Below are 144,179 nucleotides of genomic sequence, written 5' to 3'. Positions count from 1 at the left end.
TGGATGATGAGGGGGATCATATTAGGGGCATATCATAGAATGGGAGGACCTTTTAGATTGCAACTCAAACTCGAGAGCCTATGAACATCCAGGAGGGAGGGGAAAGAGTTTCTGAGGACAATAAATTACCTGACTCCTGAGACTAAGGTGTGCCTTAGGCCTAGGAGTGAGGTACCTATATTTAGTAAGGTGTATCTATCTTGCGAGTTTTGTGAGTAAAATGTGCACTTTTCTCTCACTCTAGCAGGTTTTCCTTTTCATTCAGTTATAACAATTTGGGGGCTCATCCCAGATCTTCAGAACACCTCAAGGAAGCCCCAGAAGAGACCAGGGGAAGGAGGCCTCTTAGCTTGATTTCAAGCCAGATCCTCGTTTCTTTTCTGGGGTTCCCTTGGGTGCATGTCTGAATGGACCTGAAACCCTGCCATTGACAGGGAGAGTGATGGAAAATTGTGGAAATGAACCAGAAAGGTAGGGAAACTTCGGTTTTTATCTTTCAAGGCTGATTCTAGACAATTCCAGGAAAGCAAGTCCTAGATGGGAAGCCAGGGGTTGAAAAGGTGCTTCAGGGAGGGGAGGAAGAGGACCCCCCCCCCACATCCAATACCCAAGGAGAAGCCTTTGCGTAGGAAATGAGCTAGCTGGGACAGCGAGGATGCTGTCCAGGGTAAAGAGAAAAGTAAGTTCATCAGATACTGCTATTCTGAATAGCCACAAATCCCCATCCAAAAACAATCTGTCTGGTGGCCAAGGTTTGTGTCTGATGAACAGTGAACCATAAGGTACCTTTAAATAAAGAGGAGGTGGAATATGCAGCATGCTGGATAATTGAGGAATGCTAAATTATGTCTAAGCAAGTTAGAAAAAAGATTTAAAAAAACATAGGTGCTCCTAGAGAGGAGGAGGCTAACAGAGGGGCCCAAGAGGAAAGGGAAAGTCTGGAGAGAGGAGAAAAAGAAATGTTTTCTAAATTAAGGAAGCCGATTGGATCCAATGCTGTGTGAGTGAGTTTGAATGTTCCCACGGGAATGTGTGTTTTTGTTCTATGTCTTGTCTTGTGTACGTGTCTCTTAGTAAAGTTATTAATTAAGCAGAACTTTCCTGATAATAATCTTTGATATAATTTGTTTAATGGAATGCTTTTATGTTTCTGTGCCGCATATGTAATGTTTTTCGATATGCTCCCTTGACAACCTGTAGTGAGGGTAGTTATGTTTGTCCACCTGTCTGTTGACTCCTTCAATAACCAGTTTTCCTTTCAGCCCTTGTTGGTAGACAAGGTTTCTAAGGTTTCTATTACTTTTTATTTTTTCCCAATAAACTAAGGCTGTTAGAGTTCACATACTGGTCACCTATACTAACTATTCTCTCACCATCTTTATCATATATTCCTATGTATGATAAGAGGGCAAAACTGTTAAGTTTCCCTGGAATTCTATCTGACCCATCTTGTATCTGTTATCCCTGTATGTATTCTGACATCTCCCTGGAACTCCCAGTGCTGTATTTTCCAAAGATTTCATAATGTTGAAACCTTTTGTATGTCTCAGGGAGAGGCAGTCTTGTTAAATTTGGACAGAGTTCACAATCTGTTTTATTCAAGGAATTTCTCTGAAATCCTTCCTTTATAGTCATTCCACTATTAGGATGAGTAAGTTTTGCAATCAATAATAGACTTATAAATATGGGTATACATGGAATCCCTACATATATTGAAGAAGGAAATGTTGTTCCATCAGGCGGTGTGACTGCCTTGAGTCTTCTTGCCACAACTGTGTCAAACAGCTTAGAGACCCTGGCTCCCCACAGGGAAGGATTGAGAAGTTCTAGAAGGGGAGATTTTTTTTTATCCCTATGGGTGCTTGGGAAAGATCCCATGCTTTCTCCCTGGATTTGGGAACTTTGTGTAAAGTGGCTTACAAATCATTCTAAGAGGAGAAGGAAGTGGTTGTGCAGAGACCCCCACATGGAAATCAGCCCCTCCCTCACCCGGTGGTACTGTGGTACTTTGCTAGGTGTGCAGAGTTACAGAAAGGGGAGGGGAATACTTAAAGAGAAAAGCAAGCTGTGCTTTGGGGAAGAGTTTAGAAAGAACCTTTAAGGGAAAGAGTGAGAAGTTAGAGGAGGGAAGATATTGATAGGGAAAGTCAGTCTTTTCAAGTATGAGAATTATGAATTAATTTGAGGAAGATACTGCTGGTGAAGCATGAAGACCAAGTTGTTATTTAAAAAAGGGGGAGGAGTTGTGAGAAATGTAGGCAGTTGGTCTTCACAGGGTGTGGAGGGAAGCCTTAGGGAATCCATTACAAAGGTGCAGTTGCCCAGCCAATCACAAGACTGGAAGAGTCTTCTAATCCCATTCCAGGGATACCAAACCCCAAACTGGTCGAGAGTGACCTAGAGATCTTGACCTAATGCTACTGAGTTTGCACAATTAGGTAATTGAATATTAACACACACACACCCCGCTGTGACCATTGGGGTTCTTTAGCATATCATGCCTTGCATGGTGTGGGGGATCATATTAGGGATATATCATGGAATGGGCAGACCTTTTAGGAACATCCAAGAGGGAGGGGAAAGAGTTTCTGAGGACAATAATTTACCTGACTCCTGAGACTAAGATGTGCATCACTCCTAGGAGTGAGGTATCTGTATCTTGTAAGGTGTATCTTGCAAGGTTTGTGAATAAAATGTACAACTTTCTCTCATTATAGCAGGTTTTTCTTTTCATTCAGTTATAACATAGATGTAGTCATGAAGCTGTACAAGTCAGTTTATCATCATGTTTAAAGCCATAAAAAAATCTGCATGGCAATCCATGTTTAAGAAGAGCTTACTAGACAAATATCTTCAATGATTTTAGCCACCGTTTGGCAAAATATGTACACTGTATTTAACAAAATTACCAGGGATTTCATTTGTTTTCCAAGGTAAAATGACTGAAAAGTTAGAGATTATATTTTCAAATATATGTTTATAGTTTTATTAACCAACACCCACATTCTCTTGTCATCAATGTAGGCAAATCTAATCATTCACTGTAATTAGATAAAGGTTGGCTTGCTCTGGCTAATAAAAAATATAAATTTTCAAAATCCCTCTCAACTCTTGGGTTAGTAAGGACAGAATAACTGAACCTTGATGAAATGGTTCAGTGAATGGTGGAGAATTAAAAATGATTTTTATGAGTTTTTTTTAGTAAGCATTTAATTTTTTTTTTAGGTGTTTGCAAGGCAAATGGGGTTAAGTGGCTTGCCCAAGGCCACACAGCTAGGTAATTAAGTGTATGAGACCAGATCTGAACCCAGGTACCCCTGACTCCAGGGCCAGTGCTTTATCCACTATGCCACCTAGCCTCCCCAGCATTTAATTTTTTAAAAGCGTCTTAAAGAAAATTTTATTTAGAGTTTTACAATTTTCCCTCATTCTTGCTTCCCTCCTCCCACCCTTCCCACAGAAGGCATTCTGTTAGTGTTTACATTAGTTCCATGTTATACATTGATCTCAGTTGAATTCGATGAGAGAGAAATAATTTTTTTGTTTTTAAAGATTTTATTTGGGGGCGGAGCCAAGATGGCGACATGAAGGGATCGAGTCTTAGGAGCTCTCTGATAAAAACTCATAAACTAAGGACTCTAACTAAACTTTCAAGAGACAGAACCCACAAAGGGACCCAGTGAGGCAGTTCTCCTACTCAAGGTAACCTGGAAAAGAGCAGAAAGGCTCTGCTCCCCAGGGCCGGAGGGGTGGCCCGCCAAAGCCAAAGAACTTCAGCCTCCCGGAGGCAGCCCCAGGGTGCTGGGAGCCTCAGCTCACAGCAGCGGGGGAGTCTCCTAAGCTGCACCCCGGGGAGCATGGGGCACAAAGTGGGGGAACAGTGGGGGACCTCTGACAGAGCAAGCACTGGAGCCCAGCCCTCAGGACACACAACCAGCAGCCTGGTCTTTGGGCAGCCTAGACCTGGAAACAGAAGCAGGTGGAGCTAGTAAGCAGGAGCCCCCAGGGCATGAGCCCATTGAGCTAAGGGAGGGGAGTGAAGAGGGAGAGAGACTGCAGAGCTCTGTCCTCTGCCCCTGGAACAGGACTCTGGAGCTCTGACCACATTTAGATCCTGATTGCAGTCTAGGCCCCCCCCATAGAACAGCAGGGCCCCCCCACCTCAGCCCCATGGCAGAGGGGGGCGCTTATGGTCATTCACAGACCGGGAGGGAGGACAGAACCTCACACACTGAGACCCTTGTGGGAGTGTCCCAAAAGCTCAGGAAGCACCCCCAAAAAACAGGCTTAGGCTGGGAAAATGAACAAAGAAACAAGAGGAAGACCATTGAGAAATATTTTGCAAATGAGCCCAAGAAGGATCAAAATACTCAGTCTGAAGATGAGGAAGCACAAGTTCCTGCATCTAAAGACTCCAAGAAAAACAGAAATTGGGCTCAGGCTATGATAGAGCTCAAAAAAGACTTTGAAAATCAAATGAGGGAGTTAGAAGAAAAACTGGGAAAAGAAAGGAGAGAGATGCAGGAAAAACATGAAAATGAAGTCAGCAGCTTCATCAAGGAAATCCAAAAAAATGCTGAAGAAAATAGCATGCTAAAAACCAGCTTAGGTCAAATGGATAAAACAGTTCAAAAAGTTATTGAGGAGAAGAATGCTTTAAAAAGCAAAGTTGGTCAGATGGAAAAAGAGATAAGAAAACTCTCTGAGGAGAATAAATCCTTCAGACAAAGAATAGAATTCAGGGAGATTGATGAATTTACCAGAAATCAGGAATCAATACTTCAAAACCAAAAAAATGAAAAATTAGAAGAAAATGTGAAATATCTCATTGAAAAAAGAACTGATATGGAAAACAGACTTAGGAAAGATAATTTGAAAATTATTGGAATACTGGAAAGTCATGATCAGAAAAAGAGCCTTGACATCATTTTCAAAGAATTACTACAGGAAAATTGCCCTGATATTCTAGAAGTAGAGGGCAAAATAGAAATGGAGAGAATCCACCGATCCCCCCGAGAAAGAGATCCCAAAAAACCAACCCCCAGGAATATTATAGCCAAGTTCCAGAACTCCCAAGTCAAAGAGAAAATATTACAAGCAGCCAGAAGGACACAGTTCAAATATTGTGGAGCTGCAGTCAGGATCACACAGGACTTAGCAGCAGCTACACTGGAAGCTCGTAGGGCTTGGAATACAATATACCAGAAGGCAAAAGAGCTTAGAATGCCGCCAAGAATGAACTACCCAGCAAGACTGAATGTCCTCTTCCAGGGAAAAAGATGGACTTTCAATGAACCAGGGGAATTTCAAAGGTTCCTTTTGGAATGGCCAGAGCTGAACAGAAGGTTTGATCTTCAGATACAGGACTCAGGTGAAGCATGGAGATTGGAGGAGAGGGGGGAAATATGAGGGACTTAATGAGGATGAACTGCATGTATAGAAAAATGATACTGATAATATTCATATGAATCATCTCAGTTAATAGAGCAGGTAGAGGGAGCTTTTATAGTTGAAGCACAGGAGAAAGCTGAATTCAAAGATAAAATATGGTGTAAAAATGGAGTCAATAGAAAAAAAGGGAAATGGAATGGGAGAAAGAAAAAGGAGAGGGGGGATAGTCCAAGATATTTCACATAAGATTTTTTTTTATTACAATGAGCTATTGCAATGATATGGAAGGGGGGAGGCAAGGGGGAATGAGGGAACCTTTGCTCTCATCAGAAATGGCTAGGAAAGGAAACAGCGAATATACTCAATGGGGTATAGACAACTGAAGTAAGAAGGAGGGGGGAGCAGGGGGAAGGGGTGAGGATGTGAATAAAGGAGGAGAGGATGGACCATGGGGGGAGAGTGATCAGATATAACACATTTTCTTTTTTTTACTTCTTGCAAGGGGCTGGGATTGGATAGCCTGCCCAGGACCATAGGGCCAGGTGTATTCTGGGCCTAAGGGGTGGTATGGGGGCTCAGGGCCTCTTGGCCCCAAGACCTGGGATCTGTCTGCTGTGCCACTCAGCAACCCTACAGCAGAGTCAGAGTGAAAGGAGAGAGAAAATATAGTACATGGTAGTGGAGAAATAAGAAAGGAGGGAGTTGCGATCAGCAATGGCAACGTTGGAAAAATATGGAAGTAACTTTTGTGATGGACTTATCATAAAGAATGTGATCCACTCACGACAGAGTTAATGGTGTTGGAACAAGGACTGAAACACATTTTTTGTTATTATTACTTGGGGGAGGATGCAGGGCAAGTGGGGCTCGGTGGCCTGCCTGGGGCCACATAGCAGGGTGATCATTGGGTGTCTGGGGCTAGATTCGGACCCAGGTGCTCCTGGCTCAAGGGCCAATGCTCTGTCTGCCACCCAGCCACCCCTATTATGATTACTATTTTATTTTTGGGGGGGGTCTTTTTTTCCTTCTTTTTGGTTTTTGCAGGGCAGTGGGGATCAGGTGGCTTGCATGTCACGTTACTGGGTAATTATTGGGTTTACGAGGCTGGATATGGACTCGGGTGCTTGTGGCTCCAGGGCTGGTTCTTCGTCCATTTCACCACCTGGCCATACCTACAATTATTACTATTATTTTTTTTAATTTTAATTTTTTTTCTCCCCCCTTTACTTTTTTGCCCAAGCAAGCCTATCTATATTCATGGGGGGAGGGTTATTTTGTTTACTTGTAAACAAGTATATTTTATTAATGTAAAGAAAAACATTTGTACAAAATGAGAATAAAAAATAAATTAAAAAAAAGATTTTATTTGAGTTTTGAGTTTTACAATTTCTCCCAATCTTACTTCCCTCTCCCCTCCACAGAAAGCAATCTGTCAGTCTTTATTTTGTTTCCATGCTGTACATTGATCCAAATTGAATGTGATGAGAGAGAAATCACATCCTTAAGGAAGAAACAAAAAGTATAAGACACAACAAGATCAGGCAATAAGATATCTGTTTTTTTTTCTAAATTAAAGGGAACAGTCCTTGAAATTTGTTCAAACTCCACAGCTCTTTATCTGGATACAGATGGTATTCTCCATTGCAGACAGCCCAAAATTGTCCCTGGTTGTTGCACTAATGGAAAGAGCAAGTCTATCAAGGTTGAACATCAATCCCATGTTGCTGATAAGGGTGTACAGTGTTTTTCTGGTTCTGCTCACCTCACTCAGCATCAGTTCATGCAAATCCCTCCAGGCTTCCCTGAATTCCCTTCCCTCCTGGTTTCTAATAGAACAATAGTGTTCCATGACATACATATACCACAGTTTGCTAAGCCATTCCCCAATTGAAGGACATTTACTTGAAGAGAAATCATATTCTTAAGGAAGAAAAATAAAGTATGAGATAGTAAAATTACTTAATAATATAATGCTTTTTTTCTAATTTGACAGTAAATAGTCTTTGGTCTTTGTTCAAAGTTCATAATTCTTTCTTTGGATACAGATGGTATTTTCTAAAAGCGTCTTTTTGATAATGACTAATAAAAATCCCAGTTATTACAAATAATGACTATCCTAAAAATTGTCATATATATATGTGTGTGTATATATATATATATATATATATATATATATATATATATATATATATATATTTAAGTTTATACTTTCAAAGTTATAATGATATAAACTATCAATTAGTGGAGTAGCTAGGTGTCTCAGTGGACAAAGTGTTGGCCCAGGAGTCAGAAAAAGTAATCTTCTTGAGTTCAAATCTGGTCTCAGACAAGTACCAGTGACCCGGGCAAGTCACTTAACCTTGTTGGCTTTTGTTTTCTCTTCTGTAGAATGAGGAAATAGCAAACCACTCCAAAGTCTTTGCCAGGAAATCCTCAAATGAGGTCACCAAGACTGGAACAAGATTGAACATCAGCTACAAATAGCAATTGATTCTAGCCCAATGGAAATGTATAATGCAACTTCAAATAATTCCTTATTCATATGTTCAAATCATAAAAACCTTCCCAGAATCAAAGGAAGATCATTACATAAAATAAGAATACCATTCTGCATATAATTAAAACATAATTCAAAACATTCATGTTATTCAATAATGTTGCTGCCTAATATCATTTATGGCTCAGATCATAAGTCCACTCATGTTTGTTTGTTTTTTAGCTTCCTTTGCCTAACAGTTAATAAATGCTAATTGATTGGCTTAATAGACTGTGGTACAATCTGTAGAAGTCTAAGCCTGAAAACAGAAAAAGTTGGGTTCAGATTCTGCTCTGACACATGAGAGATTAAGAGTACATGAACCTCAAAGTTGCCCTTCTTTTGAACATCCTTTCTCATAAAGATAAATCTTTATTGATGATCATTCTGTTAGCAGATTCAGGAACCATCCAGGGTCATTGCCAGTAATTGTGACTTTTCTCTTACCACTGATCTCCAACAACTCTGAAGAAGGAGTAAGGCTGGTGACTTTACAACTCTGTCTTACTTAGAATAGAGTTCACACCTGTGTTTGTGTTGCATCTTAAGATATTATGCTCGTTTTATAACATTTAGATTTGAAAGTCATGTCCCAGTTCTTAAGGAATACCTGTGCCACTTTTCTAATGCATCTCTGATTTTAGGTAGGTAAGTGATTCCCAGTTTAATATGCTATGGGATGAATCTTCCATTCAATAGAGTCAAGGATGGTTAACTTTTTTCCAAAAAAACTTGTGACTGTGTCTTGCCCATGCCATGCCATGCCATACTCACCTAAACATGCGCAGTAGTTTGACTTCCTAACTCAGGGAAATGTAGTTTTATGAGTATTTGAATAGCTAAGTGCAGGTCTGTTTTTGCTTATGTTTTCAGGTTGTTCTTAGAAAATATATATACATATAAGTATAGCATGTATACATATAAATTTTATATTTAGACCCCCAGAAAAGCTTCCCCATACTTTCACTCTGTGGGAGTAAATATACATAGGTATCCACTCAACCACAGTTCATGAGCATCCCACCAATGTTTGAGTGCTTTAACTATTTTGTTCAGTCATTTTTTCAGTTGTGTTCAACTCTTCAGGAGCCTGTTTGGGGTTTTCTTGGTAAAGATACTGGAGTGGTTTGCCATTTCCTTCTCTAGCTCATTTTACAGATGAGCAACTGAAGTAAATAGGATTAAGTAACTTGCCCAGGTTCACACAACTAATAAGTGACTGAGGCTAGATTCAAACTCACAAAAATGAGTCTTCCTGATGAGCACTGGGTCCATTTGTACTACCTAGGTATCCCTCTTTAACCATTTAGTATAAAATTAACATAAGACTTCTTAAATTAAGGTTCTGATATTTTAGTTATGAATTTTTCTTTCCTTTGACAGATATTTTAACCTCTTCATGAGGTTATAATAGGTGATTTCATGAACTGCTATCTTGTCCCTCCCCCCACCATAGAGTCCTATATACAGCTTTCTAGTGATGAGTCAAGTTGCTGAATTTAGCTATCTTGGTCTTCATGTGACAGATATACGGTCTGTTGCTAGTTCTGTAGTTGAAATCATTTCATTGCGGCAGAATCTAGTAGAATTAAGCTGTACTGGCATATGCTTTGTGAACCCAGGATCATTTCCATGCTATAATTAAGTACCAGAGGAGGACTTAAGTGGATAAAAATTTCTTAAATGTTTTAAATAGTATATTCACCTTAAGATATAGTCTTCAGGATAAATTTTTTTTCTTCTTCCCTCTTTTCAAAAGAATATCATTCAGAGATTTAATAGAGAAAAAAAGACCATTTAAAATAGATTCACTTAAAATGAGTCATTTTCCATTCTCCATTCCATTCTCACACTCTATATCTAATCTCTTTCTTAGGTTCTCTCTTCTTTTTCAACCCTCTCTGTCATTTCACTAGTTCTTTAGGTTCAATTATCAGCTCTACTCTTGGTTCTCCATTTGACAATGATTAAATATTTCCCCACCCCACCATATCCTCTCCATGTCCTAATATCCCACTCTAATGGAATGTTCCAACACTCCTTCCACTGTTCTCTAGAATGTTGCCTCCACAATCTGGAATTATGCCCAAAGGGCAACAAAAATGTGCATACCCTTTGATCCAGCAATACCACTACTGGGTCTATACCCTGAAGAGATTGTGAAAAAAGGTAAAAATATCACTTGTACAAAAAAAATTCATAGCAGCCCTGTTTGTGGTAGCAAAGAATTGGAAATTAAGTAAATGTCTTTCAATTGGGGAATGGCTCAACAAAGTATAGTGTATGTATGACATGGAGCACTATTTTTCTATTAGAAACCAGGAGGGATGGGAATTCAGGAAAGCCTGGAAGGATTTGCATGAACTTATGCTGAGCCAGATGAGCACAGAAAAATAATGTACACCCTAACAGCAACATAGGGGTGATGATCAACCTTGATGGATATCATTGCAACAACCAGGGACAATTTTGGGCTATCTGCAATGAGAATACCATCTGTATCCAGAGAAAGAATTGTGGAGATTGAACAAAGGCCAAAGACTTATTAACTTCAATTTAGGAAAAAAAAACCAACCCGTTATCTTATGTAATTTTGCGATCTCATACTTTATTTTTCTTCCTTAAGGATATTATTTCTCATCACATTCAACTAAGATCAATATATACCATGGAAACAATGTAGAGACTAACAGACTGCCTTCTGTGGGGGGGGGGGGGAGGAAAGCAAGAATGGGGGGAAAAGTTGAAAAACTCAAAATTAATAATCTTTTTAAAGAAAAAAAAAGGATGTTAGCTCTAGGGCCAGCTAGGTATCACAGTGGACAGAGTACCAGCCCTGGAGTCAGGAGTACCTGAGTTTAAATCCAGCCTCAGACACTTAATAATTAAACTAGCTGTGTGACCTTGGGCAAGTCACTTAACCCCACTGCCTTGCCAAAAAAAGAAAAAGAATGTTGGCTCCACAAACTAGCTTTTATCTTAAATTTTTATTTTCTTGTTTTTTCCCATCTTCTTTTATTCACTGCAAACTGTCCCTCAGATGACATGTTTTTCCAGTTACTCCTTCCAGCAATGATTACACTTTCACCCATATCTTCCAACTCATTGGTCATTTGGTAAGGAACTTCAATTACTCTTTGCTCTCTGCTGAAACTTCTAGGATTTTCCTGTCACTCAGTAGTCTTCCCTGAGGTCCACTCAATCCAAATTTACCACCCATTCAAGATTCCAGTAGCTATTATCTTCCAGTTATTAAGACAATCTCCTTTCTTTAACTATTTGAGGGTCTGAATTAGAATCTTTTTCTCTACTCCAATTTATACTTTCATTATAAAACTTCAACATACATAGTTGTTCCCTCTAACACTCTAATCTTACAGTTTTTCAATTTATTCACTTTAAATAACCTACTCCAGCTCAACAATATACAGAAATGGTCATAAACTTGACCTTGCCTTCAACTACTATAGCACTTCACTGTTCATGAACTTTAAAATTATCTTATCTGATCATAGTCTATTTTTCTTGGCCTTTTCTCAGGCTTCATCTTTCTTGACTACTTTGCTGTTTTCTCTAAGTTTCATCCCTGGTGTCATTCTTTGTCTCAGATCCAAAATCACACAGCTAGGTAATTAAGTGTCTGAGGCCAGTTTTGAACTCAGGTGCTCCTGACGCCAGGGCCGGTGCTCTGTCCACTACACCACATAGCTGCCCCACAGATCCAATCTTGTGCCAAGTTCTCTTGATTCAACCTTTGTAATATCTCATATTCCTCCTTTCTTCTGACACTGTCTCCACCCTGGTCCAGGCCCTCAGAGCTAAGCTGTTGAAACAGTTTGCTGGTTTGTCTCCATGCCTAAAGTCTCTCTTTTCATTCCTCTTTGGGAAGATGGTAGAGTAAGGCAGAAATTTCTAGGCTCTCCAGACGAAATGCCACAAAAAATAAGAGTAGAGTAACTGACCTCCTTAGAAAACTTGAGCACCTCAGAAAAGACAGGGCCTCCCAAGTCTGAGATATGTCCTCAGTAATTATAGATACCATCAGACTTACTCCACTGAGTGAGCAAATAGTAGACCTTGAGGGCATCTCCTTTTGGAATCAGAAAAATTTTACTTTAACTTTCACCACACTCATGGTCTCAAGATATTTCACATCACTTGGACTTTTATCTCACAAACTTTCATCTAAGGAACAGCAGGAAACTGAGTGGGAGATTGGAAGACCCCTCTCTGTTGCTGGAAGCCAGGCTGATGAAACATGATCCTGGGCTGTAACTGTGGAGGGAGAGAGCCTATCTCTGCTAAGGGAGCAGGAACATTTTGTGGACAGTATGACTGGGGCCCTAACTGAGGTTTAGGGGAGAAAAGGAGTCCCTGGGTTTGAGACCTGAGGCCTAGGGCAACATGATCCATAACTTGGTATTAAATCTGATTATGATAATAAACTGCTTAAAATTAAATAGATGGATAAACAAAGGGAAAAAATGTCCAATAGTAATAACTACTCTGGGATAAAAACTGAGTTCATATTCGGAAGATAGTGAAGATAAAAAAATTAGCCATTCCCACCCTAAAGAGTAATATCAAATGATCACAAGCTTCAAAGACTTCTTGAAAGAACTTTAAAAGGAATTTAAAAAATCAAATGAAATAGAGGAAAAATTGGAAGAAAAAAAGCAATCCAAGAAAATTCTGAAAAGAAAATTAAGCAAATGGAAAAACCAAAATCTTGAGGAAAATAACTCCTTGAAAATTAGATTTTGGGCAAGAAGAATGGAATGACATAAGACTTCAAGAATTAATAAAACTTAGAGAAACTAGAAGATAATCTGAAACATCTCTTTAGAAAAACAACTGATCTGGAGAAGAGATAGAGAAGAAACAATATAAGAATTGTCAGACTATATGATAAGAAAACTGTTTGACTTTAATGAGTGCCTTATAATTAATCTTCAATATTTTCCTTATATTCTAGATTTTTTTTATATAGGATTTTCCACTGAGTTCTGGTCTTGTAGATATAAATACATGAAAATCTTTCAATTTGTAAAATGTCTAAGGTAGTTCAAAAGAAAGGTTGGAACTGTTGTATATGATGGGATGATTCTAAAAAAAATTCAGTAGAAAAAATCAAAGGAGCAATTATATTGCAAAAATGAAAGGAAGAACTAATACAGTGAAAACAGGTCGGAGTAGAGATATGGTAATGTTGGAACTCTACTCTTACCTGGGTTGAAGAGGAAACAATGGGTATAGCTGGAAGGGTCTTGAAGTCTTATGAACATGTTAGAAGGTGAGAACATTGGGAGATGGGAGAGGGACTTTTAGAGATGTGTGTGGATAGGGATCCAGAAGAATGTGGGGAGAAGATGGAAGGGACTTTTGCAGGGGTACATGGATAGAAATTGGGGGGCAGGGGAGGAAATAAGGGATGAAGTGTGGATGGGAGGGAGAAAATAAAGTAACAGGGTTAAGGCAAAAAGATTGGTGAGTAAAAACAGCAGAGAGAAATTCAGAAAAATTCATATAACTCTGAATGTGAATGATATTTATAGCAGCTCTCCTTGCAGGGATCCCCATCATTTAGAGAATGCTTAAAGAAGTTGTGGTGTATAATTGTATTTTTTCATTATATAAATATTTCATTTGTTTTCCAATTATATACAGTAGTAGTTTCTACCTATCATTTTTTTTTCTTTGCAAGGCAATGGGGTTAAGTGGCTTGCCCAAGGCCACACAGCTACGTAATTATTAAGTATCTGAGCCTGGATTTGAACTGAGGTACTCCTGACTCCAGGGCCGGTGCTCTATCTGCTGCGTCATCTAGCTGCCCCCCCTATCATTTTTTTGATAAAGTTTTGAAATTTACACTTTTCTCCTACCTTCCCTTCCCTACCCCTTCCTCCCCAGAAAGCAGGCTGATAATTTTTACCTTGTTTCCATGCTATATACTGATCAAAATTGAATGTTGTGAGAGGAAAAATCATCCCTGAGGAAAAAAATAAAATAATAGAGATAGCAAAATTATGTAGTACATAAGACAACTTTTTTTGAAATGCATGTAATTTATTTTTTACATGAAAATTTTATTATATATTTAAAGACAGATCTGTAATTTTCTGTGTAATCATCTTTTTTAAAAGATTTTTTATTAATTTTGAATTTTACAATTTTTCCCCTAATCTTTCTTTCCTCCCCCCCCCCTCCCCACAGAATGCAGTATGTTAGACTTTACCTTGTTTCCATGGTATGCATTGATCTCAGTTGAATGTGATGAGGGAGAAATCATATCCTTAAGGAAGAAAAATAAAGTATAAGAGGTCAGAAAATTACATTTAATCTTTATTTAAACTCCACAATTGTTTCTCTGGATACAGATGGTATTATTCTCCATTGCAGATACACTAAAATTGTCTCTCATTATTGCATTGATGGAATGAGCAAGTCCATTAAGGTTGACCATCATCCCATGTTGTTGTTAGGGTGTACAATATTCTTCTGGTTCCGCTCATTTGGCTCAGCATCAGTTCATGCAAGTCTTTCCAGGCTTCTCTGAAATCTCATCCTTCTTGGTTTCTAATACAACAATAGTATTCCATAACATACATATACCAAAGTTTGTTCAGCCATTTCCCTAGTTGTTGGACAACCTCTTTGCTACTACAAATAGCTGCTATGAATATCTTTGTACAAGTGTTGTTTTTACCCTTTTTTCATGATCTCTTCAGGGTATAAACCCAGTAGTGGTATTGCTGGATCAAAGGGTATGCATATTTTTGTTGCCCTTTGAGAGTAATTCCAAATTGCTCTCCAGAAAAGTTGAATTAATTCACAGCTTGTGTTGTATAATTGTGATGAACTGTACTGTGATAAAATGATAAACTCAATGACCTTAGAAGGCATGGAAAGATTTGCATGAAATGATGAAGAGCCAAATGAGCAGACCCAAGAGAACACTGTGTACAATAACTGCAATGATGTTTTAAGATTGTCTTTGAACAGGGGCAGCAAGGTGACATAGTGAATAAAGCACCGGCCCTGGAGTCAGGAGTGCCTAGGTTCAAATCCGGTCTCAGACACTTAATAATTACCTAGCTGTGTGGCCTTGGGCAAGCCACTTAACCCCGTTTGTCTTGCAAAAAAACCTAAAAAAAAAAAGAATGTCTTTGAACAACTAAGTCATTTTAACTACTATGAATATGCAAATTAAAAATAAAAGACATATGAAGAAAGATGCTATCTGCATCCAGAGGAAAAATTGACAAATAGAAGTATGGATAGAATAATTTTACATATACATACCTATTTGTATCTTACAGCCATCTCTAGTGCAGGAGGAGATGGAAGAAAAAAAAGAAAAAAGAAATTTACAATATAACTTGTATATTTGGAAAGACTAGCAAACTGTATATGGTAGATTTGAAATTTCATGTGAAATCATCTTTTTATTATTTTTTATTATACTACATTGAATTTAAAATGAAGAATAATATAAAATAGTCATGACATCAGTAATTTAACAAAAAAAAAAGGAAAAATGATTAGGGTATGGGGAGAATGAATGCTAGTCTAATACAACTTTTCTACTATGTGTAGTGAGTAGGACAGGTGTATCTGACAAGACAGGGTATAAAAAAATAGTTCCCCAAAAAAGTCATTTCGCCCCCTCAAAAACCCTTGGCATAAGTAATACAGATGCAAACTAGGACAGGTTAAGGGATTTACTCATGATTATAAATGGTTAATGTCAGAGATAGTTTTGAACCTTTGTCTCCTGGAGTAGTTGTTTTTCCATTACCCCATGTTTCTTCTATTTATAATGAGGCAAATTACTTTTTATTAATATCTTGCTGCTGCTTCTTTTTTTCATGCTATTTCCTACTACCTCTTGATTCACTGAATGTATGAATCACTTGTCATACTACCAACATAGCCTCTCAAAACTCCTAGCAATAAACTTTAACACAGTCCTCTTATTGTTATTCTTCAGTCTGACTGATTCCTCTCTCCTGTATCATAGTGATTTTGGAATTTTTAAGTACTTGATGGACTTTCCAGGCTTAGCATCCTCACTTCAAATTAGTAGTCATTTGATTTTACATGTTATGTTTTGAAATGCAAAAAATGAAAAACTTGATCAGTGCCCTGGAGTTTTAGTATTATTAATGGTTCTCAAATTATTTTTTTTAACATTTGAATGATATTTTATCTATTTCCAATTACATGTAAAAACAATTTTAACATTAATTTAAAAAAATTCTCTTGCTCCCTCCTTTATCTTCTTTCCTGAGACAGTTAAACAACTTAATATCAGTTATACATGTGCAACCATGCTAAACTTATTTTTATATTAGTCATGTAGGTACCATGAAAAAAATAAAGTGAAAAATAGTAGGTTTTGATCTGTCATCAGATTCTTCAGATGTGGACATTTTTCATCATGAATCCTTTAGAATTGTCTTGAATCGTTGTATTGTTGGGGATTGCAAAATCATTCACAATTTATCATCAAACAATATTATTACTGTGCACACTGTTCTTTGATTTTGCTCATTTCATTTTACATCAGTTTAGGTAAGTCTTTCCAGGTTTTTCTGAAGTCATTGTGCTCATTATTTCTTACAACATTCCATTATAATCACATACCACAATTTGTCCAGCTATTCCCCATTTGGTGAATATCCCCTCACTTTCTAATTGTTTGTGATCACTAAAAGAATTGCTATAAGTGTTTTTATAGAAATGGTTTTTCTCCTTTTAAAAAATCTCTTTGGGGGGCAACTAGATGGCACAGTGGATAGAACAGGAGTCAGGAAGACATGAGTTCAAATTACCTAGCTGTATGACCTTGGATAAGTCACTTAACCTCATTGCCTTGCAAAAACCAACCCCCCCAAGAAAATATTGCTGGATATGGTATGCACAGATTTATGGACCTTTGCCTCCCAAATTATTTTTTAATATAAGTATTTTTTGTTTTTCAATTACATGCAATAGTAGTTTCTACCAATCATTTTTCCCAAGGTTTTGAATTTTACAATTCCCCCCCTCCCCTCCCTCCCCCTCCCCCCCAACAAAAGGCACTCTGATGGTCTTTACATTTGTTTCCATGATATGTATGTATCAAAATTGAATGCACTGAAAGAAAAAAAAAAACATGTCCTTAAGCAAGAAAGAAAATATTAGGGTTCACAAAATAATGTAATATATGATGACTTTTCAAAATAAAATTGAAGATAATAATCTTTGGTTTTTGTTCAAAATCCGTAGTTCTTTATCTGAATACAGATGGTATTCTCCAACACAGATCCCATAAAATTGTCCTTGATTATTGCACTGATGGAATGAGCAAGTCCATCAAGTTTGTTCATCACCCCATGTTGTTGTTAGGGTTCACTGTTCTTCTAGTTCTGTTCATCTCTCTCAGCATCAACTCCAGGCTTCTCTGAAGTCTCCATCCCTCCTGGTTTCCAATAGAATAATAGTATTCCATCACATGCATATACCACAACTTTTTCAGTAATTCCCCAATTGATGGACATCCCCTCAATTTCCAATTCTTTGCCATTACAGAGCTGCTATAAATATTTTTGTACATATGGGGGTTTTACCCTTTTTCATGATCTCTTTAGGATATAGACACAGTAGTGGTATTGCTGGATCAAAGGGTATACACATTCTTATTTTCCTTTGGGCATAATTCCAAACTGCTCTCCAGAAAGTTTGGATCAATTCACTTCACCAACAATGTATCAGTGTTCCAGATTTCCTGCATTCCCTCCAATATTGATCATTATCCTTTCTAATCATATTGGCCAATCTGAGACATGTAAGGTGGTTTCTCAGAGATGTTTTAATTTGCATTTCACTAATCAGCAATGATTTAGAGAAATTTTTCATATGACTATGGATAGCTTTGATTTCCTCATCTGAATTTGCCTTTGCATATCCTTTGACTATTTGTCAATTGAGGAATGGCTTATTTTTTTTTTAATTTGAGTCAGCTCTCCATACATTTTAGAAATGAGCAATTGTCAGAAATACTATTATAAAAATTGTTTCCCAGTTCACTACATTTTTTTGATCTTGGTTAGAGTGGTTTTGTTTGGCAAAAGCTTTTTAATTTTCATGTATTCAAAATTATCCAATTTGTTTTCTATAATGTTCTCTATCTCTTCTTTGGTCATAAACTGCTCCCCTTTCCATAGATCTGACAGGTAAACTATTCCTTGTTCTCCTAATTTGCTTATAATATTGTCTTTTATGTCTAAATCTTGCATCATTTTGACCTTATCTTGATATAGAGTGCGAGACAAGTTTCTTCCATACTATCTTCCTGTTTTTATTGAAGGGCAAGTTCTGATCCCAGAAGCTGGACTCTTTGGGGTTATCAAATAGCAGATTACTAGAATCATTTCTTGCTGTCTCTTTTGCACCTAATTCATTTCACTGATCCACTATTCTGTTTCTTAGCCAGTATGAGACAGTTTCGATGACTGACGCTTTTATAAGATAATTTTAGATCTAGAAAGGCTATGCCACCTTCTTTTGCATTTTCATTGAATCCCTTGATATTCTTGTCTTTTTGTTTCTCCATATAAATTTAGTTACAACTTTTTCGAGCTCACTAAATTAATTTTTTTGGAAATTTGATTGGTATGGCACTATATAAGTAGTTAAATTTAGGTAGAATTGTCATTTTTATTATATTAGCTTGGCTTATCCATGAGCACTTGATATTTGCCCAATTATTTAGGTCTGATTTTTTGTGTGAAAATTGTTTTATAGTTATTTTCATAGAGTTTCTGAGTCTGCCTTGGCAGGTAGATTTTCAAATATTTTATGTTGTCTGATGTTGTTTTATTTTATTTTATGCTTTTGGTTTTTGCAAGGCAATGAGGTTAAGTGACTTGCCCAAGGTCACACAACTAGGCAATATCATTAAATCTCAGGTCAGATTTGAATTCAGGGCTGGTGCTCTATCCACTGTGTCACCTAGCTGCCCCATCTGATATTATTTTAAATGGGATTTCTCTATCCAAGTCTTGCTGCTGTGTTGGTAATATATAGAAATGCTGAGGATTTATGTGGCCTTTTTTTATGTCCTGTGACTTTGTTAATCATTGTTTCCAATAGTTTTTAAGATGGTTTTTTTTAGGGTTCTCTAGGTATATCATTATATCATTTGCAAAGAGTGAGAGTTTTGTTTCTTCCTTTCCAATTCTAATTTCTTTTTCTTCTCTTATTGCTGAAGCTATCATTTCTTTTTGTTTGTTGTTTTTTCAAGGTAATGGGGTTAAGTGACTTGCCCAAGGTCACACAGCTAGGTAATTATTATTAAGTGTCTGAGACTGGATTTGAACTAAGGTACTCCTGACTCCAAGGCCAATGCTCTATCCATTGTACCACCTAGCCACCCCTGAAGCTATCATTATTGAATAGTAGTGGTGATAACAGACATCATTGTTTCACCACTGATCTTATTGGGAATGCCTCTAGCTTATCCCCATTGCATATAATGCTTGCTGATGGTTTCATATAGATATTGTTTATCATTTTAAGAAAACATTCTCTCTAGTGTTTTAAGTAGGAATGGGTGCTGTATTTTGGGTACATCTTTTATGATCATCATATGATTTCTGTTAGGTTTATTATTGACTGGCAGTTTTCTTACTATTGAACCAACCTTGCATTCCTGGAATAAATTCTGCTTGGTCATGGCATAATATACTAGTGATAACTTGCTGCAATTACCTTGCTAATATTTTATTTAAAACTATTACATCCACATTCATTATGGAAATTGATCTATAATTTTCTTTCTCTGTTTTGACTCTTCCTGCTTTAGATATCAGCACCGTATTGGTGTCAAAGAAAGAATTAGGCAGAGTTCCATCTTCACCTATTTTTCCAAATAGTTTATGTAGAATTGGACCCAATTGTTTCTTGAATATTTTATAGAATTCACTAGTGAATTCATCTGACCTTGGAGATTTTTCTTTTAGGTTTTTGCAAGGCAAATGGGTTTAAGTGGCTTGCCCAAGGCCACACAGCTAGGTAATTATTAAGTGTCTGAGACTGGATTTGAATCCAGGTACTCCTGACTCCAGGGCCGGTGCTTTATCCACTGCCACCTAGCCACCCCTGGAGATTTTTTTCTTAGGTAGTTCATTGATAGCTTGTTAAATTTCTTTTTCTGAGATAGGGTTATTTAGGCATTTAATTTCCTCTTCATTTATCCTGGGTAATTTATATTTTTGTAAATATTAATCCATTTCACCTAGATTTTCAAATTTATTGGCATACAGTTGGACACAATAGTTCTGAATTATTACTTTATTTTCTTATTGGTAGTGAGTTCACCTTTTTCATATTTGATACTAGTAATTTGGATTTCTTCTTTTTTAAAAACAAATTAATGAAAGGTATATCTATTTTATTGTTTTTCATAACATTAATTCAAAAGTTTTGCTTTTGATTTTATTAATTCCTCCTTTTAATTCTTAAAATTTTCTAATTTGTTATTCAATTGGAGGTTTTAAATTTGTTCATTCTCTAACTTTTTTAGTTTGATGCTCAGTTCATTGATTGCCTTTTTGTCTATTTTATTCATGTAAACATTTAGAGATATAATATATCCCCTAATGATTGCTTTGGCTGTATCCCATAAGTTTTAGTATGTTGTCTTGTTATTGTTATTGTCTTGTTTGAAATCATGGATTCTTGCTATAATTTGTTGCTTGATCACTCATTCTTAAAATGAGGTTAATTAGTTTTCAATTAGTTATAGGTTTATTTCTCCAAGGTCCATTGTTGCAAGTGATTTTTTAGTAATTTTTTTATAGGTTTTTGCAAGGCAAATGGGGTTAAGTGGCTTGCCCAAGGCCACACACAGCTAGGTAATTATTAATTGTCTGAGACCGGATTTGAACTCAGGTACTCCTGACTCCAGGGCTGGTGCTTTATCCACTGCACCACCTAGCCACCCTTGCAAGTGATTTTTATTGTATCATGGTCAGAAAAGAATGCATTTAATATTTCTTCCTTTCTGCGTTGGATTATGAGGTTTTTATGTCCTAGGACATGGTCAGTTTTTGTGTTAAGTGCCATGTACTGCAGGAAAAAAAGGTATATTCCTTCCTATACCCATTCAATTTTCTTCACAGGTCCATCATGTCTAAGCTTTCTAACATTCTATTTACCTCCTTAACTTCCTTCTTACTTATTTTATGGTTAGATTTATCTAATTCTGAGAGAGAGAGAGAGAGATTGCAGTCTCCCACTAGTAGAGTTTTGCTGCCTATGTCTTCTCTAACTCATTCAACTTCTCTAAGAATCTAGATGCTATACAGCTTGGTTCACATATATTTAGTATTGAAATTGTTTTATTGTCTATGGAACCTTTTAGGAGGATATGGTTTCCTTCCTTATGTCTTTTAATGAGATCAATTTTTTCAGCTACTTTGTTTGCTACCCCTGCCTTTTTTTCTTCCATTGAAACATAATATATACTGTTCCAGGTTTTTACCTTTCCTCTGTATGTATCTCTCTACTTCAAATGTGTTTCTTGTAAGTAGTATATTGTAGCATTTTTGGTTTTTAATCCAATCTTCTATTCATTTCTGTTTATGGGAGAGAGTTCATCCCATTCACATTCAAAACTATAATTATTAACTTTTTATTGACTTCTATGCTATCTTCCTTCTGTTTATATTTTTCCCTTTTCACTATTACCCAGTATTTTGCTTTTGAATACCATCTCCTTCTCTGTGTTTGCTTCCTTCTATCCAACCCCCTCTCTTTTCTTTCCCCTTTCCCTTTTCCCCTTCTTCCTTCCTTCCCTTCCTTCTGTCAGTCCCTCCTTCCCACCCCCCCAATACTTAAAAGGTAAGATAAGTTTCTAAATTTATCTGAGTGTGTGTGTATTAATCCCTCTTTGAGCCAAATCTGATGTAAGATTCAGGTGGTTCTCACCCCCTCCCTTCTTCCCTTCTATTGCAATAGGTCCTTTAAACCTCTTTATGTGATATAATTTACCCCATTCAGTCTTCTTCCTCCCCTCTCTTTACTGACCCTCCTTTTTTTTTTAGGTTTTTGCAAGGCAAACGGGGTTAAGTGGCTTGCCCAAGGCCACACAGCTAGGTAATTATTAAGTGTCTGAGACCAGATTTGAACCCAGGTACTCCTGGTACACCTAGATGCCCCTGTCCCTCCTTTTTAAGGAGATATTATTTTTAACTCATTCTCTCAGAGTCACAGACAAGTCATGTCTGTTACTTCTGGCTATGTATGTTCCTTCTAATAGAGTTATAATTCTCAAGAGTTTTGAGAATCTTTCTCCAAGGTGACAATATGGCCAATTTCATCTGATTAAATAACAGTTTTTTTCTTTTCCCCCTCTTTACGTTTTCATGTATCTCTTGAGTCTCCTATTTGAAGACCAAATTTTCTGTTTGGCTCTGGTATTTTCATCACAAAAAGTTGGAAGTCTCCTATTTCATTAAACGTCCATCTTTTTCTCTAGAAGAGAAGGCTCAGTTTTGCTGAATAGTGAATTCTTGGCTGCATTCCAAGCTCCCTTGCTCTCTGGAATATCATATTTCAGGTCCTTCAGCCCCTTAATGTTGATGCAGCCAGGTCCTGTGTAATCCTGACTGTGGCTCCTTGGTATTTAAATTGTTTCTTTCTGGCCACTTGTAGGATTTTCTCTTGGATCCGATAGTTCTGGAGTTTGGCCACAATATTCCTTGCTGTTTTCATTTTGGGATCCCTTTTAGGAGGGGATCAATGTATTTTTTTATTTATTTTTTTTAGGATTTTGCAAGGCAAATGGGGTAAAGTGGCTTGCCCAAGGCCACACAGCTAGGTAATTATTAAGTGTCTGAGACCGGATTTAAACCCAGGTACTCCTGACTCCAAGGCCGGTGCTTTATCCACTGCGCCACCTAGCCACCCCCAATGTATTCTTTCAATGATTATTTTGCCCCCTGGTTCCAGGATATCAGGGGTGTTCTACTTCACTATATCCTGTAGTACAGGGCCTAGGCTTTTTTTTTCTCTTCAAGGTGTCTAGGTCCTATGATTCTTTTTAGTTCTTGCTGTTTTTTGCAACACTATGGGGTTAAGTGACTTGCCCAAGGTCACAGAGCTAGGTAATTATTAAGTGTCTGAGGTCACATTTGAACTCAGGTCCTCCTGACTCCAGGGCCAGTGCTCCATCACTGTGCCACCTAGTGGCCCTGATCCTATGATTCTTAATGATCTCTCCTGGATTTATTTCCCAGGTTTATTGCTTTGCTGATAAGGTATTTTACATTTTCTTGTATTTTTTCTTTTTTGTTTTTGGTTTTGTTTAACAGCTTCTTGGTGTCTCATTAAGTCATTAGTTTCCACAGATTCTAATTTTTTTTTTTTTTTAGAGAAGAGTTTTCTTCATTTACTTTTTTCATCTTCTTTTCCAACTGGTCAATTCTATTTTTGAAGTTTTCCATTTGCCTAATTGTGTTTTTGAGAGAATTATTTTCTTTTTGCACTTGTCCAATTATATTTACAAAGGATTCATTCTCTTGTTGTAAAATGCTAATTTTCTCTTGCATTTCTTTTTCCCAATTTTTCCATTTGATTTTTAAACTCCTTTCTAAGCTCTTCTATGAAATCTTTCTGGGCTGGAGATCAATTCATATTCTCCTCTGAATCTCTATGGCTCTCTGAGTTAGGATACTTGACTTCAAGGTGTCATTCAATGGACCCCCCACCACCACCTTTTCCATTGGGCTTTCTTTATTTTCTGTCCTCTCCCTCAGGATTTGTGCTGGGGAAGTGGTTCTCAAATCTTGGTGTTGAGATTCCCTAGAGGCTTTGCCCATTTAGGGAGTTGGCCTGTATGTTTTTACTCTGTGGGTTGACCTGTGGGGGAAGATGACCCTGAGAACACATGACTGGTCACTAGTGACTAGGGTCTTGGTAAAACTGATTGGCAACTTAAGAGTCAGGAAGGGGGATGTACTCTTCATTAATAGGAGAGAGATCCTCCATTCCATGAGTAAAATGTACATCCTTCAGCAAGATGCCAAGATCATGAGAGGTGCTCTAGGTCAAAAAATCAGAAGGATTTCTCTGATGTACCTTGATCTCTGATCATCTCTTATGCATCAATATCTTATATGACAGTCCTCCTGTATATTTGAGAAAAAAAAGTGAGCCAACACCAACAGAGCAGGGTGAGGTATGAGAAGTTTTATTTTTTAATTATGTTTATTTACTTTTTAACATTCATTTCTTTTGAATTCCAAATTTTCTTCCTCCTTCTAGCCACTCTCCAACCCATTGAAAAAGCAAGCAATATGAAGTCATGCAAAACATAATTTCATATTAGCCATGCTGGGAAAAAGTAAGAAAAATAAAAAATATATGAAAAACATGCTTCCATCTGCACTAAGAATTCATCAGTACTCTCTTTAGAGATGGATAGTATTTTTCATCAAAGAGTCCTTTGGGAAAAAAAATCCTAAAAAAAAAAAAGAGTCCTTTGGAATTGCGGAACATTGTAGTGATCAGAGTAGCTAAGTCTTTCAAAATTTATCATTACAATATTGTTTTTACTGCATACACTGTTCTACTGGTTCTGTTCATTTGATTTAGTTCATATAAATCTTCCTAGGTTTTTTGAAACTATCACCTTCATAATTTATGATAGCACAATATTATTCTATCACAATCATATGCCTCAACTTGTTCAGCTATTCTCCAATTGATTGTTATCCCCTTAATTTCCAATTCTTTGCCACCACTAAAAGAGCTTTCATTTTTCTTTTGTGCACAAATAGGTCCTTTTTCCTTTTCCTTTTATTTCTTTGAGATACAGAACTAGTAGTGGCATTACTGGATCAAAGGGTACAAACAATTCTATAGTCCTTTGAGTATAGTTCCAATTGTCCAGAGTGGTTGGACCAGTTTACAATTCCATCAACAGTGCCCTAGTATACCTATTTTTCCATATCCCTTCCAGTATTTGTCATTTTATTTTTCTGTCATACTAGATGAATATTATTTTCCCTTCTTATCTTTAAAACCCTTTGGTTGTTTCAGTTGTGCCTGACTTTTTCTGACACCATTTGGGGTTTTCTTGGCAAAGAAAGTAGAGGGTTTGCCATTTTCTTCTCCAGCTTATTTTACAGCTGAGAAAACTTGAGTTTGACTTGCCCAGAGTCACAGAGCTAGTAAGTGTCTGAGGTTACATTTGAACTCAAGTCTTCCTGACTTCAGACTCATTGTTTAATCCACTATACCACCTAGTTGCCTTATCTATATATCTATCATCTATCTATATTTATTAATTTATTTGTTTGGCATCTGTTATGTTCTAGGTACTGTGCCAAGACTTTACAAATTTTACAAAAAGCCATTTTCTCAGAGACTCTTCAAAATAATCTTGTGGTGCCACTATTACCACCATCTGAGGAAACTGAGATAGACTGAGGTTAAGCACCTGGCTCAGGGTCACATAGCTAGTAGATGCCTGAGATTTGAACTCAGGTCTTCTGAACTCCAGGCTTACTCCTTGCTATCTTTAAGGACTATAAGAATTATCTCTGACTCTTGTCTCATCCTGAGTTATTCCTTAGTCTCTCTGGTATTATTTTAATTATAATTCTCAAATGAACATACCTTGAATTTAAAAGAACTTTCATTCCAGGACATCTGACTTCAAGTCCAGGATGTCAGTTTATAATCCTGGTCCTCAGGCAAAGCTCTTGGCTTAATCACAGAAATCTTGTCTCCTGTTAGTTCCAGGGCCTTACAGGAATCAGTCATAGTTGGGCTGTGAAGGGGTTGTGACATCTCTGTGTGTTGGTTTCTAGTGATTGGTAAACACATGGACAAGTGTGTTCATTAAAACCTTATTGGATTTTGTCATACTACCAAGCCCCCTGCTTGTGTGTTCTTCTGCCCTGGAAGGCCCAGGGCACAAGAGGAGAATACATTTCTGCTCTCTGTAGCTTAGGTTCAGTCAAAGATCAATAACCCAATACTAATGAAAGATATACCTGATATACAGTCTACTATCAAAACAGTGCAACTTTGAGTTTTGTCTCAGTTTCCTTTACAAACATACCTTTCTTAGACAGTTTACTCATGAGGAAGTTTTATCAGGATATTACTACTTTCAGGAAACCCAAAATCATTGCACTCTAAGAAAGAGATAAAGGGAGCTGGGTTTTGTTATGTAATTCTAAACATATTGCTGGAATTTGGAATCATAGAATGTTTCCTTTGTTTTTATATCTTCTGTATTTCCCACTGTCTCCCTTTTTTTCTCCCAAACATCCATTATCAGAAAGAAGGTAGAAAGAAAAGGAAGGAGGATGAGAAATAATATAAATACTACCTTATTTGATCCTCACAACAATCCTGCAAGATAGGTGCTATTTTTAATCCCCATTTATAATTGGGAAAATTGAGGAAGACAGAGATTAAGTGAGTTGCTCAAGGTTACACAGTAATAAGTGTCTGAAGCTGGTTTTGAAGTCAGATCTTCTTGACTCCTGCCCAGAGCTCTAGCTACTGTGTACAAGTTGGCTTAGGAAAGAAGATAAGGAAGGCAAGGAAGGCAAGAAGCATTATTAAGCATCTATGTATCAGGCTGTCTATACTCTTTACAACCTCACAATGATCCCAGGCACTAGATTCTATAAATCTATCCATATTACAGTTGGAGAAACTGGGGCAGAGAGTGGTTAAATGACTTGTCCATGGTTACATGGTTGGTAAGTGTCTAAGGTTACTTTTGAACTCAATTTTTCTAACTCCAGACATAGCACTCTATCCACTAAGCCTCAGAGAAAAAGAGGGAGAAAAACAATTCAACAAAACTAACACACACCCTCTGTAAGAGGTATATTTCTTCTTTGGAGCCAAGTTTGATCATTATAATTTTGGAGCATTCAGTTTTGAGAATTGTTGAATGTTAAATTTAAAAGAGAATTTTCAGATCATCTAGCCCAACCCTTTCATTTTATAAATGAGGAAATTGAGAATCACAGAGTTGAGTTGCCCAAGATCACTTGTCTAAGCTAATTGATTCTCAGGACAGAACTTTAACTCAGATCTTTTACTCTCAGTCCTATACTTGATCTTCCATCCCAGGGTATGTGTGTGTGTGTGTGTGTGTGTGTGTGTGTGTGTGTGTGTGTGTGTGTGTGTATGTGTGCGCACGCACATTATGGACTTTTTGAATATATAATAGAATCCATATACCTTTATTCTAAATAATGTTTTAAATTCATAAAACAAAATACATAGGATTATAAAGTAAACCAAAAATACAATGAAATATAATTTTCAAGGGAGAGTTAGGTGGCATGGTAGATTGAATGCTGGTACTGCAGTCAAAAAGATTTATTTTCCAGAGTTCAATTCTGGCCTTACACATTTACTAGCTATGTGATCCTGGGCAAGTCAATTAGCTTTGTCTCCATTTCCCCATCTGTAAAGTGAGATGGAAACAGCAAACCACTCCAGTATCTCTGTCAAGAAAGTGCTAATAGGGTCACTAAAAGTCAGACATGAATAAAAAAACTGAACAACAACAAAATGGTTATAAAAATATATTAACAAAAAAAAAATTCATAGACCCTAGGTTAAGAACCCTTGGCCAATACCATGCTACCTACCATTCTTTTGATACCTTTCTGACTGTAGGAATAACAATTTTCCACAGACTAATAAGAAAACTGACCTGTTTTCCCAAGCATAAGACCTATGCATCTCAAAAGTATGCATTACTGTAAATATATTTAGTTTGATTGCTTCATTTTTCTCAGGGCAAAATGCAGGAGCCCGGCCTCTGCCGGGTCCTTGGAACCTGACAGGAGGGATAGAGTTGGTGAAATGAGTTGAGTCATCACAGGGGTTAAAGGCAGGAGCAGGTTGATTGACTGTCAGCTGCTCAGATTTATTTTTATACTCTCAGAATCATGTATGCATCAAGCAAGCAAGCTAAGATCATTTCCTTGGTTACAAAAGTGTACAATTTTCATTATCAATCATATAATTCATGTGGTTACAAGTTTTATTATCAATCATATAGTTAATTGATTTTTTTATCCCTGCTCAGACCATGATGACCTCAACCTGTCTGTTACCTAGTTTATTACTGCATTGTAAAATTGTTAATTCATTTAAAGTTATTAAGCAATTCATTTAATAAAATGTTTTTTATATTTTCTGTGTAAGTAATTTTTTTTTTAGGTTTTTACAAGGCAAATGGGGTTAAGTGGCTTGCCCAAGGACACACAGCTAGGTAATTATTAAGTGTCTGAGACCGGATTTGAACCCAGGTACTCCTGACTTCAGGGCCAGTGGTTTATCCACTGTGCCACCTAACCGCCCCTAAGTAATGTTTTTTGATACACTACCTTGACAACCCATAGTGAGGGTCGTTATGTTTGTCCACCCATCTGTTAACTCCTACAATAATCAATTTTCCTTTCAGCCTTTGCTGGTAGAAACCACAGTTTCTGTGACTTTTTTATTCTTTTCCAATAAACTAAGTTCACATATCGGTCACCTATACTAACTATTCTTTCACCATCTTTTTCATATATTCCTGTATATGATAAGGGGACAAAACTGTTAATTTCCCTGGAATTCTATCTAACCTATCTTGTATCTGTTTTCCCTGTATGCATTCTGACATCTCCTTGGAATTTCCAGTGTTGGGTTTTCCAGAGATTTCATAATGTTGAAACCTTTTGTATGCCTCAGGGAGAGGCAATCCTGTTAAATTTGGACAGAGTTTACAATCTGTTTTATTCAGGGAATTTCTCTGGAATCCTTCCTTTATAGTCATTCCATTATTAGGATGAGTAAGTATTGCAATCAATATTAGACCTATAAATATTGGTATACATGGAATCTCTATATATATTGAAAAAGGAAATGTTGTTCCATCAAGCGGTGTGGCCGCCTTGAGTCTTTTGCCATGACTGTGTCAAGCAGCTTAGAGACCCTGGCTCCCAACAGCAAAAACTGGTGTATCAATTGCCTTTTTTTTTGTAACTGAATCAACATTTAATAATAGGGAGTGAGCTCTACCCCATGCTGGAGCTCTGGATGCCATGGAAATCCTGCCAGAGTAAGGCTGGTAATTATAGCAATACTGGGTTACCAAGAAGTCCCCCCATCCCCTTTCACCAGAAGCAGTGTCCATCTTCTTCCTAAAATTGAGGCCCAAAGGAAAATGAAAGGGATTCGATGAATACAGTCATCCAAATGCACTCCTGGTGATCAACAGCTGGCTGTGGAGGAACTAGGAGTCAGGGTAGCAGTTTCACAGTATGGAGTCATTGTATGTTACTATGTGAAGAACTAGTGACAATGGAAAGTCAGTGATAGATAAAAGGGATGTACATGATGCTGGTCTCTGTCATCATAATAACCTAATGTCCTTCTATTAATAAAGGAACTACTAGATTCAGTCCTCTTTGATCATCCAACTTCTGACAGTAAACCAAGTAATTATTCCTTAGATTTAATGTCAATAGACATCAAGGCAAGGAGGACATGTGCCTCTAATTCTCAAATTGTCTTCAATTTAACCTGTGTTGAATAAATTGTGTGGCTCTATTGCCAGCACTTTCTTAGTTCAGGTTTGAATTTGGGAAGAAATGAGGCACTCAGAAGTCATTGAATTTTAACACAGGAGATTTGCTTTGCCCTAACCCATCAAAATAATGTAACAAGGACATACAGCTGTGCCTACCATGCGTGGCATGGCTGGCTCATAAGTCTTTGACAATTCCCATGATTTCACACCTTTATGAAGTCTGAGAGGCATAGACCCTGAAACCTTTTAAGCTTTGTTGGAAACCCAGGGCCACACAGATCTGGGGTCAGCTTTGCCCGGAACCCAACCCATGTTGACTGGAGGGGTACAGGCTGGGGAAGGAAGCTTCACCACCAAAGTTGAGATAAATAATTTTGGGTGGTGCACAGATTTGTTCTGTTGCATTCTATGTACTATCTTGTTTGCATGTTGTGTCTCCAATCAGACCATGAATCCCTTGAAGTCAGGGATCACCCTTTTGTCTGTTTTTTTTTCCTTTTCTTTGTATCCTTATCCCATAGGATAGTGCCTGACACATAGTAGATGCTTAATAAATGCCTTTTAACTTGACTTAAGTCAATAAAACTCCCTTTTAACTACAGAGAAATAACGATTATGATAGTAAAAGGATAGGAATGTGTATGGCTCCTTTCCTAACCATTCAGTGCTTCATAGTGTTGTCATTTTAAAAGTGACTATTCAGCAGTAAATTTATTTCATTAACTGAAATATTTTATCAAAATTAGTGCTGAGTAGATTAAAAACTATTTCAACTTTTCTGTATGACTGATTACAAGCAGCATGTTTTAAAAAAATTAAATCACATTCTTTCCTTCAAAATGTATCTTATAAATAACTAAAATTAAAAATCTTTGGGTACACAGATGAAATATATACCATTACTTTCAAATTTTAAGAAATATGTTTACCATGGGGCCAAATGGATCATATAATTGTATTTCCCTTGTTCCTCCCCATTATCCAGTTATTAATTTTAAAAAATCTATATTTTAAAAAACCCCTCTCTGATAAAACATCACAAGTATTTTAAGTGCTGAATACCAATGTTTATGCAACAAATTTTATAGAAGATAAAATTGAGAGCTAAACTTAAAGAAATGCAATGAACCAAGTTCAATTAAATACTTTTCTCAATTGTTTTTAATCACTACATAATTTCAACTTCCTTGATTCTACTTGGAAGAGTTTAGCTTTTTTATTTCTAAATTACCTGTAACATTTTGAACCCAGGGTTTTGTTCACAGATCCTGGTATCGGAAAGTTCTACTGCTACTTGGCTTCTCTCACACAATTGGAGATTCCTTTGATAGCCTGGACTTCCTTCCCCTGAAAGCAGAGTTCAGCTCTCATAACAATTTGTTTGTCTATGAATAAGAGAAAATTGCTATCTGTCTCTACCACCTGACTTTCTGTTCCTGTGGCAACTCTGCTTCCTTTACCTTTTACTGCCAGAAGAGAAAAGCACCCAACTAGTCTCTTATTGCCCTGTGACTATTTTTTCCCAGGCAGGAGAGAATTTTCCTGACAACCAAATTTCCCCATTTCACTTAGTCTGGTCTTTCCATATTAATGCTTACTTTCTATAGAGAAAAAAATAGATGATTGAATCTAGGATCCTGATCTTCCTGACTTCTATCAGGGTTCAGAACAATTTACATATGATAGAATAGAACAGAATGTTTTTAAATAATATTATATTTTTCCAATTATGTGTGAAAACAATTTTTTACATTTTTAAAAATTTTAATTTCCAAATTCTTCCCCTCCCAACTGTTTCCTGAGACAGTAAACAATTTGATGTAATTATGTACATGCAATCATATAAAACATATTTCCATACTGGCCATCTCATGAAAGAAAACACAAACCAAACTCTCCCTCCCCTCAAATAATCTCATGAAAATAAAGAAACTGAAAAAATAGCATGTTTTGATCTACTTTCAGACTCTGTCAGGTTTTTCTCTGAAGGTGGATAGCATTTTTTCATTGTGATTCTTTTGGAATTGTCTTGGATATTGTACTGCTGAGAAGAGGGAAGTTATTTACAATTGATCATTGTACCATATTGTAGTTATTGCGTACAATGTTCTCCTGCTTCTGCTGACTTCACATTACATTTAAAGTATGGATGGGAATTAAAGTAAATAAAAAGATTAAGCAAAGTTCCAAATGAGATGGAGACAGGATAGTACAAAGAAAGTTGATCAATATGACTGGAACAAAGGATTCATTCATGTTGTGGGTGTTAATCACTGAAAGCTTAATTGAGGTCAAATTATAGAGACCTCAAATTCCAGGTTAAGGATTTTTGAGCTTTATTCTGAAGTCAAGGTGAAACCATTGAAGGGCCCTTACTTAATCATTTGAATTTCTTAACATCTCATGCAAAGCAATGTCCATTTGACTAGGCATTCTAATAAGGTTTGAATTTGTTTTTATTTTCAGAGGCAAACGGGACAAAAGTGATTCAAAACATGCATTTTTGTGATATAGGGTACTCTTCAGATTGCGTTTGGGAGCTACAGAGCTTTCAAAGAATGACTAAAAAAACAGAACTTATTTTATCCCATATTTTGCAGCAAGGTTCTCACTAAGTCCCAGAATTGGTTGTTGTTGATTTTATTTTTGAATGGATTTGTAATTTCATTGGCATGGGCAATTTTTCCTAAATAATCTTCTCTCCCTTTGTACTTGCTCTATAACTTATGGTTAAGTGACTTACCCATGATTAGGCAGTAAAGTGTGTAAGAGGCAGGTTGTCCTCATTCCAAGGTCAAACCTCTGTCCACTCCACCACACTACAGCTTTTCATGTTTGATCTGTAGAGCAATTAACTTTGTTACTACTTGGTCCTCAATGATGGGTTTTAGAACTTTTGATTGTTACTGTCCCAGAAGTGGATGATGTCTGTATTATTTTCTATCAACATTGCACTAACAAATGGGAGTTTTTAAAAGCTAACATTCTGCAGACTCCAGCATCATGCCAGTGAAATATAGCCCTTGACTGTTTTAGCTCTGCTCCTAGTATTTTGGAGGATTAAACAGGAGTCAGGTTTAGCTATTCAGCTAAATTACAACCCTGCACACTGAGAGATGTAATTAAAGTTGCCACCCATCCATTTTTTTCACATTTGACTTCACACAGTGCTCCCAAACAGTGGAAAAACAAGGAGCACAGGGAAACTGACTCAAAGTTCAGAACTCTGTATTCTCTTCCTTTCTCTGGTCTACTTACTTTGTTATTCAGTTCTGTCTGTCTCTTCAAGACCTCATTTGGCTCTCCTCAGCTGTTTGTAAGGTGCTCAGTTCTTCCTCAGAAGCTAAGGCCATATTGAGGTGACTCCACTTCGGCCCAGCTAGCACCACTACAAACAAGTCTCTTCCATATCCTGAAATGGCCGTCTCTGAGCTTGCCTGCATCTATTCTGCCCTCATCCTTCACGATGAAGTTATGGTCACAGAATATAAAATTAATGCCCTCATCAAAGTAGCAGGTGTGAATGTTGAACCATTCCGGCCTGGATATTTGCAAAGTCTCTGTCCAATGTCAATATTGGTTTTGAAGTATTTAGTCCTGATTTCTCATAAATTCATCAATCTCCCTGAGTTCTATTCTTTGTTTGAAGGATTTATTTTCCTCAGAGTTTTCTTATCTCTTTTTCCATCTGGCCAATTTTGCTTTTTAAAGCAGTCTTCTCCTCAATACCTTTTTGAACTGTTCTATCCATTTGACCTAAGCTGGTTTTTACCATGCTATTTTCTTCAGCATTTTTTTGGATTTCCTTGACTAGGATGCTGATTTCATTTTCATGTTTTTCCTGCATCTTTCATTTCTTTTCCCAGTTTTTCTTCTAACTCCCTCATTTGATTTTCAAAGTCTTTTTTTGAGCTCTGTCATAGCCTGAGCCCAATTTCTGTTTTTCTTGGAGTCTTTAGATGCAGGAGCTTGTGCTTCCTCATCTTCAGACTGAGTATTCTGGTCTGTGAATGACCATATATACCCCCCTCTGCTATGGGGCTGAGGTGGGGGGCCCCCTGCTGTTCTATTGGGGGGGGGCTAGACTGCAATCAGGATCTGAATGTGGTCAGAGACCCAGAGTCCTGTTTCAGGGGCAGAGCTCTGCAGTCTCTCTCTCTTCACTCCCCAACCTCAGCTCAATGGGCTCATGCCCTGGGGGCTCCTGCTTACCAGCTCTGCCTGCTTCTCTGTTTCCTGGATCTGGGCTGTGGTGGCCAGTGGCCATGCTGCTCGCTATGTGCCCTGAGGGCTAGGCTTCACATACTCTGGCAGAGGTCCCCACTGTTCCCCCAATTTATGCCCGGTGCTCCCCAGGGCATAGGTCAGGAAATCCCTCCCCCCCAGCTCGCTGCTGTGAACCGGGGCTCCCAGTGCCCTGGGGCTCCAGTCTCCAGGAGGCTGAAGTTCTTTTGCTCTGGCGGGCCACCCCTCTGGTGGGCTGCCTCTCCAACCCTGGGGAGCAGAGCATTTCTGCTCTTTTCCAGGTTACCTTGAGTAGAAGAACTGCCTCACTGGGTCCCTCTGTGGGTTCTATCTCTTGAAGATTTTATGAGAGAGAGCGCCTAAGACACAATCCGTTCTTGTCGCCATCTTGGCTCTGCCCCCAATGTCAATATTGGAAGACTCATCTGCAATGTAGGAGTTGGCAGACCTGCCTCAGCAGCTGGGGGTGCTGCCCCTGCTGGAGGTGTTGCTCCTGCTATAGGCAGCTGCTCCAGCTGAGGAGAAGAAGAAAGGAAGCAAAAAAGGAAGAACTCAAGGAGTCTGGTGATGACATGGTCTTTGGTCTGTTTGACTAAATATTTTTTTGTAACATTAAATAAAAGGCTTAATTCAACTTAAAAAAAGACCTCATTTGGCAGATTCATGGCAGTGCTATTGAATGGTTTGTCATTTCCTTCTCCAGCTCATTTTACAGATGAGGAAACTGAGGCAGACAGGGCCAACTGAGTTGCCCAGGGTCACAAAGCTAGTATCTAAGGCTGAATTTGAGTTCATGTCTTCCTGACTCCAGGGCTATTGCTACATCCACTGTGCCATCTAGCTGCACCTTAGTTACTTTAGGACCTATCAACTTAACTTCTATTCCTTAATTTCCTTAATTAGTAAAGTCAAATCAAATACCTTGATATTTCTGTGCCAAAGAAGTACCATTAGACACTTGGGTACTCCAGAATGAGGCACAAGAACAATTTCAGTGCAGTTATTTAATATGAAAATAAAATAAAGGGGTTGAATTAGATGTGAGGGTGTGTTGAATTAAACTCCAACAGCTTGTGAGAACTGATTGGTAAATTTATACTTCAGCTCAGGGGTTCATTGACAGTCTCCTCTGTCTAAGAATCTTCTCTAGATTAAGAAAGTGATAGAGAAAACATTAATAATATAGATTAAATTTAAAAATATATATGTACATTTTTTCTGGAGAGCAAATTGTTAAACATTTATTAGCATAGTGCTGGTTTAAATTCTGTTTTGCCACCTGTTTGAACAAATCACATAGAATCAAAGATATTTCAGATGGGAAATTGTCTTGTTCAATCCCTTTATATTGCAGAAGTGTCTGTTTTCTTATTTGCAAAATGAGTTAATCTGGCATATTTTTAAGGCCCCTTACAGCTGTAAACTGTGACTGTGATGTTTCAAAGTATCTTTGGGACCTATTATGCTCTGAGTATTTTTGTTTTGTTTGTTTGGGTTTAGGGGGAGGGATGGAGAATTAATGATCTCAGTATAGAGTAAATCTTAATCTGTGAGTAAGTATTAATGTAATACTCCATTATCTCAATTTTTTTATCTACAAAATGAAGGGATTGAAAAAGACAATTTTCCTGGTCAAATATCTTTGATTCTAAGGTTCTATACCTGGAAAAGTAAAGTAGCAGGACAGTTTTCCTAAGTAATTCCTCTGTGTAAGACAAGTTATTAGCCACTATAAGAATTTAGAGAGAGACTGAAAAGTCATAGTCCTTATGATTCAGTGCTTTATAACTTTAAGGAAGAGGCAGGTAAAGGGCATAGCTTGGGGCCTGAGTCAGGCTCATCTTTTTATGTTGAAATCTGACATTAGACATTTAATAGATGTTTGACCTGAGGCAAACACTGCTTTCCTCAGTTTCCTCATCTTTAAAATAAGCTGAATCATTCCAAATGAAATGACAAATCACTTCAGGATCTTTGACAGGAAAATCCCCAAAGGGTCATGAAGAGTTGAACACAACTGAAAATGACTGAATTGGCTCTACCAATTAATACCTCTGTGACTTTGTGTAAAACCATGTGGCAGAGTGAAAAGAGTCCAAAATTTAGAGTCAAAAAATCTTGAGTAATTATTCTGACTGTGCCGTTAAATATCTGTGTGATATTGAACAAGTCACCTGGGCCTAAGTTTCCTCAACTATAAAAGAATGGGTGGGGGGAAGGTTGGACTAGATGACCTTTAAGGGCCCTGCCATGTCTAAATCTTTGATCTTAAATCATTTAAACAGTTTCGTCCTAAGTTTCCTTATCTAGAAAATGAGAGCTTTCATAGATCTAAAACCATGGATTTATGACCTCATAAGTTATCTAGTCCAACCCTCTAATTTTACAGATGAGGAAACTAAGACCAAAAAAAGTAAACTTTCCAGAAATCAATTAGGTAATAAAATCTCAGATCTAGAACTCAATTAAACCCCCTAATTCCAAAATGCAAGCTCAGCACTCTTTCCAATCCCACAGTTAGACATGACTTTTAGGATCCCTTCCATTTCTAAAACTCTTATCCTATGATTCTACCACATCCTTATAGATGTATATCTATGTTTGGCATTTATTCAAACAGCTCATGTTTACATGTGTGTATTTATAGATATGTGAGTAGTTGGATTCAGTAGAGCAAAGGAATTAGTTAAATCAAAGTTAAACTTTAATATCACAGTTCTGAATTTGCTTATTAAAAAGGTAGAAATGTACTAAAGAGAACAAAGGTATGAAAGTAGACATTGTCAGATAAGGACTACTTTGAAGAGATCCATGTTGGAAATAACAGAATTGTGAGGGATTTAAAGGTCTAATATATACTTTTTTTGAAAGAGAAGATGGCAAATGCATGGAAAAAATCTTGGACCTTATAAATACTAAAAAAGATAATTGAGACAATAATAATATCCACTAACATATAAGCCTACACTGCTATCTATTAAAAAAATCTTTATGAATCATTCATGTTTGGATGGAGAGAATCATAAATGAAAGTATTTACAGGGAAAATGCAGGTTTCACATGTGATATTTAACAATATGTCACAATTAATTGAGAGATTGCATTATGCTTCTTTTTTATGTACCAAAATAATTTGATTCAGTAAAATAAAATCCTACCTTTCAATCTCTTTTCAACAAGGTATACATTAAAATTATTCAAGATGCCTTGAAAAATCTAAAAAATAGAAATGACCAGGTTCATCCACCAGGTTCTGATCATAAGCATTAGGCAAGTCATAAATAAAAAGATATATGCTGACCAAAGCTGTTTGCTTTTATAATGGAGGAGATCTGATAAAGAATATAAGTTGTGAACCAATTTTCCATGAATGGAGAGTTCTTCTAGAAACTTCTGCTTGTGGAAGACATTGTGGAAGACATTTAGGTCAAACCCTAAACACAGCAGAGACTCCTCAAAAAGGCTTACAACCATTCAAAAGACTTTGACCTAATCACCTGTACAGGAAAAATCAATTAGATGAAGAATGTCTGTTGTCTAGGTTTCAACATTTGGTGAACAATCTATGAAGTTTATCCAACAGGCTATAAATCTGAGTCAAAACATTAGACTCAAGGTTAAATAAAAGGAGGACAGTGGATTATTTTTTGAAAGACTGCAAAATTCCATTAATGACACAAAACTCAAAAAAGCAAAATTCCATCTTTTTAATGACTACTGCTGTTGAACAATATATGAACTACAATACTTTCTAAAGGATTAAAAATTTAAAACACAGAAAACAATGGAGAGGTACACAGTAGGTGTGAGCAGACTGGGCTATATGAGGAAAAATGAAGTGAAAGATATCTTTAAAAAATTATAAGCTAGGAAGCCAGTTATGGTAATATAGCTTGGGCAAGGGATAACAGATGGAGAGCCAGTATGTGCATTCATAAACTCTTGATATCAGGAGAAAAGGAGGTCTCCAATTTCTCCATAAATATTTTGGAAGTCTGCCTTTATACAGAGATACTTTTTTGTCTTTCTTTTCTTTTTAATTTTAGAAAGGTTTTAATTATTTTGAGTTTTACAATACTTTCAAATCACATGATATAGACAACTGCTTGCTTTCTCTTATAGGGCTTAGAAAGGAGGAAAGAGCAGAGACCAACCTGAACAAGGACTTGAATGCCATAGAGGAAGAAAAAGAAATGTAAAAATGAGCTGGTGATAAGAGTGGGAGAGGAGAAAAATTAAGTTTGTGAAGGAGGGCAGGGAAAGAGGGCAAATTGAGTAAAAGACTTGGATTCAGATGATGTTTGCCCCCTACCTTAGAAAAATGTGAACTTTTGTTGTTTTCATGATATTACTGTATTTTGTTATTGTTTCTCTGATCTTTTTACTGACCCAAATCTAGTACTATGGACAAACTTTTCAGAAGTCCTTTTCAAAATATTTACAACATCTAAAATTCTTTGCTCACACTGGTAAGTAGTCATCTAAAAGGTGAATATACAAATTACATTTTTTTTTGTATTCAAATTAGGCAGTTCTAATATTTCACTTTAAAGATCATTGCATGCCTGTGTCTTTGAGAGGCAATGTGCAACAACAGAAATCAAATAGTGGCTCTAATGTCAGAGGACCTGGGTTCACAGACTGAGTTTTGATGCTCACTAACAGTGAAGCCTAGGATAAGTCTTTAGGATTTCTTATCTGTAAAATGAGAAGGTGGGATAATCCTTCAGATCCTTCCCAGTTCTAAATCCATCATCCTCTAAGGTCATCTATAAGTAAGAATATACAACAAAGCAAATTCAATTAATTGCCCTTCTAGGTCAAAGCTAATGGTTTAAATGGGGTTCCTGTATTTCATATGGCTTTCAATTATGCTTGATATCACCCCTTTTTTTAAAAAAATGGTTAATAGAGTTGTCAGTATGAATTAAATATTATAAATTTGCAAGGGAAAACTATATAGAGTTATATATCCTGTCCCCAAGATGCTTATAATCTAGTAACACAGGCAATTAGGAACTCACTATTATCTCTTGGTCCTAAATTAAAGTCTTTTCAAGACAATAATTTTTCAAGTTTATTTTAGATAATTTGTCCCAGGTTTTGTGTGCATTCACACACACACACACACACACACACACACACACACACACACACACACACAGACAAACATCAAGGAATTGTACAATGCAAAAAGAAGATGGGCTGATCAAATATTTAGAGCAAAGGATACAACTTGGTGTGGTGGGAAAAGAGTTTTGGATTTGGATTCAGTGGAGTGAATTTGAATCCTAGCTCTGATATTTAATACTTGTGTGACCTTGGGCCTTTCACTTAACCTCTCAGAGTCTCAATTTCCTCTTCTCTAAAATGAGAACTCTAGACTATATAGCCTTTGTAGTATTTTTCAGCTCTAAATCTATGAACTGATGACAGAAAATACATCTTATCTAACAAGCTTAAATGGCTGCAAATCTTTGGTTCCATGGTCAACCTATAATACCCTTTTCATCTCTAAATTTATAAAACAATGATGATTCAGAGCACTGCTCTGATATACAGAGGCCTTAAAAGACCTATAATGAAACTTCTACCTTACTATGTAGATCTTCTATATCTGTGGCAGAATGTTAAGTCAGATTGCTGCCTGCAACATTGGAAAGAGTACTCAGAATAATAACAATGTTCTAGAGTTATTTTTTTTCTTTTTTTGTTTTTTGCAAGGCAATGGGGTTAAGTGACTTTCTGGAGGTCACACAGCTAGTGTGTGAAGTCGTATTTGAACTCAGGTCCTCTGGAGTCCAGGTCCAGTGCTCTATCTACTGCACCACCTAGGTACCCTGAGAGTTACTTTTAAGATTTGTGAAGCATCTTTATATATAAAATTTGTATCTATAATCTCACTTAATTTTGCAGGTTTGAGATTGGAGATTGAAATACTGAATTATCCACCTGTTTGTTTGGTCTCCCATTCTCATTCACAATGGTTGTAAGCAGCTACTTTAAGGCTGGTCTTACAGCTGATTGACAGAGAAATTTTGTCCTATTCCATTTCTGACTTCAGTTGGTCAGAAAGATGATTCCTGCTTAAGCAGGTTGGTCCTTCAGGCTTTAGTACTATATATCTATATCTCTATATATGAATATATCAATACCAGTCTTAGCAGAGGATTATAGGAGTGAGCTACTAAACCTATTGTTATTCTATACTTCCATATATTTAAGTTTTCATTTCCAAGAGCAGTTTAAACACATATACTTTAGAACTACAACTTTTTAGCAAAGTCATTGGTAGTAAGTATGTTATATATTTATGGTCATAAATTATGATGATTAGTCTCTGACCATATTTAAACCATAAAAGAGGATGGAAGTTTTATATGAGAAGCAGTCTGGTATAGTGTAATCAACTTGAGGATTGGAGGATTGACTATGGGCTCAAACCTTGACTCTGATATAGATAGTTATGCTTATTAATTGTGTGACTGATCAAGTCAAATGACAACTTCTCTGGCTTCAGCGAAGTCTGTAAAATGAAAGGGTTTCACTAAGTGACATCTAAAGTCCCTTTCAACTTTAAATCCTGGAGGACACTAAATATCCCCCATCCTAAGATTGTTACATTTTTTTTTTGGTTTGTTTTGCAAGGCAATGGGGTTAGATGGCTCGCCCAACGCCACACAGCTAGGTTATTATTAAGTGTATGAGGCCGGATTTGAACGCAGGTACTGCAGACTCCAGGGCTGGTGCTCTATCCACGGTGCCACCTAGCCACCCCGAGACTGTTACATTTAACATGCAATGTGACTTAACTGCCTTGGTTCTCATCTGCCCTAAGATCTCATTAAAATTACCTTAGGTTTAGTAACATTTTGGAACATTAAAGTTTCCTCTCATGGGGGGGGGTATGTAATCGGGGGTAAACCATTTATTAAATCATATTTAAAAGCACCTGAGTAGTGTTTGGCAAATATTCAAATGAGCTCGAGATTTGGAATTTTATTTGTTTTGTTTTTTCCTGAGAAGTTTAAGCATTTCTCTCTACCTTGGAATGACTAATTTAGACTAGGGGGTCTGGGGGCGGTAGAATTCATTGTGCAGTCGGGCAGGCTCTTCAGACTCGGGGAGATTCCTTTTTTGGTATTGACTTCTTGAGGAGAAAAACAGACAAACATAAAAACCTTTATCCCTGGCCTGTTTCAAACACCAGAATGGGATGGACCTATGCTTTGGCTTTCTACCGTCAAGGATAATGGGAGTTGTTCCGAAAGAGCTTCTGGGTGAAGCATCTCCCTTGCAGCCCCGCAGCCCCTCCCTCGCCGCTCGGCCCCGCAGCGTCAGCATCCTGAGGCCGGGGATGGGGACTGAACTCGCGACCCCTCTTCCCGGAGGTAAGCGGTAAACTCGCCCGTCCCTTCATTTCCTGATGCCTTGTGGCTATTTCGGTGTCGGGCTGGTCCCCGGGGGCCTCGCTGCCCGCCCCTTCTCCCACGTGGAACGCGGGACCCCGCAAACTGGTTAAAGAAACCCAGAAGAGCGGGTCCTGCGAAGCGGGGCGGAGAGCGCACGAGTGCCGGCCGCGGAGCGCCCAGGACCGCCCTCGTCCCTCCGGCCGTCCGCGGGCTTTCCCAGGAGCGCCAGGACTGTGCGCGCGGGCCGGGCCGGGGAGACCAGACCGGGCCGGGGGCCGGGCCGGGCCGGGCCGGGGAGACCGGGCCGGAGGCGGGGGCGCGGCTGGGCCCGGAGCCCCGCGGCTCGGCTGGCCGCCGCCCGGCCGCCCCAGCCCCCACCCACCGCTCTCTCCCAGATCCCCGCTCCAGGGCGGGCGGCCAGGACACGCCGCCCTGCCGCTCCCGGCGGCGCCCCGGGCCCGGGCACTCGTCTTGAAACTTCGGCTCGGAGCCTCCCTCCGGGGGAGGCGGGCGCGGGGGGCCGGCGGCCCGGGGGAGGCGGGCGGGGGAGGGCGGCGGCAGGTGGCGGGGTGGGTCCGGCGGCCGCAGTAGCCTCGCCCGCCGGGCGCTGACAAGTGGTGGCCCGGATCCCGGGGCGGCGGCCCCCCGCGAGAGCCTCCCGGCCAGCCGCTGCGCGCCCGCGGCATGTCCCTGCCCGTGGTGCTCCCCGGCTCCTGCTGCCCGGCGGCGGGGCTCTCGGCGGGGACCCAGGCCGGGGGATCGGGCGCCGCGGCCGCCGCCGCCCAGGAGCCGCCGCCGGCCCCTCTCCGGCCCCGCTGGTCGCGGCCCGGGCTGCAGCCCCCGGCGCGGCCTCGCTGCGCCGCCGCCTCGGCCGCCGCCGCGCTCTCGCCGCCGCCTCTGTCCGCCCGCCGGGCCGCCGCCGCCGCCGCCGCCGCCGCCGCCGGGGGTGCCGGGCCCCGGGCTGCTGCCCGCCCGCCCGCTGCTGTCCCTGGGGCTCCTGCAGCTCATCCTGGGCTGCTGCATGGTGGCGCTCAGCTTCGGGGCGCTGTCCCTGAGCAGCTCCCCGCAGGTGAAGAACTCGTGCCCGTTCTGGGCCGGCTCCTCGGTAAGTGCGGGGAGAGCCGGGGCAGCCCCGGGGACAGCCCCGGGGACAGCCCCGGGGACAGCCGTGCCTTCCCTTAGAACGAGGGCGTTCGGGGGCTCAGACCTCTTTGGAGCAGAACTTCTGTGTTGGGGTTCTACTGGGCTCGTGGCTTTTTTGTCTGAGAGGTAGCAGCTCTTTTTGAAAGTATGCAAACATCGTAGCTTCTTTTCCTTTGGGATTTAAAATTGTAAGACTTCGCTGCCACCTTTCCAGCAGTTAAGGCAGAGAGGAGCACTCCGTGGGAGGAAAAAAGAGATTCCCGGGGGGGGGGGGGGGGGGGGGGGAAGTGGCTTGTGGTGATAGATAAAATTCAAATTTTTCCCTCCTTCACTGGGTGGATACAAGTCATTGTTTTTAAGCGTGATATTTGCATAATATTGCTAGAATGTATTTGAAGAAAAGTTCAAGTAGAAGGAGAAGGTGCAGGTGAATATAGGTTGTATTGAATCATTGAGGTTTAAGTGCAAAAAAGTTTTGAAAAACTGTGTCATGTTTCTAGAGACATATACCACACTCGCTTACTATATGAATAAAGCTTTTGCTGATCTGGAGAAAGCGATTTTAACTTAAAATCAGACGAAGTATAATTTTAGAGAACCGAAGGCTTGGTGTCTTCATTAATCAGTATAAAGCACAACTCCAGGAGATCATCTAGAGATGCCTGCTTTTAGTCTCAGGATTCCTGTCTTCCACTGCAGTTGCAATTTGATGCTGGTTGCCCGGTAAATGTGTTCTGTAAAGTGCACGAACCCCTATAAACCTGGTCATAGGATCTCCACAAGGCCTTTGGGAGGGAGAGTAAATAGCTTCTTAGGATTGCCTGCTGTTAGTGATGTACCTATAGCCCACTTAAGATGCTATGATGAATCTAGGTACTGTTATAAAACTTGTTGATCCTAAAGGTTTCTATGAGGGTTTTTGCCCTTTGGGCTAAGAGTCTCTGAAACAAAAGCTCACATTCTACCAAATGAGTTTGTGGAAAAACAGAGGGCCATTCTTTATACAATTTAAAGCAAATTAAGTTTCTACTATGAACTAACTGAAACCCTAATGAAAACATAAAGAGTGCACCATTTTTTTATACATGCATGTCTTTAGACCTGCAGTGGATGCACATTGTATGTCAAGTCACATACTTTTCTGTAATACATGTCCCTTAAAAAGAGTGAGCCAATCATATAGAAAAACATAATACAGAGGAGTCAAAAGTAACTTGCTACAATTCAGTCTTATGTTTAACATCAACATCAGAGGAGCCAACTGAACTGAAATTTTACCCTTAACTTTTCTTTCCTCATTAAAGTAGTCTCATGCTGTTTGATTTTCTGAATGGTATGGTATGTGCTGTGACTTAGAAGGTATTCAATAATGTTGCTATCGTCATTTTCACTTTCCAATGACCAGAAATTATCTTCTTGCTTTGCTCCAATTCTGTTGTCTCTTTAGGGAAAAATTCGTTGAATTTACAGTCATAGAAAGTAAAAGGGTAACCCATAACCCCTATCATCCAACTCCCCTTCCCTATTTTGCAATGGAAGAAATAAAGTCAAAGGTAGGTTAAGTGGATTTGGTGATGGTCACACAGGAAGTATCAGTGTCTGAACTACCTCCAAACTTCACTCAGAGATCTATATTTAACAGTTTGGGAATCAGATGCATAATTCATTTATCAAAGTAAATGGGGCTAAATTACTTTTTAATCTCTCCCCTTGCCAGTGGTGTGTTATGCATACAACAGATGCTTCATGAAAGTAAAAGTTGCTGGAGAAAGAACAATATCATTCCATCAGTCACAGATCAAAGAATATTATTCCAACTAATCCAGTCATCCTCACAAGAAGTTGTATTGTTCCCCTTTCATTCAATCTCATCTGTGCCTTCACTTCTAGGAAGTGGCAAACTAGCTTAAATAATTTTTGATTTGGAACAAAGAGATTCTATTTTGTCCTGAACATTTTCTTCTTATTCTGAATTCAACCTTTCCACTGAGTTATTATATCCAGATAGTTTCCAAGAATGCTTTCTCTAGATTGATCCCAGTCTTCACTGTGATCACAAAATCAACAGCTGCTCATTGTAGCTGAATAAAACAGGAGGATAGCAATAAATGTCTTAATTACATGTATTATTTGGGGATTAACATCTTGATAAAAGTCCACATGCATTTAAATTTTTTTATAATAAACTTTTTTTTTTTAGGTTTTTGCAAGGTAATAGGGTTAAGTGGCTTGTCCAAGGCCACACAGCTAGGTCGTTATTAAGTGTCTGAGGCCAGATTTGAACTCAGGCACTCCTGACTCCAGGGCCGGCTCTCTAGCCACTGTGCCACCTAGCCACCCCATAATAAACTTTTTTCAATCAATGGAATGCAACTTTTCTTTTACTTCGTGTCTTAACCCCACTGAGAAAGAAAAACAAAACCTTTATGTTCAAGCAAATCATATACTTGCATTATCATGTCAAAATAATGAAAAACAGTCTCAATTTGCTCTCTAAATTCATAATTTCTACTAGTAGGTGAATAAGTAGCATGTTTCCTCATCAGTCCTCTGATCATTGTGTTGATCAGAGTTCCTAAATCTTTCTAAATTTTATGTCTTTACATGTTGTTTTTCTCATATAAATTTTTCTAGTCTGCTCACTTCACTTTGTTTTGGTTCATACAAGTTTTTTCAGGTTTCCCTAAAACCATTCCCTAAACATTTTCTATAGTATAACAGCTTTCTATCACATTTATAAATCTTAATTTGTTCAGCTGTGTCCCAAATGATGGGTTTCTAATTTTTTGATACCACAAAAAGAGCTGTTATATTTTGATTTTGTGAGGCTCATGCCATTTAAAGTTATTAATGTTTCCAATTGGAATCTTAATGTAGTCATGAAATTCTGGAACCAGGAAATTTTTGAGTTACTTCAATATGGGAGTGATTAAAAATATTGAGATCTCTTTTTAATGTGCTAAACTCATTTAATTTTCTTCAGTTAAAACAACATATTGATGGAAAAGTTGAAAAATTACCATGGATGAATACCAGGTGGAAGTTTTAGATTCAAGGTTATTGCTTCATTACCATTTGAAATATAGGAAGCTGAATTAGAAAAGCCAACATAAACCAAATATTAAGTTACAGTGAATAAAAGCTAGGAACAATAGATATGAAGATATCCTCATACAGCAATATTTGAGTGAGCATTATTGGCTTTCACCTATACCAACTAAGTAGACAAATCTATTGAGTTTTGCCCACAAGAGGAATACAGATTAGATCCCATGAATAAATAAATAAATGTATTACTCAAGAGAGAAATATAACACTTGAATCTGTGAACAACAAAGGTATTTTTCCAAACAAACTTCTGAAAGTGATAGCGTCCTAGAAACCATAAAGAAGATATCTGAGAAATTTCTGTAGTATAAAAAGTAAAAATATATGACTTTATATTTAAGAACAAATAAGTCCTATTTGCTAAAATCATAAACAAAAGAAACAGTTTTTAGAACTTTAAATTGTACTCCCAACAAGTTATAGAAAACAGAGGTATATTTCATTAACATTTATTTTTCCTTTTGGCATACTTGGGAAGTAGCCCAAATGCCCACTCTCTGTCTCTATCTCTCTTTTCCCTCATCCTCTATCAGTGATTCCACCAGTGCAGAGACTTCCCATTAAGGAAACTCATTGTGCCTCTGCAGATCTCATGCAATTTGTGTTCTTAGAGAATTGCTTAGAACACTGAGAATGAGGATCTCAGGTCACACAGAAAGCATAAGTTAGAAGCTCAGCATATATTATACATAAAATTTGAACCCAGGTCTTCCTAACTCTATAGAGGTAGAATATAATTGTTGATCTTGCCTGGCCTCAAGGGTCTGGAAAAGCTAAGTTGAGGCCCTGCACCTGAAAGCTTCTAAGCTATAGGACCTGGGTCTTGTTATTCTCTAAGATTGTAAGCTAAAAGTGGTCAGGTTGTTGAAGTGAACTTCCACACAGGGACTGCCCATATACTGATAAAATAATAGATTTGGGCAAAACATATATGTAAACACAATATATACATGCAGCATATATATGTATCTTTACCTTGTACCAATCATGGTACCAATCCAAAATCCTTCGCTAGGTCAATTGCAAAGTTAGAAATCTTCATTCTAAATCTCTTGCATTGTTCCTGAAAACCTGCATCCTGGCTAGGAGGTGTGTTTAGTTAATTAATATTAATTAAATTCCAAAGGGACATTTTATTCTCCTAGATAACCCAGCTGATCACATTTGGATGAATTTAATTAAAAAGTGCAAAGTTTCATTGCTTCATGTCTCGAACTTAAAGAAGGAAATCCTAACTTTGATGTCATATAACTTTTCAAAGTTATCTCAGGTATGTGATTGAGATTTTCTTTTCATGTCAGTGAAACCTTGATTGTGACATTTGTGCTTTATAGATATACTACATACACAAGCACAGTGATTTCTATGGAATTTCATGTTGACATGAAGTTGGGATTCCATATCAATAACTCTGCAGTCCCCTGGCATAATGTCAGTTTCTAGCAAGAGACCAACAGGTGGCACAGTGGATAGAGCACCCGCCCTGGAGTCAGGAGAGCCTGAGTTCAAATCTGCCCTCAGACACTTAATAATTACCTAGCTGTGTGGTCTTGGGCAAGCCACTTAACCCCATTTGCCTTGCAAAAACCTAAAAAAAAAAGAGACCATTTGTGGCTACCTTCCATTAGCAAACTTTGAAAAAAAGTCTCAATAATTATTGACTTCATTAAAAGGCTAAACTAACCAAAAGAATTGGAAGTTACTATTGTACACATTAAGCCTACATCTTTATGCACATCAAATCATGGTCTATTATTTAAGGGGCCATTTTTTTCTCATTCCTAGGGATGTTTCTAGTGATTGGATTCTGCCCTTTATTTTTAGAGTGATAGATGTAGCAGAGGGAATATTTAGCAAAAGTAAGTCTATGTGTGTGAAGTATATGTATATGTGTGTATGTATACATGCACACATAAATAAAAATGTTCTCTAGTTGGGTGTATATATGAGTATGTATTTAAATATGTGTGTGTATGTGTGTGTAATATATATATATATATATATATATGTGTGTGTTTAATTATAGCCCCCCCATGGGGAGGGGTTAAAGGAAGAAAAAAATAAACAATACACAGCAGGGACCAGAAGAAAACCTACAAAGAAGCAAAGAAAAGATGGACAATTTTGAGCACAATCTGTAATATTTATTAGATAGGCTTTCCTGAAAAAAAGTTCTATTGCTTTATGTTATGAATCCTCTTGTGTTTTACTGCACACATTACAATGATTTTTTTAATTTAGTAAAATAAAAAATAAAAACAGAAGAGGAAACTGAGGCCCAGAGAGGCTAAGTAATATGGAAATAAAAAATCTAAGACCTGAACTTACTTGATCTACTTTTATAGACCCTTATAATTACCAGAGAAGCTGCTGTATTATACAGGGCAGCACTGGAAATAACCAGTTACCTACTTCCCTTATCCAGGAGCATGATGATTCATGCTGGCCAAGTAGAAAAGAATTCTGGGTTCATTTATTTTACTGGCAATGCAATTTTGAGGTCGGGACAGAGCAGGTTGGTAGAAAATATTCTTGGAGGGAGAATTAGTAAATTCTTTGGACATGTATAAGGTTGATGCAGAAGACCTATATCTCATCTCTACATCCAGTATCACGAGTATCACAAAGATTAAGGGATATCACAGGTCATCAAATCCAACCCCCTCAATTTATCAATGAGGAAGGTAGTAAGCATTCAAGATGGGATTTGAACTTATCTTCTAAACAAAGTCAGTGCTCTTTCCATTGTACATACATAACAGATGAACTAGAAAGTTTTGGTCCAAAGCTTAGCTTTTGAGCATAATGAATTTATTTTAGATTAGGTATTTCAGAGATTAAAACTATTTATTTTGCAAGTGTAGTGGACTGATACATTTTCAAATTTTCTTTAAAAAACTCTTAACTTTCAATAATGTATGCACGTTGCAAGAAACGAGGGGAAGGTCACTGTGATAAAGATACTTCACTAAATCTTATTTTGACTTAGGATTCATTTAGTTTTTGAAAATAAACTTGTTAACTCACTCAGGACTAGTAACAATAAGCGAATAAAATGTTGATTTAGAGAGGTTTCTCCCCCTTTATGCTCAGTGCAGTTTCTTCTTTGGAGTAATTAGGTGGTTAGAAATGTGGACTGCCACAGTCAACCTTGCAGCTATTGCTGTGTCTGGCTTATGGATGACCTATACACAGTAACAGCTGCTGTTATTCCCCCCCCCCCCCCCCCCCCCCCCCCCGCAACTTCCTTCCCCCCCCCCCTTCTGACTGAGCCCCAGCTGTTGCTGCCTAAGGGAGCTGATGTCCTTGAAAACCTTGCCTCTCCCTTCTGGGAGTCACAGATTCCTGCCCCCACCTCCAACTCTTTCCTCATTTAGTAGGTAATACAGGTTTCACAGCCATACTTCCTTCTCCCCACCTTCAATTCACTCTCTGGGAAACTCTGCCCTTTTTTTCTCTTCTAAAGATCTTTGAGGAAATTGGAAGAGAAAGAGAGGGAATATTCACTACAGGTGTGGTGGAGAAGGTTCTTGTCCTGGGATGGTGTTGGAGAGATGAGTTCTTAGCACGTTTAGTAGGAATTTTCAATACATTTTCCAAATAAAATTTTTTTTAAAAAAGTAGTTAGATTCTATTATGCTATCAGTATTACATAGTGTTGTTGTTGTTCAGTTGTGTCTGATTCTGTGACGACATGGATTATACTATCCATGGGGGGATTCTCGCCAAAGTTACTGGAGTGGTTTGCCATTTCCTTCTCTGATAAATTAAGATTAAGTGACTTGCCCAGGTCTTCCTGACTCCAGATCCAGAGTTTTATCCATTTAAACCATCTAGCTACCCTGTATAAATAGTACAGAATTATAATATCCTAAGCAGATAGGTAGCCTAACCAAAATTTACAATATTTTTTTGGAAGAAATTAATTCTGAACCATAAACAGATAGTTATTGAATTATAATCCTTTAATTCTAAACAAGGTGGATCCTATTAGACAGGAAGACAGATTGGGAGAGGCAGTAGTCAGAAGCAATACACTTTTGAGGAGGGACAGGGTGAAAGGAAAAAATAGAATGGGTGAGGGGAAATAGGATGGAGGAAAACTGTCAAAACATTTTTGAAGTAAATTTCTCTGATGAAGGTCTCATTTCTGAAATATATAAAGAAATGAGCCAAATATGAAAATGAGAGCAATTTCTAACTAGTCCCTCATTTCTCTGTGAAGTGGAAGTTTTATTATCTATCCTCTAGTACCATCGTTGTCTTTTTCAGTTACCTAGAGTTCATCTTTTTAATGATTTCATGTATACTGTTTTAGACATTGTGTATATTATTTTTTAGTTTTGCTTATTTCATTCTTCAGTCAGAAGAATTTTGGTAAGTCCCTTTAATATGAACCCTACAGAAGACTGTGATCTTCTCTCCCCCTTAATCTTGTCTTTTCCAGGCCAGATATTAGCAGTTCTTTCATTGGTCCTCTTATGAAAAAGTCCTCATCCTCTCAACACTCTTGTTGTCCTTCCCTGAATATATTGCTGTGTATTTTAAACTGTGGTGCCCAGGATACACAAATATAATCTGCCTGGGAACAGGGGATCATTCTCTAAGCTATTATTATAAAATAAATTTGAATTATTGTTATTTTTTTATTTTGGTTGCCATGTCACTTTTGACCCATTTGAACTTGCCATGGAGCTCTAATACCCTGAGTTCTTTTTTTACAAGTTCTTAACTGACTACATCTGTTTCATCTAGTATTTATGCAATTAATTTTTTTGAAGACAAGGATAGGACTCTTTATTAGATTTTGCAATCATACTAGCCTGACACATTCTTTTTAGACTCTGAATCTATATTAGTTATTACTTCCAGCTTGGTTTCATCTGCAGATTTGATAAGCACAAACCCTCATCCAAGTCATTGATAGAAAGAACAAATAACAGAAAATCAAGGGCATCCTTTGTAAGAGATCTTCTAGGTTGACATATATCCATTGATGACTATTTTTGGGTTATGTCATTTAATTGATTCCTAATCTTCTTACCTCACAGTCCTTCATCTTATCTACAAGGATAATATGACAAACTTTATCAAATGTTTTGCTGAAATTGAAGGAGACTATAGCTATGGAACTTTTCTGATCTCCAAGTTTAGTAACTACTAAAAAAGAAAATGAGTTTAGTCGGCAACAATCTTCTGGATGAAGTTATGATGAGTCTTAGTTGTGATCATTACTTTCTTTCCCAAATGCTCACTAACCATACTTTTAATAACATGCTGTAGATTTTTTATTAGAATCAAAGCTAAGCGCCACAAGGCTCTTCGTTTTTAGACTTTTTCCTTTTAGGAAAGTCAAGATATTTGCTTGTTTCTGCTATATGGTACCTGACAATTTATTATCTATATTTTGGGGGGGGATCAAAGACAGTGAAACAGCAAGCATAGCTGTTATAGCTCTTCCACTTTCCTAAGATGTAGTTCAGCAAGCATCTGGAAACATGAACTCATTGAGGGCAACAAGATACTTTCTTATCATTTCCTCATTTATTTTTGGAGCCAACTCCTTGTTGTCTTTTTTTGTTTGTTTTGTTCTATTCCTCCTAGTATGAAGCTAATTCTCCCTGTTAGAGAAAACAGAAGCAAAATTACATCTGAATATGTAAAACTTAGAATTTAGGGTTAAATGTCAGAAATTATAGGTTAGACATGAAGTTTATTTTCTTTTTTTTTTTTTTTTTGGTTTTTTTTTTGCAAGGCAAACAGGGTTAAGTGGCTTGCCCAAGGCCACACAGCTAGGTAATTATTAAGTGTCTGAGACCGGCTTTGAACCCAGGTACTCCTGGCTCCAGGGCTGGTGCTTTATCCACTGCACCACCTAGCTGCCCTCTGAGACCAAATTTGAATTCAAGTCTTCCTGACTCCAAGTCCAGTGCTCTATCCACTGAAAGACTAGTTGCTCTAAAAGGCTATTGAAATAGAAGAAGGCAACTGATCAAGTGAAAGTCCTGTAATCAAGAGATAGTTTATTTTCTAGGATTTACCATGAAACCTATAGGTAGAGGCCATTTATCCAAAGTGATCACTACAAATAGAGGAAGAAAGGAGTGTTTATCCATAAACAAAGGATAAGGGAAATCATTAACTTCCTTGGAAACCTATTAGGTTGCATAATATTAGGTTTAATAATTGCTAGGTGGCATAGTGGATAGAGTACCAGCCCTGGAGTTAGAAGGACTTGAGTTCAAATCCTGCCTCAGATACTTTATTAGTTGCATGACCTTGGGCAAATCACTTAACCCCATTGCCCCCCCCCCAAACAAAACAATTACTCCAAAGAATGTCATCTTTATCCAATGCTATCTAATGAATTGTTATCTCTTACTGGATTTGAAGTATAAAGAGAGCTGGACTAGTTTTCCAGCTTTTCAAATCTTATAGCTTCCTGAGTTTGTAATTAACACAGGGGAAGATAACATTTCATTTTTTACAACAGACTTTTTGCCAGGAATATAGGTTTGAAATACTTATTAAATAGTTGTGCCTTTTCTCCATTGTTCATTCTCACTGTTCCATTGGATTATGATCCAATTCTTTCTTTGATCTTCCTTTGACCCCCAAAATGACTGAACAAAATTCTTTTGCTATCTTTTGCATTCTACACTAGCTCTGCTCATCCTGAACTTTGGCATTTCTGACAGTTCTTACAGGACCACACTTTTGTGTTTCATTCTTTATTGCCATGTCCTTGCTTCAATACGATGTTTAAAAATTCAAGCTGGTTTATGAGTTCCCAGAATATGCATTCAAGTCTCTTAAATATTATATGTCTTATAAGTCTCTTAAAACTCTTAAAAGTTTCTTTTCCGCCTTTTCCTTTCTTTTTTTGAGATGGTTTTTTGTCTCTTGTTCCTTGTCTCTCCAGGTCCATTTAATGGAGTGTCAAAATTTGCTTCTAATCTATGAAGGTGAAAGTGTTGCAAGTTTTCTTGGGTGTTTTTAACTTGTTGAATATTTAACTTTTCTGGAAAAAAAACATGCAGGTTTTTATTAGTGAATGGTAATTGTGAATTGCTGAACTTTTTGTATTTGGCAAGTAAAAAGCATATGTGAATGAAAAAACCCATCACACTTGAACAGTGACTGGAATGTAACCAAGGGACAGAATAACTACTTCCATTGTGATTCATTGGCTAACTGCTTAGAATTATAATATCCACTGGGTGGATGTTAGTTTGAGGGTTTAGGGGAAAAAAAACAACTCTCTGGTTCCTTTTCCTGAGTTTTGAGATTGTGTTTTATTGAAATGATAACATGAATTTCTAATAAATATCTTTTATTGAAATATTGAATTTTGTCAGAGTACAGTATAAAATAATTTAGTCCCATTTCATCCTGTTCCCCCATCTCCCTCCCCAAGAGGCAGTATAGAACACTGGGAAAAAGTAATGAATTTGGGATCAAAACTTGTGTCCAAAACCTATCATACAGACTACCTTATAACTCTAGTCAAGTCACAACCTCTCTCAGATTCAGTTTCCTTATCTGTAAAATAAATCTGTGAGCCTATGATATCTTTGCTGAAGATAATGGTAATGTTTGTCTTTCATTCCCAAAGAAGGCCAAGACATCAGAGGAGGTGATATCATGACAAGCACATGAATTAGATTTTAGTGAGGGAGTACTATGCTAAATTGCTAGCCTTACTTTCTCCTTAGTCTAGGCCCAATGACCAAGAAGGTATCAGGAAACTGGAGAAGGTCCTGGATAAGAGGCAATCAGGGTTAAGTGACTTGAGCAAGGTCACACAGCTAGCAAGTATCAAGTATCTGAGGTTAAATTTAATATCCCTCCTTTCTGATTCCAAGGCCACTACACCACTAACTGATCCCTTTACTGAAGACCTCTGTAATAAAGACCTTTGAGAAGAATGAAAGCATTTCTATCTGTGTAATCTTATTTGGTAGAAAGGAAAAGACACCTAATAAACAAGGCAATAGGTAGGGAGGACAGGAAGTAGTATTTGTGAAGTATTCTATCATCCAAGGTGCTATCTCCCAGGGCTCAGAACATTGTTTGTGACAAACAGTACTGGTAACACTTTTTTATTAAAGAATTTTTCACAGTTTTGCAGTCTCTTTTAAAAATACCTCAGAATTTATAGGGACTGTTGTTGAAAGGGAGACTCATGTCCGTATTTACCTTTACAGGTGATCCTCTCTGGAATCATAGGACTAACAACGTGGAAAAGACCGATGATACTTTTGGTATGTAGTAATTTTACAAACTGTTAATAGGGGTGGTATGTAGTAATTTAACAAACTATTAATAGAGTTAAAATGTACTGTTAAAAAGAAGTCAATTCTGATATAAAATTAACATTAAAAAGAAGTTATATTTCCTCTCTCAAAATTGAGTGGTGCAAACAAAACATTGTAGTCAAACATTCCTTTTTGTTTGTTTGTTTTTTTGTGTTTAAACAATAAAAACAGGTTACTTCTTTTGTTAGCAGTGAGGACTTACTTACATTTTTAGTTTTAATTCCACCAGTAATACCTTCTGGTTTTTTTAGGTACTCTTCCTCTCATTGTATGTAGTACAAAGGTACTTTGATAGATGAGTCTGTATTATCATTGGTACAGGTACTTTCTCTTTACACCTTTATTCCAAGTAGCTCTTGTCTATGATCTTCCCTTGAATCCTCTTTAGAGATTCTACTTAGTGCCTTTGAGGCCATTCTCTTATTCTTTAACAATTGTTGAAGTTAATACTCACTAACTGCCTCAAACTCTATATAATATTACAGATCCATTCCTCCTTCCATGAAATCCATTGTCATTTGAAAACACTTAGCTTAACTACTTATCCTGGAAAAACAAAATGTATGAAGATGCATATTGCTCTGATGATAAAATGCATTTGGAGTTAGTCCATCAGCATGCACAATGTGAGTTGGTTCAGGACCCAGAATCACATAGAGGGTGGAGGAGATCAAAATGGATCGTATTTGGGAACTAATACAGATCCTTTAGTAATTCTAAATGGTTCACTGAAGCAAAAATCATCTTTTGAATAATAATATTCTTCAGTAAGAGAATGTGTCTACAAATTTGAGAAGGCCATGATTTCAGAAGAGTCAAAATTGTAAGTTGCCCCAAAGGTTTTGGGGAAAAAAATTTTGTGGCAAGCATAATTGACACAGAAAAAGTATCATAAAGTATATCTGAGGGTAGTCATTTAATGAGAGTAAAGAAGAACATATGGACATCTAATGGAGGAACTATAATTTGGAATTGTAGTGCTTGAGTCAAATTCAATTTTTCTGAATCCTAGGGAACCACTGAGGTGGTACTGGTGCAAGGTATAAGACCAGAGGTCCACTCCAGGGAGAAAGTCTGTCCCTAAATGTTTGGTGTCTTGGAACAAGCAAGTTCCAGAAACTGGTAATATTAAATGCACAGAAATGTTAACAGAACCTATGGCTGGCTTTCCCAAAGGGAGGGATGATTTACAGACACTGACTCTTTGTGACCTCATTTGAGGTTTTCTTGGGAGAGACACTGGAGTGATTTGCCATTTCCTTTTCCAGCTCATTTTACAAATGAAGAAACTGAGGCAAACAGTTTAAGTGACTTGCCCAGGTTCACACAGCCAGTAAGTGTCTGAGGTTACTTAGGAAGATGAGTTTAACCTGGGCTCTAACCAAAGTATCACCTAGCTATCCCTGATTTACAGAAAGACATAGACAAAAATTGTACTAGATAAGGAATTGTGAAGGGGTCAGATAGATGGGATCATGGATCTATAAAGAATCTAAGTACATCAAAGACAGGTAGTATACCATTTTAAAGGGTGAAAGTATGTTGTGCAATTTTGATTCATGTAGCAAACATTCGCTACATCGCATTCAACATGGAAGGCTCCAATCAGATGCTATATCAATAGAAATGTAAATAAATGTGGTACCTGATTTTGTCTTTTTTAAATTTTTTTTTATTTAAGGCAGTGGGGTTAAATGACTTGTACAAGGTCACACAGCTAGGTAATTATTACGTGTCTGAGGTCAAATTTGAATTCAAGTTCACCTGACTCCAGGTCTGGTGTTCTATCCACTGCACTTAACTAACTGCCCCTGAGATACTAGTTCTAAAACATTTTACAATTTTGGCCATGCTCTCCAAAGAAATTTAGCAAAAATCTGCTACGTTATCTGATGATTTAGGGGAGAAAATACATAGCTTCTTTTATTTTAATTTTACTATTTGGGTCCTTTCAAAATTAGTGATAGACTTTATATGTGAATTTCTTTTAGGTTTCTCTTTCAATACTTGCTTCTGTTTTCCTGAACTTTATATTCATCCCTTGGTTGATTTTCAGTTGTCATGTTACTCTCCATACCACCATTACCACCACCACCCTTTTAAGGGCTCCTTTTGGGGGGGCAGTTCCTGGTAGAGCACCATTCTAAGCACTTGATCACCCTTTACTGAAGAACACTTATATTCTTGCTCCCTCTTTGGTCATTGTTTCAGTGATTACATCAGGCTTCTTACTGTGGGTGAACAAAGGAGGGTCAGTTTGACCTAGTTTCTTTAAACTCAAGTGTTTTCAAAAACTTCAAGAATTGGAAATTCACAGTATCCCTCATCCAGATTGAACCTTTCATATTATTATAGATATTAAAACAATTATATTAAAATGTTTATAAAAATATATTTGGTTCCATTTGGATTTGCACTCAGTTTTACAGAAAGGTATTTGATAGAAATATGTATGTGTTTTTTTTTTAATGTATTTTTATTTGTATGTGTTTTTAGGGGAAATTAGGTTTTTTTTTCTCTCTGAGATCAGATATTTTGCATTTTTTCTTCAAAAGTTTTATGTATTACTTCTAGAGATTATTCTTGATTTACTCTACTAAAATGTATACCTGAGTAAGGGCTCTTAGAAATTAGGTCTATCATCATCATCATCATCATCATCATCATCATCACCACTATCATCATCCTCCTCTCTAGACTTTGGAAAATGAAGTTGAGAATGGTTAAGTGACTTGCATAGGGTAACTAACTAGTAAATAAATATCTAAGTACAATTTGAACTCTCACCTCCACTCTCTACACTCTCCTCATCCATTCACATCTAGCTGGGAGGTCCTTTAGTAACTCTTGCCCCTAACCTTTTCATTTACAAATGAAGAAATTGTGTTATCTTGAGAAGTATAATCCTATTGCTTCTTGGTTGATTTGGGGGTGGGGGGAGACTAGAATTTGGTAGGATTATTCACTTTGAAAGTTCACTTTTATACTGCCTGTTCAAAGTTATATACCATGTAGTAGGTATTCTAGTTTACTGACCCTATTGATTTAACATCTCATGCTGCTATAAGAATTGTCCAAAGTCATTGAAGAACAAGTTCAGTTCCACTAAAATTTATGAAGTACCTGCTACAAGCAAAGCATTGGTGATGGAGTTTATCATATTGATGGGATTTTTTATTATCCAAAAGAGACAATGAAAAACATCCTTTTGGTGATGGAAAAAAAAATCTCAGAAATGAACTAATTCATTTACATCTAGTTCCAGAAATATGCCTGAACACACCACTAAGTCACAGAATGAGCACTTTAGAGTTAGAAGAGACTAAGATGACCTTTGAGTCTAACTTCTTCATTTTGAGGCTGAAGTAACTAACTGGGTGTCACAATTGGCCCTGGAGTCAGGAGGACCTGTGTTCAAATATGATCTCAGAAATTTATTGGCTATGTGACCCTGGGCAAGTCACATAACCCTGTGTGTCCTCATCTATAAAATGGAGTGGAGAAGGAAATGATTTAATTATTTATTTTTTGGCTAGGCAGTAGGGTTAAGTGACTTGCCCAAGGTCACACAGCTAGGTAATTATTAAGTGTCTGAGGTCAGATTTAAACTCTGGTACTCCTGACTCCAGAGTCTTGGCCCTATCCACTGCACCACCTAGCACCCTTTGGAGAAGGAAATGGAAAATCATTCCTGTATCACCCTGAAATGTAGACTAGAAACTCTCTACATCTTCATTTACCTGGGTTTCTTCATGAAGTGCAGAAGCATCATATCTCTCTCCTTCATTTCATATATCCATTCATTTGCCAAGTTGTGTCAATCCTATCTTCATAATGTCTGTTTTCTCCTCATGTTTTATATAGGGACCACTCTTTTTCAAGTTCTCAGCTTTTCTCATCTTGCTGTTGTTTTTTCATTCATTGTACAGCTCGTGACCAATTCCATTTAGGGTAAAGATACTGGAATAACTGAGTCAAACAGAGTTAAGTGACTTGCCCAGGATCACCCAAATATTTGAGACACAGGAAAGTATATCTCTTGATTACAGGACTTTCACTTGATCAGTTGCCTTCTTCTATTTCAATAGCCTTTTAGAGCAACTAGTCTTTCAGTGGATAGAGCACTGGACTTGGAGTCAGGAAGACTTGAATTCAAATTTGGTCTCAGAGGGCAGCTAGGTGGTGCAGTGGATAAAGCACCAGCCCTGGACTCAGGAGTACCTAGGTTCAAATCCGGTCTCAGACACTTAATTATTACCTAGCTTTGTGGCCTTGGGCAAGTCACTTAACCCCACTGCCTTGCAAAAACCTAAAAAAAAAAATTTGGTCTCAGACTTTTACTAGCTGTTTGGGCAAGTCTCTTTACCCTGTTTACCTCAATTTTCTCATCTGTAAAAGGAGCTTCAAAAGGAAATGGCAAATTGCTCCAGTATCTTTGCCAAAAAAATCCTAAATGGGGTCACAGAGAGTCATTTATGACTGAAATGATTAAAATGATCCCCATTAACTGATCTTCCTGTTTCTAGTCTACCCATTTCCCAATCTAGCCTTTACTTTGTGCTCCAAATCATGAACTGTTGTTTTTGGGTTTTTTTGGTTCTTTTACAAGGCAATGGGGTTGTGACTTTCCCAAAGTCACACAGCTAGGTAATTATAAGTCTGAGGTCGGATTTGGACTCAGGTCTTCCTGACTCTAGGGCCAATGCTCTGTCCACTGCACCACCTAGCTGCCCCTAAATCATGAACTGTTGCTATGATTCTACTCTGCTCCAAACCTTCCTTGACTCTTCACTGTGTCTTGGAGAAATTATAAACTCCTGATTTGGTCATTTGAGGTCTGCTACAATATGGCTCCAATTTATCTTTGCACCAGTAATATATCCTGCTACTCTTCACTTACCCCATATTCCAGTTGAATTCAATTATATACATGATCATTTATTCTTTTTTTCCTATCTCTTAGAGCATGGCCAAGTGTGTATTGAATTAGATGTGTTGAATGTATGCCTATTTTCTTTAACTATTGAAGTGAGAAGGCATTATAAATTCCAAGCATCTCCTACTGGGGGACCTATAAAGGTATGGAGGGAGAAGGTGGAATATTCTATATAAGGTGTCATACCTTTTTGGCAGTTGTGTAGATTGGAGAGGGGAGAGATTAGAAGTAGGGGTACCAGTTCTGTAGTACAAAGTCTGCCTTTGAGCTCTGCAAGTCAAAAGAGAAGTGCAGTTCTATGAGATTACCTAATGAAAAGAGCCATCTTGATTAAGTGATCTCTTCATTTTAGTGGAGACATGAAATTGTTCTTTGGGAAGAAATGCTAAAGAGACACTTAATTATAGTTACTAAATGTATACAGAGCTGGTATGTTTGCAATTTAAGTAGCTGCTTTCTGTGATGTACTTAATGTTAGCTTAAAGGATTTAGGTGAGACATAATTGTGGGTTGTTTTTCATACAAATGATACTCCTGCTACATCAGAAATGCACATACTTTGAGTTGTTTTCCAGTTCTAGAGAGGGTTGTATCGAACTATTGGTGACCTCATTGTCAAATGTTAGGAAGAACTTTTTTGTTGTACTTTAAAGAAGCCTAAGGCACATTTTCAGGTGAAGTTGAAGAATTTTCTTTTCTAGGCTTTATGAATAAGATAGGCCTTTACCTGGAATGAGTTAGGCGTGAACTTGATGAATAGTCATAAGAGGGGCTGGATGATTGAAATAATCGCTTTTAGCATGATGATGCAATAAGCTAAAAATGAAGCAAGTGGTTAGCAAATTAGTTTGCAGTTTGAAATTCCAAACATTAGCTCTGATATCTTTTTTTTTAAATTTGTGGCTACATATGTTTATATTGAATTTTTTGGTCTCAAATGATTTGGTGAAATGGAAGAAGCACTGGAAACTTAGGTTCTTATTCTTGCTCTCCTGGTACCTCATGGTTGACCTTGAGCAAAGTCATTTCAACAATACTACAGATATTTATTTAAGTTTTAAGTTTCTACTGCATGAAAGGCACTGTTAGGTATTGGTGATACAAAGTCAAGAACTTTAAGTTTGAAGGCAGGGACTGTCTTTTCTCTCTTTTGCATCCCCAGTGTTTAGCATAGTTCCCAGCATATAGTAGGTATTGAATAAATTATTGAATGAATGAATAAACTGCTCACTTAATTCATCTAAACAAACTTTTATCAAATGCCCATTTTGTGTGTAGAATGCCTACATAGAGTTAAGGAACTGGCTTTGGTCCCAGAAATAACCTGAATTCAGTCCTCACAATGAACTCTCTTAACATCTTAGTGCTCTAGGCAGCTCTCTGAGACTTGCTTGAAGGAAAGGTGTTGACATGCATTGGTAAATGGATTTTTCTCATTTGAACTTCCCTATTCCAATAAAAAGACAAGTCCAGTCCTATCTTACTTGCAAGGTCCTGTGATAGACACTGGAGATTTAAAGATGACACAAAGAGTATAAATACATATACAAGCATTATAATTTTAATTATGTAGATATTTATATCTACATAATAATAAAAACAAATGAGAAAAAGCACTGAAATAAATTTAAAAGATTTATGAGATTTGAGGAGGAAGGAGATCATTAAAGTTCTCTGAGTCTGAGATTTCTCATTTGTAAAATGGAAATAAACATTTCCCATACAGATGTTATAAATGCAATACACTTCAAATAAATTGTTACTGTTAAGAATTATCTCCTAACTTTTTATGTCAGTTGTTAGTAGCAATACACATTTAAGAAGTCATCTATGTATACTTTGATTTAAATCCTAAGCTATCTATAATTTGGTGTCATTTCTGAAACTCACTAGCTGTATGAACTTGTTCAGTGACCTCTCTGAGCCTCAATGTTTTCATCTGCAAAATGGACATTATGATCTTTGCACTACTGACCTCTCAGGGCTACTGGGAAGATATCACTTTGTAAATCTTAAAACCTTATATAAATGTTGGTTTTTAAGCATCATATGAGTAACATTATTGTTATTTTAATGTATTTATACAAATACCAGACTTGTGTTTTCATTGGTGGAGGGAACTCTGGAGTGAGGAGACTCATTCTATCAATTCAGATCGACAAATGTAATGCAATTTACAATCTGTCAGTCAATCAACAAGTATTAAATGATCATTATGAGCCTGTCAGTGTATTACATCACCGGGCATACAAGTATGAAGAATGTAACAGCCCCTACTCTCAGAAAGCTTCTGTTCTAAGGTGGGGATAGTATATATATATATATATATATATATATATATATATATATATATATATATGTTTATGTGTGTGTGTATCTATCTATATCATAAATATAAAGTTACTAAACAAAAATATGTGTGAAATCATCAAATTCAAGATAATTTAGGAGAGAGCAATAGAAATTGGAGGATCAGCAAAGGCTTTGTGCAGAAGTTACATGCAGCGATCATATCTTAAAGGAAGAAGAGAATACTATGAGGCAGAGGTAAGGAGGTATTACATTCCAGACTTGAGAAATAACCAGTACAAAGTCACAGAGATGGAAGATAGGATGTCATATGTAAGGAACAGAGAGAAAAATCAATATGACAGGATTACAAAGTACAGGAAAAGGAATAATGTTCAATGGAACTGGTAAGATAGGTTGGGGTCAGTACGTTTAGGGTTTTTAAAAACTCAACAAAGGAGTTTATATTTTATCTTAAAGACAATAGGAAGCCATTGGAATTGGTAGATTAGGGAGAGATCTGTACTTTGAAGAAAACTGGCATGGCAGTTTTGTGTGTGGTAGATTAAAATGAAGACTCTAAATTAAGATGGTAGCTATGTGAGTGGAGATAAAGGACCAGGTGCTGGAGATGTTGTTAAAGTAGAATTGGCAAGATTTGGCAGCAGATTGGATATGCTGGGAAAAGGGAGAATGAAGAGTCTATAAGAATGCTGAAGTTATGAATCTGAGATTTTGGAAGGAGGAAAGATAAATTCAGTTTTTTAAATGTTGAGTTTAAGATGTTTCTTGTATGGGTGGCTAGGTGGCGCAGTGGATAAAGCACCGGCCCTGGAGTCAGGAGTACCTGGGTTCAAATCCAGCCTCAGACACTTAATAATTACCTAGCTGCGTGGCCTTGGGCAAGCCACTTAACCCCATTTGCCTTGCAAAAAACCTAAAAAAAAAAAAAGATGTTTCTTGTACATCCTATTGGTATCTATTTGTACCAATAGATAATCAATAATGTCAGTAAGACCGAAAAATCTCAGAGAAAAGAGTAAGGGATGAATATAGAAATCTGGAAGTCATTCCATGTTTGATGATGCTTGATATTTTGTCCTTCTTTCTCGAAAAAGACTATGACATCAGGGGAGGTGATGCCATGACAAGCACATAAATTGGATTTGAGTGAGGGGGTGCTATGCTAAGTCACAAGCCTCTCTTTCTCTTCCAGAGCTGTCTAGGCCTAGTACTCAGATGTAAATCAGGACTTCTGGAGATGGCCCTAGATTCAAGGCAATCAGGGTTAGGTGACTTGCCCAAGGTCACATGGCTAGTAAGTGTCAAGTATCTAAGGTTGGATTTGAACTCCTGTGCTCCTCACTCCAAGACTTACTCCAATGCTCTATCCACTACATTACTTACATTATTAGTCATCCCCAAAGATGATAGTTAAATCCTTGGGAACCAACTGTAAGAGACAATATAAAGGGAGAAGAGAAGAGCACCTTGGAAAGAACCTTGAGGAAAAACTCACAATTAAAATTCATGATATGGACAATCAGTCATCAAAGCAGCCTGAAAAGGAGCAATCAAATAAGGAGAACCAAGACATTAGTGTCTTAAACCCAGAGAAAAAGAATATATCCAGGAGAGTCACCTAGACACTTTGAGAGGGTAAATAATTTGCTCAGGGTCATATAGCCATGGGCATCAGAAGACTAGCTCTTTATTTATTATATCTTGTGGCCTCCTATTTTAAAAGATACAAGATAAGTAAGGATGGGATTTTTCACTTTATAAAAAATTTTATAGTCTTTCTAGTAGTTCAACTATCCAACTATGCTTCAAATACTCTACAGTTTCACTCACTGACCATCTGTTGCCAAGGACTGTGCTCCATGAGGAGATATGGAGGAAAATGAAGAAAGAACTCCTCTTTAGGGGTACCTCTAAAGTCTGGGCAGAATCCATCAAAAGTACTACAGATATCAGAAGTGTTCATCATGTATTAGAATTGTTCATTAAGTATCTTGTGTTGGTGAGGGTAACTCTTCTCATTTTCTTAACCATTCATAACTATATTGAAGTAGTTTAGATCCCCCAAAGAGTTTAAAAGACATGCTTTTCTGGCATATGTTGTTATTCTTAAGATGGAGTCATGAACTTGTTTTTTAAAAAAAAATTTTTTTTAATATTTTTATTTCAATATAATTGGTTCCCCTTTTAATTCTATGCTATGCATTTTAACTTATGTATTTAAAACTATCGTCCTGACAAGATTTTACTAATCTACCAAAGGGATCCATGATACAAAAAAGGTAAAGACTTTGCATTATGGACATTTTTTTTTTAGGATTTTGCAAGGCAAATGGGGTTAAGTGGCTTTCCCAAGGCCACACAGCTAGGTAATTATTAAGTGTCTGAGACCGGATTTGAACCCAGGTACTCCTGACTCCAAGGCTGGTGCTTTATCCACTATGCCACCTAGACACCCCTATTATGGACATTTTCTATGACACCCATGCAATGGATGAAACACCATCAATAAAAATAAAAACACTCTGCATCATTAATTTTTATTAATTTGGCACAGATGTTAAAAGGAAGGGATGAGTATATAAATTGTACATAAAGATCCTTGCACACTGCATATTAACAGAGAAAATCACATATTAATATTATCTACATTCTATTTTTATTAATTTTGTTAAATATTTCCCAATTGTATCTGATGAGCTAGCATTCAGTTACAGAAGAGGTCAATGTATTTAGCCTCTCTAGTTTTAAAGCCTGGCTTGAAATTTTTTTTTTTTTTGGCTTTTTAAAAATTATTTTATTTTTTCCAATTACATGCAAAGATAATTTTCAACATTTATCTTTTTGTACAAATTTTTTTGACATTAATAAAATATTCTTGTTTAAGAGTAAACAAAGTACCCCGCCCCCCCATGAATATAGACTTGCTTAGGCGATAAAGTAAAGGGGAGAGAAAAAAATTAAAATTAAATTAAAATTAAATTAAATTAAATTAAAATTAAAAAATAATAGTAATAATTGTAGGTATGGCCAGGTGGCACAATGGACGAAGCACCAGCCCTGGAGCCATGAGCACCCGAGCCCACATCCAGCCCCGTAGACCCAACAATCACCCAGCCATGTGACATGCAAGCCACCCGATCCCCACTGCCCTGCAAAAACCAAAAAGAAGAAAAAAAAAAAGACCCCAAATAAATAAAATAGTAATAATAGTAGGGGTGGCTGGGTGGCAGACAGAGCATTGGCCCCTGAGCCAGGAGCACTGGGGTCCAAATTTGGCCTCAGACACCCAAAGATCACCCTGCTATGTGGCCCCAGGCAGGCCACCCAGCCCCATTTGCCCTGCACCCTCCCCCAAATAATAATAATAAAAAATGTGCTTCAGTCTTTGTTCTAACACCAACAACTCTGTCATGGGTGGATCACATTCTTTTTTTTTTTTAATTTATTTTTATTCTCATTTTGTACAAATGTTTTTCTTTACATTAATAAAATATACTTGTTTACAAGTAAACAAAATACCCCTCCCCCCATGAATATAGATAGACTTGCTTGGGCAAAAAAGTAAAGGGGGGAGAAAAAAAATTAAAATTAAAAAAAATAATAGTAATAATTGTAGGTATGGCCAGGTGGCGCAATGGATGAAGTACCAGCCCTGGAGCCACAAGCACCCGAGTCCATATTCAGCCTCGTAAACTCAATAATCACCCAGCCATGTGACATGCAAGCCACCCGATCCCCACTGCCCTGCAAAAACCAAAAAGGGGGAAAAAAAAGACCCAAAATAAAATAAAATAGTAATAATAGTAGGGGTGGCTGGGTGGCAGACAGAGCATTGGCCCTTGAGCCAGGAGCACCTGGGTCCGAATTCGGCCCCAGACACCCAATGATTACCCTGCTATGTGGCCCTAGGCAGGCCACTCAGCCCTACTTGCCCTGCACCCTCCCCCAAATAATAATAACAAAAAATGTGTTTCAGTCTTTGTTCCAACACCATCAACTCTGTCGTGAGTGGATCACATTCTTTATGATAAGTCCATCACAAAAGTTACTTCCATATTTTTCCAACGTTGCCATTGCTGATCGCAACTCCCTCCTTTCTTATTTCTCCACTACCATGTACTCTATTTTCTCTCTCCTTTCACTCTGACTCTGCTGTAGGGTAGCTGAGTGGCACAGCAGACAGATCCCTGGTCCTGGGGCCAAGAAGCCCTGAGCCCCCATACCACCCCTTAGGCCCAGAATCCACCTGGCCCTATGGTCCTGGGCAGGCCATCCAATCCCAGCCCCTTGCAAGAAGTAAAAAAGAAAATGTGTTATATCTGACCACTGTCCCCCCATGGTCCATCCTCTCCTCCTTTATTCACATCCCCCCCTTCCCCCTGCTCCCCCCTCCTTCTTACTCCAGATGCCTATACCCCATTGAGTATATATGCTGTTTCCTCTCCTAGCCACCTCTGATGAGAGCAAAGTTTCCCTCATTCCCCCTTGCCTCCCCCCTTCCATATCATTGCAATAGCTCATTGTAATAAAAAAATCTTATTATGTGTAATATCTTGGACTATTCCCCCTCTCCTTTTTCTTTCTCCCATTCCATTTCCCTTTTTTTCTTATTGACTCCATTTTTACACCATATTTTATCTTCGAATCCAGCTTTCCCCTGTGCTTCAACTATAAAAGCTCCCTCTACCTGCTCTATTAACTGAGATGGTTCATATGAATATTATCAGTATCATTTTTCTATACATGCAGTTCATCCTCATTAAGTCCCTCATATTTCCTCCCTCTCCTCCAATCTCCGTGCTTCACCTGAGTCCTGTATCTGAAGATCAAACCTTCTGTTCAGCTCTGGCCATTCCAAAAGGAACCTTTGAAATTCCCCTGGTTCATTGACCATAAGCGCCCCCCTCTGCCACGGGGCTGAGGTGGGGTGGGGCTGCTGTTCTATGGGGGGGGCCTAGACTGAGATCAGGATCTGAATGTGGTCACAGCCCCACAGAGTCCTGTTCCAGGGGCAGAGGACAGAGCTCGGCAGTCTCTCTCCCTCTTCACTCCTCTTCTTCAGTTCAATGGGCTTATGCCCTGGGGGCTCCTGCTTACCAGCTCCACCTGCTTCTGTTTCCGGGTCCTGGCTGCTGAAAGACCAAGCTGCTTGCTGTGTGCCCTTGAGGGCTGGGCTCCACGTGCTTGCTTGGCAGAGGTCCCCCGCTGTTCCCCCACTTTGTGCTGGTGCTCCCTGGGGTGCAGCTCAGGAGACTCCCCCGCTGCTGTGAGCTGAGGCTCCCAGCGCCCTGGGGCTGCCTCTGGGAGGCTGAAGTTCTTTGGCTCTGGCAGGCCACCCCTCTGGCGGGCTGCCCCTCCGACCCCAGGGAGCAGAGCCTTTCTGCTCTTTTCCAGGTTACCTTGAGTAGGAGAACTGCCTCACTGGGTCCCTTTGTGGGTTCTGTCTCTCCAAAGTTTAGTTAGAGTCCTTAGTTTATGAGTTTTTATCAGAGAGCTCCTAAGACTCAATCCCTTCATGTCGCCATCTTGGCTCCGCCTGGATCACATTCTTTATGGTTAGTCCATCGCAAAAGTTACTAACATATTTTTCCAACGTTGCCATTGCTGATCGCAACTCCCTCCTTTCTTATTTCTCCACTACCATGTACTCTATTTTCTCTCTCCTTTCACTCTGACTTTGCTGTAGGGTCACTGAGTCGCGCAGCAGACAGATACCTGGTCCTGGAGCCAAGAAGCCCTGAGCCCCCATACCACCCCTTAGGCCCAGAATCCACCTGGCCCCATGGTCCTGGGCAGGCCTTCCAATCCCAGCCCCTTGCAAGAAGTAAAAAAGAAAATGTGTTATATCTGACCACTGTCCCCCATGGTCCATCCTTTCCTCCTTTATTCACATCTTCATCCCTTCCCCCTGCTCCCCCCTCCTTCTTACTCCAGATGTCCATACCCCATTGAGTATATATGCTGTTTCCTCTCCTAGTCACCTCTGATGAGAGCAAAGGTTCCCTCATTCCCCCTTGCCTCCCCCCTTCCATATCATTGCAAAGCGCATTGTAATAAAAAAATCTTATTATATGAAATATCTTGGCCTATTCCCCCTCTCCTTTTTCTTTCTCCCATTCCATTTCCCTTTTTTTCTATTGACTCCATTTTTACACCATATTTTATCTTTGAATTCAGCTTTCTCCTGTGCTTCAACTATAAAAGCTCCCTCTACCTGCTCTATTAACTGAGATGATTCATATGAATATTATCAGTATCATTTTTCTATACATGCAGTTCATCCTCATTAAGTCCCTCATATTTCCCCCCTCTCCTCCAATCTCCATGCTTCACCTGAGTCCTGTATCTGAAGATCAAACCTTCTGTTCAGCTCTGGCCATTCCAAAAAGAACATTTGAAATTCCCCTGGTTCATTGAAAGCCCATCTTTTTCCCTGGAAGAGGACATTCAGCCTTGCTGGGTAGTTCATTCTTGGCTGCATTCTGAGCTCTTTTGCCATCCTGTATATTGTATTCCAAGCCCTACGGGCTTCCAGTGTAGTTGCTGCTAAGTCCTGTGTGACCCTGACTGCAGCTCCACAATATTTGAACTGTGTCCTTTTGACTGCTTGTAATATTTTCTCTTTGACTTGGGAGTTCTGGAACTTGGCTATGATATTCCTAGGGGTTGGTTTTTTGGGATCTCTTTCTGGGGGGGGAATCGGTGGATTCTCTTCATTTCTATTTTGCCCTCTGCTTCTAGAATATCAGGGCAATTTTCCTGTAGTAATTCTTTGAAAATGTTGTCAAGGCTCTTTTCCTGATCGTGACTTTCCAGTATTCCAATAATTTTCAAATTATCTTTCCTAAGTCTGTTTTCCATATCAGTTGTTTTTTCAATGAGATATTTCACATTTTCTTCTAATTTTTCTTTTTTTTTGGTTTTGAAGTATTGATTCCTGATTTCTGGTAAATTCATCAATCTTCCTGAATTCTATTCTTTGTTTGAAGGATTTGTTCTCCTCAGAGAGTTTTCTTATCTCTTTTTCCATCTGGCCAATTTTGCTTTTTAAGGCATTCTTCTCCTCAATAACTTTTTGAACTGTTTTATTCATTTGACCTAAGCTGTTTTTTAGCATGCTATTTTCTTCAGCATTTTTTTGGATTTCCTTGACTAAGCTGCTGACTTCATTTTCATGTTTTTCCTGCATCTCTCTCCTTTCTTTTCCCAGTTTTTTTTCCAACTCCCTCATTTGATTTTCAAAGTCTTTTTTGAGCTCTGTCATAGCCTGAGCCCAATTTCTGTTTTTCTTGGAGTCTTTAGATGCGGGAGCTTGTGCTTCCTCATCTTCAGACTGAGTATGAGTATTTTGATCCTTCTTGGGCTCATTTGCAAAATATTTCTCAATGGTCTTCCTCTTGTTTCTCTGCTTGCTCATTTTCCCAGCCTGGGCCTGGTTTTGGGGTGCTTTCTGAGCTTTTGGGACATTCCCACAAAAGTCTCAGTGTGTGAGGCTCTACCCTCCCTCCTGGTCTGTGAATGACCATAAGCGCCCCCCTCTGCCACAGGGCTGAGGTGGGGGGGGCTGCTGTTCTATGGGGGGGTCTGGACTGGGATCAGGATCTGAATGTGGTCAGAGCCCCTGAGTCCTGTTCCAGGGGCAGAGGACAGAGCCCTGCAATCTCTCTTCACTCCCCTCCCTCAGCTCAATGGGCTCATGCCCTGGAGGCTCCTGCTTACCAGCTCTGCCTGCTTCTGTTTCCCAGTCTGGGCTGTCGAAAGACCAAGCTGCTGGCTGTGTGCCCTGAGGGCTGGGCTCCACGTGCTCTCTCTGGCAGAGGTCCCCCTGCTGTTCCCCCACTTTGTGCCCCATGCTCCCCAGGGTGCAGCTCAGGAGACTCCCCCACTGCTGTGAGCTGGGGCTCCCAGCACGCTGGGGCTGCCTCTGGGAGGCTGAAGTTCTTTCACTCTGGTGGGCCGCCCCTCCAACCCTGGGGAGCAGAGCCTTTCTGCTCTTTTCCAGGTTACCTTGAGTAGGAGAACTGCCTTTGTGTGTTCTGTCTCTCAAAAGTTTAGTTAGAGTCCTTAGTTTCACGTTTTATCAGAGAGCGCCTAAGACTTGATCCCTTCTTGTCGCCATCTTGGCTCCACCCTGGCTTGAAATTAAAGAAGTTTTTCATGATGTAATTTGTTAAGTGCTACAGAACTATTAACACTAACCATTGACTACAACTATATTAAAAAATGTACATATATACTTATGACATTAGTAAATCAAGGACCAGTATTTTCATTGATTTGGGAACTTTCCCCCTTTAGGGTAGATTTGAATAAACCTATAATTTACACTCTTAGATAATTTCCATTGACATTAGTGATCAGGAAAATTACCCATGGTCACATAGCTAGTGACCACCATTTTGTGTTGGAATTTGAACTCAGATCTTATTGACTCCAAGTCTATGCTTGTTATATATTCAACTATGGTACAAAGAGATTTCACTTGAGATTTCAAAAGTATAGGGAAGTTCCCTCAAGGAGGAGGTCAGTACCTTCTCTGTAACTGATAATTTGGGGCAATTTTAGAGCTCTAAGTAGTTCTTCTTGGGATCACACAGTTAATGTAGTATATATCAAGGTTAGCACTTGAACACAAGTCTTCCTGGCCTCAGGTACCTTTTATATTCACACACACATATGTATGTTATGTGACATATACACACATGTATACATATTTGATTTTTAAAATCTTAATAATTAAAGAAATTATATTGTTATAGATAATTTTTAACTTATGCCTATGGACAAATTTACTTTTCTATTTAAAGTTAATAACAATGCAGTTTGATTAAAAATATTGCAATTTTAAGAACTAAAGCAAATATAACAAAGCATTACTGTTAAGTCATTTAGGCAACTTACTTTAATGAAAAGATAAGAAGGATTTGAAATCATTTGTAAATTGCAGTTAGGTAAGCATTTAAAGCATTTAAAGGAAAGTGCTTTTCATTATTCACTTGGAATTTTGTTTGTAAATTCAATTTGCACTTATTATATTAAGAAGAAGTTGCTAAGCAAAAGTAAGTTCCTTCCCACCTTTTCTCCAGATAGTCACAAATTAAAAATTAGAAATTCACTGTTTAAATTTACTTCATTTAAAAATCAATATGGTTTATGAAAAATTTGTATTTACATAAAAGATTAATTAGAGAGTGAATCTTCATTTAAAAAAGTCATTGTGGTTGAATGCTTTAATACATTATAATGCAATTAAATATAAAAAGATTCATTATGATTTCATTTTTTATAAGTCTGTAAAAAGTACTTTTTTCACATGAAACTGCACATCTATTATGTACTTGTTATTTGTTTTAAATATATTATAAAGTTATCATATACATTTTTTCTTCCCCATACCCCAACCTACACACAGACAACATCTGATATATTTTACATACATACACGTGTGTGTGTGTGTGTATAAATGTAAAATTATTCTATACAACCATTTATTAGTTCTTTCTCTGGATGCAGGTATCCTCTTTCTTCATATGTTTTTGCAGTAATTTGAGTATTTATATAGACAAAATTTGGTGAGGAATGTTTCACTAGTTGACTAAGTATTATTTTTTTTTTTTTGGCTCAGGTCATAAACTTCAGAGATGACCTCTAAAATTGGTTCTATTGGTAACTGGTATTGAAATTGAGGTTAATTTTGTCCTGTGACTTATCCAGATTGGTCACCTTGTATAAACTTGGTAAATCTGTTTCAAGTTTAGATGTCATTTCAAGAAATTTCTTTAGAAAGTTTTTTTCCTTGAATATTTGAGGGAGAACATTGTGACTTTTAATCAATGTTTTTAATTCAAGGCATCTTTCTTTCTTTTTAGCTTGAAGGGGGATACTTTTTTTTTGTTTTGCTTTGTTTTTTAGATTTTTCAAGGCAATGGGGCTAAGTGGCTTGCCCAAGGCCGCACAGCTAGGTAATTATTAAGTGTCTGAGGCTGGATTTGAACTCAGGTACTCCTGACTCCAGGGCCGGTGCTCTATCTACTCTGCCACCTAGCTGCCCCAGAGGGGATACTTTTAATAGGAAATGAATTCTTATTTCTTTTTAATGAAATTAATTCAAGATGGGATACTTTTTTTAAATTAATTTTTATTAAAGATATTATTTGAGTTTTACAATTTTCCCCCCAATCTTACTTCCCTCCCCCCAACCCCCACGGAAAGCAATCTGTCAGTCTTTACTTTGTTTCCATGTTGTACTTTGATCCAAATTGCGTGTGATGAGAGAGAAATCATATCCTTAGAGAAGAGACAAGAATTCTAAGAAGTAACAAGATCAGACAATAAGATATCTGTTTTTTTCTAAATTAAAGGGAATAGTCCTTGAACTTTGTTCAAACTCCACAGAAGATGGGATACTTTTAATAGGAAATGAATTCTTATTTCTTTTTAATGAAATTAATTCAAGGGTGGCTAGGTGGCGCAGTGATTACCTAGCCATGTGGCCTTGGGCAAGCCACTTAAGCCCACTGCCTTGCAAAAAAAAATTAATTCAAAATATTCAATTTGGATAGTGAATACTTCTGATAGTGAATACTAGTGAATTTTTTTTTAATGGAAAGGACCATTGACAGAAACCTCAGTGCATAAATGCTCATGTTATCTTTGATGTGTGGTGGTTTCTGTATTGTATTTTGTTTGTAGTCTTGAATTTGGTAGTAAATTGAGTAATTTTGACTGAAGCATAGAAAGGAAATATCAATTCAACCCAACTCTTGGCAAATGGTTTAGCTGGAAAGTCATTTTTTGTTCGAATGGAAGGGGAAAAAAACCTCTACGTATGGTATTGTTTCTTAATGATTGGTTAATATGGCAAAAGATGCCATATGAAGAAAATAAAACATTATTTCATATGTAATGGCATATTACTGGGGAAGAGTAATTAGAATGACCTATTATTCCCAAAGGCATACAAGAGAGTACAGATAAGACAGCAATGAGTAGAAAGTCCTTCCTTATTTCTCTAGCTCCTTGGTTAGACTTAATTATCTTTATACTGATTTGAGAGAGATGAAAGTATTGGAGAAAACCATTGCTCTGCTAACCCAATTCCCTGATTTTCCCTTTCTATTTACACTGAGCAAAGAGAAAGTCAACAAGCACTTACTTTGTAGTAGCACTGTACTAAAAAGTATAGATAAAGATAAAAAAAACAGTCTGTTTTCCAAGAGACCTCATTGTAACGATGGAGACATCATGAACACAACTATATACAAACAAGATTATACACACACACACACACATATAAATGTATAAATTGTATTTAATCATCAGAAGTTTATAAGAAGTGGAAGAGACCATTATCTCAGTGGACTGCTTCCACACAAACATATTGAAGGTGAAGAAATAAAGGAAAGTCACTGTCTCCTGTTTTCTCATTTAGGGGGGTCTACTAAGTAATTCTTCCCAGTTGAGGAAGGTATCACAAAGGGAGACTCTAGGGACTAGATTTGGAATCAGGATGACACAAGCTTCACTCTACCTTAGAGGTTTATTAGCTGTGTGATCCTGGGTAAGCCATTTACCCTGTCCCAGTTTCAGTTTTCTCATCTTTAAAATTAGAATAATATAAGCATGTATCTATTGATATGGTTGTTTTTGAGGATCAAATGAGATGATATATATAAAGTGATGTACAAGTCTTAAGGCATTATGAAATGTTCACCATCACAATGTCATTTCTAGATATGCCTATTCCCTAGTCCTGTCTTCCTGTTAGTCTTCCTATGTTACAAAGAAAAATATGAAATATTCTACATGTCCAGATGTGAGGTAAAACCACAGAACTATTTTCACTTCTCTTATTATTAGTGATTTGGAGTATGTTTGATTTGGCCTTTTATAGTCTCCATTTCTTTTGGAAAGGTCTCCTATCTCTCTAAGGAAAGGAAGAAAATGAATTTCCTCATTTCTTTTTCAAGGTCAAAGTTGTTTATTATAATTTACATTGCATTAGACTTTCTTTTTATTGTTCAAATATCTGTAGCCATTGTGACTATTGTTTTCCCATTTATGATTACTTCACTCCCCACAGTTCATAGTCTTCTCAGGTTTCTCTGAATTCCTCATAGTTTTTAAGTCATATTATCATTCATATGTTATTATTTGTTCAATCATTTCTAAGTTGATTGGCACCTACTTTATTTTCAGTTCTTTGGTAACCTATAAAGTGATACTTTCAATATTTTGCTAGTTATAGAATCTTTTGTGGGGGCAGAGATTTTGAAATACTAGGGCTATTTTCCCAGGAGTTAGCTCATTGGACCAGAGATTATGAACAGTTTAGTGACTTTTTTTCAAATACATCTAAATTATTTCTGGATGGTTTAGATGAGTTCATAATTGGGCTAACAATGTGATTGTCTTCCTGCAGTCATTGGTCTTTTGTAATCTATGTCAATTTGCTAGATGTGAGGTGAAACCACAGAGTTATTTTTCACTTCTCTTATTATTAGTGATTTGAAGTATGTTTTGATTTGGTCATTTATAAGTTTCTGTTTCTTTTGGAAATTGTTGATCTTTTGGAGAAAAGCTCCTGAGGTTATGTATTTGTGTTAATTCCAGATATATATGTATGTATATATTAGAAATCAGACTTTTATTAGAGATATTGATGCAGATTATTTCCCATTTGGAAGTATTTTCTTATCCTAACAGCCTTAACTGTTTTTATAAAAGCTTTTTATTTTTATGTGATCAATATTGTCTATTTTATCTCTTATAACTTACTCTGTTTCTTGCTTCATTCATTAAGACTTTCCTTTAGCCATAGTTACCTAGGAATAAGAAATGACAGAGAAAGGTACATTCTGAAGGTAAGATATGTTATAGTGGAATTTGGGATGAAATAGTAAGTGGATAAGAGAGAAATATGACTATTGGATAGAGAAGATAGCTATATAGCTTTATTATCATGCTTGTTGTCAACTTCTATATAAATTAGAAATTATAAGAGAAGTTGCAAAGAGAACTGATGTGTGTACTGCCCTTTATTTTCCATAAGAAATAACAAGGTTGACTGCTTCTTTTGCTAATTAATTCAATTTTATAAGCACTTCTTATAAGCACCTACTTTGTACAAGAGACTGTGGTAACCAGTGGCAATATAAAGACAAAAATAAAATGATATGTAGTTATATTCTGAAATCACTCTCCTAGAGAGAATAGGGGTTTCTATATTCTATTTATTGTCTTGAATCCCCATTCTGGTGTGTTTTATCCAATATCTAACACCTATAGTTAGTGCTTCAGTTTCATTTAACCAATTTTCATCAATTAGTATTTGCTAAAAAAGGCATTTACTGAGAGGATATAGCAAGGACAGTTCTCAATCCAACAGAGAATCATGCTGCTCATGAAATTTCCTTCCACTTGAACATGGGGTTATTCACTCACTAAGCAACCATCAAGACTGGAATTGCTCCAGAAACCTTCCTTCTCTTTCTTAATGGTTAGAGTCCTGGATCATGAAATCTAGGAAATCCTTCCTTTTTTAAGTAGGAGACATGGGTTCAGGGATGCTTTGTCCCTTCTTAGAACTAATAATGAATGAGCGCATAGCTATGTCTGCCATGTGTTTCTCTGAAGCTGTCATTAATGATTGGGTAGGAGTGGGGGATTCTCATCTGTATCCTTGGAATCTCTCCAGATGAAAGATGGAAGCAAAAAAAGATGCCCCAGTTCTACTTTTAAAAGACTTCCTCAGTTTTGTTTTATAGACCACATTAAATAGGCCACATTAGAAGGGTATCAAAGGCACATCCTCCCAAGAGTCTGAGCCAATCAATTCATCTGGAGTGTCCTTGCATTGAAACTTTTCGTGCTTTCTGGAGGAAACCAATTCATACAATTGGGGAAAAAAACCTTCATTTGATTCAACTATTCCTGATACTTTTTGTCCTCCCCTTCATGTCTAAGTTCCTTGAGAAATCTATCTTATGCTCAGTATTTCCACTTCATTTCCTTTGTCCTAAGATACTTTATGGTTATGTAACTCTGGGCTAGTCTCTTAGTCTCTGTTTGCCTCAGTTTCCTTAACTATTAAACGGGTGATAATAATAGTACAAGGTTACTGTAGCCTTTAGTACCCTTGCAGGGTTGTGTTGAGGAACAAATGAGATAATATTTGTAGATCACTTAGTATAATGTTCAGCACATGGTAGGCAGTAGATAAATGCTCTCATTATTATTATTATTATTATTATTATTATTACTCTTTAAAACTGCAACAATTTGATTTTCAACTGAAATTGTTCTCTTCAAAGTTGACAATGATCTCATAATTGATAAATCTCATCTTTTATCATTCCTCATTCTTCTCAGCCTCTACAACCTTTAACACTGATGATCTCCATCTTTTGCAGAGTATCCTGTTTGTTCTATTCTTTGAGTCCATTCCTTTTCAATCTCCTTTGTTGGGTCTTTATGCAGATCACCCAAAGATCTGTCCTGGCCTTCTTCTTTTCTTTCTCAATGATATCTCCCTTTGTGATTTCATCACGTTGGGAGGATTCAATGATCATTCCTATAGAGATGAATCCCAGACCACTATAATATCTCTCTTGAGTCCATCTCATAATACCAAATGACTTTTAGACTTATTATGTCTTGTAAACATCTCAAGCTCAACAGGCCAAAACAGAACTTATTTTTTCATCTAAATTTTCCCCTCTTGCATTGTTGTTATTTAGTTGTTTACTCCTTTCCATATACTCTATGATCCAGTGATACCAGTCTTCTTGATGTTTCTTATACATGATATTCTATCTCCCACTTCTCTGTCATTTCTCCAGCTGTCCTACGCTCTAAATCCTCATCTCTGCCTTCTAGCTTCCCCAGTTTCCTTCAAGACTCAACTCAGTCATGACCTTCAGGAGGCTCTTTTGTGTTCTCTATTTACTACTGTCTTCCCTTTGAGATTATTTTTCATTTACACTGTATATAAAAGTCCATTTTTTTTTGCACACTGTTTTTCACTTTAAAATGAGAATTTCTTGAGGGAAGGATTCTTGTGTTTTTTGTTTGTGTTTTTTTGCCTTTCTTTGTATTTTCAGTACTTAGCTTAGTGCCTAACCTATAGTTTTTTTTGTTTTGTTTTGTTTTAGATTTTTCAAGGCAATGGGGTTAAGTGGCCCAAGGCCACACGGCTAGGTAATTATTAAGTGTCTGAGTTCAGATTTGAACCCAGGTACTCCTGACTCCAACGCTGGTGCTCTATCCACTGCGCCACCTAGCCGCCCCCTAACCTATAGTTTTTAATAAATGTTTATTGACGTATTGATTGACAGTGTCACAAAAGCCCAGAGAGGAGAGAGTATCCTGGAAGAGAAAGTGTTCAACAATGCAAAATGTTGCAGGGAAAACAAAAAAGGGCTATTGAATCTGACAATTAAGAAATTTCTGGTAACTTTGGAAAGAGTAGTTTTGGTTGGATGATGTGGTCAGAAACTAGATTACAGAGTTTAGAGGACAGTGGCAAGAAGCATGGAGTATTAAAAACTTTCTTTTCTTTTTTTAATTTTTAAATTTTTCCATCAATTATTGGCTAGCAATTGAGAACTTCATCCATATAAATTAAAATAAAGTTTTTATTAAAATTATTGTTTTTAATAATTAAGCATTAAATTTATTAAAAATAAACTTTTTACAAATAAAAACTAATACTTCCAAAAACATATGCATAGAATGCTATATTTGTTATCAAAGAACTAATTTTCCCAGGTCCTGGGACAATTTAGATATGCCTAAAAATTAATACTTCCTTTCCTGAATCTGTATAGAAAATTAATCAAAGGAAGAATAAGGGAGTCCCTAAAAGCTTGTATTGGAAATGTGAGTGACAAATATACTTTAAAAGTTGGTAAATGCCATTTATTTCCCTAAAGGTCAGTGATGTAATCATGTAAAAGGACCAGATGGAAGTAAACGTCATAAGCTCTTAGAAAGGTTCATTCTCCTCCCTAGGAACCAAATTGAAAATATGCCAGTCTTAAAATGAAATTCCCAATGGCACCCCAAAATCTAGTGGGGAAAACTCTTGCCACTTTTGGGCTTTGTCAGTTCCCATGGTGATATTACAAGTACCTTTAGAGCAGAAAGAGAAGTTGACCTGGGTATTCAAGTCTCTTTCCTGAACATCTGATTATTTTTACTACTGCCACTGTTTTCTGACTCAGGGGTCTCCCGTCACTTGGCAGTCCACTGCACCATTAACATCTAAAGAGAAAGTAACTCATAAGGGCACACCAAGACCTGAAATAAGTTTTCCACAATACATCTGTCTAAAGAACATGCACCCAAGGCAGAAGGCATCACCTGAATAAAAATAGTAAAAAATAGGGGCGGCTAGGTGGCACAGTGGATAGAGCACCGGCCTTGGAGTCAGGAGTACCTGGGTTCAAATATGACCTCAGATACTTAATAATTATCTAGCCGTGTGGCCTTGGGCAAGCCACTTAACCCCATTTGCCTTGCAAAATCTAAAAAAAAAAATAGTAAAAATGCAAGTCTTATCCTAAGTTGCTTTCCTCTTGTATTTGTTGCTATAGTCAAACTCAGGCACTTGGACTTGTGGGTGCTGTTGCACTTTTGGTACTTCCTGAAGCACTTCTCAAGAAACTGCAGCTCCAGGTCACTGGTGAACTCCTCACAGTGTGGCCCTGCTGCTGCTGCTGAGTATGGCCATGGAGAGGTGCTTGGGTTGGTCTTGGTGATAAGCCCCCATGAGGGCACTGAAAAGGGCAGGATACCCATGATTTTGAGGCTCTCCAGCTGGTTGAGGTGCATCTGTTGCACGCTGAGCTGACCTACTGCAGCGTGAGATTCCACAGCACCGAGTTGAGGATCTGCAGCAGGCACAGGCACTTCTTGCAGTCCTCATCTCATATAAGTTGTCTGTCATGATAGGCATGAAGAGCTTTTTCAAGGAAGCTTTGGAAGGAACCTCCCTTAGTTCATCTCATCCAACCCTATCATTTTTAAACTGAAGAAATTGAGAGTTTTAAGGATTTATCCCATGTTACACAGCTCTAAGAATTATGATTATGTTTCAAAGATTATACCCACTCTGGTACCCAGTACTCATCCCTCAGGAAGCAGTAGATATAACAACTTCTACTTTTATCAATCACCTAATACTTCCAAATTCTCACTAATTTAAATTGCAACTGCACTGAGTAGAAGCAGCTAGGTGTTACAATGGATAGAGCTTTGGGGTTGGAGTTCAAATTTGGTCTCAGATATATGATTGTGGGGAAGCCTCTTAGCCTCTTCAACTGTAAAATGAGGATAATAAAGGTATCTACCTCCCAGGGCTATTGTGAGGATAAAATGAGATATTTGTTCTTCCTATCTAGGTATAAATATTTATTCCCTTCCTCTTTTCCACTTTGGGGGTTTACCTCCAGGATAAACTAATGTCCATCACCAAAAAGAGAAGAAGTCTGGTTCAGAACTGAAAGAGGACAGTTGATGTTTCTGATTCTTTTCCAGCTTAAAGTAGGGACCAGAGTAGTTGTTGCCACTTCTAAAGGGCTAGGGAGGAATGGTCTATTAGAAACTAAAAAGAAGGGAGGGTGTATCAATGGAGAAAGAGAGACTCAAAGAGTTGGAGAAAGGTTGGGGTGAGGGATATAGAAAGTGGAGTAAGGCTCAAGTTTTGTAACTAAAGGTTTATAATTTTAATGAAAATCTTGCTTGATTCCTTCCCTATCATCCTGAATTTATTTTGTCATTTCTATCCTGAGAGGTAAGGAGGAAATGCAATTAGCTTTTTGATTAGTTAAAACAGCATATGATGCCTAGAAATCTAGAGCTGCCATTATATTCAGGATTCACAGCAAATTGCTTTATTAGTAAAACGTACTACAGAATAGAGACAATGACAGTAATAGCCAAAGGATTAATAAAGTTCATGGAAAACTTTCAGTGTCCTGAAAATAGTTTTCACTGTCAAAAACAATGTTGATTCATGGGAAGACTAGCTAGTTTATCCCTTTATGCTCCATATGGAGGAAAGAGGTTATAACTTCTATCTAGGAGCTGGAGCCATGTCTGAGTTTCTGAAATCAGGTGTTTTTGCCTTCTACTGCTCAGCTGGGCTACCTGTTTGCTTAACTAAACTCTCAGTTTGAGGGCCTTAAAGTAGTGTGTGACTCACGTGGTGAATTGGAGAGGAAACACATGTCCTGGGGGCACAAGACCTGTTTCTCTCCTCTATTAAATTAGCATGTGAGCTTGGTAATAAAGTCCTTTCCTTAGAAATGGAGGGAGATGACCTGAAAGTCAAGAAAGTTAAGGAAAGGAAACTGGGGAGCTAAAGCTGGTAAAAAGTCATGTAGAAAAATCTATCTTGGCAAGAGAGAATTGCTTTTCATGGACCAGAAGTCCTGCACATACTATTGTGTTTTGCAAATATTCTTGCCAGGAACAAACAATTGAAGATAATACTTTTAGTTTTCCTTGTAACTGTGCTTTGAACAATACAAAGTTTGTATCTTCAACCATGGAGAGGGAAGGAGAAAGAAAGAGTCCTTTTCACTTTACTTAGAGGTAGAAGGATAATAAAAAAGTTGTCTTTAAAAAGCAAACAAGAAAAGGGATAATAAAAATCAGGGCATGATCATTGCAAAATGAAACTTTTTGAAAGGACAAAGAGATGGCGAATTCTCTTTATAGTTAAGCCCAGGATAATTCTGTTTGCAGTTAAACCCCTTGTCTGCTTTGTTTTTTGGCAGAGGGTACCTGTTATAAGATGAGTTGTCAAATGAATAGAACACACGAATAGACTTTTAGGGTTCTGAGGATTAAAGCAACCCAGGAAAACAATTCTGTATCTATGAAAACTCCAGAAACAGGGATCCAGGGAAATTAAATGGATTGAAATACAATGTATTTTGTTGATTTTCTTGGTACTGGTTGTTCATTCCTTGAATTTTCTTTGCTAAATGGAAATCTCATAAAGATTTTATTTTGTTGTTTCACTGTGGTTTTCTTTGAAGCATCACTGTAGCTAATAAGTGATTTTTAATGCCAGGCATTAAAATGTATGCCACAAATTAAATTAGTTGATATCTTATTAAAATGAAAAGAATTGAAAAACCATGTAATAAGTTTTGTGTGTCCTAGTTGTGAGAACCTAAGCTACTGGCAGCCCCCAATTTAGGATCAACTATATGGAACTAGGTACACATAAAAATAATCTAGCAAATGGTGGCTGGTCTAAAGAAAGCTATTTAATGATGATGATCATTGTGTCACTCATTCTCAAAGAAGACCATGACATCAGGAAGGTGATGCCATGACAAGCATGTGAATTGGATTTGAGTGAGTGGGTGTTGTGCTAAGTCAACAGCTTCACTTTCTCCACAGGACCCATCTGGATCCAATGGTCAGATATAAATCAGTATGACTTGAGACACCCTGGAGGAGAGGCAATCAGGATTAAGTGACTTGCCAAGGTTACCTAGCTAGTAAGTGTTTGGTAAAGATTTAAACTCAGGTCCTGCTGACTCCAGGGCTAGTGCTCTACCCACTGCACCCTGTTTCCCTGGTTGCTTACCCTGAAGTCAGAAAGACCTGAGTTCAAATTCAGATTCCAATATTGTGTGACTCTGAGAAAATAATATATTTGAACTACTTGTCTGAACGAATGTTTAATTTCCTTGGTTGGATAATCTATTTCACATAGCTGTGAATGTGTCCTAAGGTTCTGTCCTGGATCCTTTTCTCTTTCCTTGTATAAATATCATTTTCTTCTTTATTTCTTCTAATGCTTTCTGGTCTTTACTCAGATTTTTGAGCTATCTTTCGAGGAAGTTGGGTGGCTGCCTGACTAGAACTCTAAACCTGAAGTCAGTAAGGTTTGAGTTCATATCTTCCTAGATGTCAAGACATGATTAGCTGTGTAAGCCTAGGCAAGTCACTTAACTTCTCTCACCTGTAAAATGGGAATAATAATGGCTTGTTGTTGTGAAAAAAAAGTGATAATATTTGAAAAATGCTTTGTAAATCTTAAAACCTTACATAAATGCCAGCTATTTCTTTTTAATGTAGTTTTGAATTTTCTTTAAACTAGCTCTAGCATAAGATTGAGTTCATCTTTTCAATTGAAATTTTCATGCATTTTTATTAGATGTATTGCCTATAAATATGCTACAAACTTAACATAGAATGAATTACCAATAATCGCCTAATATTGAATCTCATAAATCATTATTACCATAACACAAGTTCAGAGCATTGAAGAGAGGTGAGCCTTTGTTCAGGATTTTCATTGCATCCCTCACTGAAAGATATGTGTTAATTTTGTTAAGTAGATAGAGGAACATCTACTGGGACAAAATCTATTAACTCCTCATTTAGGATAAGTAATTGAGTATCAATGATTGTGGATGATTTGGTTGAATGGGTTGTTCTTTGTTGGTATTACAAGTACAGCTCCTTTGTTCTGGGCTTATGAAAGAATCTTCATAGACCTAAAGACTTGAGAGCAGAGTTTGGTCTTCAGTAGAGTGATACCTACATATCAATACACACACACACACACTCAGCCCTCTCAGAAACTGACCTATCATCTGTTTGTCAGCACTAGAAATGGCAGTCTTTCAACCCAATAGATGGCAGGAATGGAAAAGTCAGAGTTGTTGTCCCAAGTTTCTAGATCCTAAGTCACTATGGAACTTGTCCTAGCCATTGACAGAGGCATGTTCTATTTGCAATTGCTCTCAGGTATGTTGCAATGATGCCCTAGGAGAATAATATTATTCCATAGGGCTACATTAGAGAATTCTGGGATTAAATCTTCTGGAAGAAAAATGGAATTACTGGGCAGTATCGGACCTTTGGGAAGAAGAGAATAGAGCATATGGTCCCATAGTTGTATCCACCATAAAAAAATTTGAAGCCACCATATTGTTTACACAGTGCAGGTCTGATGAGAACCCAGGTTCATTGTTTTTTATTTTTTAGGTTTTTTGCAAGGCAAATGAGGTTAAGTGGCTTGCCCAAGGCCACACAGCTAGGTAATTATTAAGTGTCTGAGGTTGGATTTGAACCCAGGTACTCCTGACTCCAGGGCTGGTGCTCTATCCACTGTACCACCTAGCCATTTGGAGAACTCAGGTTCATTTCCCTTCTGAGGATAGACAATTCAAGTTTTTAGTAATATGACCTATATGGATACCCAGGAATACAGAAGAGATTCACCAAAGGGTCAGGGGATTGCCTCTCCAGAAGTGCCAAATTTCATTTATTTCTAAGGACAAATGAATTCCAAACCATATAATGGCATTTTGAATGTAGTAGACTTGATAGGTCCCTCTGGGGAAGGTGAAACTCAGTGAAGAGGGAGGGCAATTTTATCAATTGCTCATGAGGTACTGTGTATCCTTTGTGTTTTCAGTAATCTGTGAGGTAAAATAAAGATTGTACTACATTCTATGCATTGTTACCTTAAATGTTTGCATAGGACCTGAAGCTATTTTTACACATATCTGTTAAGACCTAAACATAAGCTTCCTTTGGAAATTTCCCCAGAAGAAATTCTGTGTAGGGGTAAAATGGGTAAAAAAAGATACTATCTTTCAGTGCAACAATCAGGGACAATTTGGGGCTGTCTGCAATGGAGAATACCATCTGTATCCAGAGAAACAACTGTGGAGTTTGAACAAAAACTAAGGACTATTAAATTTAGGGAAAAAAAACCTGATATCTTATTGTAAGATCTTGCTATCTCTTATACTTTATGTTATTTCCTTAAGAATATGATTTCTCTCTCATCACATTCAATTTGGATCAATGTATACCTTGGAAACAATGTAAAGACTGACAAATTGCCTTCTATGGGGGGGAAGGGAAGTAAGATCAGGGGGAAAAATTGTACAACTCAAAATAAATAAAATCTTTAAAAAATAATTAAAATTATAATTATGAAAAAAAGCTATGGTTCTTGAAAACTTTTAAATCCATGTATATTTAACATGTATTTTTAACCATTCCTTTCTAATGTCATCCTTTCCAAGCCAGAAATATGATAGACAAAGAGCAAGATACATCCATTCATGATCAATAAAGACAGGTTCTTCTATGAAGAGGAGTCAGGGATCCATATGAGAGAACTCTTAGTAGAGCCCTCTTGGGAAGCCATGAACATCTTCAGGGGGGACTTTAGGTTCATTTTTGACAATAGAGATTCCTTATTAGAATACTGAACTTAAAGTCTGGTGTCTTAGATTCCATTCATGACTGTTACTTATTAGCTATGCGGTCATAGGCAAACAAGTCATCTATGAAATAGGGATAATGAATCTTGCAGTATGTATGTAACTGGTTTGTTGAGAGAAGGATGCTTTGCAAACTTTAAATCACTTTGTAAATAAGAAGTACCATTATCATCATCATTGCCAAGACCTGTACTTCCTTGACAATTAACTCAAGCAATGAATTCTGAATCTATTGAAAACCAGCTGAAGGTTATAATTATAGATCACTGAAAACCATTATATAGTTTTCCATCTTCATTCTAGAAGTTACCTTCTTTCTTTCTCCACTGGAAGTATCTGTTATTGTAGATTTCTGTCGGGATTTTATAAGTTGTGACATTTATAATAAACTGTTCATATAGCCTACCATCAGCCTTTGTTTGATTCTCTTCAAAGGAATTCCCTTTCAACAACTCTTTCCTTTTCTTCTGAATTATTTTCTTCTTATTGTTTCCTCATCTGTAAAATGGGAATAATAGCAGCACCTCCTTCCCAAGGTTTGAATGAGACAATAATTCTTAGTACAATAAGTTCTAAGTACAGTGTCTGGTCCAGAATAAGCACTATAAAAAGGTAGCTATTATTAGCTTTTGTAGGCAGAGGTTGCATGACCTGTGTTTCATCCTAGTTCTCTTTTCTTTACAACACAATAGGTAACATGGGTATTTATCAGATAGGGATTACTATTCCCTAGACAGACACCAGGTCAAGGTCATGCTGGGGATTTAAAGGGGAAAAAAAAAGGTTATAGCCTTTGTTCTCTCTATAGCAACTGTTTAACATGGGATAGAGGGGGAAGAGGATAGGAATGAGATGGAAAGACATGTAAAAGAGTAAGTATAATTAATTCAAGGCAGGGTAGATGTGATAGTAAAAGAAGAAGTGCCAAATATTTTACGAAAATTTTAGGAGGAAAGCATTACTTTGATCCAGAGAGGCTCAGGATGGGCCTCATGTGGGATGCAATATCTGAGCTAGGACTTGAAGGAAGTGAGTCTGAAAGCCTAAGAGGAATAAGGATACAGAATAGGGAATGGAGGAGTGTGTTACCTCTCAGTGAATCTCGGTAACCTTTCAATGAGCATTTTTACACTTTTTTTTGTTGAGTTGTAGAAGTCGTATTTAGATATTCTACTAGCTCATTCTACAGTCTTTGTAGCAGGTTTTTTAAATGAAAGCTATTCTTTGTTGGTGGGTGAAAGGTTAGGAAAAGGATAGAGTAAATTGAGATTACTGAATTGTTCATTGGATTGAAAAATAATTACTCTCTTTGCTTAAAAACCCCAAAGGCAAGAGTACCATAAAACAATTTACTCATATTTAAATCTGCAGCAAAAAACAGGACATAGTTTATTGTAGACCTGGTTCTGCAAACCAGGACTTGGTTTATGGTATTCTTATTTACCTAAAGTTAGGAAAGTTATAGAGAAAAATGTTAATAATACAGATGAAACTTAAAAGTATGTCATGTATGCATCCCCCATCCCCCTGAGAGTCAGTTGTTAAATAGTTTACTAGCACACTACTGCCTGTATACGTATTCAGATAAATAGCATGTCATAAAATTGTAGATTGAGAGCTAGAAAGGACCTTGGAGACTTTCTTGTTTACCACCTTAATTATACATGAAGAACTAAAATTCACAAAACTTAAATGATTTGCCCAGGGTCCCATAGCTAGAAGAGGGGATTTGAACCCAAGTCTGTCTTCTCTGATCCAAGCCACTCTGCCATGATTAATATTACTAGAATAGCAATAAATGCAGTTGAATGGAACATAGAATGTGGGAAGGGGAGAGAAGCAGGACGTAAGACTTAAAAAGGTTAGTTTGAACTGAATAGTGCGGGGCTTTAAATGCCAGACAAAGAATTGGATATTTTATCCTATGAAGTTTATTGACCAGGGATATGGGATGATGAGGTATATGCCTTAAAAAGATTATTTTAGTGGGTGTATCAAGAGCAAATTGGAAATAGTAGAAGTTGGAGGTAGAGCAGTTAGGAAGCAATCACATTAGTCAAGGAGAGAGTGAAACCAGTAGGAATGCAGAAAAGGGGAGAGATGTTGTGTGGGTAAATTTGACAGGACTTAAATTTGACTGGATATGGGGGGACAGTGAAGGACAGGCAAACATTAGTTTTGAAACCTGGGACTCTATGATCCTCCCTCTGAGTCTGGTGTTCTTTGTTATTCCCAGGACAAGGTGTTTTCCTAGACTAACTTTCTTTTCTGACCTCCCTAATAGAAATCCACTGACCCTGACCTTCCTGATAGAAACCCGCTGGCTTCCAGGTTTCAGGCAGTATTTAGATGATAGACAAGACATACTCCAGTCATTTAGCAGGGGGCATCTATCCCTTACCCAGCTGCTGGCTCTAACAGTTTCCATGCTGAGTTATGTTTTTCTCTCCTGGGGATTGGTTTACTCTTCTCCAGATTCACAATTAGAAAAAAAAATCTTAATCCTTAAAAATAGAAATCTTAATCCAAATAAATAGAAAATGATTCTCCTCACCAGCAAGGCAGGATCTGGTACCACACATGGGATGAGGTCCTATAAAAACATTTGTGAATGAAAAGAAGTAAGTGGAAATGAGTGGTCAAATTAATTATTTGGTTTTGGATATTATACTAGCTCATTATACAGCCTTATAGCATTATTTAAATGAGAGCTATTCTATATTGAGGGGGTGTGGAAAGTCAGGAAAAGGATTGAACAAAGTAAATTGAGATTATTTCATTATTCATTGGATTGAAAAATAATTTCTCTCTTTGCTAAAAGCCCCAAAGGCATGAGCACTATAAAACAATTTACTCATATTTAAGTCTGCAGGAAAAAACAAAGATATCTATTATAGCTTCCCTCATTTTTTAGATAAGGAAACTGAGACCTAGAGAAATGACTTTTCAAGACTGTACAACTCCTAAGTGGTAAAGTCAGGACTAATTCCTGATAATGATTAGTGTTTTCAAGGGCACTTGCTGCATGTTTACCCTAGATTGGTATACTTGTAAATGTTCGCTTTCTTTACCTCAGTATAAAACTATAGTTTCTGCCAACTGTAGGTCACCTAGAATTTGTTTATCTAGTCTAGTTAAAACTGATTTCTAGGAAGTTGTTATGGAGCAAAATTGGGATTCAAGGCTGGTGAGGAGCACACATCTCCTTGTCTGTCTGTCTGACTGCCTTTTTCTTCTGTTCTCCTGTTCCACCTTTAGTTTTCTGCTGTTCATTCATAGGTTTTCATTAAACTCTATAGAAGGTTGAAGTGAGTGTGGTTGTTTTTTTTCCCTGAAGCCCTATACCTGACTAACACACACACACACACACACACACACACACACACACACACACAAACACACAGAATTTCATGTGCAAGGCAGATTGTGACTTGACCAACATCTAGCCTAGAAAAGTTCAGGAATAAAAGCTAATTGCTAACATTTATTTAGTGCTTACTTTGTATCAGTCTCTGTTCTAAGAAAGGCTTATCACTATTTACACTCTTGGCTACCAGATGATGAATTTTTTTTCTTGCCGAAGCAACTCTTGAAGTATCTAATGGAGTTGTAATCTATATTGGTGGAAGAAATGCCACTTATGGAATCTCAGAGCATTTGATATATTGACAATAGAAAGTGGTCTTAACTGTAGCAAAGGAAATTTAAGTTAAAGATGAGAATTTTCTGGAAAAGTCTGTGCAGAAAACTAAGAATTTTCTAAAAAAGTGTGTGCAATAAATAAAAAGACCTGAATTCAACTAAAATAAGTTGTGAAAATTCTTGGAGAATTTTTTAAAAGAAATAAAGACATCTTTTAGTTTGAAATAGGTCAAGAAGTCATTGAGAAATACATTCCAGCTGAAGAATTCTATTTACCAGATATTCAGGCTTGGTCAAGTATGTTTTGTAATTTCATTCTGAATGAAGGCTTGAAAATTGATCTATTGCAACATGGGGTGAGGACTACAGGACCTCTGTTTGGTATTAAGAATCTTGACAATCTGGCTCCAACTTATTTTAGCAGCCTTATCATGTATTACCTCCTTTGCACAACACAATAGTTCAATCAATTTAGTTTTCTTGCTATTCCTCACAAGTGACATCCCAATTAGGTAAACCCAGGATGATAGAAAAGGGGAGAAAGAACATATCAGCACAGAGATGCTATTGTGAATTTTTGCCAGCCAGAGGTCTGAGCCCTGGTCCCAGAAATTATAGCAGAAACCAAGGCCCAGGTCTTGTGAGAGGGCAAGGGAATCATAAATTTAAGTAGTAAACTTGGGTTGTTGTCCAGATTACTTTGAGTTGATTTCTTGTATTCATTTTAAAATTAATTTTACCTTTGTATATTATTTCTGATCTTAATTGTTTCCCTTCCAAAATAAATCCTGGATTCAGAAGTATTTATCAGAAGAGAGAAAAAGAATAATATATTTGGCAATATAAATACCTCAGGGTTTAGAAATCATCGATTTGTTGTGCTAGGTCAGAGAACAGTGCAGTTTGCAACTCATTCGTATGTCTCATCCTGTGCAATTCTTGTTCATGTTCTTATATAAGTCCTTCATAAAAATACCTTACTTTAAGTAGGAAGCCCACCTTTGAGTTTTTTCACATTTGTTTTTAGTACAATATTTGTGCTGTCTGTTGCTGCTAGCTTGTGTGACATAAGAAGTCCATCTTCTTTCCCAGTCATATATTTCTTTGATAGCTTTTACTCCAAATCTAACCTCCATGTCATCTTTGATACTATGCTGAAAACAATTTAGTCTCACCATGCCCTTTGGCTCATTGGCTGTTATCATTTTCTGATGATGGTCCTTCAGGATTCATAATTTAATCATATAAGCATCATCAGGAGAAAATGGATGATAAAATAATATGCTTTCACAAAGTGAAGCTTGGGTAATTGAAAGTGACATGTTAATGTCTGAAATGTGATCCAACTCCCTCTTTTTTTTTCTAATCTATTTGGTTTCCAACTTATTCTCCAGCTATAGTCCCTGTCCAAGAGATATCATCTAATAGACTAACTTGATGGGACTGTTCATCTAAATGCATGTCATAATGAGTGGTATGCCTTCTTTGTTCATTTGATTTTGCCTTTGTGGATTGTTGTTAGTCACTTTTGAGTGACTTTGAGCTACATTGAAAAAGCCTTTCAAGATAATGTAATATACACAACACCATCAGCAAATAGGAAAATCTGGGGAAGCTCACATCTGAGAATCCCTCTTCCATTTGGCTCCAACATAAAGTAAATAAATGTAAAATCCAGGAAACCTATATTTAAATCCTGGCTCTGGCCCTTAGTAGTTGTGTGAACTTGGGCAAGTTTGTTTATCTGTAAAATGGATATATAATAACCTCAAAAGGCTCTAAAAAATAAAATGAGATAATGTATATAAAACACTTCATAAAGCCCTAAAATATTTTCTAAATTTCAGGGATATAATATAATCTTGAATAATGGAAAGCTATTATGGACTTTAGGAAATTAAAATATTCAGGAAATATTCAAGGTTCAAACATTTATTTATCACTATGTTGGCAGAATAGTACAGTAGATAGAGTACTAGGGCTAGGAATCAGAACAACTCATCTTCATCAGGAAAGACTGATTTAGCCTCAGATAATAGCCTGTGTGACTCTAAGTCATTTAAACCCTGCTTGCCTCAGTTTCCTCATCTGTAAAAAGAGTTGAAGAGAATCTCAAACCACTCCAGTAACTTTGCCAAGAAAACCCCAGATGGGATCACAGAGAGTCAGACATGGCTGAATGATTGAACAACAACAAAAGTGTTCAAGATTCTGTGTTAGGCACTAGAAATAAAAAAACCCCAACCAAATACCCAAATAAAGAAACAAAAAATCCCTATCTTTAAGAAACTTCTGTTCTAAGAGAGGAAAAATCTCATATTCTGCATATTCTGTAGTGGTTAGGGAAGGATGTTATGAACCAGGAAGCAAGAGGAATGGTGAGAGGGGACAAAGTCATTGATTGACATGACCTTTTCAGAAATGTAAGTATTGATTTGGTAACTATTCACAGATAGAGAACTGGAAAAGGAGGTCAGAGGAAGGGAGAAATGCTTTATTTATTGGCTAAAATCACAAAAGTTCTTAAGTTCAGAGTTGTCTTCATTAGACCTGGTCTATAAACTCATTTGTTATCTTCCAAAGACTTCTGCCACAAGTGTTCCCTTAAATAATGAATTTTGTCTTTATGATGATAACCACTGAACATAATGATGGATGGGTTTAAACCACTGAATTGTATGGTTTTGTATATGGTTTGGGGATTGTGCTAAGGTCCTAGGTTGATTAAAGAGACAGAAATGGGGGAGGAGGGGAGAGAGAGACAAGAGAGAAAGAGAGAAAAATTAAGGGAGAAAGAGAAAGGGAGGGAGAGAGGGAGATAAAAGAATGGGAAAGGGAGAGAGAGAGAGAGAAAAAAGAAGGAAGAGAGGGAAAGATAAGTAAGAAGAGAGAAGGCAGGAGGGAAAGAGAAAGAAATGGAGGGGGAAATAAGGGAGAAGGAAGGAGAGAGTAATATATATATATATATATATATATATATATAAATTATTGTCTAGAGTTATGCATACATATAAAACTATTCTGGAGAACTGGAAGAGTAGAACTTTTGTAAACCAAATGTCCTATGTCCTACAAGGTTTGATGACGCTGGGTGATCCACAGGACAGGCAGAATTCCTGTCTAGAGTTTCAAGAGGCTGTTGCTTCCCTAACACACCTTGTACATTCATTGATCATTCCTTCCAACCCATTTTTGGGGAAGGAAGAGGAAAAGTGGAAGATGGAAGAAGAAAGAGGAAAGAAGGAAATGGTGGCATATAGAGCCCTACCTTAATATTTAAGCCCTTCTTCATGGGAATTTTTGCCTTATATGATGGCTTTAATCAATCCATCGATCAATTTATTAAGTGCTTTGGAACTAGAGTTACCACTAGATGTCTGGCACTGTGCTTGACTTTGGATTTACAAATACAAAAGTGAGATAAGCTTTGACTTTAAGTACTTACATTCTATCATGTTTACAGATATGCAAATAAAGGATATATAAACAATAGACATCAACAGAGAGGTAAAACCACAATTGGAGAAATCAGGAAAATCTTGAAGGAGGCAGCAGTTGAACTGAGCTTTGAAGGGATTTAGGGCTTCCAAGAAGTAGAAAAAAAGACAAAAAGCATTCCAGGCATGGGAATAAGCATGGGCAAAGAGGTGGGTGCAGGAGACAGAACTTTGTGAGAAGTGAATAGTGAGTATGCCAATCTGGAACAAATAGATTTAGAATGCGTATGTGTGTGTCTATGCATATAATTAGCCTGGACCTAATTGTTTGGAACTAGATTGTGAAGGACTTTCAGTGACAGAGGAGTTTGAACTTTATTGTAAAGCCTTGAGGAACCACTGAAGTTCAAGCAATAAATGACCAGTGGGTTTAGAAATGTGAACTTTCAGCTCTATAGAGAATGAATTGGAAGGAAGGAAATAGAGATTTCTTAAGTGTTTTATTTTGTGTTTCATGATGACACTGGAAGGCAGGAACTATTATTATCCTATTTTACAGTTGAGGAAATTGAGACAGAGATTTAGTGACTTGCCCACAGTGACAACTAGCAAAAGTCTAAGGTGAAATCTGAACTCAGCTTCCTGGCTCCAAATCCAACACTCCACCTGTTGTTGTTGTAGAGTGTTTTCCTTGGCAGAGATACTGGAGTGTTTTGCCACTTCCTTCTCCATCTCATTTTAAAAGTGAGGCTACCAAGGCAACCTGCCCAGGGTTACACACCTACTAAGTTATCTGAAGCCAGTATATATGTGTATATCTCTCAGGGAGATGAGTCTTCTGTACTCCAGACCCAGCACTCTATTCACTATATCACCCCACTACCCACTGTACCACATGATTTCCTCTAATTAGAGAAGAGATTTTAGAACCTTAGCTCCTATATAAAATTTATCTTTATTGTAAAATGAATTAGTGTAATTATGATTAAGATAGCAGTTTCCAAATAAAAAAGAAAGCATAGTTCTTGGTTTACAATATCATTTATTGGCTGCTTGGTCAAAGCTGACTGATTTTTAATTACATAGTTAGATTTGTAAATATCTAGCTCTATGGAAAACTACATGGAAACTTGTTTTATTTAATCCCTAGTGCCTAAATTCTCTTGAGAGGGGACACTAATAAAGATTGTATTCTTTATCTTAGTTTGCTTGATGTGTAACTATGGCAAATACAAAGACATTGTGGCACTAGATGTGTCCTCCCTGTCTCTGAATGCTATTTCCCAAAACCTCAAAAATGTCTGTTATGTGAATAGGATTAATTGTTTTACAAAGAAGAATGGGAAGATAAAATTTCAGTCAAACTTCTGACCCCCAGCTACTGCTTGTAACATTATTCATAAATATCAGTGTTGAACAAGCAGTTTGACTAAAACTTCTTTTCTTCTAGTAGTTGTTATTTTCTGTCAGGAATTTGGCAAATTTCAGACATTACTACAGGAACTGTCCTTCAAGTGAACAGTCTTTAAGAGCAGAAAAATCAACAGAAAATCTTTCTCATGCACTCATTTATTTAAGTTCATAAGGTAGTTTAAAAAAACTGATTTTGTGAGAAAAGAATAAAATGATTAGATTATTTGAAATTCTGTTTAAACATTAGTGGAATAAACTATTTCTTAGAGGAGTTACAAATATCTGAAATGCAATGCTTGTGAGTAGTTTCAAAATATCCATCAGCCTCCAAAGAAAATATTCTGTCTTTCCATTGACTGGAATGATGCAGAGGATGGCATTAATTTAGACTGAAGGGACTAAAAGTGCTGTAGATTATATTGACAGACTTTTTTTTTCCTGCTTGGTTTTCTTTCCTGTTCAGCTTATATTTTTTATGCCTGTGCCTCTGGGTTTGTTTTCTGCAATAAATTTATACTGGCATATCCTGACTGTCTTTTGATTGCTGATTTTCAAATTCTCAAAAATAAACTTCAAATGTCTTCTACAAAGCTTTGATTTTCCTTCCTCTTTAGCAATGGGTCTTCTCACTCCTCCCTGTTCCTTCGTTTCATCAGGAATTCTTAACTTGGGGTCTGTGAACTGATTTTTGAAAATTTTTTGAAAAGTTTCAATATAATTGGTTTCCTTTGTGATACTGTTTGTTTGTTTGTTTGTTTTTAGTTTCTTTTTGCATTTAAAAACAATTCTGAGAAAAGGGGCTTCACCAGACTGCCAGAAGGGTCTATGACACCCAAAAGAGTTAGAAACTCCTACTTTAGATATTTATCTGTAGATAGACTGTAAGCTCCTTTTGAGAGTAGGACTTTGACTTACTCTTCTGCATGTTTCCAGTGCCTAGACAAGAAGTAGGTAGTTAAGAAATATAAATATATACACCATAGTAGAAGTTCAATGTAAGTAGTTATTGAATTGAATTTAAAGAATGAGAATTAATTAGAGACAGGGAGGAATGGGGAAGGTCTTGAAGTCTGAGAGAAGATAGGTGGGTTGAAGGAAGAGAGGTAACATTGATCACTAATTTGAATGGTATACATTTTTACAACTGCACAATATCTAAAATATGGCTGTTTTTAAAAAGACAAAACATTATTCTCCCATTTTATAATCAACTCAAGCTGCCTTATTGAATTTTATCACTCTCCTTTAACAATTGTGGGTCCATCTTTTATTGTTTCAGGTGAACCTCTTTGTCTTACTGTCTGTGGTTTGCGTCCTGTTGAACCTTGCCGGATTTATCCTAGGCTGTCAGGGGGCCCAGTTTGTGTCCAGTGTACCCAGGTGTGATCTGGTGAGCAGACTTTAAAATCCAGTGTTTCTCTGAACTGAAGCTCTCTTGTCTGGCTTTCCTGGTATGCAAAAATGTTAACATTTGGCATTAGTAACAGAATCCCTGAAGTGAAACCTGAAGATTGCCAAGGAGAAAAAAAAAAGTTGGTTAGTTTATTGAGCTCTGTCACATTTTTTTTTTAAATGGGGGAATCAGCCAGGCATAACTTCAGTAACATCAATAGTATCAAGCATCATTAGTTTGAGAAGAGCTAGATTAGACTGTCACAATCAATAACTGTCTATTTCAATTGAGAGCAGGAAGTTATTATTATTATTGTCATAGTACCCTCTTTTAAGCAGCTATTTTTAAAAATTACTCAAATATCTAATTCTAGCAAGAGATAAGAGAAATTAATTCCTTAAAATATACAATAGCACGTATATGTAGACCTAAGAAATTTAATGATTTTATTTATGGGAAAGATAGCTGAAGATCTAGAAGAAGGTTAAAAAAGGATTTCTGGGCAGTTGAGTAGCAGTCAGGAAGTCTATAAACTAAAAACTCATGTTTTTTTCCCCTCATAGAAGAGTCCCTTAGGCTCCCTTTTCCTGACTTTTCAACCCCTTGCTCCTGTAGTCACAAATCATAGCAGTATGACTTTGTGCAAATCATTTAATTTCTCTGAACTTTCATTCTCAACTAGAAAATGAGAACATTGAACAAAATAGCTGTTTGGGTTTTTTTTGGCAAGATAATGAGGTTACGTGACTTGTCCAAGGTCATACAGCTAATAAACATCAAGTTTGAAGTCATGTTTGAACTCAAGTCTTTCTGACTCCAGGGCCAGTGAGACTCTATTCACTGTATCTCCTAACTGCCTCAGAATGATAGCTAATACAAATATGTGATACTTTTCAGCTTTATAAAGTGCTGTCACATATAGTATTCATTGTTATTTTAAAATTTTATTTATTTTTCAAAGTATTAATTTGTTTTAAATTTTTTATTAATTTTTTTATTTTTCAAAGAATTATTTTTTAAAAATTTAATATACTTTTTTTTAAATAAATGAAACTTTTCCCTCTCACTCTCACTTCTCTCTCTATTGGGAAAAAGCCTTTTAAAACAAATATGGATAAAGTGAAACAAATTCTTACATTTGTCATATCCAAAAAACATTTGTCTTATTTTTAACCTTTATATATACATCACCTTTGTGACTCAATGTGGATAGAATGCTCTGGAATTGTGGTTGGTTCTTGAACTATTTTAAGTCTTTCAAAATTTTTGTCTTTATGACATAGTTATTATTGTATAAATTATTCTCTTGTTCTGCTAATTCAAGTCTGCATCAGTATTTGCCAATCTTTATAAGGTTTTTCTGAAGATTTTCATAATTTCTTATGGCACAATAGTATTCTATTACATTTACATACATTTGTTCAGCCATTTCCCGACTGATAGGCATTTCATTTCCCATAATTTCTATTTCTTTGCCACCACAAAAAGAGCTGCTATAAATATGTTCAGTAGTCATTTGTTGTGTACACTATTTTAGCTGCTGAGTGGAGAGAAAAACTTTATCATTTTTGATTCTCACAAAAATTCTCTATGGTAAGTTGAGTAGATATACTAATAAGGGATGTGCCCAAGGTCTTAGAGCTAGTAAGTGCAAATGCAGAACTCAAAAACCATGGTCTTGGGACTCCTTACCAAGTGCTCTTCTTGAAATACAATCTGGCCTCTTTAATGCCCAAATCCTATAGTTCCATAGTTCTAATCTTCTAGTCTATTTAGAAGAAAATGTCATTTCTAGTACCTCAAGGAGAGGATCAAGAAGGAGACAAGACTGAAAATTAGGAATCTATCAGGAATATTCCTGAAAGCATGAAGCATTCATATAGTGATATAGAGAATTTCAAACAATGAGAATTTAAGAAAGCTACAGGATTCTTGATAAAGAAACCAATTTGATCACTACCACAAAGAAACAGGAAAAGTATCTTCTAGGAGACATGCTAGTATTGAAGATGTTGACTCAATGACCATATCAGGGGAGCATTGAAAATCCAGTCAAAGGCAACAGACTTTTAATACTTATTACTCTGACCTAGGCACTATATGAAATTCTGTATTAAAAATACAAAAGAGAGATAGTCTCTTTTCTCATGGAGCTTCCATTCTATTGATAGGGAGTTGAAAAAAGGTAAGAGGGAAGTAGAGCACCATGTGAAAGCACGGAGGTAAAGTCATTAGAGTAAGACATGCAGCTGGGAAGTGAATGAAGAGTAGTTAGCCCACATCCCTTCTCAAAATGGAGCCCCAGAAGCCTCTCACCAGTGGGAGAAGAGGGTTGGCATGGTGGAGAGATGTTCCAGGGGAAGAACGCCTTAAATGAGTGAGTAGAATATAAACTTCTTGAGAGCATGGAGCTTCTGATTTTTATATTCATAATCTCAGTAACAATTATAGTGCCTAGCACCTAGCAAGTTCTTAATAATGCTTGTTGATTCCTTTGATCGACTTGGAACATTTTTTTATTGCATTATACAGAATAGGTTCTTCATAATATAACCTGTGTATTAATGTTATATGTATGGGGGTGGGGGGAAGGAGGTTATTATTGTAAATTTAAACAATGTCCTGCTTTTTGTTCCCAAGGTGGATCTAGGGGAAGGCAAGATTTGCTTCTGCTGTGAAGAATTTCAGCCTACCAAATGTACAGACAAAGAAAATGTTTTGAAACTCTTTCCAGTTCAGCCATGTAGTGCTGTCCACCTTCTATTAAAGGTATCTGAAAATGGATGGCAACTCTGAAATGCTCTTTTGTTTGACAATGTAAACTTTAAAGAGCTACATAAATGTTTGCAATGTAATTATGGTGGTTGTTACATTATTTTAACCAAGAAACTGTATATGTCTCCTTTCATTCTCAAGCACCCTCCTCAAACAGTTAATTAACTAGATAAAGAGATGAAGAGTTATCTATCAGGGAATCAGGGACAGAAATAATGAAAAGAGCATTCCACAGGCCAGAGATGATTGTATTCTCTTAAATTATGTGGAGAATTGCATCTTTTACATTGTTCAGAGTGATCAAACTGTACAAGGTAGTCATAAGGGAGTCAGAATATTTGTGTCTCTATCTACTTGTAGGTTTCTACACCTTTTGTTACAGTGAGTATAGGACATATAGCCCTTGAATTTGGAACTGTAAGGCAGAAAAGACCTAATTAGTAAATTCGGCAATCACTATACCCATTATATATAGTTAATTCCACAAGATAACCATTCATTTGCTAAAGGAAGTCCTCGTAGATTGTTTAGAACCATTGTTCTATGAAGGAAATATAAGAGAAATTCAAGCATACTCTTTTGCTTAACAAGCAAACATTACAATCTAGGATTGTAAGGCAGTTAGGTGACAGATTGGCTAGAGCATTTGGACCTGGTGATAGGAAGTTCAAATGCAACCTCAGTCACTCAATCTCAGTTAGGTGACCTTGGGCAAGTCACTTGATTGCTACCTGCCTCAGTTTCCTCCACTGTGAAATGGAGATAATAAAGGTATCTATCGTTCAGGGTTGTTGTGCTTTACAAACCCCAAAGTGATCTTTAAATATTATTATTGTCATAAGTTGAGAAGACTTAAGTTTAGACAATAAATGACTACAATTGACAATAGAAATAATAAAATAACTTAATGAAATTTGCCAAAAACTATACTCTGTGGATTTGCATGAACTGATGCTGAGTGAGATGAGCAGAACCAGAAAGACACTGTACACTCTAATGGCAACATGGGGGCAATGACCAATGTTGATGGACTCCAACTCCTTCCATCAGTGCAACAATCAGGGACAATTTTAGGCTGTCTGTGATGGAGAATACCATCTGTATGCAGAGAAAGAACTGTGGAGTTTGAACAAAGACCAAGTACTATTACCTTAAATTTAGAAAAAAAAACTGATATCTTATTGTCTGATATTGCTATCTCTAATATTTTATGTTTCTTCCTTAAGGATATGATTTCTCTTTCATCACACTCAATTTGGATCAATGTATACCATGGAAACAATGTAAAGATTGACAAATTGCCTTCTGTGGGGGGTGGGGGGAGGGAAGTAAGATTAGGGGGAAAAATTGTAAAACTCAAAATAGATAAAATCTTTAATAAAAAAAAAGAAATAGAAAAGGGGGCAGCTAGGTGACACAGTGAATAGAGTACTGGCCCTGGAGTCAGGAGGACCTGAATTCAAATCCAGCCTGAGACACCAAATAATTGCCTAGTTGTGTGACCTTGGGCAAGTCACTTAACCCCATTGCCTTAAATGAAAAATAAAAAAAATTTAAAAAAGAAAAAACTATACCCTGTGTAGGCAGGAAGACCCGAGTTCAAATCTGGTTTCAGATTGCCAAGAAAACCTCATGTACAATATGGACAAGATATCATCCACAGTTTTACAAAGAGTTGAACACATTTGAACAACTGAACAATAACAACTTCCCTGGGAAAAGATATTAATAGTGTCATGAATTGATGAACATATCATTAATTTCTTCCATCTCTACTTTTGGTAGTGGTTTTAATATAGGCCATCTATTGACAGTTATTTCCTTTCCCCCTTCTTCTATTTTCCTTTTCTCCTTCCTTTCCTTCCCTTTCCCTTCCTTCTTTTCTCCCTTTTCACCCTTCTTTTTTCTTCCTTTCCTTTCCTCTTTTATCTTTTTTCTTTGCCCTTTCCACTTCTCTTTCTTTCCCTTTTCCTTCTTCCCTCCTTCCCCTTTCCTTTAATTTCCCCCCCTTCCCCTTTAAATTTTATTTATTTGTATATGGAATTTATTTGTGTGGAAGGAAATTGGGAATTTTGTGAGTCTTTCTGTTCTCTGTAATTCTGTAGGATTAAGAAATAGCCTTTTCTTGTTCTATTTCCTAACTCTGGAGAAAAACCCTAGTTTAGGAGTCAAAATTATGGAAACAGAAATGCTTGGAGTTCTCTTTGCTACTATTTTAAGATGCTTGTATAGAAGAGAAGAACATATTTCTCCATAGTCCTGCCTACTTGGTTGCTGTATGCTTCACTTTGGATGTCTCATCCAGTGGCCAGTGAAATAGAAGTAGGGGCTGCAAATCAAATAGAATGCTATCTGAGTGGGAGGCACAAAAGGAGTTTGGAGACTGTGGCGACGGCAGCATTAGAAAAAAAAAAATTGTCGCAACTCCATCAGCTGTTTTTCTGCCTGGAATTTCCCCTGGGACACTGTCTTGATATTTATAATAAGATAAAGAGCTGCCCTTAGGACTAGATCTTTCTTATACCAGAAACTTATGTGACATTTATATAACCCCCTGAATTCCTAACCCTTGCAAAAGAGTAGTTTTATAAGATAAGTAAAAGAAATGCTTAAAGGATCATTTGTTTTATTTAAATTATTCTTTAAACTTAGTAAAGTATCTTGTGAATTCCTGACTGGCAGCTTTCTGGTACTTTCATTTTTCTCTCCCATTTCAGAAAGTCCTTTTTGCACTGTGCGCCCTGAACGCCCTGACCACGACAGTGTGCTTGGTGGCAGCTGCCCTGCGTTACTTACAGATATTTGCTACCCGAAGACCCTGCATAGTAAGTGAGTGCAAGGTGCCTTTGACAGTTCATACTCAGGCTTCCTTGCATAATTCACCAGTATGTTTGGTGTTACTGAAGGTTATTGGCTAAGCTTGATGTTGTTTGATTAGGATGAATCCCAGATTTCTACAGAAGAAATAGAAGGACATGGACGCATTCCAGACCTGGATGATTTTGTACCACCTGTGCCACCACCCTCATATTTTGCTACATTCTATTCCTGCACACCCCGTATGAACCGCAGGTACTCCCTAAATTCCTTGAAGTTTTATTTTTAGGAATGTTACTACCCCAATTTTAAGAAGGAAAAAATGAAAAAATGTAATGCAGGGAATAATAGATAATATGGGAGTCAGAATGACTTAGGTTCATCTAGTCTCTGATGTATTTTGGCTAGGTGACCCTGGGTAACTCTCAAAGACCATGATTTGTTATGCAGTTGGTAATGCACATTGACAGAGGGTGTTTCCTCACCAGAAATTCCTCATTCCAATTAAATCAGAAAACCAAAAAAAAAACCCCAAAATTCACCTCTATATTAAGTCTCAAGAGAGAGAGTTATAGATATGGAGTTGGAATTTGCTTCCTTCCCCCTCTCCTACACCCCTCCCTTACCCCAGCCAATAAATCAGAGGAAAGGTAACAACTGTACTCCAATTTTAACCTGAGGATATAATTATGCAACATCTCACTGTGTTCCAAGGGAAACCTGGCGCCATATGAGGGAAAAGCTGTCATTTGTTGTGAGTAAGAGCTTGGTTGCCCTGTAAGGACTCCTAATTAAGTTGCCTGCAAACTCTATTTTACCATCAGAAGCCACACATATATTTCTTTTTTTTTTTAGTTTTTTTTTTTGCAAGGCAAATGGGGTTAAGTGGCTTGCCCAAGGCCACACAGCTAGGTAATTATTAAGTGTCTGAGACTAGATTTGAACTCAGGTACTACTGACTCCAAGGCCTGTGCTTTATCCACTGCGCCACCTAGCCGCCCCCATATATTTCTTTAAAAAAAAAAGAAAGAAAAAGAAGCAGTTTCTTAATTGCAGCTTCCTGAAAAACATCTCTTAAACATGCCAATACAGACACTATTGGCCCAGTGATATACAACACACATTGTAAAGCCTAGAAGTTTCTGCCCTCAGCCCTGAGGCAGCAAAAGGACCTGATTTCTGGGAGGATCCTGACAGGACTTTTACAAAGATTAACTGGACCATTCATTCACTATGCCTATAAACTATGAACTATGCTTGTTTCAATTCTTAAAGAATTCCTGAATTGTCCCTAGATCATGTTGGACAGATAGTGTGGAGTTTTACACTATTAGTCTAAAGAGGGTTAGATTATAGGGTCTATTTACATATTGTTTCAATCACTACAACAGCTATAGAAATTTGTTTTTGGTATTAGTGTTAGATGGTGGGGGAGGGTCTCTAAATCTGACTCTAAATCTAGATTTACCTATTCTCAGAAGCATGACTAAGGTGGGGCCATTGGAACTTTACTTCAGAGTGGAAAATTTAGAGTGTATCATTTGCACCATTCAGAGGTACAATTCCAGCCTCTGGCAACTCTACCTCAGTTCCACCACTGCTATCTTCCCCTTTTATTCATAAAGCTAGTTGCTTAATAGCAAATAAACTTTTCTGATGTCCAAAGGAACTCTGGAGAAACTTCACCCTAACTACTTATTTTGCCTCAGGAGCAAAAAATGCTTCTTATGGTTCTACCTTTCCTTACTTTGGGCAATTGTTTTTGAGGTTGAAATGTATTCTAAATACATTTCTATCCTGGTCTTATGCCCTCCTGTGGTCTGCTGAGCCTATGTGTGACTGGGGGAGAAGGGAAAGGAGCACTCACTTTATCATGTGTAACAAGACAAAAATAAAACAGGAAACATCATGTCAGGGAGCAACTGCTCAACAAGGATTTATGCCTTATTAGCATGGTATTCTGACCAATGGTTATAAAGACTAGTAAAGACTGGATTTATCTGCTTCTCCAAGAATGGCAGAATGAGGGCTTTAATAGGTTCCACAGCACTCTGGAAAATAAATATGTTCTATATGTTTGGGATGCCCCACTTTCCTCCTCCCTCTCTCCTTTCCCTGTTGAATGCCCTTTTGTCTGCTCTGGATTTGTGGTTTTGTCAGATTGGGGAACTGCCTGGTATAGAAACTCCATCAGGTTCATATTAGCAACTGTTGGTGACTTATTAGAGTTGTTTGAAGAGGCAGAGAAGTCTAGTGACTTGGTCTGGACTAGTTATACATCTATTATGTGTCAGAGGTGGGACTTGAACCCAGGTCTTCATTAATACTTGCTGTACAGTTGTTTCAATTGTGTCCAACTCTGAGACTCAATTTGGGACTCTTGACAAAGATATTGGAGTGGTTGGCCATTTTCTTCTACAGCTTATTTTACAGATGAAGAAACAGGGATCTAGGATTAAGTGACTCACCTAAAGTCTCATAGCTGGTGAGGGTCTGAGGTCACATTTGAACTCTGATCTTCCTGACTCCAGGCCCAGTGCTCTTTCCACTACACCACCTAGCTGCCCTCTTAAATACCTGCCCATCATTTAAAGTCCAACTCAAATGCTATCTCTTCTAGGAAACCTTTCCTTATTTACTGAAATCTACCTTTGAAAGCCCTTTGCCTCCTTCCATCTCTCATTTAAATTTATACTATTATACTCCTGTTCTGCAGTGAACCCTCCCTTCCCTCACTTGATGATAAATCCTATGAGAATGGGAAATACGGCTTTTGATCTAAACTTTTCTACCAGAGCAACTAGTATGATGCTCTGCATACAGATGTTGTTGTATTACAATAGGCATTTGTAAATCAACTATATGTTGTTGAAGAGATCATTAAATTCACTTTCTTCCTGTTTACTACTTTGTTAGCCCAATCTGTCCCTATTAGAAAATCATAAATAGCCTTTGGATCTCTCCAAAGCAAGAGGTCATGGCAGCATGCAGAAGAGGTTTGTGAGTTGTTTCATGATTTGTAGCTATGTTCATTAATCATTGCTTGGTGGCCCTAGGAAAAATGCCATCTAGTTAGGATAGGTTTGTTGTTGTGTTTTTTTAATTGTTTAGTGAGCACAGAAGGAAAAAAAGCAAAAGGCAGATTTAATTTCCCACTGTAGCAGAGAGGGGAAAGTGACTCATTTGGGATTAAGATTCATGTCCAGCAATGTGTCATTTAGATTTGACCTAACCCTTCCCTCCTCCTTTTTCTCCTCCCTTTCCTTTCCTACTTCTTGAATAGAGTTCTTGTCAGGCTGTTTGTTCCCGTTTGGAAGATCAGGTTGGGTTCTTGGGCTGTCCTCCTGAAACCTAAGACTACACTTGATCAGATGTGAGTTAGAGAAAGTAAAACTAAGCTTATCCTCAAGTGTTCCAATCATTCAAAACAGCACAAGGGCATTTGAAAATAGGACACAGTTGTGAGGAAGGAATCACTGCCAGATAGAAAACATATGCCAAGATCAAGATACCCAGAGAAGCATATAAATCTAGGGGAGAAGTCATGCTTCTGAGACTAGGTAAATTTAGATTTAGAGTCAGATTTAGACCTGGTGGGGAGTGCTCCTTCCCTTTCTCCTCCAGTCACACATAGGCTCAGCAGACCACTGGAGGACATAAGACCATCCTCCCTTCTTGGCAGAAGTAGAGAACTATGGAGGTAAAATATTGCATAGAATGTCACATAAGGTGTTCCCCCCCCCCCTCTTTTTAAAACTTTGTTATAGGAGATAGGAGAAGGGAGAGGAATATATTTGGAAAGAAAGTGATATAAAAACAAATGCAATTAAGATAAAAATGAGGAAAATTGCAAAAAAAATGCATGTAGCTAAATGGTGTTCACCTTAGTGTTAACAGATTGAAACTATTAAAACTTCAAACTGTACTGTGATTTTTTTTTTTGGACAGAGTACTTTGAACCAGAAAGCATTCTCATATTATAATCTGTAAAATTTTTCATCATCACATATACTCCCTACCCAAGATGTTTCTAAACTAGCTAAAGGCTACATTATAAGAATTATCTTTATCAATTCTAAGCATCTATCACCTATTTTCTCTGCTCCTTGGTTTTTTCAGTTGTAAGATGAGAATGTTGAATTAGATGTCCTCTGAATTCCCTTTCAGTGTAGATCTATTTGACTAAATCCCAAAGATCATCTTGTTTTCTATGAAAATTGTGACCGTGTTGACTGCTTTCAGTTCTATTACACATAAAATTACTATTTAGTAAACAAACACAGCACTTAAGTTCCAAATTTATTAAATTTCTACTGTGTGATTGGCTTTGTGCTAGCACTCATGAAAAGGAGAGTGAAACAGTCTTTGACCTCAAAGAACTTAACTTCAACCAGATTATTTGACAGAGAAAAAAATTAGATTAATATATTTATAACTCATTGTAGTAAATCAAAGACATTTCCCATTTCCTTAAGGCTAAAAGATGATTTCCTAAAGATACATTTTCATGGGCTTATTTCTTACTGGGAGGGTTCTCCTCCTAAAGAATCATGGAATCTGCATAAACAAATCAATCATACTTCAGTCATCTCTCAAGCACCTACAAATGAATGAACCATTTTGTCAGTTATGTGCAATAGTTTGCATGGGTCCTGTGCTGTCAGCCATAGGTAGGGACAAATCAAGACAAGGAATTTATCAGGAGTCCAGGTAGCAAGAGAGGACTGAGCATTTCTCTGAAATCACATCAAGATATAAATGTGGGGGCATTTTCTGTTTCTTATATGCCCCTTCTCTGTTCATCAATACATGCATTGTGACTTATGGAAAAGAACACCAGACTTAGGACCAGAAGACATGAAACTACATAGTTGTATGAACCAAGGCAACTCATTTAACCTGAATCTCAATTTCTTCATCTTTAAAATGTGAATGATAATATTTGTACTATTCTCTTGTAATGAAAGCAGCACCTAGGTGACTGAGGAAATAGAGTGCTGAACCCGGAGTCAGAAAAACTTCTCTTCTTGAGTTCAACTCTGGCTTCAGACATTTACTGGATGACCCTGAGCAAGTCACTTAATCCTGTTTGCCTCATCTGTAAAATGAGCTGGAGAAGGAAAGGCAAACTACTTTAGTATCTTTGCTAAGAATATCCTAAATAGCCTCACAAAGGGTCAACACAAATGAAATGATTGAACAACAGTCCAAGAAACATATAGCACTGTATTGTTATGGAAAGAGTGCTGGGTTTTTATCCCAGCTCTAACCCTTGGTAGTTGTGTGACTAGTGGCAATTCATTTAACCCTTTTTGAATCTCATTTTCTTCATAAAATACTTGCATTACTTACTTCATAGTGAAGACACTTTGTAAATCTTGAAGGACTCCATAAATTAATTTATTATTATTCAATAGCATGGTTAGTTGGCAGTTGACCTGATTTATAAAAGACAGTGTATTTTTATATCTTTTCCTTATTAGCCTCATCCCTAAGTCTCAATCAATCAGTTTTCTAAAGGCTAACATGGCATAGTAAAAGCCAAATTTAACTAGTTTAACTACCTTAACCATCTTTATTGTGGGTATTTTAAGGAGTCTAGAATTTCTTACAATTTTTAAAGGTTGTAGAAAAAAGACACTTCCATTCTTTGATCCTCCCTTTCCAGAATTTCAAGTTAGTGGGAAGCACCTCATAAAGAGGAAGGACTTAAGAGCTGCACTTAAGAGTTGACTTTTGGTGCCCTCTGTAAAAATAATAAGGTTTTTCCTGAAATTATTTTAAAAAGTCATCAAAAGTTCATATCATGGACAATCTTTAAAAAATTCTCTGCAAGCTAGTTGGCCCAGTGAATAGAAGAGTTGGAGTCAGGAGATCTGAGTTCAAATTCAGCCTCAGATATTTACTTACTGTGTGACCCTAGGCAAGTCATTAAATTTTGACCTGCCTCAATTTCTTCATCTGAAAAATGGGTTATATCACACCCTCCCTAGGGTATTATGAAAATAAAGTAAGATAATACTTCTAATGCACTTTATAAACCTTAAATATAGATATTCCAAAAACTTAGTGCAGTTTAAAATTTATTAAAAGTTAAATGTGCACTAAGACTTTGGGGACATTCTGTATAAATGATTTTTATTATTTGTGAAGATATCTCTGTCATGTTCCACTAAAAAAGAAAACTTGATAATCTGACTGCCACTGCTTCAAATTTAATTCCTTCATCTGTACATATTTGCATTCAATTTTAGCTCTTCATAGGAGATTTCATGAGTATTATCTAAATATACATAAAGCTATAATGTACCCACTGCCTCTCACAAGGGAAAAGTCACTACAGGAGAAGGCCAGAATCATTATTAATAATAACAACAATAATCATAGCAGCAGATAAACAGATATTTACCCAGTGTTTGCAAAGTGCTTTATATACCTTAACTTACGCGATCCTGGCGAAGAATTTTTTGAAACATTCATGCTATTATTATTCTCATTTTAAGAGATATTAAATGATTTGTCTAAAGTCATGTAAGTAGATAGTAAGTGACAAAGTCAGAATCCTCAGATTCAAGTTCTATTACATCTTTTCCCTATTTATCTCTTCCCCCTCCCCCCATGAATAAATTTTCTAAAGTCTATCATGGCATAGTAAAAGCTAGATTTAACTAGTAGTTGTTAAACTATCTGTATTGTTGTTGTTTTAAAGGGTCTAGAATTTCTTACTTTCTGTCTTTCTCTGTAGGTCAAAATTAGAATTTTTGGAAATTGTTTACTGAAAACTATAATTTGACTGGAGGGATATTTCTAGTGAAAAATTGAAGCAGTGTCATCAATCAATTCTATTGAATTTCTTATGACAAGCACATAAGGGAGAAAAACTGAAGTCCTTGTTTCCCCTAGCATTAACCTATCATATGATATCAATTTGTGGGGCCCTCAGGGAAAAGTACATAGTGATTTCTCTATAAATGTATTAATCACCCTGCAGTGAATGACATCACTAAGATCCTCCCAATCTGTCTCCTCTTTGTTAACTGTGTTTTGGAAAGAAATTATCACTTAAGAATGTGTCTTTTTATTGGGCTCCTTTTGTCTTACGATCCATGATATATAGGATATGACAATTTAGGTTACCTTTAAAATTATTAATGCCTTTTTGTTTTCTTATCTCTCACTCATTTCCACATATATACCTCACTTTCTCCTATCTAGAAAGACATTCTTTTTAACTATATTTTGCAATTACATGTGAAAATAATTTTTAATATTCCTTTTTAAAATGAACTTTTCATTTTATTTTAATAAAAGTTTCAGATTTTGTCCCTTCCTCTCTTAACTACCCCCTCCTTAGTATGGTAAGAAATTTAATATAGATCATATATGTGTAATCATGTAAAACCTATTTCCATATTCATCATAACAAAGTTTTAAAAAAATTAAAAATAGCATTTCAGCAAACCAACAGCAACATATGCAGTATTCTCCCTCTTGCAAAAAAAGGAACAGTGGTATATCTACTCAACTCTTCCTGGGTCAAAACTGGATCAATGTAATTAATTGCTCATCATTCAATTTCATTTTATTGTTCTATTCATTTACATGAACACAATATCGTCACAATGTCATATGTCATTGTGTATATTGTTTCCTGTTTCAATTTATTTCACTCTTCTTAGTTTATCTAAGTCTTTTCTTGTTTCTCTTGATTTTTCATGTCTTCATTTCTTATTGTTCATATTCTATCACATTCACCTACTACAGTTTGTTTAGCCCATTGCCAAACTGGTGCACAGTTTATTTCTAGTTCTTTGCTTTAAGAAAAGGATTGCTTTGAAAATATTTTGTTTCCTATTGAATTGGTATATATTTCTAACTGTGGAGTATCTGGGTCAAAGAGTATAGACATTCTCATCACTTTGTTAGCATAATTCCAAATTAAGTTCCAAAATGATTGGACCAGTCCACATTGCAACCAATAATGTACTAATGGATTTGTCTTTCTGCATCCTATCTTTTGTTTTCTTTTCTAATACCAGGCATGAATGTTTTGATTTATAACATCTTACTATTAATTATTTGGAGTAGCCTTTTATAAGGTTATTAATAGTTTGCGATTCTTCTTTTGAGAATTCTTTGGTCATATATCCTTTGACCAATTACCTATATAACCCCAATTTTCTGTATAGGGGAAGTATGGTTTGGGAGGGGTTAAATGATCTTCCTCAAACTCTTGTCCGATGTTCTCTTTACAAAACAGTAATAATAACAACTTGAGAGAAGAATGGTGTGATAGTCACTCTCTGTGGAGTTAGGAGGGCTTGGGTTCAAGCCTTGCTTCTGACTTCTATTAGCTCTGTATTCTCAAGAAAGTAATCTAACCTCCCAGTGCAACCAGGCTACCCTTAAGACCATGTAGACAAGTTAGTGTTCTGCATTGATAATGGGAGTTTCCATGTGGATTAAATCACAGGTCCAGACCTTTACCCTAAATCTCACCTTTGTCATACTCTACAATTTCCTTTTTTCACTACACCCCTGGTAAGTAGAATGCGAAATGTTCTAATCCCTATTTTACAACAGAGGAAACAAATTCAGATGGGTGTGATGCCCAAGGTCATGAATCGATTATATGTCCTGGGCACCATCCCTTATGTTATTCTGCTTTTTAATCAATCAATCATTGATCAAACAATCAAATGTTTGTGAATTGAATAGAATATGTTGACTGATACCAAGATGTTTTTTTATAGGATGGTGGGCTCTGATGTTATTCCACTTCCACACATTTATGGAGCTCGGATTAAAGGTGTAGAAGTTTTCTGTCCTCTGGACCCACCCCCTCCTTATGAAGCTGTTGTGAGTCAAATCAATCAGCAACAGGTAATAACTTTTCTTACCCAGGACATTTGAGATCCTATTAAAAATAATTTGGGGGTGGCTAGGTGGTGCAGTGGATAAAGCACCAGCCTTGGAGTCAGGAGTACTTGGGTTCAAATCCGATCTCAGACACTTAATAATTACCTAGCTGTGTGGCCTTGGGCAAGCCACTTAATCCCATTTGCCTTGCAAAACTAAAACCTAAAAAAAAAGAATAATTTGTTTTATTGTCTCACTAAAACAAATAAAATGAGGCATAGATAATATAGAAAATCTTAAACTACAAAATTTATTTTTTTTAAAAAGAAGAAAATATAAACCATAGTAGTAACAATTTGCTCAGTCTTCTTTTAATCTAAAAAAAATGACTCCAAGGATGCTATCTTATTTTCTACTCTAGGGTTAGAAGACACTTGAGTCCAAGTTACCAGGTCTTTTCAAGTATTTATTGTGTCATATAGACTTACTTTATCATTTAAAAACACAATTGATATCTTTTATTTTTATATCCCCTTCATTATTGATTATATCCTTCTTTCTCTCCACTCCTTCTTGAGCCATCCATCATTGTAACAAAGAAAGGAAAAAAAAGCAATTCCACAAAATCAATCAACACACCAAATTCTGAGAGCATACATGTCCCCTACCCCTCTTCTAAAAAGAGAAATACATTTGATTATCTCTTCTTCCAATCTTTTTAAAAATTTATTTTTTAAGGCAGTGGGGTTAAGTGACTTGCCCAAGGTCACATAACTAGGCAATTATTAAGTATCTGAAGCTGTCTCAGGTCCTTCTGACTCCAGGGCCACCCAGCTGCCCCCAATCTTTTTTTTTCGGCCCTTTGTGTAAGATTTTGTTGCTGTTACTTTTTCCCCTGTATAGCCCTAACATGCATTTATCCTCTGAGTCTTATTTCTTCACCCTGCACCACTTTACATGTCCTCACTTATTTATTTTTCATATTTGTCATTCTTTTTTTGACAGTCTATAAAAAAAGAAATTTTTTGTTTTATTTTTGTTTTATAAATTTATTTAGAATTTTACAATTTTCCTCCTAATCTCACTTTCCTTCCCCCACCCCCCACAGAAGGCAGTCTGTTAGTCTTTCATGGTATACTTTAATCTAAGTTGAATGTTATGAGAGAGAAAAAATATCTTAAGGAAGAAAAATAAAGTATAAGAGATAGCAAAATTACATAAGATAAACTTTTTTTTAAAAATTAAAAGTAATAGTCCTTGGTATTTGTTCAAACTCCACAATTCTTTCTCTGGAAACAGATGGTATTCTCCATCGCAGATACCCCCAAATTGTGCCTGATTGTTGCACTGATGGAATGAGGAAATCCATCAAGGTTGATCATCACCCCCATGTTGCTGTTAAGGTGTACAGTGTTTTTCTGATTCTGCTCATCTCTCTCAGCAATAGTTCATGCAAATCCCTCCAGGCTTCCCTGAGTTCCCATCCCTCCTGGTTTTCTAATAGAACAATAGTGTTCTATGATATACATATACCAGTTTGCTAAGCCATTCCTCAATTGAAGGACATTCACTTAATTTCCAATTCTTTGCCACCACAAACAGGGCTGCTAATGAGTCTTTTTGTACAAGTAATGTTTTTACCCTTTTTCCTCATCTCTTCAGGGTATAGACCCAGTAGTGGTATCGCTGGATCAAAGTATATGCACATTTTTGTTGCCCTTTGGGAGTAATTCCAAATTGCTCTCCAGAAGGGTTGGATGAGTTCACAGCTCCACCAACAATGTATTACTGTCCCAGATTTCCCACATCCCTTCCAATATTGTTCAGTGTCCTTTCTGGTCATCTTGGCCAGTCTGAGAGATGTGAGGTGGTCCCTCAGAGATGCTTTAATTTGCATTTCTCTAATAAGTAGTGATTTAGAGCAATTTTTCATATGGCTGTGGATTGCTTTGATTTCCTCATCTGTAAATTGCCTTTGCATATTCTTTGACCATTTGTCATTTGGGGAATGGCTTGGTTTTTTTTTTTAATTTGACTTAGTTCTTGGTATATTTTAGAAATGAGTCCTTTGTCAGAAATACTAGTTGTAAAAATTGTTTCCCAATTTACTATAATTCTTTTGATCTTGGTTACAGTGATTTTTGTCTGTGCCAAAGCTTTTTAATTTAATATAATCAAACATTTATTACTCTTATGATAATATCCCATTCCATCAGTACAACAAATTATTCAGACATTCTACAATCATTGGCCATATAGGTAGTTTCTAGGTCTAATATTAAGGATAAAAACCACTAAACCACTTTGGATATTTTTGGTACAGATGAGTAAAATGATTTATGCACAGATGATTTATAATAGTAAAAAAGATAACCTTTATACAAAACCATTGAGTGTAATTTACTTTACAGAAAAAGGTTGTTCTGTATTGTTTTCCTCTTAAAAAGAAAGGCTAAAACAGAAACTAGTTTTTGAACAAAAACAAATGATACTGTTTTGTGTGATAGGGGACTTCATTCCAAATTCCAGAGGCATCTGAAGCTGTGGCAGGCCCATTGGACCCAGGCAGTGCACAGGTGTCTCAAGGTAACAAATTTAATAATATATAATCTTGCCAAACCAGTGAAAATTGTTGGTCATTTCAGATGAATGAAACATCTCATTGCAGCTATCAATATAGATCTGTAACATCAAAACATATTGTTTTGTCAGTATGAGTTTTTAATTCTTGAAGCACATTTTTAAAACTATAGGCAGTGCTGTATCCACTGATATCTGTACACAAAGAGATAATCCATTGATATGAAATCGTATTGTATTGCACAATTGCACTTAGTATCATTTAAGAATACACTAACTCTACTTCAAAACCCAGGGTTTAATTTGGCATTCCTCAGCCTTCCACTTCTCCCCCATGCTGTAGTACTGTTTTTACCTCTTAAAGATAAGATGAATCTTTTTGGAAGCCTCTCCATTCCTGCAGAGTGGATAACTATGAGGTCACCTGTATCATTTATAAACTGGGACCAGGGTCATGTTGCCTTAATACAAAGTGAATTCAGTTTTTCAGTAGTACAGAAAATACAGGGCTTGGTTTACATTTATCCTTGTAAGTTAAAGGTGCATTATTACAGCTTGCCCTCTTTGGGGAGGTTTTAAATGGCTCAGAAAATTGTCCACCAAGACTAAATTGCAAATGGTAATGAATAATGGATCAAGCTATAGCTATTTCAGATGATGGTAATTTTTCAGTAATGCCATTTGGAACTGGTTTCTTTTCTTTTGCTCATTTTCCATCTTGAGCAGAAACATAGAAAAAGGTCAGATTTCCTCAATGTACTTGTATTTCACAATGTTGTTGTTTTCCTTTCTCAAACCACAGTGAAGGACTTCAACTTTTTCAATTTTATTTTCTTCAACAAAAGCCAGACTAACCCAATGTAATTTTTGGACCATTTAGCTGCCATTTGTTTTTTAACTAGGCTGATTGGGATTTCTTCACAGCTTGTACTTAACCCTCTGGGTTATGCAGAATAAAGACTTCTGCTTTCTTGGTGTGCATTTTGGCTTCTAGCCTGTGGAGGGGAAGGCTATATCAGGTGTTATTTTGTTATGTTCCTACCAACAAAATATCAGAAATTGTCTAGCAGTTGTAAACTTTGTCATATAACATCAGTATTTTGCACTTGGGGAGATTTTCAGCACTAGTTTTTTTTAAATAGCTTTCAAGTGGCTGATTTGTTTTTGTTTTAAAATCAAGAGTTCCTTTTAAGATTGTCATTGAAAGAAAGCTTCTAAATTATGACAAATTGATATTTCTAAAGCGTGGGTCTGAGCATGTTACTCCCTATTCAATAACTCTAGCGGCTTCCTATTACCTCTAGGATCAAAGTCTTCTCTTTGACACTGAAAGCTCTTTGGCTGTAGCCAAACTTTCCAAAGGTTATTATATATTATTACTTTTTATCACATCTGATATCCCATCTCTCATTTCCATGCCTTATGTGTAAATTGTATTTCTTTCTCATCTTTACTTCCTAGATCCCAACTAAAATATCACCTTTTTTCCTGATTCCTCTAGGTTCTCCTTCCCCTTACTTTTGTTTATTTGTTTATACTTATATGTGTATATCTTATTTCCTTCTGAAAACTACTTGAAAATAGGAATTGTTTCATATACTTAGCACATAGCCTACAAAGTTCCCCCATACATGGGTTCTTAATAAATGTTTACTTCCTTGATTGATTGATTGATATTACTCACCAATAGAAAGTACATTTAGTTTGTTATTTTTAGGCCCTACTGGCCTGAATTGTGAAATAATATGATTGATCATAATTAATTTATGTTCCTTTTTCAACAAATCAGGTGGAGACACTCCTAATGCCCCTGAGGAAGCGAGCCCATCCCTGACAACTCCTGATTCAAACCTAGCACATCTTCCATCCAATAGGAGAGCCTTGCTGCCCTTGAGAGCAAGATCAAAAAGTGACCCTGTACTGCATCACTTGACAGCTAGAGGTACCAGCATTTTGCTGACTTCTAACTAGAAAATTTTTCATCATTTTCTTAAAGATTCTGTTAACAAGTAATGTAGTCCACACTCTGGTCCCTAATTATAGGTGGTATCTTCATGGAAGTTGTTATGTCTTGGAGAAAAAAAGAGGAACAAGTATATGTTAGGGAAGTACATACTTATATTTTCAAATCCTTTCAAGATTGTTCCCCTCCCTCCCCATTTAAACTCTCTATTGTACTTGATATCAGATAGGTGATATACAGGAGAAGTAGCACTGGTATCTGATTTCTGGATATTTTTAATCCTACTGGGAGGAGTGGTTTTTTTTTTTTGGAAGAAGAAGTTAACAGGGTGTGTCTGCCTTTGTTGGTTATTTTTCCTCTGGCTTATTCACTTTTATTATGTTGAACTTAAATTTACAGATTGGCCCATTTAAAATAAATACCATCAAATGTGATTTACTTTATTTTTATTTTTTCAAACATTAAAATTTTTTATTTAAGGTAATGGGGTTAAGTGACTTGCTCAAGGTCACACAGCTAGGTACTTATTACTTGTCTGAGGCTGGATTTGAACCCAGGTCCTCCTGACACCAGGGCCAGTGTTCTATTCATTGTACCACTTAGCTGCCCCAGGATTTACTTTAAATGGATAGACACACCACCATGCTTATGTTTGCTTGTCTGTAGATATTATTCGAATAAATATAGATTTATCCTGGAGCATGATTCCAGAAAGTGATGTGTGTGTGTGTATTATATATGTATACATATACATACATACATATATATATACACACACACACACACACACATATATAATGTTCTCATATAAAATTCTTCTTCAAGAAAACTTCCTAATATTTCATAAACTTCCCAACTTTTCCGATGGCCTAATTATCTTTTCAGTTTCCTTTAAGTTCTGCTCCATTCTTCTAACATCATCTGTTGTTTGCCACAGTCATAGATTGACCATGTACCTAAGAGAAAACTCCTCTTGTTTCTACAGCTGCCACAGAGTGGGGTTCTCCCACCTCCCCGTGACTGACTGTATCACCTCTGCAACCCCAACAGGCCTCAGCAGCCTGGGCTCTAAGAATCCCAAGACCTGTCTTCACCGTGGGTCTCCTCCACCTTTACTCTAGCAAGTTGAGGACTCGGGCTGACCGCCTGCCGGTTTCAGCTGGAACTTAGTTCTCTCCACAGCATAGTCTTAGAAGATGGACCCTTACTCAATTCCTGCAGTGCTGAAAGTCAGCAGGCAGGAGGGTGGACAGCATATGATTATTTGTTTGGACCTTCTAAGGCAGAAGGTGGCCAGGGCATATTCAAGTGAATGAGCATAGACCCTGACCCTCACATTAAAGTGTTCCAAGCAAAATGTTCTTAGTATCAAGATCGTGACTCTGACTGGGAGACCGAATGACTGTCAACTGGGAGGGGTGGTCTGGGGAGGGGGACGGCTTCTTTTCCTCTGTTTAGAGCTCTGTTTGCCTGAAAAAGGATTTAGGAGGTCTCTGCATCCTTTGCCAAGATCTCATTGCTCCTTCTGTCATAGTTGGAGTATTTTCATTCCTGCCTCTCTGGCTTCCTCTATCCAGGGCTGGCTAAAGGCTGCTGTATACCCTTGTATAGTTAGAGAAATATGATTATATCTCTCTCCTCTTCCCAACACACCTCCTGTCCTTTTGGCCTCATCATGGTCAGAGTTGCTTTACATATCTTTAAAATAACTTCACAAACTTGGAGAAGCCTCGGAAAATGGGAAATTTGGGTGTTCTCGTTAAGTATCCCTATTGACTAGTCAACTCTCAATGTTACTTACTTTCTTTGGATTTAAATTTCTCTGTCTGTAAAATGGAAATAGTGATTTGCCTTCTCCTTGCCTCATAGACATGATATGAGCACAGGTGAAATGAAACAGGAAAAGAAACTCTTGAGAATTTTAGAAAAAAATTAAGTAGCCAAAGAGTACCAGTAGTATTTTCTTACATTATTTCTCTAGCCCTTATAATATTTGTTTAAGCAACATTTTCCTCCATTCCCTATTGTATCATCTTCTTCCATCAGAATAGAAATGTTTTCTCTGTGACTCCTAATTTGCCATCTATTTACAAGTATCACTTGAAAATATTACATATGACCATGTGTTGTCTTTTGTTTCCTGGTTGCTCTTTGTCATTTGGCATAATTTGGATATTGTCTTCTGTAACATGCTAAAACCTTTGGTGACATCCTTGGATTCAAAGACATCCCTGAAACAAACCTTGTGTTGTAGATTTCTTTTCCTCCTTCTGTGAAATGAAAGACAAGATTGGCATGGATGTCAGTATTTTGCCAGGTGATTTTCCATGCTGAGTTAGAGACCTGGGCTGGGGATTCAGATAGTCATATGTTCAAGTGGCATTGGCAGGAGTGCGCTAAGGAGTTTTTCTCTTTGCCTGTAGGACCTGTGCTTAGCTGTGAAGCTGCTACTCAGACTGAAGTGAGACTAGAGCTGACTCCAGTGAACTTGAGAAAGGGCCTTCGATCAAGAGCTGTTCGAGCTAGACCTCGCTCTTTGGTAGATTATAAATCTTACATAGATACTAAGCTACTGGTGGCAAAGTTCCTGGAGCAGTCATCCTGTAGTATGACTCCAGACATTCACGAACTAGTGGAAAACATCAAGTCTGTCCTCAAGTCTGATGAAGAACATATGGAGGAAGCCATCACAAGTGCCAGTTTCCTTGAACAGGTAGTTTTATTGTGCACATCCAGGAGAATAATGAGATCCCATTGTTTCCTTATAGGGTTAAGTTCATTTTAGAGCCATTTTCTCAAGGGAGCAAGGGGGAGATGAAGGACAACTTCCCTTCCAGGAGCACTGCCCTAGATTCACCATTATAGGCTTAAAGATGTACAACTATGCAGCTATGGTGGGAAAGCAAATCAATTAAATACAAAAGGGACAAAATAGAGAATATTTGGAATAAAAGTAAAGGAAGATTAATGAATGAATGAATGAAAAAAAATTTATTGTGATTACTTTATGCTAAACCTTGGAGATTCAAATAAAACCACATAACATGTTCTGTTGAGGGAGATAACACATTATAAGAGAATTCAGTTGGAAGGGGAGTGAATGAAAAGATTCAATGATTCTCAAGGATTCATCTGCAGAGTAAATGGTAAGGCTCAGAGGTCTTTAAGGGGCAAGTCAGATGGCAATGCCTCGGGGTCTGGAAGATAAATAATAAGGTCCATTGCACTATGTGAGAACTTAGACAATAAAAAGATGCCCTTGTGATTACTGAATTTGATGATTCCCTTGAATGGCATGTTTTCTCAGTCCCTTGAAAATGATACAAATGAACATTGTTTGAATTGACAGAAATCTGGGAAAGCAGTTCATCTTCCTCTGAAATTGTCTGCAAGGTAAATGGGTAGAATTTGTCTTAATAAAGTGTTTTTGATTTTTCTAAAGGGCAAATGAATGTATTCTAGCATACCAGATATAAAATGGTACTGACTTTCTTCAAGTTCCAGCTAAAATCCCACTTTCTATAGAATATATTTCCTTATTACAGTTTAATTTTTATTTATTTTATTTTTTATCATTTTTTTGATCACTCTGAATTCTAGTGCCTCTTTTAATAACTTCCAATTTATTCTGTCTAAAGGTTGTTTGTGCATAGTTATTTGTATGTTTTCTTACTCTTTATATTGTGAGAAGAGACCATTATTTTACTTTTCTTTGTATCCCCAGGGTTGGAACATAGTAGGCACTTAAATTTTTATTGTTTTATTGGCAGCAGGATTTTTCAATAGATTATTAAAAAAAGTATCTAGGTTGGATACTTGGGATGGTCCAGCTTCCTTAAATCTAATTGAGTAAAGAGTAGACACAAGAGGGGCAACTAGGTGGCGCAATGGATAAAGCACTGGCCTTGGAGTCAGGAGGACCTGAGTTCAAAGTTGACTCTGAAGTCAACACTTAATAATTACCTAGCTGTGTGATCTTGGTCAAATCACTTTAACTCCATTGCCTTGCAAAAAAAAAATGTAGACACAAGAAGCCTACATCCGTGGCACAAAAATATGGTTCATAGTTGTTGTCACCAACAACAGAGCACCAGGCCATATCGCATGCTATATTATTTTGCTTTCCTACCTTCCTTTCTTTTCTTTTCTTTTTTGAATTGAAAATTTATTTTCTTTTCAATTCACAGAACAAAACAAGTATTTCTATAACATAGTACAATAAAAAAGATGAATGTACATGAAACTGTAGCAAATCTATCATGTACAATTTGCTATAACCTTCAAATATACAACAGACTTATCATGTAAATTTCTTTTTTTCCTTCCTTACGCCTTCCTGCCCTAGCAATGGATAGCATTAGACATAAATAATTATAGAAGTGTATGTTTGTGTGTGGGGGGGGTATAAAATTATTCTATACATACTTCATTTATCAGTTCTTTCTCTGTATGCAGATAGTACTTTTCTTAAAATGTTCCTTCTTTTTCTTCTCCTCTCAGTACCCTAATGCTGCTTTCTCTTTACCTATTCCAAACCCTCCACTATCATGCTTTTCTTTTCCCCTTCACTTTTAATCTAAGAAGAATGTTTCTAAGGTGGGAGAGAAGTTCTTTCCTCCATCTTATAAAAAAATGAAAGAAATAAACCTACCCAAATAATAAGATTTTTGAAAACCTAGTCATAGGATCAAAGCTGTAGAGCCAGAGAGGTCCTCAAAGACCATCTACTCCAACTCCCCCATTTTACAGATGAGGAAACTGAGGACCAGAAATTATATAAATTGCTCAAGATTATCAAGGTAGGAGGTAGCAAAATCAAGTTTTGAACCCAGTACCATGAACTTCAAGTCCAGTCCCTCTTTTAAATAGATAAGAACTCTTTCTTGAGTTGATCTTTTCCTTTTTTCTTCTTTTTTCCCCCACAGATAATGACTCCTGCTCAGCCAAGTACATCCAGGGCACAAATATTGCCATATAGAAGACACCCTGGGCTTCTTCATCTGGAGAGTTGTGGAGATCTGAGCACTTTCACTTCAGCAAAAAGTTGGAGAGTGGAGAGAAGGGTCCCAAGAACAGACCCAGAAAGACCACACAGCCTGATTGGAGTTGTAAGAGAAACTGTGCTCTGAGCTAGCCCTAGTGGGTCTCTTGTGGTCAGAGCTCCTTTGAAAAGCCATTGACCTGGGAAAGAAAATCATGATTGGAAAGTCCTGTCTCATCTTGTAGCATGTGTCTATGCACTCTGTTTTGTTGTTTAAGGCTGATTTAGGAGAAAAGCTTTGGCTGTAGTAGTCTATGTTGTACCATGTTATACCTTAGCAATTTGAGATTTACACCATAGGGAATGTTTATTTCCTCAATTACTGACTTCACCACCAAGGACATTCAGGGGGCAATGATTATATTATTGCAGACCTATTGACTCTTTGGATGCATTGCTATAATTTGTGAGTTCAGTTCATCTCCTCTTCCCTGGGCATTCCATATGGTTTTTGAGTGTTCTAGGTCTTGGTGGGGATAGTATGTGGGGGTAGCGATGCCTTAGCCACCCCTATGTCTGTCCTGTAGAAGGACATAATCTGTTTGGAGGCTATTTATAGCTTCCTGTGGCCTCTTGCTGCTCAGTGAGAATGTGAGTTGGCATATAAGCAGGATGATCAAATAGCCTTGTTGTTATTGAGATGTTAAAGCCTAAGTTTAGGGCAACTCTCAAAGCACTTTCTTTAGGGAAAATAGGAAGCACTTTTGATAGCCGGCAAATTTTTAGCTAAGTATTTTGGAGGAGTGATCATTAGTTCAATTTATTCACACTTTTAAGACTAGAGGCAGTAACTCCAGAATTAAGAATAAAATCATTCACTTTTTACATCTGGTGTGAGTGTGTTAGATCTGTTCACTGTTCATGGCATTGGCCCCATTCTCTATGGGGGTACAAAACTAGCAAAGAAGTGGCAAAAAGCTGAAGTCTCCTGCTTCCTGGGCATCAGAGTATAGAGACAAGGACTGGAGGATGATGTGGTCAATAGAAAACTGACTTTGGATCCAGGAAGTCCTACATTGCAATACTACCACTGATACTTACATGGTTGGGTGACCCTGGGCAAGTCACTCAACCTCTCACTTCTCAAGGCAGGTATTAAAATAGAAGTTGTAGAAGAAGGCACTGACTTCCCTCTGCCAATGAATTCACAGATTGACATAGGCCCCATAAAATACTGGAGCTAGATTATCTAGGTTTTGTGAGCAGTCCGATGTGTCCTATGGATACTTCTCAAAATAATATATTTAAAAATAAAATATGGTAAAAAAGGAAGATGCAATACAGTAATAAGAGGGGCACAAAGGAAACCAATTTTATTGAGAAAGTTATCAAAAAAATTTTTTTAAGTACCCCAAATGAAAAAAATCTCCTTATTTAGCCCAACCTCTTCATTTTACTAATGAACAAATTAGGGTTAAGGGAGATTGTGACTTGCCCAAGGTCATACAGCTACTTAATGGAAGAGAAGGGACTAAAACATAGATGCCTCAGGGGCGGCTAGGTGGTGCAGTGGATAGAGCACCGGCCCTGGAGTCAGGACTACCTGAGTTCAAATCCAGCCTCAGACACTTAATAATTACCTAGCTGTGTGGCCTTGGGCAAGCCACTTAACCCCATTGCCTTGCAAAAAATCTAAAAAAACAAACAAACATAGATACCTTCCCCCAATTCTCAGTTATTCTCTTGCCTCTTTGTAGATGGAGTAGGGGAGGATTCTTTTTTTTTTTTAATGGGAAACTTCTCTTTTATGATCTGGATTTATGTTTAAAAAATGTCAGTTTGAGAGAATTCAATTTTTTTTAAATGTTAAAAATTGTCTTTACACAAAAAGGAAATTAAAATATTATTAAAGATCTTGTTTTTCTACAACAGAAAATTAAAGAAAAAGTCAGGTTTTACTTACAGTTTTTTTTTTAGGTTTTTGCAAGGCAAATGGGATTAAGTAGCTTGCCCAAAGGCCACACAGCTAGGTAATTATTAAGTGTCTGAGACTGGATTTGAACCCAGGTACTCCTGACTCCAAGGCGGGTGCTCTATCCACTGCACCACCTAGCTGCCCCTACTTACAGTTTTTTTACTTACCTGGAATTGTTTTTAAATAATCCCCTGAGAAAATCAAAGCATGAGTCCTGATTCATTTACTGTGACTCTATAACTTTGGGCTAATTATTAACTTCTCTGAATGTCAGTTCTCTTACTGTAAAATGGGGAAAACAATATTGCACTGCCTAATATACCCAGGTTGTTCTCAGATTCCTTCTAACTTTAGATTTATGATCTTGTTCAGTTGTTTTCTGTCATATCTGACTCTCTGTGACCCTGTGCAGGGAATTTAAACCCTAACCCAAAATGACTACTCGGAGTCCTCTAAAAGTGGCAACAAAGAGTTAAAATTTAATTCGGTTCTTTCAAGAAGCAGGGCAGTTCCTAACTATGAGAGAGCAGGAAAAGCCGAATTACAGAAGCTGAAGCAGGGTTAAAAAAAACCACAAAAACTTCAACCCATTCCCCCTCTTCTTTTCTGCCGACCCTTACAGTAATTGGTCAAAATTGATGGTCCGAAGAGAAAGGAGGTGTACCTAAGGTTTCCCAGGAGGGTCTGGCTTTGTTTACATCTTATAAGGTTAGGGGGACGTAATTTTTCTAGCTGGAGATCTGGGTTCTCAAGCTCACCTGATTCTTGAGAAAAAGAAATTGAGGTCTATGGCTTAGACTTAATTTAGCACTATATTTCTGAAAAGTCAGCATTTTTGCCCCCACAACCCTATTTGAGATTTTCTCAGATAGTATACAGGAACATTTTGCCATTTTCTTCTCCAGCTTATTTGTAAGTGTCTGAAGTTAGATTTGAGTTCAGGAAGATAAGTCTTTCAGACTCCAGGTCCAGTGTGCTAATCCATTGTGCCATTTAGCTGTTTCACCTGCTCCCCCAACCATCAAATCTAGACTCTTATGATTCTATAAATATATATAAAATGTCTCTTTTCCAAGAGCATACAGAATGTTAATCAAAATGTATTTATTAAGTACTTTCTTTATATCAGAAATGGGTAGCTAGGTGGGTAACTAATGGGTAGCTCTGACACTGATTATCTGCGTGACCCTGGGCAAGTCATTTCACCCTATTAACTCATTTCCTACTCTGTAAAATGAGCTGAAGCAGGAAATGTCAAACCATTCCATTATCTTTACCAAGAAAATCTCAAATGAGGTCACAAAGAAATCGACATGTCTAAAAATTGACTGAACAACAAAAATATGCCAGAACTGTACTAATGTCTGGGGATTAAAAAAGAAAGAAAAAAAAAAGAAATGGTCTCAAAGGGCTCATTCTAATGAGGGAGACATGAAAATAACAATGCACATAGAAGATACATACAGTGTAAATGGAAGTCTCCTTTAGAGGGTGGCATTTGAATGAGACTTGGAGGAGGCTGGGGGGGACATAGGTGTCAGAGAGGAATGGGAAACCATTCCAGGGGAATGGCCAGGGTAAATACTGTACACAGTCAGGAGATGGGGATTATGAGTGAGGAACAGCAAGTAGACCAGTATAATGATATCATAGAGGGTGGAGGGGAAGATAAGTTAATTTTGTCAAGGGTTTTAAATTCCAAATGATTTTAAAATTTTGATCCTGGAGGAAATAGCAAGCCAATGGATTTTATTGAGTAAGAGGACAGGGTGATATGATCAGGAAGAGTTTCTGAGTATAAACCACCAAGGGGAAGCATTTTATAGCAAACTCTTCATTATGTCTGGAAATTAGGGAGTGGTTTCTCTCAGAGGGTGGATATTTGTCACAGTGCCATTTAGTGCCTTCTTCTGAGGGCATATTGTGCCATCTAAGTAATATTGCTCATTTTATCTGCAGTTGAAAAGAGTCCTCACATATAAGGACTTGATTATGAGCTAAGGGCTAAAATTAGCAATAACTTGTGGGAGAGAGAAAAAAAAAGAGGCTGGGACAGAAACGAAGAAGAGGAGAAAGAAGAAAAGGGTTGTTTAAAGGTCTCTCAATCTGAAATTTTTCCATCCTCTTCTAAAGAATTTGCTCAAATTCTGACAGACTATTATTATTATTATTATTATTTGTTAGGGAGAAAAATATGACTTGGAATATAAAGCAACCAAGAGAAGAAATGAGAAAATAATTTTCCTGGTCTTGGATGGCAGCAGGTTTTTTTTTTCTGGTCTCTTTTTGGTCATCAATTTTAGGGTCCCCCTTCAAAGTGTAGACATTTAAAGGATCTGAGATATTTCTCCAGTTTATTTCCTAGAATGACAAACACACACACCCTCCGTAAGTACTAGGACTGGGTGGCCTAGTTGCCCACTGGGAAGGGATTTTTCCTGTTCACACCTTACATTCTTTGTGTGGGAAGGAGAAAGGAGAGAGAAGAGGGACCATATCAAGAAGTGAGAAGCAATCAGAAATGTACCACAGTGCATGAGAAAGCACTTTAACATATGTCTGTCTATGTCTTTATGCTTTTTTTTGTTCCATATCTCCAAATCTCCTTATAAAATTGTATATTTATATATGTGCATATACAACATATACTCAGCATACACACACATGCAAAGATAGTGTGTCATTGTGGCTAGAGAGATAACTTTGCATGTAATATTAATATAATTGTATCACATTTTGTATTTTATCTCTATAATATTTATATATATATATATATGGGTAAATATTGCATCTTAATATAGTTTCCTTTGAAATCCTATATATTTTATTTTATGCATTTTACAATATTACTTCATAGGCTTCATCAGAGTGTCAAAGATCCATAACTTCAAAAGGTTAATGATCCCCAATGCCTTATCTGAAGGCATTCAGATATAAATTTCAATATTTCAACGAAACTGTGATATTATGTGTGTGGTATTCCTTCCAGTGAAACAATTCACAAACCTCTCCTGCCTTTGTTACCCTATGCAATTCTTGTCCATTTTCTCTGCTATATTTTCTTTTTTTCCCTTCCTTATATTTTCTATAGATAATCTCACAGGTCCTACACATCTCTGGATTTTAGAAGTTTCAAAAGTGAAACTAAGTTGTCCATCCATTATCATTTGTTATTGCTACATGACCTGCTTTACTTTTCTTAAAAAAACAACACTTTTATTGATGCTTTCTGTCTTTACATCACTTATGTGCTATAGCCCACTTATATCTGTCATGTGTCTTGCTATTTGACCTTTGGATCACATGCAATTTTGATTCTTTGGAAATTGTGGTGTTACACAGTGGGAAGATATAGTTGCTAAAAAAAATATAGATTTTTGTGTCAAGGATGGGAATTATTTGAATTGTGTAATTTCCCAAATGCAATTTGGCCCATTCTCTTTCTCTTGTTCAATTCTGGGCCTAGCTTATTGTTCATCTGCAGTGCCTAGCAAAACAATATCTTGGAGGACAGATATACACAGCAGGGTTCATTTCTTGCTATTAATAAAAAAAAGCCTTGGTTCTATAAATCCTTTGAATATATAGTTCTAAATAATTTCTTAGTTCCACTGTTATTCTATGGAGAATAGAGTGGGGGTGGGGAGTGGCAAAAATGTAGCAACCAAAGTCTTCTTGATACTCATTGGAAAAAAAAGACTTCAAATCCCAAACAAACAAAAGGTTCCCTCAACTGTAGATTATGATGGTAAGACTTAGCTGTTTAATTTCCAAGCTGGCTTTCATATTAATAGCAATGGTCAGTATGGGGGGAGGAATAGAGAGGGGTTGTGAAGAAATCAGTCAGTAACTGTCCTTGTCAGTGGCTTGGACTTCCAGTAAACCTTCTCTCTTCCAAATCTTCAGTCCCTAGACATAGATCAGAAGACACTAAAATTTTTTTTGTAAAGAAAGATTTTATTTGAGTTTTACAGCTTTTCCCCTATTCTTGCTTCCCTCCCCCCACCCCCCACAGAAGGCAGGCTGTTAGTCTTTACATTGTTTCCATGGTATACACTGATCTAAGTAGAATGTGATGAGAGAGGAAATCATATCCTTAAGGAAGAAAAATAAAGTACAAGAGAGCAAAATTACATAATAAGATAATGGTTTTTCTTCCCCCTAAACTGAAGGTAATCTTTGGCCTTTGTTCAAACTCCACAATTCTTTCTCTGGATACAGATGGTATTCTCCATCGCAGATACCCCCAAATTGTCCCTGATTGTTGCACTGATGGAATGAGCAAGTCCATCACGGTTGATCATCACCCCCATGCTGCTGTTAGGGTGTACAGTGTTTTTCTGGTTCTGCTCATCTCACTCAGCATCAGTTCATGCAAATCCCTCCTGGTTTCTAATAGAACAATGACACTAAAAATTTTTTTAAATTATTTCTTAGGGGTGGCTGGGTGGCTAGGTGGAGCAGTGGATCGAGCCCCGGCCCCAGGAGTCAGGAGTACCTGAGTTCAAATCTGGCCTCAGACACTTAATAATTACCTAGCTGTGTGACCTTGGGCAAGTCACTTAACCCCATTTGCCTTGCAAAAACCTAAATAAAAAAATTACTTCTGTTCTAGCAAATGTTAGGGCAGTACAATAAAAAATCAGGTAGCTAGATGCTACTAGGGTGCCAGATGTGGAGTCAAGAAAACTCATCTTCCTGGCTAAGTCACCTTACCCTGTTTGCCTCAGTTTCCTCATCTGTAAAATGGGCTGAAGAAAGAAATGGCAAACCATTCCAGTTTCTGCCTAGAAAACCTTAAATGAGAATCACAAAGAATTGGACTGAACAACTGAACGACAAAACTGAGCAAGAATATGAGGGAAAAAATGAAAATTTTAGCCCCTTTAGCATTATTTGTACTTATTCATATATAATTCATAAATTAAAGGTAGCTAGTGGCACAGTGCATAGTGATGGGTCTGACAGTAGGAAGACCCAGATTCAGTTCTGACCTCAGACCCTGTGTAATCCTGGGATAAGTCATTTCACATCGATTCACCTCAGTTTTGAAAACTGTAAAATGATTATAATGATAGCACCAATTCTACAAAGTTATTAGGAGGATCTAATGAAATAATATTTGTGAAAGCACTTAGCACAATATTTTGCAAATAGTAGTTACCATATAAATACTTATTATTCCCCTCCCATTTTCTCCAATAATTCCCAGTGTTTCCCTCTTCAGTGTTATCTCATTCCCTAATACATAGTATAAAGGGTCCACCTTTTCAGTAATCCATTGCTTATGAAAATTTCTCAGATTCCAGATATGCCCAATCTGCCATCATTCTTTAGCTGTTCTCTCCTTCCACCCCTGCAGCATCTTTCTATCAGTGAGTTCTCTTTGAAACCTCAATTTTGTTTTCTTTTTCTTTTTGCAAGGCAATAGGATTAAGTGACTTGCCCAAGGTCACACAACTAGGTAATTATTAAGTTTCTGAGGCCAAATTATCAGGTCCTCCAGATTTCAGGGCTAGTGCTCTATCCACTGCACCACCTAGCTGCCCAAAACCTCTATTTTGAATAAATATTTCATTCCCTGCCCCCTGCTCCCCTACTATCTTTTTGTTTTACTTGTATTTATATACCCAGCACCTAGCAGAGTGGCTGCACATGGTAAGCATTTAATAAATACTTTTTGACTTGATTTAAAGACCTACTATTCCAATACCAAGAGCCCTTCAGAAATGTTGCTTGAGTTTCATTCTCAGTTGTTCCCCAAAACTCAAAGATAAGTAATATTCAGATATGAAATAATACATTAAAGCAGCTTCTAGCTATCATAAAAAGGGTGTGTAGGGAGGTACTAACTTGAGAGAACTGGAATGGTTGATGTTGGGGCAGACTGGACAGGTCAGGACTAGGAATAGTCACTGGGAGTAAACAGTGCCACAGCATTAAAGTTCTGGGCTACATAGGAAACATTTGAAGAAAATGTGCAAACCCTGATTGAGGAGAAAGGAGAAAAATGAGTGGCAGCTTGGGTTTAAGTCCCTGTTTTGACATATACTAGTTGGGTTGCACTAGGCATGTCCTTCACCTCTTATTGGCCCCAGATAACTCTTTAAGACTACATTTCAGAGTGGGTTCTCACTAGAGAGGACTGGTTCACTAATTCAATCAAAGGTCCAGGACTAAAAGAAAGAGTGGTAGCACAAAATGTGATACTTTTGAAATGTATGAATGGAATAAAACTGGGAAGGACAATTAATAGGTTGAATGATGAAATCAAGATATAAAAGTTTTTTAGGGTACATCAATGAACCAAATATTATTTGATAGAATGGAATAGAAAATCATTTATTAGCCATTTACTATGTGCCAAGAAACTGGGGTAAGGCTGAAGATTCTGGTAAGCAGAGCATCAGAACAGACAATAAGACCCAATAGCCTTTGCCAAGGATCCTAACCAATGACTGTTGACAAGAAGGAAATGGATGCAACTGTTGGAATGGTAGTCAAGGAAAATTGGGCCAACATGTAGGTAACTGGGTGATAGGATGGGGAATAGGGATGAGGAGTGTTCTCTGAGGCCTATTCCTATTGAATCCTCAGGTATCCATAAGGAAAGATTCTTTGCTTCCTGGGATAGCTCCTGCTTCTGGGTTATGGTCACCAGTTGGCTTTTGAAATAATTTGTAAATATAAAATTCTACATTTGGGCTCAAAAAAGTCAACCATACAAGTACAGTATTGATAGAAATGTAGTTAGAAGATATTTCATGTGAAAAAGTTTTTTTAATAGAGTGAATGCTTATTATGGATCAATAACGTGATATTGTTGTTGTTATTCAGTTCTACCTGATTCTTCATGAACCCATTTAAAGTTTTCTTGGCAAAGATACTGATTTGCCTTCCCATTATCCAGCTCATTTTGCAGAGCCTGAGGCAGAGACTTGCCCAGGATCACACAGAATAATGTGATATAGTAGCTTATAAAGCTAATGATCTTAGACTTCATTGATAGAGGCATAGTGCCTAGAATAAGGGAGATGTTTTCACTGCACCCTGCCTTGGTCAGATCAGAATTGAAATATGCTAAGGAATGCAATACCAGAGTTTAGCAGGGTGGTGATCAATATCATACCAATATGCAAGCTAGAAATATTTAACTTGTAGAAGAAAAGTCTTAGCAAGGAATATGACAGTTGTGTTCAAGTATAGAAAAATATCATGTAGAAGACTTATTGTGTTTGTCCACAAATTGCAGAACTAAATAAGCCATAGGAAGATAGTTTAGGTTTGAAGTTAGGGAAAACATGCTAATTATGTTAGCTAAAAATGGAATAGGCTGTCTTGAGAAACAGTGGGTTTTCCCCTCAATGGAGGTCTTCCAAGGGGGGCTGGATGATGACTGTTTGTCTTTTGGAGAGGGGATTCCTGATCAGGGAAGGGTTGGAATAGATGGACTCAGGAGTCATTCTAACCATAAAATTATGGTTTCTCCCCCACTGCCAGACTTCCAGAAGGAATAATCTAATCTTGAGGGCTCTACTACCTCCCAACCCTCTTCAACCCTTTGTAACCTGACTTTTGTCTATCACTTGGAGTCACTGAATCAAAAGATGTTAGTTCTGGATGGGAACTTGGGCTCACCTAGCTTACCCTCCATTTTACAGATGAGGAAAGTGAAGGGGACATGGATCATCACAGCTCTTAAGGGGCAGAGAAGGAACTTGAATCTAGGTGAGAGGATCCCAAGATCATTAGAGTTCAAGGGAATCTCAAATGACAGGTTGATTCCAAAACTTTCATCTTCCAGATGAAGAAACTGAAGACTAGGGAGGTTAAAAGACCTTCCCTAATGAGTAAACATCAGAGTATTTGATATAGTGTTCTGAGTATAGAGTCATTGTATCGAGTATTGTGTTCTAAGTATAGAGTCATTGTACTTTCCAAAATTCTATGACTCAGTTTTACAAAAGTTGCCATTTCCAAGGTCAATTGCTAAGGCAAAGTATCTTTGGTAGTCCTCAACCTCTATGACCCTTCTGTTGCATTTGGTACTGTGGATCACTCCCTCCTCTTAAATTGCACCAGGAGAAAATCCCTTTACCCAGTGGTATGTTGAAGAGACCAAAAGCTCTCCAATCAAGACAGTTCAATGTTAAATTTTTTAGCATGAGCATTTATACCTTGGAAAACTGCAAAGACTGCAAATTAGGGCTTATTTTTGTTTCGTTTTGTTGTTTTTCTAGATCTATGGTGTCAAATTCAAATGGAAACAGGTCCTTGAGGGCCACATGACTTAGAAAACCAGAAATTAGCAATAACTATATTATTTTGTGCTTTTTATTTATTGTGTTACTCATTTCCTATTTACATTTTAGTCTAGTTTCTTCTGCCTTCTGGAGTTTCACAGAACATGTCTGGTCTAGGCTTTTGAAAATGATGGAAAAAATGTTAATAAAGCTGATTAAAAGTGTGTCCTACTTACAAACTCCTCCCTCTCTCAGGCAATCTGGTTGTTGAATATTTACAGCATGCCACTTGCTCCTATCCCATGTATACTGACCCCTTAAAACTAATAATAGATGAAATCCTTCTTATTAGTTGGACTAGGTTTTAAGGAAGATACAAAGTTCAGGTAAGACCTCATCCCTTGCCCTCATGAAACTTAGTGGTTAGTAGGGGTATAAAAAAGAAATATAAACAGCTACGTAGAGGGGATAGAAAGAAGAAATAAAATATTTAAGAATAGGAGAGAAATTATGAGTGCAATGATCTTAAAAAAATACAAAATAACAAAGACCAAAATGAACAGAACCAAGAGAATGTTGTATATAGTAATAGCAATATTATTTTAAGAGCAAATTGTTTTAATTTTGCTTATTATAACCACCCAAATTTACTGCAAAGGACATATGAAGAGGCTATCTGCATCCAGAGAAAGAATTGATAAATAGGTAATAGAATAATTTACTTATCCATAATTGTATCTAATGATAGCCATCTCTAGAGAGAAGGTAGAAGGGAAGAAAAAGACAAAGTTACATGATAACTTTATATATTTAAAGGGAATAGCAAAGTCATACATGACAGACTTGCTGTTTTATGTGCAATCTTTTTTTATTATATTATGCTATGGAATCTGGTTTTATTCCTTAAATTAAAAAAACCACCAACAACAGAGGAATTTAGTTTCAAATCTTGGTTCTGCCACTTACTGTTTTGTGTAGCTTATTTCATTGATCTGGGCTTTATCTTTTCACCTATAAAATTAGGAGGTTAGACTAGAATACCCCTTCAGTTCTAAATATGTAATCTTAGGATAATCCATAGTAATTAGAGAAGTATGGGTTAGACTGTTATATGGCATCCAAGGGAGGGTGATCTTGGTCAGAAAGGATCAGGGGCTTTGTATAACTGATGAATATTCTCCAGGAGAAGCTTAGAGAGGAAAACAATTCCAGTGAGAGAGAATATTGTCCCCATTCTTTTAAATAGTCCCCCCTCCTCTTTGGTTCATCTCACTCCTCATCCCCCAGGGATAGCCTACATAATAATGTCCCCATAGTTTGGCTCAAACTACTTGAGAAGTTGATTGGAGAATCATTTCATGTTGCTTGCCCTGGCCCCAGTTTATGTGACCCCCAGATACAAATATTACTAGTTACTGCTCTGGCTGGCAGGGCAGAGAAATCATTTTATTACAAAGAATGAATTTCTTTGAACAATGTTGGCTCTCAAACATAGTGCTTTCTCATTCCTCTTGAATGAGATTTAATTTTGTTTTGCTTCATGAGAGGAGGGAGAAGAAGCACAGAAGTGTTGACTGGTCTGATAACAGTAGTAAAGTGCCAGACCAATCTTGGGAACACTAATATCAACTTTAAGAAGTCTTTTATTGGACTTCTGGCCAAGATGGGGTAGAAAAGTCAGGCACTGTTTTAAGCTCTCCTAGCTTTCCTGCAGAACTAACATGATTCAAGTCTCTTAACAGATATCTTAACAGATACTGGGATGACAGAACCCAGAGAACGGAGAACATCCCACAGCAAAGTCTGTCACAGGGGAGTGTTGGGTGAGCTGGGGGCAGAGAGCAGGGACCCAGCTGTGGGGTGAGGCAGAGGGATGGACCTGAGAACAGCAAGTGAAGCATTTGCTGTGTGGATGGTGGACAGGGGAGCTCTAGAGAGATGGCCCAAACATCTATCCAGTCAGCCAAGGAGCTCCCCTCCTTCCCCCTCACCCCCCCCAACATTTAGAGATGAGTCTCCTCCCCCCATCCCTGTGGGAGAACAAGACTTTCTACAGAACAAGCAGGCCTCTCCCCACCACCACCACCTTTGCACCTTGCCCCAAGGTGTGGGAGGCAGATCTCTCCCAGTCCTAATTGGGGATTAAATAGATTAACTATCTAGCCCCAGGGTTCAGCCCACACTGTTTGAGGACAGCTCAGTTCCTGCCAGCATCCCCCACTCTGGGCCTCTAATCACAGAAAAGCCAGAGAAAGTTTCTGTTGACCCCGACAGTCTGACCCATTGAGTAACCCCCTGAAGTGGGCAAAGCCTCTAGGGATCTCAACACTGAGGTCTGTGAACCAGCCCCTCCACCAGTACAAGACCTGAAAGAAAGAACCTCAAATGAAGAAAGGTCAACATGAAGGCGGTGGTGGTGGTGGTGGGGGGCTCTATTAAAGGTAACCTTGAAGACAAGAATCCTAACTCAGAGAGGACTAGAGACTCAGAGAAGAATATGAATTAGTCTCCAGCCCAGAAAGACTTTTTAGAAGAGATCAGAAAGGAGTTTAAAATCAAATAAAAAAATTGAGAAAAGAAATGCAAGAAAAAAATTAAACAAATCCTTTGAAAATATAATTGGATGAATGCAAAAGGAAAATAATTCTCTCAAAAAAACCAATTGGGCAAATGGAAAACTTCAAAAATAGAATTGACCATTTGGAAAGGCGATGCAAAAGGTAAATGAAGAAAACTCTTCTCTAAAATAAAAATTGTTATCTGTGGAAACTTATGGCTTCATGAGATACCAAGAATCTGTTAAACAAAAACAGAAGAAAATGTAAAATACCTCACTGGAAAAACAACAGACCTGGAAAATAGATCTGAGACAATTTAAGAATCATAGGACTTCCTGAACACCTTGAAGAAAAAAAAAAAAACCTGAACTCTATGTTTCAGGATATAGTGAAGGAGAATAGCCCCGATATCCTGGAACCAGGGGCAAAATAATCATTGAAAGACTACATTGATCCCCTCATAAAAGGCATCCCAAAATGAAAACCCAGAACTATCAGATCAAAGAGAAAATCCTACAAGTGGCCAGAAAGAAACAATTTAAATACCAAGGAGCCACAGTCAGGATTACACAGGACCTGGCTGCATCAACATTAAGATATCAAAGGGCCTGGAATATGATATTCTGGAGAGCAAGGGAGCTTGGAATGCAGCCAAGAATTCACTATCCAGCAAAACTGAGCCTTTTCTTCCAGGGGGGGAAAAGATGGACATTCCAAAAGGGGACTTCCAACTTTTCCTGATGAAAAAACCAGAGCCAAACAGAAAATTTGGTCTTCAAACAGGAGACCCAAGAGATACATGAAAAAGGTAAAGAGGAGAAAAGGGAAAAAAAAAAACTTACTGAAAAAAGATGAAGGGGTGGCTAGGTGGCGCAGTGGATAAAGCACCGGCCCTGGAGTCAGGAGTACCTGGGTTCAAATCTGGTCTCAGACACTTAATAATTACTTAGCTGTGTGGCCTTGGGCAAGCCACTTAACCCCATTTGCCTTGCCAAAAAAAAATTTAAAAAAAAGAAAAAAGAAAAAGAAAAAAAGATGAAACTGGCTATATACCTGGGTGAAAGATTCTCATAACTTGAGAATTGTAACTCTATTAGTGGGAATATACTTAGCCAGAAGTAATGGACACATATGACTTATCTGTGACTCTGATGGAATGAGTTAAAAATAATATCTCCTTAAAAGGGGGGGGGGATAATAAAGAGACAGGAGGAAGGAGATTGAATGGGGTAAATTATAACAAATGAAGATGTGCAAAGGACCTAAAGCAAAAGAGGGAAAGAAGGGAGGAGGTGAAAACCACCCGAATTTTACTCTCATCAGATTTGGCTCAAAGAGGGATTAACACACACAAACTCAATTGACTTTAGAAACTTATTTTACCTTTTAAGTATTAGGAGGGGAAAGGGGGGGAAGAAAAGAGGAACTTGTCAGTTGGAAAGGAAGGAAGAAGGGGCAAAGGGAAAGGGGAAAGAAAGGAGGGTTGATTAGAAGGGGAAAAAGACATTGAAGGAGGTGGTATTCAGTAGCAAAATAGTGGGGAAGAGGGCTAAAGGGAAAAAAAGGGAAAATACAAATGGAGAGCAATAAAGAGTATTTATAATTTTGAATGTGAATGGGATGAACTCTCCCATAAAATGGAAGCAGATAGTAGAGTGGATTAAAAACCAAAATCCTACAATATGCTGCTTACAAGAAATGCATTTGAAGCAGAGAGATACATATAGAGTAAAGGTAAAAAACTGGAGCAGAATATATTAGGCTTCAGCTGAACTGAAAAAGGCAGGGGTAGCAATCTGTATCTCAGACAAAGCAGCTACAAAAATAGGGCATAAAAACCTCATTCAAATGCAGAAAGGCAGAAATATTGAATGCATCCTTTTCTAATCATGATGCAATAAAAATCACTTGAAATAATGCGCCATGCAAAGATAAATCTAAATCTTATTGGAAACTAAATAACTTCATTTTAAAGAATGTGTGAATCAAACAACAAATTATAGCAAGAATTAGTGATTTCATCAAAGACAATAATGACAACATACCAAAACTTATGGAATTCAGACATAGCAGTCATTAGGGGTTATATTATATCTCTAAATGAATAAAATGAAGAAAAAGGAAAGCAATGAACTGAGCATGCAACTAAAAAAGTTTGAGAAAGAACAAATTAAAAGCCCCAATTAAATATCAAATTAGAAAGTCTAAAAATTAAAGGAGAAATTAATGAAATTGAAAGCAAGAAAACTATTGAATTAATAAAAAAATATCAAGAGTTGGTTTTTATGAAAAAATAGACAAACCTTTGGTTAATTTGATTAAAAAAATAAAGAAGAAAACCAAATTACTAGTATCAAAAATTAACAGAACTCTGCCTAATTCCTTCTATGATACCAATATGGTGCTGATACCCAAACCAGGAAGAGTCCAAACAGAGAGAAAATTATAGACCAATTTTTCTAATGAATATGGATGCAAAAATCTAAAATAAAATATCAGCAAAGCAATTACAGCAAATTATCACTAGGATAATACACTATGACCAAGCAGAATTTATGCCAGGAATGCAGAGTTGGTTCAGTATTGGAAAACTGTCAACTTAATTGACTAGAACAATAACAAACCTAACAGAAATCATATGGTGATCTGAATAGATACTGGAAAAAACCTTTGACAAAACATATCAATTCCTACTAAAAACATTAGATAGCATAGGAATAAATGGATTATTCCTTAAAACAATAAACAGTATCTATCTGAAACCATCAAGAAGCAGTATATGCAATCCGAATAAGCTAGAAGCACTCATTCTCAATAAGACTGGGGTGAAACAAGGATGCCTGTTATCATGACTACTATTCAATACTGTATTAGAAATGTTAGCTTCAGCAATAAGAGAAGAAAAAGACATTGAAGGAATTAGAATTGGGAAGGAAGAAAAAAAACTCTCACTCTTTGCAGATGGCATGATGCAGATGACATGAGCCCTAAAATATCTAAAACACTACTGGAAACAATTGGCAACTTTAGCAAAGTCGCAGGATATAAAAATAAAACCACATAAACCCTCAGGATTTTTTTTCAAGGCAAACGGGGTTAAGTGGCTTGCCCAAGGCCACACAGCTAGGTAATTATTAAGTATCCAAGACTGGATTTGAACCTAGGTACTCCTGACTCCAGGGTCGGTGCTCTATCCACTACACCTAGCTGCCCCAGACCCTCAGCATTTCTATATATTACCAACAAGATACAGCAGCAAGAGTTAGAAAGAGATATTCCATTTAAAATAACATCAAACAGCATAAAATACTAGGGAACCTACCTGCCAAGGCAGATTAAGAAACTATGAAAGCAACTATTAAACACTTCACACAAATAAAATCAGATCTAAATAACCTAGCAGATATTAACTGCTCATGGACAGACCTAGCTAATATAATAAAAATGACAATTCTATCTCAATTAAACTACTTATTTAAGTGCCATACCAATTAAACTTCCAAAAAATTACTTTAGTGAGCTAGAAAAAATTGTAACTAAATTCATATGGGGAAACAAAAAGTCAAAAGTATCAAGGCATTTAATGGAAAAAAATGCAAAAGAAGGTGGCTTAGGGGCAGCTAGGTGGTGCAGTGGATAGAGCACCAGTCCTGGAGTCAAGAGTACCGAAGTTCAAATCTGGCCTCAGATATGTAATAATTGCTTAGCTGTGTGACCCCATTGCCTTAAATAAATAAAAGAATTAAAAGAAAAGGTGGCTTAGCCTCACCAGATCTAAAATTATATTATAAAGCATCAGTCATCAAAACTGCCTGGTGCTGGCTAAGAAACAGAGTGGTGGATCAGTGAAATAGATTAGGGGCAAAAGCGACAGCAGAAAATAATCTCCTGTTTTGATATACCCAAGGAGTCCAACTTCTGGGATAAGAACTCACTCTTCAATAAAAACTGCTGGGAAAATTGGAAGACAGTATGACAGAAACTAGGATTAGACCAACATCTAACACCCTATACCTAGATAAGAGCAAAATGGTGCAGGATTTAGACATAAAAGACAATATTATAAGCAAATTCAGAGAACAAGGAATAGTTTACCTGTCAGATCTGTGGAAAGGGGAGAAGTTTATGACCAAGGAAGAGATAACATTACAAAAAATAAATTAGATAATTTTGAATGCATTAAATTAAAAAGTTTTTACACAAACAAAACCACTCTAAACAAGATCAAAAGAAATATAGTAATTTTTTACAGCTAATATTTCTGACAAAGGGCTCATTTCTAAAATATATAGAGAACTGAATCAAATTTATAAAAAAATCAAGCCATTTCCCCAATTGACATTTGTCAAAGGATATGCAAAGACAATTTTCAGATGCGAAAATCAAAATTATCTATACTCATGAAAACTTGCTCTAACTCATTACTGATTACAGAAATGCAAATCAAAGCATCTTTAAGGTAGCACCTCATACCTCTCAGATTGACCAATATGACCAGGAAGAATAATGATCAATGTTGAAGGGAATGTGGGAAATCTGGGGCACCGATGCATTGTTGGTGGAATTGATTCAGCCTTTCTGAAGAGCAGTTTGGAATTATGCCTAAAGGGCAATGAAAATATGCATATCTTTGATCCAACAATGCTACTACTGGGTATGTATCCTGAAGAGATCATGAAAAAGGGTAAAAGCCCCACATATACAAAAATATTTATAACAACTGTAGTGGCAAAGAACTAGAAATTGAGGGGCTATCCATCAATTGAGGAATAGTTGAACAAACTGTGATATATGATAGAACATTTGTTCTATTAGAAACCAGGAGGGATGGGATTTCAGAGAAGCATGGAAAAACTTGCATGAATTGATGCTGAGTGAGATGAGCAGAACCAGAACTTGTACACCTTAACAACAATATGGGGTGATGATCAACCTTGATGGACTTGCTCATTCCACCAGTGCAATTAATCAAGGACAATTTTAGGGGATCTGTGATGGAGAATACCATTTGTACCCAGAGAAGGAACACAGATTATTACCCTCAATTTTTAAAAAAGTCATCTTATGTTTTACATAATTTTACTATCTCTAATATTTTCTTTCTTGCTTAAGGATATGTTTTTTTCTCTCAATGCATTCAATTTTGATCTATGCATATCATGGAAACAAATGTAAAGACTATCAGATTGCCTTCTGTTGGGTGGGCAGGGGGGGGAAATTGTATTGTAAAATGCAAAACCTTGCAAAAAAAAAGATTGGTAGAAATTATTATTGCATATAATTGAAAAACAAAACATTTATATTAAAAAAGTCTCTCTCCCTTTCTCTCTCAAAATCCTTTCTTCTGAAATGGAGCTCATGGGATTTAGTTGGAAGAGATCTTTGAGATCACTCTCCTTTTATAACTTAGGAAACTAAGGCTCAGAGAGAGGAAACAATTTGTTCAAAGTCATATGGCTAAAAATTGACAATTTGAACCCCAGTCTCTGATGTAATGCCCATTACTCTTAAAGTTAACTAGTATACAGCTCAGATGTCCAGTAAGTAGAATTGCTTCTTTTCTTCCATGATAAGAGACAACTTCCTGCAATTTTTTGTTCTCTTATCCAGTGGGGCTTAGTTAATAAAAAAAAATGGCAACATGTCAACTAATTTTTTTGACCCTGGCCATTTTTTAAAAAATTGGTTTGAATTCTTATTTTAGGCTGCATAGGTGCTATGTATGCCTCACTTTAAGCAATCTTAATATATGTAAAATGAAATTAATGGAGGAAATATTGATATATGGTTATTTGCTTTCTAAAAGGCTTAATTATATCCACCTTGGATGTTTTAAATTGAGTTTAGAAAGGAGAGGAGGGGGAATTTGGTTTGGACCTTTGATTTCATTGGTTTAGGAAATTCCTTTCACCAATGCAAATCAGTGTCACTTCTAAAATATATATCTTGAGAATTGCCTGGTGTCCAAACAAGATAAATGACTTACCCAGGGTCACGTAACCATTATATAAATTAATTTTTTTTTATTTTTTTAGTTTTTTTTGCAAGGCAAATGGGGTTAAGTAGCTTGCCCAAGGTCACACAGCTAGGTAATTATTAAGTGTCTGAGACGGGATTTGAACCCAGGTACTCCTGACTCCAGGGCTGGTGCTTTATCCACTACGCCCGCCACCTAGCCGCCCCATTAAATTAATTTTTTTTAAAGAATATATGGGGGCAGCTAGGTGGCGCAGTGGATAAAGCACTGGCCCTGGAGTCAGTACCTGGGTTCAAATCCCGTCTCAGACACTTAATAATTACCTGTGTGGCCTCTTGGGCAAGCCACTTAACCCCATCTGCCTTGCAAAAACCTAAAAGGAAAAATATATGTCTAAAATAGATTTATTCATAACTTTTATTTAAATGATCTGGAACATTTCTCAGGGAAGTCACCTGCACAGTGAAAGGAGTGGTTGCCATGCCTTACAATGATCTGAACTGGAATTATTTAATCTAGTGAAGAAAAGATTTTTTGGGGAGGAGTGGTAATAGTGATATTCAAATATTTGTTTTGTTTTTTGCAAGGCAATGGGGTTAAGTGGCTTGCCCAAGACCACACAGCTAGGTAATTATTAACTGTCTGAGGCGGAATTTGAACTCAACTACTCCTGACTCCAGGGCCGGTGCTCTATCCACTGCGCCACCTAGCTGCCTAATACTCAAATATTTAAAAAGCCAATTTATTCAAGAGGGAGAAGAAGGCTTATTACAGTGGAGGCAGAACTTAGCAATAAATAGAAGCTCCAAATAAGCACATTTAGGCTTGACTTAAGAAAAAAAAATTATAAATAATTAGAGCAAATAAGTGTTATCTCTGACCATAGGCAATTTCTGCCTCAGTTTTCTCAATCTTAAAACTCCTATCTCACAGAGTTCTTTTGAAGATCAAAACAGGTAATATTCGTAGAGTTCTCAGCATAGTTTCTGGCAAATTAGTAGGCCCTTCTCTTGGAGCTGCTCTTGGAAAGCAATGAGTTCCCTGTGACTGAAGGTCTTCTAAGGAAGCCTGGATGACCACTTGCTGGTGTATTGTAGAGAGGATTTTTGAGTAGTTCTAGGTGGTTTCTCAACCCCTTTCTTACTTTCAAATTCTAAGATCTAAAAGGAAATGATGTAGGGAAAAACAGAAATAAAAGATTATTTTTTTGAATTGCTTTCCAATCACAACAGATAAACCAATAAAACTCTTGGGACCTTCTTCCTCAATTAAGAAAGGGTAAAACCAAAAAAAAAAAAAATAAAACCCTAAATAATACAAGGAAAGGGAACAAAGTCTGTACCATTACCATCTTGTTTCTGTGTGGAATAATTCAGGAAATCTGTTATCTCCCTAGTCGTCCACTGGGTGGCTGTAGATTAAAACACATCAGATAGAAACTGAACTCCAGAATGGGATCTGTGAACTATTTTTGTTTTGTTTTAAATAACAAGATAGCTGCATTTCAAAAAAAAATTCTTTTATAAATCCATGGATCTTATTTTATGCATTAAAAATTATTGTAAGAAGGGATTCCCAGGTTTTGGTAGCTTGTCCATAACACTAAAAAGATTCTGAAGGAATAGTGAACTACTGGTAAACGCCTGGCTTTAACTCAGGTGCAACTGCTACACTTGGCCTTTCTTAGATCCCTCTCTTCCATCTTCCAAATTATAGTATCCTTCTTACCTACTTGTGTATATAGGATCACAGCTTTAGAGACAGAAAAGACCTTACAGGTCATCTAATCCAAACCTCTGATTTTACAAATGCAGAAATTGAGGTGCAGAGGTGTTAGCTGATTTATCTAATGTCACATATATAGTGAAAGGCAGAGCAGTAGTTCAAATACAGACCTACTCACAAGTCTACCTCAGTATGCTGACTATGTGTTGATCCCCTGACAAAGCAAGGAACATCAGTGAGGAAAGGGTTTCATTTCTGTCATTATAACCAAGTACAAAGTCTGGAACAAAGCAGGTGCCTTCATGAATGTTTGTTGAATTGAATTGAAGTGAATTTTCTGTGAATCTTTAGCCATATTACTTACTTGTAAATGTTTTTAGTAAGTATTGATCATTTAAAAGAATAATGGGGCAGTTAGGTGCTGCAGTTGATAGAGTGCTGGACCTGGAGACAGGAAGACATCTTCCTGAGGTTCAAATCTGACCTTTTACTAGCTGTTTGACCCTGGGGAAGTCACTTAACCCTGTTTGCCTCAGTTTCCTCATCTGTAAAATAAACTAGAGAAGGAAATGGCAAAACATTCCAGTAAGTTTTCCAAGAAAATCCCAAATGGGGTCATGAAGACTGGAAATGAACAAGACGACTAAACAACAATGACAACAATAGCTGGCATTTATATAGTGTTTTACATACAAATTGTCTCATTTTATCTCAACAATACTTCAGGAGGCAGGTACCATGGGTAGTACTGTATTCATTATACAGATGAGGAAACTGAGGCAAGAGAGGGTAGGTAACCATGACCACACAACTAGTAAGATGGGATTCAAATGCAGGTCTTTCTTGACTCCAAATGCAGTTTTCTTTTTATACCAAGTAGTACTGGGGATTATAAAATAAAAAAGATATACAAGTGTGTTCACTACTGGTGTTTAGCACAGAGCCTAGCATACAGTAGGCAATTAATAAATACTTGTTGATCAACTGGTTGCCAGCTTTTCTTTGCTCATGGGAAAAAACTCATAAGATAGCAAAATGTGAAGTCCCGATTCTAATATCAGAAAGAGTTTGGGGGATAAGAGAACAAAGTGGGTAGAAGTAGTCCTAGAAGACTTCATAGAAGAGGTGAAGCTTGAGTTTTAGAGACTTTGGAGAAAATGAAGAGAAATAATATACTAATGATAATAACTTAGTTTTCTCATCTGTATCATGAATTGTTATACCCATAGTACCTGCCTCCATGAGTATTGTTGGCATTAAGTGAGATAATATGTATGTAAATGATATAATAATAACTGACATTTAGCACTTTACAGATATTACATTTGTTCCTCAAATCAACTCTGTAAGGTAGGTTTTTCTTCACAATAAAACTAAAGGTTTTAGTTTTCTCATTTTAGAAACAAGCCTCAGCAACTTGTCCATGGTCAAATAGCTAGAAAGTGTCAGATGTGGATCTGAAGTTCTATTGTAATTCTGTAGACTAGGTAAACAGAGAAGCTAGATAGGTGGTTTGAGAGTTTAAAGTTTCACTGCTTAATTATTCATAACTATTCTCAGTATGATTGCTTGGCATTTAAGGCTTCATTTTGACAGGCTGTCCTTCCTGGAGTTGATGCTGGTTCCTTGGGAAGGGGTACCTGACCACTGTGATCGGAGTTATCTTTTTTAAAATAGTGTATAAGATGAGACATTTATCCACATTGTTCAGAGAGCGGGAAGCTGAATAGAACAAGACACTGCAGACCGTTGCCTATTCTACAGATTCTTTTGGTTCCATTAACTAAATACTTCTCTTTTTTCACAATCTATTTTTTCCCTCCACCTCAGCAAAGGCCAGGCCCAATGGGATCTGCAGCCCATCTCCCTGCAATAGTCAAGATGAGTAATAGAGTAATAGCTTATGTTGAAACTGTACTCCACAATTTAATAGGGTAAAAGACTGGTCCTGGTTTCATTGACATAAGGAACTTTCAAATGCGGAAACTCCCTCTACCATTGCAGGTTGGCATTATCTTGAAACATACTCCCAGAGAGTTGTTTACAGCATTGAGGAATTAAATGACTTTTTATGATGCTTTTCAAATTTTTAGACAATACAGTAGGGAACAAATCCATTTTATATATATATATATATATATATATATATATATATATATGTATATATATACATATATATATATAAATATATGTATATATAATTTTGAAGCTTTCAAGAGGACATGACTTCAAACTATACTCTTGTCACAGAATCCTAAAATGTCATAAGAGTGAATACAGGGAGCCTTTAGCTTACTCTGGATCTGAACTAAAATCTCTACTACTATATATGAGATAAATGGTCATCTGGCTTTTGTCTGAAGACCTCCAATGAAGGAGAACTCACAATCCCTTGAGACAGCCCATTCATTCCACTTTGGGTGTCAACTGCTAGAAAATGTTTCTTTACATTGAATCTCAATCTGTGTCTTTTGCAACTTATATCCATTATTCCTGTCTCAGTCCTCTGAGGCAAAACAAGTCTAATACTCATTTCTGATTTTTTTATTAAATTTCATTTTTGTGACAGTAACCATCATCATCAAAAATACATTTTAATATACAAAGTAGAATACTGAAAACTGTGCAACTGCAAACTGCCATATAATTTATATTTTAAAGAAGCATATTTAGGAATAGAGGCTGTAATTCTACTTATATGGGGAGGAAGCTTCCTCCCATCAGCACCTTCTCTTAGAAAGTTGCCTAGAGAACGATAGGTTAAATTATCTGCCTAGTGACATTTATGTTAAGAGACAGGATTTGATCCCAGTTTTTTCTGGTTCAAAGGATACACACATACACATACACACACCCATATACATAAAACATGAAATAGTGATCCACACCCAGACATGTATATCTGATATATATATATATATATATATATTGTATATATATATGAATATGCATACTTTTATATATTTCCTTCTATACTTTTCCCCCTATGCTTCAAAAATTTTTATTGTTCTTCTATTGGCCATATTTACTACTATATATTAACCTCCCTTAACACTTCAGAAGAATCTTTCCCTTATAGCAAATAAAAATAATTTAGCAAAACAATCATTTGGGAAAAGGTCTCCATATTTTATGAATGAATCTTTCCAGGCAATAAAGAAAATGAAAAAGAAACACTGGACAGTGGTTGCATCTGACATTGGTCTCACCAATCCTCATTTTCCATCATGAATTAAAATATAGCCTCCTCGAAGGCAGAAACTGCAAGTGCTTAATAAATGTTTTGTTCAGGCTAAGTGAGAAGAGTTTATATGTGTGTGTGTGTATGTATATATCTTAGATCAATGTGAATAGAAAGAACAAATTGATCAGTTACACTGATTTTTTTTTCCTGTTTCCCTCCTTTAAAAATACTATTTGTTATATATAATGGCTGTGGGGAGAGGTCTTGGTTGAAACTATGTTGATATTAAAAACCCTAAAGACATCAATAAAAGGGCAGGTTAAAAAAGATCGACAACTAAAACATTTATTAACTATATGACAGAAACTGTACTTAAAGCTAGAGATATGAATACAAGAAAATGTGACTCCTTACGCTGAGTTTTTATTCTAACAGAAGAACAAAATATAAAGGGAGCTAAAATGTCGGGAGGGGCGGGGTACAGTTTAGAGAGTGAATGGAGCATGGTTGGGGCTCCATGTTAAATGACAATCTCAGCCAGGGACTACACAATAGGAGATCAGGAACCACTGAACTAGGTTAAAAGAGAGTAAGTTGATCTGGGATTTTTTAAAAAGCAAGAATAAGTGTACTGATATGAAAGAGTACAGTTACAAGCCTACTATAGTTCTGGATCAATTCTGTTAAAATCATTAACTAATTAGTTAAGAACATTAACTAAACTGTTCTCCAGAGCATGTGCTTGCATTGAGCATGTGCTGACATCTCCTGGGGGAACCCTACCTATTGGCCCCATCTCAAGCATGCCCATGGCTCCATGTCAGCCTTTATAGCAGATCCCAGTGGGATACATACATATATCAGTTTGGGTGCTCATTCTGGATGACTCTCAGGTTGTGACCCTGGACAAGCCATTGAACTGTCTTTACCTCAGTTTCCCATTTGTAAAATGAACTGGAGAAGGAAATGGTAAATCACCTAGTACCTTTGCAAAGAAAATCCCAAATAGGGTCATGACGTGTCAAGAGTCAACTGAAATGAGGGAACAATTATCTTTAGTTAATAGCTATTTTTATGTTGCCTCCTCCCATTAGAAAATGAACTCCAGATTTATTTTGATTGCCTTTCTTTGCATCCCCAGCACTTATTTAGTATGGTGTCTGACACATAATGGGACCCCAATAAATGTTTCTTATTTGGTTTTTCATTTTGGGGGGTAAACAATTTGAAGATAAAAGGACTTGGTAGAACTTTCCTTGGGAAGGCAAAGGAGTTTAGAGATTTGGTTTCATGAAATGCCTAAAAATAAATGGTTTCTTGGGATTCCTTGTCTTGCAGTGAACATGATGAAAATATATAGCTCACTCCTCTCCCTACCATGATGATTATAGCTTATGTGCAACATATTACATAGGAAGAAAAATGGAAAAATTAATTCTATGAATAACAAGATCCACTGAACCAAGTCAACATGTAGTTTGATATTCAGTGACTTCAAAGCAAAACTAGACACGAGAATAGCAAAAAAAATCTGGAAAATATGATGAAATGAAAAGAAGGCAAATTTTTTTTTTTTTTTTGCAAGGCAATGGGGTTAAGTGGCTTGCCCAAGGCCACACAGCTAGGTAATTATTAAGTGTCTCAGGTCAGATTTGAAGTCAGGTACTCCTGACTACAAGGCCAGTGCTCTATCCACTGAGCCATCTAGCCACCCCAAGAAGACAATTTCTTAAGGGTTACTCTCAGAAGTCATACTTCTCAGGTATGCATAGGAAACATTTTCTACTGATATCAAATCAACACTCTATCCAATATGCCAGAGTCAAAGGTATGGGCAATTTGGGGGACATATATTTTTGTTAGCATATAATCTTCCTCCACAGTATTTTGTATAGAAATAGAAATAAAAAGGTTACCATGATGACCTGGGTTTATTAAATTTTGGGGATCTCAGTTTCCTTATCTGTGAAAGTGGAAACTTCTTTTCAACTCCATGATAACATAATAGAGACTGTCCATTTTTCCCTCTCCTCAGTGAGCAGTTATGCTGGGGGGAGTGCTCACCCTAGATAATGCCCCTGCCATGAATAGAAAACAGTAGCAAGCATGAGCAATTCTGCTAAAGACAAAAAAGAAAATAAAAATAAAAATGGGATACACACACATACACACACACACACGTACACACACTTCTCCCCAAAGCACCGCACTATACAAATCTGAGCAAGAGAAATAAACAAACTCAGCCCCATGGTTTTTATGCAAGCTAAATGGCTAGGGAATACACAAACACAACAATGAATAGTGACTGAGTTTTGAGCTGTAGCTTCTACCCTGGGCTACTCTTCAAACCTAGGTTCTTTGGGCCCTTAGGCAGAGGTCACAGCAGAAGATGGCCCTTCACCCACAGCTCTCACTGTACCAGAAGATATACAATAAACAGGGTACTTTACCATAACTAAACTCCTGAAATGACCAATTTGAATTGTTATGTCTGTTTTGAGTTCTCTCAGTGTTTCTTGAGATTTTGAAATTCTCAAAGTAATCAAAATTGGCCCTAATTTTGAGTTTTTGAAGCAAGTGTTATAACAGAATTGCTGTGAATTTGAATGAACCAATCCCTATGAGTTTAAAATCAAAGGCCTAACTTAGAGATGGTGGAATTGAGGGTCTCTATTCCTCCAAATCCACGGAAGGTGTTAATTGTGAAGGGAGGGGGTAGAATTGTAAAATCTAATCCTCTGGAGACAACTTCTCATAGGCAGGTGTCAGAAGTCTCCACCAGCCTTATTTAGACTCTGCTTATATTCATTGACTTGCAAAAACAAAAACAAAAACAAAAATCCACCCCAATTGGTTCAATCTTTGAACATAGGTACTTGGTGACAAGAAAAACACAATAAAATCGGATCACTACTATAGCAATGGATAGGAAATCTGCGTGGGAGCAAGTAGTCAGAGAAGTAAAAAATCCCCTAACATCTTTAGTCTTTTGTATAATATAATAATAATAGAAATAGCTAATTTAAATATCATTTATTCTGTGCTAAGTGGCTTACAGTGATCTCATTTGATCCTCATTACCTTCCAGAAAGGTAGGTTATAACCCCCATTTTACATTTGAGTAAACTAAGGCAAACAGAAATTAAGTGACTTAGAGACCGAGCTAGTGGCTGATACTGAATTTGAACTCAGAGCTTCTGTTACAAAGTTATGATCTATAGTGATCTATGATGGCTTGGGTTTTACTCTCTTTAAAAAAGGCTCTATCAGGATAAAGGGTGCATATTTTTCCTCTACCACTCTTTTGGTCACATGGGATGGGAAAATTAAATTCAAGTCTTTGTTTTCCTTCAGGCTTCTTTCCATTTGAAGACTAG

At 37.2% G+C, this 144,179-nt stretch overlaps 1 protein-coding gene across 1 annotated transcript; it reads left to right on the top strand.

Annotated features, from left to right (window-relative positions):
- The first annotated feature begins 41,875 nt into the window (after positions 1–41,875).
- ENTREP1 (endosomal transmembrane epsin interactor 1) lies at positions 41,876–129,330 on the top strand. The gene is given in 12 exon segments (XM_074207554.1): positions 41,876–42,133; positions 42,135–42,296; positions 53,650–53,706; positions 93,049–93,159; positions 95,803–95,931; positions 98,655–98,762; positions 98,876–99,009; positions 107,508–107,637; positions 110,121–110,199; positions 111,983–112,135; positions 114,580–114,869; positions 117,082–129,330. Coding segments are annotated over 12 exon segments (1,815 nt in total). The 3' UTR covers positions 117,286–129,330.
- Positions 129,331–144,179: the final 14,849 nt, after the last annotated feature.

The sequence above is a fragment of the Macrotis lagotis genome, chromosome X (assembly GCF_037893015.1).
Source record: "Macrotis lagotis isolate mMagLag1 chromosome X, bilby.v1.9.chrom.fasta, whole genome shotgun sequence".
NCBI classification, from domain to species: Eukaryota; Metazoa; Chordata; class Mammalia; order Peramelemorphia; family Peramelidae; genus Macrotis; species Macrotis lagotis.
Note: the sequence above shows the minus strand (reverse complement) of the source record. Positions and strands in the feature narration are given on the sequence as shown.